General features: G+C 41.3%; 3 protein-coding genes and 1 non-coding gene across 11 annotated transcripts; 3 read left to right on the top strand and 1 right to left on the bottom strand.

Annotated features, from left to right (window-relative positions):
* Positions 1 to 47,501: 47,501 nt before the first annotated feature.
* HSD17B6 (hydroxysteroid 17-beta dehydrogenase 6) lies at positions 47,502 to 80,007 on the bottom strand. 4 transcript variants are annotated; one of them, XM_067697027.1, is made up of 5 exons: positions 79,916 to 80,007; positions 56,771 to 57,097; positions 54,174 to 54,432; positions 50,339 to 50,502; positions 47,502 to 47,839 (listed from the first exon to the last, which is right to left on the bottom strand). In XM_067697027.1, the coding sequence occupies exons 2-5, from the start codon at positions 57,081 to 57,083 to the stop codon at positions 47,622 to 47,624; spliced, it is 954 nt and encodes a 317-aa protein (XP_067553128.1). In that variant the 5' UTR covers positions 57,084 to 57,097; positions 79,916 to 80,007; the 3' UTR covers positions 47,502 to 47,621. The 4 variants fall into 4 exon arrangements, with proteins under 4 accessions (XP_067553128.1, XP_067553125.1, XP_067553126.1 ...); XM_067697024.1 differs by lacking the exon at positions 79,916 to 80,007 and adding an exon at positions 70,124 to 70,253; XM_067697025.1 differs by lacking the exon at positions 79,916 to 80,007 and adding an exon at positions 70,124 to 70,214 and having other exon boundaries at positions 56,771 to 57,094.
* A 97-nt stretch (positions 80,008 to 80,104) lies between these two features.
* Positions 80,105 to 104,792, top strand: PRIM1 (DNA primase subunit 1). Its single transcript, XM_067697023.1, has 13 exons — positions 80,105 to 80,276; positions 81,757 to 81,914; positions 90,666 to 90,772; positions 90,843 to 90,916; positions 92,045 to 92,181; positions 92,596 to 92,654; positions 93,668 to 93,777; positions 94,274 to 94,365; positions 94,534 to 94,675; positions 95,897 to 95,966; positions 96,401 to 96,489; positions 101,863 to 101,961; positions 103,743 to 104,792. The coding sequence occupies exons 1-13, from the start codon at positions 80,174 to 80,176 to the stop codon at positions 103,760 to 103,762; spliced, it is 1,260 nt and encodes a 419-aa protein (XP_067553124.1). The 5' UTR covers positions 80,105 to 80,173; the 3' UTR covers positions 103,763 to 104,792.
* LOC137203072 (small nucleolar RNA SNORA11) lies at positions 80,875 to 81,002 on the top strand. Its single transcript, XR_010932899.1, has one exon. It is a non-coding gene; the product is annotated as a small nucleolar RNA SNORA11 (small nucleolar RNA).
* Positions 104,793 to 106,642: 1,850 nt separating the features above from the next.
* On the top strand, positions 106,643 to 118,394 carry NACA (nascent polypeptide associated complex subunit alpha). Of its 5 annotated transcripts, none has more exons than XM_067697018.1 (9): positions 106,643 to 106,801; positions 107,675 to 107,746; positions 110,447 to 114,940; positions 116,132 to 116,217; positions 116,751 to 116,828; positions 117,110 to 117,256; positions 117,609 to 117,737; positions 117,950 to 118,072; positions 118,265 to 118,394. In XM_067697018.1, exons 2-9 carry the CDS (start codon positions 107,677 to 107,679, stop codon positions 118,277 to 118,279), a joined length of 5,142 nt encoding a protein of 1,713 aa, XP_067553119.1. In that variant the 5' UTR covers positions 106,643 to 106,801; positions 107,675 to 107,676; the 3' UTR covers positions 118,280 to 118,394. The 5 variants fall into 5 exon arrangements, with proteins under 5 accessions (XP_067553119.1, XP_067553121.1, XP_067553120.1 ...); XM_067697019.1 differs by lacking the exon at positions 106,643 to 106,801 and adding an exon at positions 106,802 to 106,897; XM_067697020.1 differs by lacking the exons at positions 110,447 to 114,940; positions 118,265 to 118,394 and having other exon boundaries at positions 106,649 to 106,801; positions 117,950 to 118,114.
* The last annotated feature ends 734 nt before the right edge of the window (positions 118,395 to 119,128 follow it).

Genomic DNA, 119,128 nt, shown 5'->3' with positions numbered 1-119,128 from the left:
GCTCTAGAGCCCGTAAGCCACAACTACTGAGCCCTCGTGCCACAAAAACTGAAGCCCACGCGCCTAGAGCCTGCGCTCCGCAAAAGAGAAGCCACCTCAATGGGAAGCCCGTGCACCCCAACGAAGAGTAGCCCCTGCTCACCGCAACTAAAGAAAGCCTGCACATGGCAACGAAGACCCAACAATGAAGACCCAATGCAGCCAAAAATAAATAAATAAATAAATTTATATTAAAAAAAAAATCACATTGACCCAAATGAAACCTGGATGGCTTAGGTTTGTCCATCTATGGACCAGTCACTGACAAGGGGGTAAATTGCCATGAATTGTTTAGATTAATCACAAGACAGAATGGGAATGTTGGGGAGACAGTCACAGTGCCTATTGCCCTGGAACATTCAAACCTCAGACTCCATGCTATTGAGAAGGTTAAATCTAGGTCAAAAATAAATTTTCTTTGTTGAAGACACAAAAATTTACTAGGGGGAGTAGCCATACTACCTATAGCTAGGTAATATTTTGAGATATTAATTTACACATTTTCATTGCTCTTTGGTTTCTTATTTCCCCCTTCCCCACTCAAGCAAGGAGCCAATTTGGTACTTCTTTACCTAGGGTGAGACATCTAATGGAATGGAATAAATACATTTCTTGTACTTTCTCCAGATTTAGTTTCCCCCAACCTTAATATCTTTAATAGGATTTAGGGAAAGAAGCAAAAGGGAATGTGTCTTGTGGGTTTATACAATGTCTCAGAGAAGCAGGGCCTTTCCCCTAAGACTAGAAGATTCACTTTGGTTAATTCTGATGAGGGTTCACTTTTTGGTAGTATGTTGGGGAAGTGGCAAGACTCAAGATAGTCCCAGCTGCGTTGTGTGTTTAGGCACATGAGACTCTGGGTGACCTCACAGAAGACACATGTGTCCCACCATGGCAGGAAGGCAGCAGAGATTCACCAGATGTAAAGGGCATGTAGGGACTTCCCTGGTGGCGTAGTGGTTAAGAATCCATCTGCCAATGCAGAGGACACGGGTTCGATCCCTGGTCCGGGAAGATCTCACACGCCACGGAGCAACTAAGCCCGTGCGCCACAACTACTGAGCCTGCGCTCTAGACCACAAGCCACAACTACTGAGCCTGTGTGCCACAACTACTGAAGCCCGCGCACCTAGAGCCCATGCTAACAAGAGAAGCCACCGCAATGAGAAGCACGCACACCACAACCAAGAGTAGCCCCTGCTCGCTGCAACTAGAGAAAGACCGCACGCAACAATGAAGAGCCAACGCAGCCAAAAAAAAAAAAAAAAAAAAGGCACTCTGCTTACTTATATTAAAAAAAAAAAGGCATGTAGACTGGAACAACAAACTTTTTTTTTTTAATTTTCTTTTATTTATTTTGACTGCATTGGGTCTTCGTTGCTGCGTGCGGTCTTTCTCTAGTTGCAGCGAGCAGGGGCTACTCTTCATTGCAGTGCGTGGGCTTCTCATTGCGGTGGCTTCTCTTGTTGCAGAGCACGGGCTCTAGGCACGTGGGCTCAGTAGTTGTGGCTCATGGACTCTAGAGCCCAGGCTCAGTAGTTGTAGCACAGGGGCTTAGTTGCTCCGCAGCATGTGGGATCTTCCCAGACCAGGGTTCGAACCAGTGTCCCTGCATTGGCAGGTGGATTCTTAACCACTGTGCCATCAGGGAAGCCCTGGCACAACAGACATTTAAGAGGTAACCTATGCAGATAGAAGACTTAGTTTTTTGCTCTGAGGGCTAGTCCCCCACCCCATCATTAATAGTTGAGGTAGTTCTGAATTTGTGGACTGAAATTTATAAGTGCTCCAATTTTACATTTTAGTTTATTTCATATTAGGATCACAACTTTTCTTATTTAGCTTTTGTATTTTCCTAGAGTTTTAAATTGACTTTTCTTTTCTTATTCACTTATTCAGCCTCTTAATCAAATTATTTCCACATTTTTTTTTAAAGCAGAGAAGTAATGTGACCTGATTTAAATTTTTTAAAGATCACTGTAAGAGCTCTTTGGAGACTGAAATGAGGGGACAGTGGTAGAAGCAAGGACACCCTCCAGAGAGACGATTGCATAATCCAAGCAAGAAATTATTGTTACCTTAGGTTAAAGTAGTGGAGTGAGGATGATGAGAATGGATGGAATCAGTGTATAATTTGGTGGTAGAACCATTGAACGATTTTAATCAGTTAGTCTGAATAAATTCAAGAAGAATTTACTGTGCTCTTACTGTGTTCTGGGCATAGTTCTAAATGCCAGAGTTATAGTGGTGGACAAGACAGACAGAGCCCTTGCCCTCAAAGAGTTTCTATTCTGATGGGGGGAGGAGTTGGGGAATAGACATATAAAGAAATGAATGAAATAATTTTATATACTGATAAATGTCATGGAAAAGAGAAAATATAGTAATGTAATTAATAGAAGACCAGGGAGGCTGCTTACCTTTTGAAACAACCAGTTATTGAGGCAAAATTTATATATAACAAAATGCATTCTTTAAATTGTGAAGTTTGATGAGTTTTGACATACGAATATACCTGTTCATCCACCATTAGTCAATATATAGAACATTTCTCTCACCCTAGAAATTTCCCTGGTGCCCTTTTGCAGTTCATCCTCCCTCTCCTCTGCCTTAGCTCCAGATAACCACTGACATGCTTGCTGTCACTATAGATTCATTCTGAGGCTACTTACTTTTAAAGAAGATAATTTTGCTGCCCTTAAGGATGAGTTGGAATGAACTGGACTGGAGGGGTACAAGAGGAGCAAGACTAGAGATGGTGAGAGAAATGTAACAACAAAATCATAGAAATAATAATAATTAGCATTTATTGGACATTTACTCTGTCCCAAGCACTGTGTTTTCCAAATACTATCCATTTAATTTTTATTTAACCCCTGCAACAAGCCCTGTGGTTTTATCCCTATTTTATAAAGGAGGAAACCAAGACTCAGAAAGTTAAGTGATTTGTACAAAATTACATAGCTAATGGGGTTTCCCTGGTGGCACAGTGGTTAAGAATCTGCCTGCCAATGCAGTTCGAGCCCTGGTCCGGGAAGATCCCACATGCTGCAGAGCACCTAATCCCGTGCACCACAACTACTGAGACTGCGTTCTAGAGCCCGCGATCCACAACTACTGAGCCTGCGTGCCACAACTACTGAAGCCCGCGCACCTAGAGCCCGTGCTCCGCAACAAGAGAAGCCACCGCGATGAGAAGCCCACGCACCACAACGAAGAGTAACCCCCACTAGCCACCCCTGCTTGCTGCAACTAAAAAGAAAACCTGCGCACAGCAACGAAGACCTAACACAGCCAAAAATTAATTAACTAATTTTAAAAAAAGAGTACATAGCTAATAAATGGCAGAGAGGATTCCAGTCCCTGCCATTCACCACACACTACAATAGCAAACACTTACATAGTGGTTACTGAATACCAGGCACTGTTCTAAGCACTTTAATATTCACAACAACCTTGAAAGAAGGATATTATTATTCAGTTTTAATGAGGAAGAAACTGAGACTCAGAGAGGGTAATTACATACCTTAAAAGTAACTGGCAGAGCAGGTCCTTCTATTTCTGAATGCTATTCGTTGAGCATGTGCTTAATTTCACCCTGGGGAACACCTCTGTCCACACACATTTGTAGCAGGGTTTTCTAGCCAGCAGCTGTGATGTGGCTTTTGCTTCTGTTTCCATAAACCTTCTGAACCTCTTCTAGCTAGACTTGCATGGGCCTCTCTTCCAGCTCCTTCCCCATGAAAGGAGGGGAGCCTCTGTCCTCCATGGCCTCCTTTTCTCCTATGGGGCATGCCTGCCTTTCCCCTGAGCCTCAGCTGTCTGATCTCCTGTCAACCTCAACTCAGAAGTGATGGGAGGTGGGAGGACAGAGCACCATCCAGAGTAATTGGGACTTGCTGGTCACTGAACTATTGCCTGGCCAGAATATTTGAGATATTCTTGAGCAACGGCAGTGTAAATACTGCATCTGGACCAGAACAAAATGATACAGAGAATTTTAATGCCAAACTTGAAACAATAACAAAATGTTCCTTTTGGAATTTCTGACAGAGGAACAGGAGGAGTGAGGATTTTTTTAAATTGTGTGTGTTTATTTAATAGTCAGGGACAAGTTTCAACCAGGAAATGAATATGAACTGCAAGTAAACAATTTTCAAAGGCAGAATTGAGACTCCACTTAGGAGACATTTCAGAGGGCTTTGTAGGTAAGGAGAGAAATGCCAACTCTTCCAAGGTTGCTGGGAAAGGAGAGATCTGAATTTCTCCTACTGAAGGAGGAGGAAAACTCCCCCAGGGGGTTCTTCCATCTTCTGCACTGTTATCTGCGAAGACCAGTGAGGGGTGAGCCACCTCCAAGACAACTATGACTTAATTGTGACATGTGACTCAGGCTTTGGGAGCTTGCTGGCCAGGCAGCTGGACCTGTAAGGCTTGAGGGTGCTGGCTGCGTGTCTGATGGGGAAGGGGGTGCAGCAGCTGAGGAACCAAACGTCAGACAGGCTGGGGACATCCTGGATGTCACCAAGACAACATTGCTGTAGCCACCCACTGAGTAAAGGAGTGTGTGGGGGACAGAGATATGACTTAGGTATATTTCTCTTAATCTGGATGTCCTCTTATTCCAAGTAGTGGCCCCATGAGATGACACCAGTCTATTAAATAAGGGAGAGATACTATCAAGTTATAAAATGAGCTCTTAGTTATTTACTTTGACAGAAAAGAGCAATCGTCTGGATCCAAGACAGCAGCTGATTCTACTCAGTCACACTCCATGGCATGTAGCTGTAGGTAAATAAACATGCTTCATATAAGTACAAACTACTTAATAACAAATCATGTTTGTATAGCACTTCACAGTGTTACAAAGTTCTTATACATACATTACGCCATGTCCTGTTTCAAGAACTTTGATTTCACCTCAGATCATTTGAATACTTTTAATGTGGAAAAGCAAGACCCACAGCAGAGGTCTTTGCTCAGAGCTCCTGCACATGCTGGTGCAGTGAGACATGGGAGTTGAAGTCTGGATACCTGTGATAAAATTCTCCACTCTGGGGCTTCCCTGCTGGCGCAGTGGTTGAGAGTCCGCCTGCCGATGCAGGGGACACGGGTTCGTGCCCCGGTCTGGGAAGATCCCGCATGTCGCAGAGCGGCTGGGCCCGTGAGCCATGGCCGCTGAGCCTGCGCGTCCGGAGCCTGTGCTCCGCAACGGGAGAGGCCACGACAGTTAAAGGCCCGCGTGCCGCAAAAAAAAAATTCATCTAACCCCTCAGTGATTCAGTGTCTTTCCCAGTAAAGTGGGAATAATAATATCTCCCCTCAAGCAGCTCTGGTAAAGCATACATGAGGTAATGTATATAAAAAACTTTGTAAAGGTGAGACGGAGCCAGGTGATGGAGCTGGGAAGTCACAGGCCAAGCTAGAGAATCAGTGCCCTGTCTTCTGTGCAAATGGGGAGACTTAGCAGTTTATGGAGAGAGGGGGTTCTTTTCCTACTCTCTCCCAAATTTCCCTTGTTCAGCCTGAATCCCCCTAATTTCTAGGACTTTGGACTTCTCTCTGCTGGCAGTGTCCAGCAGATTCCTATCAAAAACTAGAAGAGGAAGGAAACTGTTGACAAGGGGCTACAGGAGTAAATACCTGGGAAAGAAAAGAGAGGGAATAAGTTTCCAAAAGACAGAGGGGAAGGGACTGAGGTGGAAAACATTTCAAAAGAAAGAAACAACTTGACCTGAGCTTATATGAACCACCTGTAGATTCCAGGGTGACAGTTTTTTTGTGATGACTGCATAGTCATGGACACCCCAATGGTCCTGGCTCCAGACTCTTTATAGGAGGGACCTGAGAGAGGCGATTTGGGTGGATTCGGGCACCTGGACATGCTTTTTGCATGGCAAGCCTTTTATTTTCCTTCAAATAGTGGTTAAAAATCATAGATGTGGAATCAGATTTCCTGGGTTCAAATCCTCATCTGCCTCTTACGAGCTGTATGAACTTGGGCAAATTACTTAATCCCTCTGTGCCTCATTTTCCTCATATGCAAAAATGGAGATAATAATAGTATCTATTGCATAGGGTTGTAGCAACGATTAAATGTGGTAATATGTGGGATGAATTGGGAGATTGGGATCGACATATATACACTAATATGTGTAAAATAGATAACTAATAAGAACCTGCTGTATAAAAAAATAAATAAAATAAAATTCAATAAAAAAGACATGCAAAAAAAAGAAAAGTGTACAGCACATAGAATAGTGCATAGTCCACAGTAAATGCTACGTAATTATATGCTATATGGGAGGACAAATTCTCCCCAAATGACCCATTGGCACCACCGCCGATTATGAGGTTAGTCCTGGCGCAATCCCTCACTTCCACTTGCCTTTTCTGCGTTCTTTATGTCCATCCCCACAACCTTGGTGGTCTCATGCAAAGCCTCATGGAACACCCCCCACTCTTCCCAGAGTGGGTCCTGCCCAGACCAGGTCCCATGTTTTGGCTCTTCTCATCATCAGGTGATCTCCATTCCATGGCCTGCTCCCTCTTGGTTATCTATCTCAGAAAGTCATTTCTGTGAAGGGTAGGAGGAGAATTGGAGACCATGAGTACAGGGAGCTCCTCCAAGGAGTTTTGCTCTAATAAGAAACAGGGAAATGGGGCAGTTGCTGGAAGGGAAGCAGAGTCAAGAGACTCCATTCATTTTGAAGATGGGAGAAATAGCATCATGTTTGTGTACCGATGGCAATGATACGATAGAGGGTGAAAGGAAGGAGAGAAAGGAGTGGGTTGCTGAGTTGGTATCTTAGAGTAGGAAAGAGGGGCTGGAAACTTTCAGTAGGAAAGAGTGCATAAGTGGAGGTGTTGGCTCCTGTCCACACCTTAGCTTCTCTCTGAGACTGGTTTCCTCTTCACAGTGACACATGGCCTTTGACATCTCCGAACCTCACATCTCATAGCTTCATCATCATGGAGCCAAGTTAAAAAAAAAAGTACTTGGATCAGATGACAATCCCTGAATCAGTTAATTGTAATCAGGGGTCGAGGGCTCTATCATAAGCCTAGCTTGAGTCAGAGGCCCTTCCCTTGATAAATCAATGGGAGCTGGTGTTGGGTGGGATCTCTAAGATGATGGTATCTTCCATTTAATCCATTTTGCGTTTATTTTTGCATATGATGTAAGAAAGTAGTCCAGTTTCATTCTTTTATATGTTACTGTCCAATTTGCCCAACACCACTTATTGAAGAGACTGTCTTTTCCCCATTGTATATTTTTGCCTCCTTTGTTGTAGATTAATTGACTATATGAGCATGGATTTATTTCTGGGCTCTCCATTCTGTTCCATTGGTCTATGTGTCTGTTTTTATGCTAGTACCATACTCTTTTGATTACTGTAACTTTGTATTATAGTTTGAAATCAGGAAGTGTGATGTCTCCAGTTTTGTTCTCCCCTCTCAATTACTTTGGTTGTTCAGGGTATTTTGTGATTCCATACAAATTTTAGGATTATTTGTTCTAGCTCTGTGAAAAATGCCGTTGGTGTTTTGATAGGGATTGTATTGAATCTGTAGATTGCCTTGTTTTTTTGTTTTTGTTTTTTTAACAATACTGATTCTTCCAATTCATGAGTATGGTGTATCTTTCCAGTTATTTGTGTCATCTTCTATTTCTTGCCTCAATGTCTTTTAGTTTTCAGAGTACAGGTCTTTCACTTCCTTGGTTAAGTTTATTCCTAGGTATCATTTCTACAATTAATATGTATGTGTACATTTTTTAATAGATGAAAAAGGCAGCATTTCAAGTTAATCAGGGTTGTGGGCCTCTCCAAGTCTGACACTCTTCAAATTCTTGGAGGCAGTGACTGTTTTCTACAGAATCTACTCTTGTAGCAGTTGCATATCCTTCCAGCCATCTGCTCAAGCAAGAATAGAGTTTTCTTAGCTTGCTAGTGGCAGCATTTAGAAAGGGCATATTTGATCAGTTTCTTCTTCATCTTCAATTTATTACACTTTTGGTGGCTTAGTTTGAGGTCTTAGAATTTTGATGTATTCTGCTAGATCCTTGTTCCTGGGGAAAAGTGTTTTTCTGCCTGTTTGGTTCCTGCATATGGCCCTTCTTGCAAGCCTGTGGAAGAGGCTGGTTCCTTCTCTTCCAGTTTCCGAACGCTCCTTCACTCTTTCACTGTGTTTTCACAAGGCAAGAATTTGTCTGAATCCCAGAGGCCACTCACCACAATGTCTGTCTCCCATCTATGTTTATGCCCTTCCTCCTCCAGCACTGGCATAGTCTTGGGCATAATAATTTCAAATTATTTCCTGCCTTTTGCAACTTTATCTTGAAGAAAATTTCTTCCTCTTCTCCTGTCCAGGCAGCCTCATCAGGTCGTCCTTTGACTCTCCAGTGTCCTGTCCTGTTTCAGTCCACAGCCTCATCATGCGAGCTTTTCATGAGCTCTGGGCTCAGATCTGGAACCAGAAGCCTGGAAGAGCCTCCCTTTCCATGACAGGATGGCTTCATTTCTCATTTGGCTTTTGTTCCTGGCATTTCTCATTTGGCTTTTGTCCTCCTTTACATGAAGAAAGAGAGGTTTAAGAATCACAACCATTCTCCCTAAGTATATATTGGTCTCCTTGTTTACTCAGCAGGAAAATGCTCCGTATCAGGGCTGGATAGAAATGTCTGCCTCTGCCTTTGTCTCTCTTTCCCTTCCTCCCTTCACCCTTCCCTCACCTTTCCTTCCTTCCTCCCTCTGTCCTTCCCGTCCTTTGTTCCTTTCTGAATGGTTAATGGATACATTTGGAAACAACTGCCCACACTCTATAGTCTCTGGATTGTATACAAGAGATCATGTTCTTATTATAGGATGTGGTTTCAGCTGCATGTCACAGACACCAAAATTAACTGTGGATTACACAAGACAGATGTTTCTTTCTTCCTCATGGAAAAACCTGGAATGATACAGTATCTCTTCTCTATTAATTTGTCAGGGGCTCAGACTCCTTTGTCTTTTTGCTCTGCCATCCTACAGTCCAAGGTAGCTCCAGCCAGCAGCAATGGGGAAAGGAAGGACAGGCGTCTGCCCTTTAAGGGCATAGCACATCTGGCTTGTGCTTACATGTATTGGCCAGAACTTAGTCACATTGTTACACCTAGCTGCAAGACAGACTGAAACTGTAGTCGTCATTCTGAGCAGCCATGAATTCACCTAAAAATTCCATTATTATGGATAAAGGGGAGAATATATAGTGTGGGACAGCTGGCAGTCTCTGCCACACAGAATAAGTCAATTCTTCTGTGACATCTTTAGCAACAGCTTCTTCCTTTATAGTCTTTGGTGATAGAAAGTTTTAATAATTGCATTTCTAAATCTATGGATCAAATGGTTGGAATTTGAGATTTCTCTGGATTGGACTTTCAGACTCTAGGAATTCCCCTTTCCTAACATACCTGGGCCTCTCTTTAACAGCAGAGATTTGAGAAGAGTACAGAGACATTTCTTATGATCAATCAGTTTTGGTCTTGGATTCCTTTGCAGTTAGAGAGCCTTACCTATTTTTTTTAACAGTTTTGTTGTGGTATAAGTTACATACCTCAAATTCACTTATTGAATTTGATGTTAAGTGTACAGTTTGAGAATTGTTTACTAAATTTATACAATTTGTGCAACTATCATACAGTCCAGTAATAAAAAATTTTCTTCATCCAAACTGTTCTCTTGTGCCTGTTTGAAGTCAATTCGTACTTCCACTCCAGGTTCCTCTAGGCAACCACTGATCTGCTTCCTGTTTGTATAGATTTACCTTTTTTAGAAATCTTATATAAATAGAATCATACAATATGTAGCATTTTGTGTTGGCTTCCTTTATTTAGAATAATGTTTGGGGGCTTATCCATGTTGCTGCTTATCTTAATAGTTCCTTCTTTTTTATTGCTGAATTGTATTCTATAATATGGACATACCACATTTATTTATTTTTTTTTTTTTTGCGGTACGCGGGCCTCTCACTGTTGTGGCCTCTCCCGTTGCGGAGCACAGGCTCCAGACGCGCAGGCTCAGCGGCCATGGCTCACGGGCCCAGCCGCTCCGCGGCATGTGGGATCTTCCCGGACCGGGGCATGAACCCGTGTCCCCTGCATCGGCAGGCGGACTCTCAACCACTGCGCCACCAGGGAAGCCCATATCCCTCCTCCTTTTCCCTTTTGTAACTATAAATTTGTTTTCTATGTCTGTGAGTCTATTTCTGTTTTATAAGTAAGTTCATTTGTATCTTTTTTTGAGATTTCACATGTAAGTGATATCATATGATATTTGTCTTTCTGTCTGACTTAGTTCCCTTAGTATGATAATCTCTAGGTCCATCCATGTTGCTGCAAATGACATAATTTCATTCTTTTTTTTATGGCTGAGTAATATTCCATCATATATATATATATGTATGTATGTATACGCACACATATATAGATGTTTATATATATACCACATCTTCTTTATCCATTCATCTGTCAATGGACATTTTGGTTGCTTCCATGTCTTAGCTATTGTAAACAGTGCTGCTATGAACATTGGGGTGTATATATCTTTTTGAATTACAGTTTTCGTCTTTTCTGGGTATGTTCCCAGGAGTAGGATTGGTGAATCGTACGGCAACTCTATTTTTAGTTTGTTAAGGAACCTCCATACCATTCTCCATAGTGGCTGCTCAAATTTCTTCTTGCTGTTAAATTCTAATTTAATTCCTCTGTGGTTGTAAAACAATCTTTGTATGATTTCAGTCTTTTAAGTTTTATTGAGACTTGTTTTGTGGTCTAGAATGTTATTTATTCTAGACAATGTTTAATGTGTGCTTGTGAAGAAAGTGTATTCTGTTGTTGTTCTATCAGTTAGACCAAGTTGATTGATAATGTTGTTCAAGTCTCCTTATCTTACCAATTTTCTGCCTAATTGTTTTATCAATACTCGAGAGACTTCCCTGGTGGTCCAGAGCTTAAGATTTCACCTTCCCGTGCAGGGATGCAGGTTCGATCCCTTGTCTGGGAGCTGGGATCCCACATGCCTCATCCCCAAAAATCCAAAGACATAAAACAGAAGCAATAGGGACTTCCCTGGTGGTCCAGTGGTAAAGAATCCACCTTCTAATGCAGGGGACAACATGTTTGATCCCTGGTTAGGGAACTAAGATCCCACATGCCGTGGGGCAACTAAGCCCACGCACACCACAACTACTGAGCTCTCGCACCTCAATTAGAGGGCCCTCATTGCCACAAACTACAGAGCCCACGTGCTCTGGAACCCGTGTACCACAGCAAGAGAGAGAAAACCCACAGGCCACAACTAGAGAGAAGCCCGCATGCCCCAACCAAAGATCCCACATGCCTCAATGAAGATCCCGCATGCTGCAGCTAAGACCTGACACAGCCAAAAATAAATAATAAATCTTTAAAAAAAGAAGCAATATTGTAACAAATTCAATAAAAACTTTAAATATGGTTCACATCAAAAAAGAATCTTTAAAAAAAATACTCAAGAGAAAAACATTGGAATCTTCAACTATAATTGTTGAGTTGTCTATTTTCCCTTTCAATTCTGTTCATTTTGCTTCATGTTGTTTTGGGGTTCTGTTGTTAGTTGCATATACATTATAAACTTTATACTTTTCAGATATAATGATGTTGTAAAACGTCTCTATTTGTCTCTAGTAATATTTCTATTCTCAACATTGATTAATATAGCCATTCAAGCTCTCTAACAATTACTATTTGCATGGTATACCTTTTTTGATCTTTTTACTTTCATTCTGTTTGTGTCTTTGGATCTAAAGTATATCTCTTATAGACTGCATATAATTGGGTCTTGCTTTTGTATCCAGTCTCACAATTTCTACTTTTGATAGGGGAAGTTTAGTCCATTTACAGTAATATAATTATCAATGTCACTGGATTTGTATCAAACACTTTTATTTTCCTTAGGTCTTAGTTTATTTTTTTTTCTGTTCCTCATTTCCTGCCATCTTTTGTGTTAAAAAATTTTTAGCATACCATTTAAATTTCTCTCCTGATTTCTAAAAAATTTTTGAAATTGTTATTTTCTGAAATGTTGGTCTAGAGTAGTAGTTTTCAACTGGTAACAGTATTGCTTCCCCACTCCCACCAGAGGACATTTGGAAATGTCTGGAGACATTTTTGGTTGTCACAGCCTGGGAGGACATTCAGGGTTCAGCCAGTCCTCAAATTAGCATTGGCTTTAGCTCTCAGCTTGGCTCTCCTAGGTCTCCCCATGCATGTGCATATTTTTCCAGTCAGCTGGCTCTGTGTGAAGAGCTTATTCCAGCCCTTCAATGGCTCTCTCATTTCCAGGCTCTCACTGCTAAATTTCTTTTTTTTTTTTCTTCCCATTTTTAAAGTCTTCCTTGAATTTGTTACAATATTGCTTCTGTTTTATGTTTTGGTTTTTTGGCCCCAAGACGTGTGGGATCTTAGCTCCCCGACCAGGGATTGAACCCTCACCCCCTGCATTGGAAGGCGAGGTCTTAACCACTGGACCGCCAGGGAAGTCCCACCTCACTGCTAAATTTCTGACTGGTCTGTTGCTTGCCCCAACCAGGGCCACAAGCGCAGCCTAGAAGAGCTCTGGGTTTTCCCTGTCCATGTCCTACCAAGTTTGCTACTTCTACTGGTAAGGTTGTGGTGTGTTTTTGCCTTCTGCCTGAAATTGTGCCCACCCCCCTCTGGCAGCAAAGCTGCTGACTTTCTGGCCAGCTCTGCTGAGTGAGGATGGCGGAGCAGTCTCAAGCAAGATCATAGATTCCTGCTGATCTCACTGGAAGAACTAGCAGTTTTTCATGAATAAATGATTCTCAATTTGTTGTTTACTTTTGGTTGATTTCCAGAGATCTTAAACCATTATTTTTGACAGTTTTGTCCAACTTTATACTTGGTTTTGGAGAAGAGGATTTGCCAACCTCTTCACTCCATGGTTAAAGTCCCCCTACTACTTTGGAGGTGAAGTTTCTGTCATAAAACCTGGCAACTTTAGGACAGCCATTTCTTTCCCAAAAGGGTAAACAGCATCCTTGAGGATACCTGGGACCATATTTCTCTGGAAATCAGAAGATAGAAGTTCTTTGAAAACTGTAGGCCCTCTGTCACCAGCATTCAAGCAAGTCTTTTTGACTTTGGGTTCAAGAACAACTGATTCTGAGCCCCAAACAGGGCTGTGATCCTTGAGGGACAAGTCCCTCAAAGTTGGCTGGTTTAATTTCCAGAGAATTAGTTTCCTAAGGTCTTACACTGTGATAGCCGCTCTCCCCAATATGTTAGTCTTCCCCATTCTCCCATCTACACACACACAAACACACACACAAACACACACACACACACACACACACACACACACACACACACACACACACCCCTGTACGTGAACATAGACATACCAGCAATTTGCTTTCTAGAGCAATCCAACTCTGGCCTCAGTGAGACCAGTAAACTATATCTGGGGTGCCCTAAGGTAGGCCTGGATGGGGCTGCTGCAGACATTCTCCAAGTGCCAAAATCCAGGGCCACACCTTACTCACTGGTTCAGTTGATTTGTGTTGAAGCACTACTGTGGGGGCTGGCACTGTGCTAGGGGCTGGGGATATGGTGGTGAGCATGCCACATATGGTTTCCACCCTAGAGGAACTTACAGTACCAAGGAGTAGACACAAATAAATAAGCACTTACAATAAAGTGTTATGGAAATAATGGCAGGAGAGGTACAGGCTGTTGATAGAAACTTATACAAGACAGGAGCACTTAATGTAGACTTGGGGGATCAGAGGAGGCTTCTTGGAAGAAGTAATGTCTGAACTGACTAGGGAATGAGTCAGAGTTAGGCAGGCAGCTAGTTTACACTGTGTATTATTCACAAATTTTCAAATCAAGCCTGAGTTTTAACTCGGCCTCCCACCCATTCAGCTTCCTTCTAGATCACCTCCTTTATTTTGCCTCCTTGCCTCACTCTACCTATATAATTTGGTATGTGATCTTTCAGGAATGTTGGCTAATTTTAATCCATCTGAGCCAGATGGATTTAGAAAGATAAGGATACAACAATAAAAACAATCCTTGACTTAATGATTGAGAAACAGAATCCCAAATTTCCTGACAGCTTCTGAGTATGATATGTAAAACCAGTTGAATGGGCATCTCTGGAAGAGATGCATGCCCCTGATGGGGGTTGGACTAGATCACCATGAATTCTAGTCCTGGTCTACCATTGAGTAACTGGGAGATGCTGGGCAAATTTCTTAATCTTGTTATTGTTTCTTTTTATTAGTAAAAAGAAAGGGGTAGGTCAGTCCCCAGTTGCCTTCCACCTCTAGTAAGAAGTAAATCAAGTTATTTTGCAAAGCTAAATACAACTAATCCAGACTGGGCAGTGTCATGGAAAGCAAGCTGAGGTCTGTACTAAAATGAGAAAGCGTCTACCTACAGTGCCATGGTAGAGTTTAGGAATAAAACTAGAAGGCTTGCACTCTACCCCAGCAGCTCTCTCAAGGAAGGGTGCTTTGTCAGGCATATTTTCCCCTTATAGCAATGTTGTTTATGTTGTTCTTAAGTGGATATCAAAGGGAGTGCTTGATTATACATTGAGTAAACCTTACCTGCGCTACAGATCCTGAGGTCTCATCTGCTTTTCTCATTTACCTTAAGGTTTGGTCATACCTTAAAACAAGTGAACAAACAAGCCAAACACATACATACATGCATGCACTCTTTTATTGTTTTTCCTTATTATATAAGCAATATATGCGCATTGTAAAAGACTAGAACACATGAATAACAAAAGTGAGGAAATAATAGCATAATTCTACCACTCGGAGATAACCACTATTAATATTTTTCTGGCTATACATTCAGAGTTTTCTTTATCATGTATATGCTTTAAAAATGGGTCATAAGGACTTCCCTGGTGGCCCAGAGGTTAAGAATCCCCCTGTCAATGCAGTGAACAAGGGTTCGAGCCCTGGTCTGGGAAGATCCCACATGCTGCGGAGCAACTAAGCCCGTGTGCCACAGCTACAGAGCCTGTGCTCTAGAGCCCGCGAGCCACAACTACTGAGCCTGCATGCCACAACTACTGAAGCCCACGCACCTAAAGCCCGTGCACCGCAATAAGAGAAACCATCACAATGAGAAGCCCACGCGCCGCAGCGAAGAGTAGCCCCCGCTCGCCGCAACTAGAGAAAGCCCGAGCACAGCAACAAAGACTCAACACAGCCAAAAATAAAATAAAGTAAATTAATTTTAAAAACAATTCTCTAAAAAAAATGGGTCATAGTGTTCTTATGATACTTTTTTCTCTTAATATATAAGTACTAAATATCTTTTATGTCATATTTAAATCACATAGTTTTTATTGTATTAATATGCCACATTTTATTTATTCTTAGCTGGTTTTATTCTTTCCACTTTTTAGCAATTATCCACAGCACTGCAAGGTGGTTAAATGTTTAAGTTGTTATTTTTACCTTAGGATAAATTTTTGAATAAAAATGCTGGTTTAATGGGCATACATAAATTATGTGGGTTTTTTAAATTTTTAATGAACTATGAAATTACCCTTAGCCCCCATAATCAGTGTATGAATACCCATGTCCCTGAGTTCTTGCTAACCTTGAACACTTACACTAAAAATGAAACAAAGCAGGGACTTCCCTGGCTGTCCAGTGGTTAAGACTCCACACTACCAATGCCAATGCAGGGGGCACAGGTTCTATGGGGGAACTAGGATCCCACATCCCATGTGGCCCAGCCAAAAAAAAGAAAAAGAAACAAAGCAAACAAGACACTTGGTCATAGCAAAGTCATTCTTGTTTTACTTGGCATTTCTTTAACCACTGAGAAGGTTAAGTTTCTTTTCCTAAGTATATTGATGCTTTTCTCTTTTATGAAGTGAGTATTCTCATCTTTTGCTTATTTTTCTGTAGAGTAATTTGAATGCCTTGCCTCATATGGGAATTAGGTTACCCAGATTCCTGGGACTCAAAGCCCTCTTCCGTAATGATAGGTGTTAAATGAGGTTTTGTGTGTGTGCATGTGAGTAAGTGTGTATCCTTAAGCATGGCATTTGTGAGTAGAAAAAATTTTTCTGAGACTACTTTGATTGTTAAAATTAATGTATGATTTACTAAAGTTGTAACTAAGAACGTATTTTTCTTTAATAATTGGTTCATTTTGTAAATCTATTACATCCATAAAATTTAGCAAATTTTATCAGTTTTTAAGGGGGAATTTGATTAATATTTGGTTTGCTAATTAAACTCCCTTGAGAAATTTAAACTGCATTTGTAAATTTAATGTATTTAACTTTCTTTGAAAATACAACTGTGTGATAAACAAACCTTAAATAATAAGCTTTATAAATCAAATAACAACATATAAATATGGCAAAGTCAAGTTATCTTAAACTTTCTAATATGGTTTATGAATTTAGCGCAATTTTCTTTTATCTTAAAATCACAAATCTAATAAATACTCGTTATACATTTAAAAATTGGAATTATAAGACAAATCTGTTAGTCTATTTGCTCTTTAATATACCAAATTCTCTTCCTTGTTTTAAATAAAGGAAACCCTCATTTTATTGTGCTTCACTTTATTGTACTTTGCAGATACTGTGTTTTTTACAAATTGAAGATTTGTGGCAACCATGTGTCAAGCAAGTCTATGAGCACCATTTTCCAACAGCATTTGCTCACTTCATGTCTCTGTGTCACATTTTGGTAATTCTCACAATATTTCAAATGTTTTTATTACTATTATATTTGTTATGGTGATCTGTGATCAGTGATCTTTGATGTTACTACTACCACTTATTGAAGGCTCAGATGATGGTTAGCATTTTTTTACCAATAAAGTAGTTTTAAATTAAGGTATGTACATTGCTTTTTAGACATCATGCTATTGCACACTTAATAGACTACAGCATAGTGTAAACGTAACTTTTATATGCACCAGGAAACCCCAAAATTCATGTGACTTGCTTTACTGCAATATCCACTTTGTTGTGGTGGTCTGGACCCAAACCTGCAGTATCTCTGAGGTATGCCTGTACTTAAAATACTAGATAGCTATAGACTATTCCCAAATTTAATTCAAAATAGTAATAACTCAGGGTTTGGTTTATTTGACCACCTCTATACTTAACTCTAAATCTCCTTAGACATTTACCTATGAAGGAGGAAATTATTTCCTCCGAAGTAATTCAACATTGCCCTGTTGGGTAGCTGAGGTTGTACGTAGACTTGAGACTTTGGGTGGGATAAGAATATTTATAGCTGTAGACATTGTCAAATGACAAATTAAACAATTTAGTAATGAGTTTGATGTCCTTTATTCAAGGGAAAACAATCCATGGATTGGGGGAGTACAGCGCCTCACAAACAGTGGAGCACCCTCCCCAAGGTATTTTGGGTAACAGTGAGTTTCACAAAACGTTACACAAGTTCCAACGTGGAAGGAAGGCATGGTTGATTGGGGTTGTATATCTGACCTTATTTAGAAGGAACAAGGAAATGAGTCCAGAGTCCAGAGCCGGCCTGATATATGGGATTGTCTGACTGGATACACTGTGTTTCTGCTCACATGGAACATTTACAGAAACATGAAAGTTTGCTGAGTTAGCACCCTGGACAGGAGCGGCTCCAGCTTGGGCCTGGAGGTTTATTTCAACACGTCTAGGATGAGTTTTCTCACAATGATGGAGTACTAGCATTACTAGAAGGCTCTTTTTTTCTTCTTTTATTTTGTCAAGGATTATCTTATTATTATTATATTTTTTAACATCTTTATTGAAGTATAATTGCTTTACAATGGTGTGTTAGTTTCTGCTTTATAACAAAGTGAATCATTTATATATATACATACGTCCCCATATCTCTTCCCTCTTGCATCTCCCTCCCTCCCACCCTCCCTATCCCACCCCTCTAGAAGGCTCTTTAATGTCCCTATGCCAGATAAGGAGCTCTCATACAATCCCCTGACCCTGCACTTGAGTGTACGACCCTTAATTTTCACATATGAGTTAAGCCTACACCCTCATCCACATTGCTTCACTAACTGATAGGATCCAGTGTATCATATCTAGTTATATTCTAGGCTGAATGATTTTCATATTCTTCCTATCTGTAGATAGGAAGTCCTACAGGTCTTACAGGTATTCAAATGACATCTGTTTGGATTCTGTAAAATCTATGTTTGTCTGATTCAAAGTTCAGAATTCTAACGCCATTCTTGTGACAACAGATAACACTTTTTTTTTCTTTTGGCCAAGGCAAATAAAACAAGATAAGTACAAAGCTTTAAAGTTACTGCAATAAATAATCACTGGCAATTACCCAGGTTTAGTTCAACCATAGAGTTCTCCTTTCCTTCTTGTCTCCCATCTTCTGCAAATCACCACAATCATATGTTATCACTTCACTGATAAATGTTGAATCCCTAGTTTGATTGGTTAGAGATTGGCTCTAAGTAGGGAGCTGATCTCAGAACCTGGAAATAAAGTTAGAAATAGGGACTTCCCTGGTGGCGCAGTGGTTAAGAATCCGCCTGCCAATGCAGGGGATATGGGTTCTAAGCCCTGGTCCAGGAAGATCCCACATGCCGTGGAGCAGCTAAACCCATGCACCACAGCTACTGAGCCTGCGCTCTAGAGCCCGTGAGCCACAACTACTGAGCCCATGCATCTAGAGACTGTGCGCCGCAACAAGAGAAGCCACCGCAATGAGAAGCCCATGCACCGCAACGAATAGTTGCCCCCGCTCGCTGCAACTAGAGAAAGCCCACGTGCAGCAACGAAGACCCAACCCAACACAGCCAAAAAATAAAAATAAAGTTAGAAATAATGTCCCTCTCTAAATGTGAGGTGAGTTATTTTAGAAATAACCCTACCCAAGAAATGGTTTGCTAGTGTCACGCTGAAGTGTCATGAGAAACTCCTGAGTTTTATTTGGGCGAGACAGGTCCCCAAGAAAGCAAGCCTGACATGTGATGTGTGTACATTACATGCATGCACTTACACTGCAACAAGTGTGAGTACGGGAGGGTTCTGACAGAGGGCTGACAGGTAACATGGAGCCTAGGAAAAGGTAGCCAAAGAGGAGAGCCATGCCAGATGGTCTGCTGCCCTACCCAGCAGAGAGGCTGTTCTAGCCCTAAGGGCTGCAGCTGACCCTCAGGACCCCATGGTTTTAGTGTGGAGAGAGAGAAGTTCACTCAGGGTACTAATTTGTTGGAAATATTCTTTAAAATCATCTCCTTCCTTTGTCTCTAAACCTGTTCTCACTAAACAACACTCTGATCAGTAATAGGGACTCCAGGTGTTCTTGGTCTCACCCAGAATAAGTGCTATGAAAATGACCTAGATAGCTTTCATACCCAGAAGTAGTTTCTCCTGGAAATTGGGTTCTTTGTTTGTAGATCAGCCTCTTCCCAGAGTTTTATCTTCTTGGGTAATAATGGCTGGAATTAGATGTAAGGACCAGCAAAGCTGAAATACAGAATTGGCTGAGGGATCCTTTACCATCAGAACCCACCAATAGGGTTCAGCCTGAGGCAAGTGACCAATTGACCTCCCTGCTGACTTTTCTTTAGCTATACTTTGACTATGAATCTGGCGAATGTAGAATTCAGGATCCGTAGGTTCTGATCTTTCAGTGGAATAAAACTAGATTTTATGGAAGCAGAAAGAAAAGTTCAGATGGGAAAGAAGTTGGTGATTGTATGGCAAATGGAAAAGCTATCATATAGGGAAAAGGTGAGTCTTGTTGAGGCTTTGGGAATAACTGGTTTCTGTTCATAGCAGAGACAAAAAGATCAGTAGCGTTTAAAGTTGCACATTGGGACTTCCCTGGTGATCCAGTGGTTAAGAATCCACCTTCCAATGCAGGGGATGTGGGTTCGATCCCTGGTCGGGGAACTAAGATCTCACATGCTGGGGGGCAACTAAGCCCACACGCCACAGCTACTGAGCCCGTGCACCTCAACAAGAGAGCCCGCGAGCCGCAAACTGCAGAGCCCACGTGCTCTGGAGCCCACATGCCACAACTAGAGAGAGAAAATCCGCACGCCACAGCTAGAGAGAAGCCCGCACACCACAGCTAGAGAGGAAAAAACCCTGCACGCCACAACTAGAGAGAAGCCCGCATGCCTCAACGAAGATCTCGCATGCAGCAACTAAGACCTGACGCAGCAAAAATAAATAAATAAATAAATAAATATAAAGTTGCGTGTTATTCCTAACAGAGCTTGCTCTTTGTGGGGTAGCCCATTGTCGTGGTGAAGCGCATGGTCCCTGGAGCCAGCTTGTCTAGGATTGAATCCTGGCTCCAACACTTACCAACTGTGTAACCTTGGGCAAGTAACTTAACTTCTCTGTGCCTTGGTTTCCTTAACTCTAAAATGAGTTGATGTGAAGATTAAATGAGATGGTGTACACGAAATGATTAAAATTGCATCTGACGTATAGTAAGATATGTTTTTATCATCTAATAATAATTGTGGAGTAGCTTCTTTCTCATGAATTAGATGGGAAAGAAAGCCAACCAGCAGCTTGTTAAGAAGCTGGCATAAAGAATGGAAGAAATGGTTAGCTAACTCTTAAGTCTGTAATCTTTTGTGAATAGTAAAGGGCACAGACTTTTGAGCCCATTCAAACAGGATTTATTGACATTTCCTTTAACCAGGAAATGCTTACATAGCACTTGTTAGGTGCCAGACACTGGTCTATGTGCCTTACAAATATTGACTCATTTAACCTTCCTTAAAAAAACTTGCTGTTATTAACAGGCCCATTCTACAGATGAGGAACCCAATGCGAGGAGAGCAGGGTTTCAACCCCGACTGTCAGGCTCCAGAGACATGTGGGATGCTGCCCATCTCCCCTCTTCAGACAGGATTGCAACTGCAGAGTAAGCGGACCAAAGAGGCTGGAGTCCAGTACTAACAAACAGTTCTGGTGCAAAACATTTTCTCACTTGTTTGCCTTGTTTAATTTTTTTCCTTCATCAGATTGGGACAAGAGAAGTTATAGCTTTCTTGACATGAATTGGGTTTAAAGTGTGAAGAATTTAATTTTCTTATTAGGATTATAAAGCTGGGAAACATAAACACCTGGGGTCACCAGGTCACTGCACTGCCCCAGCTTTGTAGCAAAGCTGTTACCGACCCTCTCGAGTCAGTCGGCACAACAAGGGTCCTTCTGCTCAGTGTCTTTCGAGCCACTAAAACGAGACAGTTCAGTTCAGAAGCAAAGGAAAGCTTAATTCTTTGATCAAAGAATGGTCAGGTGCGAGCCCTTCCTGTAAGTGAGGTTCTCCCCCCAAGGTCGTGGGTGGGGCTGCTTTTTAGGGATCTTAGTAGCTGGGAGGGGGCAGAGTTGTTTTTCTTTTGTTTTTTAATTGTTGTTTTGGGTCTTCATTGCTGCGCGGGCTTTTCTCTGGTTGTGGCGAGCGGGGACTACTCTTCATTGCGGTGCGCCGGCTTCTCATTGCGGTGGCTTCTCTTGTTGCGGAGCGCGGGCTCTAGGCACGCGGGCACATGGGCTCAGTTGTTGTGGCTCGCGGGCTCTAGAGCGCAGGCTCTGTAGTTGTGGCGCACGGGCTTAGTTGCTCCGGGGCATGTGGGATCTTCCCGGACCAGGGATCGAACCTGTGTCCGCTGTATTGGCAGGCGGATTCTTAACCACTGAGCCACCAGGGAGGTCGGGGGCAGAGTTTTTGCTTGACGGCACAGCTGGGCTGCTCATGCTCCAGATCACTGTGCCTGGTGCAGCACCTCTGCACACGGCACACGGCTGCCATCTTGAATTGCAGTGCCCTGTGCAGCGCTTCTCCACACGGTCTACCGAGCTGAGGTGTCAGGCGCAGCCATTACTCACTAGGAACTCTGGTCTGAAGTGCTGGCTGCAAGGCCTCTGCACGCGGCACCCTATGAGCGAGTAAAACAAGACGGACTCAAAGGAAAAGAAAAAAAAGTTGGACTTAATTTTGTTACCCAGATTCTTTTTTTATTTCCTGGGAATTGTTAATGGGCTTTGCTGGTGACAAAACCACAGTGAAGATAAGTGATTACTCTTAGTTATGTCAGGCAAATTAAGGGCTGCAACCACTTACTATACTTGACATTCTGTGCTGGTAGTGAGTATATAAGAATTAAATTTGGTAAATTCCTGATTAGCCTGTAGTGTGTTTCATTTTGAAGGTATATTACTGTCCTTGGCAAAGTTTCTTCTCCTTTTAGAACTTTTGGAGCCACAGAGATTGTTTAATAAGTTCAGTGTTGGTTTGTTAATAAGAAATTAAAGAGGGGGACTTCTTGAGGCAATGAAAACTCCATGTTCCTTTTACCTCTAAGTCTAACCTGTAACAGAATTAAAGGACAGGGACTGTGTATCTTTGTCTCTATGTTCTTAGCACCTAACACAATACCTGGCACAGAGTAGGTGCTCAGCTCATGCTTGTTCCATTCAATTGAATCTTGGGGTGCAACAGAAATGTGCTAGGTTAAATGCTCAGTTCAGAGAAAATACACTGACTCTTAGCTGAAATCCTCATAGCAATTATCTTTGGGTAGTGAGATTCTTGTGCTTTTTATTTCCTTCCTTATCATTTTGATATTTCTCCAAAACCACAGCTCTAGTCTTTGCAACAGATGACTGCTTATAGAAATGAGTGCCCTTCTCCTTATCTCGTTCCTTTTTAAATTGTGGTTTTTAATTTTACAAAAATTATATGGGCACAGCAGTCAAATAGTTGCTATGAAGAGGAAATGAGGACACCCTTTAGATTCTTTTAGTCAATTATTTTGGTATTTACCTCTATATATCTAAATAACATGCTTATGTTGCTTGTTTTTGATTTGTGTAGTTTCCGTTGATTTCTCTATGGGGAGATAAGACTTTAACCTGTTTCACCACTCCCATCCCACCCCCAGGTACATTCCAATCACCCTCATCCTTGCAGAAATTTGGCCAGATTGTTACTCAGTGTTGGCATTATGCTGACTTTGTAAATAATTGTTTTTGATTCTCTGCACAATATTTTATTTTCTCTAGAGTTAATAATTATCTTTATTGGTAACCTTTTGATGTTTTACCGCTAAATTGACCTTCTTCCCTTCTCCCTTCCCCCTCATCATTCATATTTAATTGATATTGGCTGGGTGCGGAACCCCGGAATGGAAAGCCCTTTCTTTCTGAAATTTTAAGGCATAGCTAGCTCCCTTCTCTTCTAGCTTTCATCATGGCTAGTGAGGAATCTGATGCCATTCTGACTCCTGACCCTTTACAAGAATCATGTTTCCCTCTCTGGATGTCTGCAGGATCTCTGTCCTTGCTGCTCCTTATTTTCACTCTGATATGCCCCAGTGCCAGAGCCAGGGTCTGCTTTCACCCACTGTGCTGGGTGCTCCCTGGGCCCTATCAATCTGGAAATTCATGTCCTTCGTTTCTAGAAAATCTTACTGAATTTTTCCTTGATAATTTTATACTCTTCACTATTTTTGTGCCCTCTATCTAGAATTTCTATTATTTGGAAGTTACACTTCTATGGTTTTCTTTTCTGCATTCTATGTCTTTGCCTTAGCCCTTCCACTGAGTTTTCATTGTGCTATTGTAATTTCCGAGAGCTCTTTTTTGTCCTCTGATTGTTCCTTTTTTTTAAGTGTTCCCTTCTTTATTTCTTTATTTTTATTTTTGGCTGTGTCGGGTCTTCGTTGTGGCATGCAGGATCTTCATTGTGGCATGTGGGATATTTTTGTTGCAGCAGGTGGGCTTCTCTCTAGTTGTGGTGCACGGACTTCTCTCTGGTTGTGGCGTGAGGGTTTTCTCTCTCTAGTTGTGGCGCGTGGGCACCAGAGCACATGGGCTCTGTAGTTTGCGGCATGCGGGCTCTCTAGTTGAGGCGCGCTGGCTCAGTTTTCCCGCGGCATGTGGGATCTTAGTTCCCCGACCAGGGATCGAACCTGCGTCCCCTGCATTGGAAGGCAGATTCTTTACCACTGGGCCACCAGGGAAGTCCCTAGTATCCTCTTCTTGCTTCATGTATGTAGTATTTTCTCTTATCTCTCTGAAGATATTGAGAATGCTTTATGTATATTTTTCCATTTGCATTTTCTGCTTCCTTCAGGTGACTTTATTCTGTCAGCTCATGTTGGTCTCTACCTTTCATACTTGATGTTTCCTTCTAAAGTCTATTGATCCTTAGCTATTTGCTCACATTTAAGAGTGGGGAACTAAAGAACTGCAAATTGGTAGTGCTTGTCAATTATTATCTTTGCTATTTTGCTCTGACTGGACTATTTCAGTGGATACCTGATACCAGTGTCCTAGGCTGTTGTTGTTTTGGTTTTTTTTTTTTCTCTTGGATTTGTCAAATTCCCTAGAGAAGCTCCTCCAGTCTCCCACCTGGAGAGAGTATCTCTGGCTGCCACCATTTTGGTTGCTAAATGTAGGAAGAATGCTGGGCCCAGGGTTTCAGTGCTCCTTATGTACATTTCACTCCATCCCATTTTCAGTACAATATCCATGCCCTCAACTCTGCCAAATGCCCAACCCCATTCTCATCTAGATACCTTTTGCTGTATCTTCATATTGTTGTATCTACACCCCCTCTTCCCAGGTGTGAGAAGAACAGTTGCTGTACATATTTGGGAGGGGATCCAATGGTCTGTTTCTTAAATAGGCTTTCAAACAATCCTTTTCTCCATCCCTTCTCTACCCCTAATTCCAGAGATATCTAGTGCTTCAATTCTTAAGCCTTTGGGAGTTCTTCAGCTAAACTGAGTTGCTTCTTAGGTCCTCCGTTGCTGGCTTGTTATTCAACATTTTCAATTCTGCTAAGTCATTTACCACTTTCCATTTGCTTTCTCTCTCCTAAAACTGTGATGCTGTGAGTCTTCTCTATTTCTTGTGGTTTTATTGCCTTATTTAAAAAGATATTTACGATCATTTTAGTGGATTTTCAGGAGGAAGCACACATAAATTAATATGCTAAAGCTGCCACTGTGTACTGTTTTTCTTACCATTCAATCTCAAATGTCACAACAGATGCACAAACAGGTTCTGGGAACCTGCTTTTGTTGTTGCTGTTTTTATTGAAATATAATTGATTTACAATGTTGTGTTAGTTTCAGGTGTACAGCAAAATAATTTAGTTATACATATATGTATATATATGTGTGTATGTATATATTCTTTTTCAGATTCTTTTCCCTTATAGGCTATTACAAAATAGTATGATTCCCTGTGCTATACAGTTGGTCCTTGTTAGTTCTCTATTTTATGTGTAGTAGTGTGTATATGTTAATCCCAAACTCCTAATTTATCCCTCCCCCCGCCTTCCTCCTTTGGTACCATGAATTTGTTTTCTATGTCTCTGGGCCTATTTCTGTTTTGTATGTAAGTTCATTTGTATCATTTTTTTAAGATTCCACTTATAAGTAACATCATATGATATTTACTTCACTTAGTATGATAATCTGTAGGTCCATCCATGTTGCTGCAAATGGCATTATTTCATTCTTTTTTTGACTAATATTCCATTGTACATATATATACCACATCTTTATCCATTCATCTGTCAGTGGACATTTAGGTTGCTTCCATGTCTTGGCTACTGCAAATAGTGCTGCAATGAACTTTGGGGTGCATGTACCATTTCAAATTATGGCTTTCTCTGGGTATATGCCCAGGAGTTAGATTGCAGGATCATATGGTAGCTCTATTTTTAGTTTTTTAAGAAACTGCCGTACTGTTCTCCATAGTGGCTGTAGCAATTTACAACCCACCAACTGTAGAGGAAGGTTCCTTTTTCTCCACACCCTCTCTAGCATTTATTATTTGTAGACTTTTTAATGATGGCCATTCTGACTGGTGTGAGGTGATACCTCATTTTAGTATTATAGTTTTGATTTGCATTTCTCTATAATGAGCAATGTGGAGCATCTTTTCAGGTGCCTTTTGGCCATCTGTATGTCTTTTTTTTTTTTTTTGGCCGCACCACGTGGTATGCGGGATCTTAGTTCCCCAACCAGGTAGAGAACTTGTGCTGTCTGCAGTGGAAGCATGGAGTCCTAACCACTGGGCCACCAGGGAATTCCCATCTGTATGTCTTCCTTGGAGAAATGTCTATTTAGATCTTCTGCCCATTTTTTGATTGAGTTGTCTGATTTTTTAACATTGAGCTGTATGAGCTATTGGTATATTTTGGAGATCAATCCCTTGTTGGTTGTTTGCAAATATTTCTCCCACTTCTGTAGGTTGTCTTTTTGTTTTGTTTATGGTTTCCTTTGCTCTGCAAAAGCTTTTAAGTTTAATTAGATCCCATTTATTTTTGTTTTTATTTCCATTACTCTAGGAGATGGATCCAAAAAGATATTGCTGTGATTTATGTCAAAGAGTGTTCTGCCTGTGTTTTCCTCTAGGAGTTTTATAGTATCTGATTTACATTTAGGTGTTTAATACATTTTTGAGTTTATTTTCTGTATGGTGTTAGAGGATGTTCTAATTTCATTCTTGTACATGTAGCTGTCCAGTTTTTCTGGGAACCTGCTTGTGAAAGTGTTCATGACACCTACTCTGAGCACGGTGAAAAGTCAGGAGAAGCCACTTATCACACTGTCTAGAACCTTGCTATTTAAAATATGCTCTGTAGGGACTTCCCCGTCAGTCCAGTGGTTAAGACTCCATGCTTCCAATCCAGAGAATGCAGTTTCGATCCCTGGTCGGGGAACTAAGATCCCACATGCCACCCAGCATGGCCAAAAAATAAAAGATAAAAAACAAATAAATAAATAAAATAAGACAAAATAAAATATGTTCTATAGACCAGCATCACTGGCATTACCTGGGAATTTACTTTTAAATGCAGAAACTCAGCACCCCCCTCAAATTTACTGAATCAGAATCCACATTTTTTTTTTTTTTTTTTTTGCGGTACACGGGCCTCTCACTGTTGTGTCCTCTCCCGTTGCGGAGCACAGGCTCCGTACGCGCAGGCTCAGCAGCCATGGCCCACGGGCCCAGCCGCTCCGCGGCATGTGGGATTTTCCTGGACTAGGGCACGAACCCGTGTCCCCTGCATCGGCAGGCGGACTCTCAACCACTGCGCCACCAGGGAAGCCCCAGAATCCACATTTTAACAAGATCTCCAGCTAATTCATAGACAAATAAAAAAATCAAGAAGCACTAATCTGTAACAATGGCCCTTAATGTTCCATTCAACAGTATTAAATTATGTTTGGAGATCAATTGACCAGGATCTTTCAACTTCAATTCACACAACTATCCTTAGTGGTATGACCTAGGAAAAACAACGGTTAGTAACAAAAATTGAGTGATGATTTAGAACAGATCCTGGGACTTCAAGCTCTGAACATAGTTACGGCAATTATCAAGGTAAAGACTGTCTAAGTTATTCAAAAGGAGGCCAAATACAGACACAGTTTACTTTAGTGGAAAGAGTGTAAAGTGATATATTTCTCATCCATCTAATTGGGAACCAGACTTTAAAAGGAAAGAATTTATTCTTATTACAAAACCCTGATAAATACATGATATTGACAAAGATTAGAGCAGTCAATTAACCCTTGCCTTTGCCAACACTTTGAAGAATTAGAAAGAAGCACCTGCTGCCTTGAGAATAAGGCCATCTATTCTTTCCAATCCAGGTCCTTTCCAGATCCAAGATATTAAACCTCAGAAGAAAAGCTCACATATTGAAATTTGGTCATTTGGTGCAAGGTGTGGGAGGGATTATGCTCTGTGAAATCTCCTAAAACTGGAACAATGTAGCTATTAGCTTTAGTCATTTAGGATTTTCGGATTATAGCTACAAATTGAGTGCATTGACCTTAAATGAACAAGCCTACCACCAGCAGGCCAAAGGCTAGTAAGATTAGCCAACTGTCTGAGATAAGGGAGTTGGTCAGGTCTGCAGAACAAGTTAATGCAGTACGAGCAGAATTCATAATAGAGTCAACTGACTCAGGTGAATTACTGCAAACCATGGCTGCCATAGAAAGTAGAGGTAAGCATTTGTGTAGAGTCTGCCTTGAAAATACAAATAAGGAAAGTGAGCGAGAAGAAGTGTCATTGTACAGTTACATAAGGACATTGTCAGTGCCCAGTGCTGCTGGACCAGCTAGATGAGTCCTGGGCTGAGCTCAGCAAGAGGAGATTTTACTTGAGAGGTTACATAAACAGAAAAAGAACCATGTCATTTGTAAAAGCATGCTCAGGCTGGTGCTAGTGCCAGGGGTTAAGTCAAAAAAATGATTCAGACTGCAAGAACATGTCAGGGTACTAATGGCTGTGGAAAATGTTCTCCAGCTGCGGCAGCTGCAACTGGGTGAATGCAGTATAGTAGTGGTGCTGCTTTCTCGCTATGATCTGTGGTCCCTCAGCGGCCAGAGACCCCAAACACAGTAAGTTAAACAAAATGAGAAGACAGAGAAATATGCAGCAGATGAAGGAGCAAGGTTAAAGCCCACCAGACCTAACAAATGAAGAGGAAATAGGGAGTCTACCTGAAAAAGAATTCAGAGTAATGATAGTAAAGATGATCCAAAAGCTTGGAAATAGAATGGAGAAAATACAAGAAACGTTTAACAAGGACCTAGAAGAACTAAAGAGCAAATAAACAATGATGAACAACACAATAAATGAAATTTAAAATTATCTAGAAGGAATCAATAGCAGAATAACTGAGGCAGAAGAATGGATAAGTGACCTGGAAGATAAAATAGTGGAAATAACTACTGCAGAGCAGAATAAAGAATGAAAAGAATTGAGAACAGTCTCAGAGACCTCTGGGACAACATTAAACTCACCATTTGAATAATAGGGGTCCCAGAAGAAGAAAAGAAAAAGAAAGGGTCTTAGAAAATATTTGAAGAGATTATAGTTGAAAACTTCCCTAACATGGGAAAGGAAATAGTCAACCAAGTCCAGGAAGTGCAGAGAGTCCCATACAGGATAAATCCAAGGAGAAACATGCTAAGACACATATTAATCAAAGTATCAAAAATTAAATACAGAGAAAAAACATTAAAAGCAGCGAGGGAAAAGCAACAAATAACACACAAGGGAATCTCCATAAGGTTAACAGCTGATCTTTCAGCAGAAACTCTGCAAGCCAGAAGGGAGTGGCAGGACATATTTAAAGTGATGAAAGGGAAAAACCTACAACGAAGATTACTCTACCCAGCAAAGATTTCATTCAGATTCGACGGAGAAATTAAAACGTTTACAGACAAGCAAAAGTTAAGAGAACTCAGCACCACCAAACCAGCTTTACAGCAAATGTTAAAGGAACTTCTCTAGGCAGGAAACTAGAGAAGGAAAAGACCTAAAAAAACAAATCCAAAACAATTAAGAAAATGGTAATAAGAACATACATATCGATAATCACCTTAAATGTAAATGGATTAAATGCTCCAACCAAAAGACATAAACTGGCTGAATGGATACAAAAACAAGACCCGTATATATGCTGTCTACAAGAGACCCACTTCAAACCTAGGGACACATACAGACTGAAAATGAGGGGATGGAAAAAGATATTCCATCCAAATAGAAATCAAAGAAACTGAAGTACCAATTCTCATATCAGACAAAATAGACTTTAAAATAAAGACTATTACAAGAGACAAAGAAGGACACTACATAATGATCAAGGGATCGATCCAAGAAGAAGATATAACAATTGTAAATATTTATGCACCCAACATAGGAGCATCTCAATACATAAGACAAATGCTAACAGCCATAAAAGGGGAAATTGACAGTAACAAAATAATAGTAGGGGATTTAACACCCCACTTTCACCAATGGACAGATCATCCAAAATGAAAATTAATATGGAAACACGAGCTTTAAATGACACATTAGACAAGATAGACTTAATTGATATTCACAGGACATTCCATCCAAAAACAACAGAATACACTTTCTTCTCAAGTTCTCATGAAACATTCTCCAGGATAGAGCATATCTTGGGTCACAAATCAAGCCTTGGTAATTTTTTTTTTTTTAAGCCTTGGTAATTTTAAGAACATTGAAATCATATCAAGTGTCTTTTCCTACCACAACGCTATGAGACTAGATATCAATTACAGGAAAAAAAAACTGTAAAAAATACAAACACATGGACGCTAAACAATATGCTACTAAATAACCAAGAGATCACTGAAGAAATCAAAGGGGAAATCAAAAAATACCTAGAAACAAATGACGATGAAAACACGATGACCCAAAACCTATGGGATGCAGCAAAAGCAGTTTTAAGAGGGAAGTTTAGAGCAATACAATCCTACCTCAAGAAACAAGAAACATCTCAAATAAACAACCTAACCTTACACCTAAAGCAATTAGAGAAAGAAGAAGAACAACAACAAAAAACCCCAAAGTTAGCAGAAGGAAAGAAATCATAGAGATCAGGTCAGAAATAAATGAAAAAGAAATGAAGGAAACAATAGCAAAGATCAATAAAACTAAAAGCTGGTTCTTTGAGAAGATAAACAAAACTGATAAATCATTAGCCAGACTCATCAAGAAAAAAAGGGAGAAGAGGATCATGAGAGATTTCTACAAGCAACTATATGCCGATAAAATGGACAACCTGGAAGAAATGGACAAATTCTTAGAACAGCACAACCTTCTGAGACTGAACCAGGAAGAAATAGAAAATATGAACAGACCAATCACAAGCACTGAAATTGAAGCTGTGATTAAAAATCTTGCAACAAGAACTTCTTTGGTGGCAGAGTGGTTAAGAATCCACCCCCCAATGCAGGGGACACGGGGTCAAGCCCTGGTCCGGGAAGATCCCACATGCCGGGGAGCAACTAAGCACATGCACCACAACTACTGAGCCTGTGCTCTAGAGCCCATGAGCCACAACTACTGAGCCCACGTGCCACAACTAATGAAGCCCACACACCCAGAGTCCGTTCTCCACAACAAGAGAAGCCACCACAATGAGAGCCCATGCACCACAAGTAAGAGTAGCCCCCACTCGCCGCAACTAGAGGAAGCCCGCGAGCAGCAGCGAAGACCCAACGCAGCCAAAAAAAAATCTTCCAACACACGGAAAGCCCAGGACCAGATGGCTTCACAGGCGAATTCTATCAAACATTTGGAGAAGAGCTAACACCTATCCTTCCCAAACTCTTCCAAAATATAGCAGAGGGAGGAACACTTCCAAACTCATTCTATGTGGCCACCATCACCCAGATACCAAAACCAAAGATGTCACAAAGAAAGAAAACTACAGGCCAATATCACTGATGAACATGGACATATATACACTACCAAACGTAAAATAGAAAGCTAGTGGGAAGCAGCCGCATAGCACAGGGAGATCAGCTCGGTGCTTTGTGACAACCTAGAAGGGTGGGATAGGGAGGGTGGGAGGGAGGGAGACGCAAGAGATATGGGAACATATGTATATGTATAACTGATTCACTTTGTTATAAAGCAGAAACTAACACACCATTGTAAAGCAATTATACTCCAATAAAGATGTAAAAAAAAATTTACTATTTTCCCTTTGTAATTCATAAGTACTTTCTGGGAAACACTTTGAGATTATGTAAATACCTTAATTCTCATCAAATTTTCACCCACTGGCTTTAGCATCCATTCACAATTCTTGCTTGAATCAATTATTTCTGTGATGCTTGCAAAATGGTGATTTTCTAACTCCATCATTCTTCTACATTTATTAATTGGTATTCTACAGTAAGGAAGAGCTATTTATTTATTTATTTATTTAATCTATATCAACTCATGGATTCCTATTTTATTCAATGGGTTATAATTTGTTACCATCATTGTTTATTTTGATGCTCAAATAGTCTAGATTTAGCCAGTGGGAGCCAAGTTGCCTCCCCCTCTCCCCTTTTAAAAACATATCTTTATCATTCTCTGAATATCTTTATCATTCTTTGAATATTTTCTTACTTTCTAGCAAAACAAGATATTCCAGGTTCATCTTGCACTTTCCCTGCCTCAGCCCTGGATTCAGCCATTTCTTCAAGGAGCCTGGTCTTCTTTTGGTGGCCTTTGTACCAATACCTCCAATTCCAGTCCAACAGTACAGGGTTGATTGTTGCCTTCTCCCTTTTCCTATTTATAAATTATTTCTCCAATAGCGAGAATTATGGCTTCCATTATCGTCAATCTGTGTATTTATACAACTTCCTATCTTTCTCCTGCCCCTAACCAATATACTGACCCACCAGCCACTTCCTTAGCCTTTTGGACCTCACCCCACTGGTTCTGGCCATGCCCACTGCCTCCTTGGTGGCAAGGTGCCATCTCCTCAGCCTCCATCCCACTGGTGGCCATCTCCTTGATCCTGAATGTGCCGGTTGCTGTGGTCTCCTCATCTCTGAATATGCAGCCCCTCCAGGGGAAGAGGAAGGGCTAATTATTTCTCTAGTGTTTTCCTCTATACAAGACAGTGAACTCCTTAGGGCATGGACCATATCTATTTTATCACTGTATTCTCTACATCTGTATAAAGTCAGACATATAGTGGCTCAATAAATAATTGTTGCATAAATCAATGAATGAAGGTGATGTTTGAATGGGCTTTGGTAAATTCCTTATTGCTGTCCATTTGGATTGTTTCTGATGGTTTCCTTAAGGTACTCTTCCTATTTACAGAAATTGCTGATTCAAAGGGTATGGATAGTTTTTTGTTTTGTTTTGTTTTTAGCTTTGATGCATATTTTCCAGAAATATCAATCCAGTTTATTATACAACAATGTATAAATAGTTCTAGAAAATGGGAAGAGGAGGACCCTTCCTGAAAGATGAGTGGAATAAGACAAGGATTACTGGGGGAAAAAACTTAAATCAATTTATATAATAAAGACCTGAGGTGGGGAGGGAGGGTGGAGAAGTGAAAGATTAGAAGGCTGAGAGTAGAGGAAGAGGGGGTGGTGGATCAAGGGTGAGAATAAAGATTTAGCAAAAAAATCAATGAGAGTGGAAATAGTTGATGGGGCAAGGTGATTGCAAAGAGTGAAAGGAAATAGGATCCATAGCCTGAGTTGGAAGAAAGGAAAATCTGTTCTTTGTACTATGGGCAAAATCATAAGGATTAACTGGGATGTGGATAAATTGGCGGAGTGGAATGGGGCAGGGCACTGAAAGAGATTAACCTGAGGTCTCTAATTTCTCATATAAGTAAAAGGCAAGGTCATCTCCTGAGAGAAAAGGAAATATGAGTGGATAAATGCAATTGAGGGAGGTGAAGGGAGACTAGAGGTTGGGGAGCATGAGGGGAAATTGATTAGTGACCATGTAGTGGCACCAACCTTCACAAAAGCTGTGGAATTGGTTAACTGTAGTGCTCAGCAGTAGGGATGTAAGAGCAGAGAAGCAGCCATTGGTTTACCCATATTTAAGGGTTTGCTTCATTGTCTAGGGGAGCAAAATCTGTCACCCCGATATGTGTCTTTTTGGCATGAGGATTATTTTAGGCTAATTATATTTAAGAAACAGAAGACTCGGGAAGTCCTTCTTTTTACCTTCTCCTTAACTGCCTACAGAATTTGGATACAGGGCCTGGCCCAGGGAAAGCACTATCACCAGAGATACCCACAAAGAATGTGGACTAGGTATGGTAGGGGGAACCCTGCAGGGCCTGGAGACCAAAGTCCTCTCTGTCCTATTGTCTCTCCACGGCATAGCAAATATTTGTTTACCAAACATTTGCTCTTTTTCATCTTCCTGTGAGTTGCCTTCCTTCCCTTTGAAGTCCCAGACCCCTACCCGCTTCTCCTTACTCCTGAATGACGTATATACCTTATTTTGCCTGTCTTTGGAATCTCCTATGTTTGCCTGGATTCCTCGTATATACGTAATTTAATTTTTTGTCTTCTGTTAATCCGTCTTATGTCATTTAAATTATTCAACCAGTCAAAAGAACTAAGGGAGAAGAGGGGAGAATTTTTCCCTCCTAACAGTTGGTAGGGTCAAAGGAACTGGGGACAGAGTGGAGTACATAACATCATATTGTTGGGTTTAGGCTAATCCTGGGGTGGGGGTGGGCGGTGGAGAAAGCAAAGGGACAGGGTGATGTATTGCAAGAATATGAAGGGCTCTAAAAACTTATCTTTAATTTAGAAAATACATAAAAAGCTCATATATATCAATAAGAAAATAACTGAACACAAAAATCATGAACAAGAAATAACAAAGAAATGAAATGTTCTGCCTCACTAGTGAGCAAAGAAATGTGAATTTAAATACAGAAATAACATTTTTCATTTTCTGTAGTAACAAACACAAACTTTTTAGAAAGACAAATTCTAAATACTGGTAAGTTTGGGGAAAATGAACATGTTCAAACACTGCTGAGGGTAAAGATAACTACAATACTTGTAGAGAATAATTTTCAAATTTGTCAAGGGTCTTCAAAAATTTATATCCTTTGAATTAGCAATTCCACTTCTTGGCACCTACACTAAGGAAAAAAAACAAATGCAGAAAAACTCTCACACAAAGACATTTGTAGCAGCAAAATTTACAATACTGAAAAGTTAGAAATTAACTAAATGTTTCATAATATAGGAATCCTTAAACAAACTTTGCTGCTGAAAGATGTGCTACTACATAACCATTATTAATGACATTTTGAAGAAGTTTAATAGCATAAGAGAAAAGTTTCGGTTAAATTAAAAAGGCAGGATACAAAGCTGCATATTCAGTATAATCTCAAAGATGTATACACAAACATTATTTAAAAACTAGAAGGAAACACATCAAAATTTAATCATGGTTATCTCTAATTGATAGAATTATGGATAACTTTTTTCATGTTTTTCTATATTTTCGAATTCCCTGTATATCATTTCATAATTAATAAAGTAAATAAAAGGCACACATTTTATTTTTATTTATTTTTATTGTAGTAAAACATATATAACATAAAGTTTACCATTTAAATCATTTTAAGTGAGCATTAAGTACATTCACGTTGTTGTGCAACCATCACCACCATCCGTCTCCAGAACTTTTTCATTTTCCCCACCTGAAACTCTGTACCCATTAAACACGAACTTTCCATTTCCCCCTCCTCCAGGCCCTGGTAACCACTATTCTACTTTCTGTCTCTATGAATTTGCGTATTTTAGGTACCTCATATAGGTGGTGTCATACGATCTTTCTCCTTTTGTGACTGGCTCATTTCACTTAGCACAGTGTCTTTGAGGTTCGTCCACGTTATAGCGTATATCAGAGTTGCATCCCTTTTTGAGACTGAACGATATTCCATTGTATGTATATACCACATTTGTTTATGCATTCATCCATCTGTGGATATTTAGGTTGTTTCTACCTTTTGGCTATCGTGAGTAATGCTGCTATGAACATGAGTGTCCAAACAGCTGTTTGAGTCCTGGCTTTCAATTCTTTTGGGTGTATACCTAGAAGTGGAATTGCTGGATCATATGGTGATTTTGTTTAATTTTTTGAGCCATGCTGTTTTCCACAGTGGCTGCACCAGTTTACCACACATTAAATATATTTTTAAGGAATTATATTTTTCTTAAGCACCTAGACAGGAAGGCTGATATTGTAAATCTATCCAAGTTAACAAATGAATTTAATGTAAACCAATTGGATTTGACAAATTGGTAATGAAGTACACCTGGAAGAAAAATGCTTGGGAATATCGTAAAAATATTTGAAAAAGAATAATGAGGGGAAACTTGCCTTACCAAGTGTCAAAACTTGTTTTGCCATAGTGATAAAACTGTGTGGTCTTAACACAGAGACTTACAAATAGTTTTGTAGAATACAGAATCCCCAAACAGAATCATGAATATATGAAAGTATAAGGATGGTGTTTTATTTTATTTTATTTTTTTAAACATTTTTATTGGAGTATAGTTGCTTTCCAATATTGTGTTAGTTTCTACTGTACAGCAAAGTGAATCAGCAGTACGTATACATATATCCCCTCTTTTTTGGATTTCCTTCCCTTTTAGGTCACCACAGAGCATTGAGTAGAGTTCCCTGTGTTATACAGTAGGTTCTCATTAGTTATCTATTTTATACATAGTATCAATAGTGTATGTATGTCAATCCCAATCTCCCAATTCATCCCACCTCCCCCTTTCCCCCTTGGTATCCATATGTTTGTTCTCTACATCTGTGCCTCTATTTTCTGCTTTGTAAATAAGATCATCTATACCAATTTTTTCAGATTCCACATATATGCGTTAATATATGATATTTGTTTTTCTCTTTCTGACTTACTCCACTCTGTATGACAGTCTCTAGGTCCATCCATGTCTCTACAAATGACCCAATTTCGTTCCCTTTTATGGCTGAGTAATATTCCATTGTATATATGTACCACAAGGGATGATGTTTTAAATTAAGTAGAAAAGAATGGATTTTCACTAACTGGTATTGGAACAATTGACCATCTGTGCCAATTATCAATTTATTGTTCTTAACTCCAAATTCATTCTTCAGAACCTGCTCTGTGACAATGGACTGGACTGTTCAAGCAGTTCCTTTTTTTTTTTTTTTAATGTTTATTTATTTAGGTGCGCCAGGTCCTTTTTTTTTTTACATCTTTATTAGAGTATAATTGTTTTATAATGTTGTTAGTTTCTGCTGTATAACAAAGTGAATCAGCTATATGTATGCATATACTCCCTTATCCCCTCCCTCTTGAGCCTCCCTCCCACCCTCCCTATCCCACCCCTCTAGGTGGTCACAAAGCACCAAGCTGATCTCCCTATGCTGTGCAGCTGCTTCCCACTAGCTCTCTATTTTATATTTGGTAGTGTATATATGTCCATGCCACTTTCTTACTTTGTCCCAGCTTACCATTCCTCACCCACCATGTCCTCAAGTCCATTCTCTATGTCTGCGTCTTTATTCCTGTCATGCCACTAGGTTCATCAGTACCAGTTTTCTAGATTTCATATATATGCGTTAGCATACGGTATTTGTTTTTCTACTTCACTCTGTATGACAGACTCTAGGTCCATCCACCTCACTACAAATAACTCAGTTTTGTTTCTTTTTATGGCTGAGTAATATTCCATTGTATGTATGTGCCACATCTTCTTAATCCATTCATCTGTCGATGGACATTTAGGTTGCTTCCATGTCCTGGCTATTGTAAATAGTGCTGCAATGAATATTGTGGTACATGTCTCTTTTTGAATTATGGTTTTCTCCAGATATATGCCCAGTAGTGGGATTTCTGGGTCATATGGTAGTTCTATTTTTAGTTTTTTAAGGAACTTCCATACTGTTCTCCATAGTGGCTGTATCAATTTACATTCCGAACAACAGTGCAAGAGGGTTCCCTTTTCTCCACATCCTCTCCAGCATTGTGCTGTGTCTTAGTTGTGGCACATGGGATCTTCATTACAGCATGAGGACTCTTAGTTGTGGCATGTGGACTTCTTAGTTGCAGCATGCAGACTCTTAGTTGCAGCATGCATGCGGGATCTAGTTCCCCAATGAGGGATCAAACCCGGGCCCCCTGCAGTGGAAGCATGGAGTCCTAACCACTGGACCACCAGGGAAGTCCCTCAAGAAGTTTCTTAAATTAAGTACTGTCAATAGAGGCTAGTAGAGGGTGTTGGAGGAACATCACGGGGGGAAGGGTGTCCTTCCTGGTGTGTGTGTGTGTGTGTGTGTGTGTGTGTGTGTGTGTGTGTGTGTGTTCCATGGCCCTTAGTGACCGCACAGTCTGAGTCTAGAACTGACGATCACCTTACTTTGGCCCTTTCAAGGCAGACAGTTTTTTTTTAATTTCTTTTTTTATTGAGATATAGTTGATATACAATATTATATAAGTTGCAGAAGCACAGCATAGTGATTCACAATTTTTAAAGGTTATATTCCATTTATAGTTATTATAAAATATTGGCTATATTCCCTGTGTTGTACAATATATTCTTTATTTATTTTATTATTTTTTTTAATTTTTATTTTGGCTACATCAGGTCTTCATTGCGGCATGTGGGATCTTCGTCACGGCACGCGGGATCTTTTTGTTGCTGCATGCGGGTTTTCTCTCTCTAGTTGTGGCGCATGGGCTCCAGAGTGCGTGGGCTCTGTAGTTTGTGGCACGCAGGCTCTCTAGTTGAGGTGCGTGGGCTCAGTAGTTGTGGCACGCGGACTTAGTTGCCCCATGACATGTGAGATCTTAGTTCCCCGACCAAGGATCGTACCCACATCCCCTGCATTGGAAGGCAGATTCTTTACCACCGGACCACTAGGGAAGTCCCTGTACAATATATTCTTGTAGTTTATTTATTTTATATCAATACACAGTAGTTTGTACCTCCTCATCACTACCCCTATTCTGCCCCTCCCCCCCCCCACGGTAACCACTAGTTTGTTCTCTATATCTGTGAGTCTGTTTCCTTTCTGTTATATTTACTAGTTTTATTTTTTAGATCCACATATAAGTGATATCATACAGTATTTGTCTTTCTCTGTCTTATTTCACTTAGCATAATACCCTCCAAGTCCATCCATGTTGTTGCAAATGGCAAAATTTCATTCCTTTTTACAGCTGAGTAGTATTCCCTTTTGTGTGTGTGTGTGTGTGTGTGTGTGTGTGTGTGTGTGTCTAAAGCTACCTCTCTGCAAAATAAGATTTTAAGATTTATGGAGGCAAACAAATGATTAGAGAAAGATAAAATGACTCCTGAAGGCTAAGGCTCTTCTTTGGCTTCTTTGTCTCAGACTCTGCCTCTGGCACCATCTTCCTCCTTCCCTTCTATGTTGCCTATGCCTCCTCCCCTTCTATGTTGCCTATGCCTCCTCTATACCCTCAAATCTCCCATACTAATTCTCTTGCCAAACTTCCCCTTTTCTCTGAAACTCTCCCCACTCCCTTTTCCTCTGAATTTGTCAGAACTTGTCCCTTTAAAATTAAGCCTTCTGGGACCTCCCTGGTGGTCCAGTGGTTAAGAATCCACCTTCCAATGCAGGGGATGTGGGTTCGATCCCTGGTCGGGGAACTAAGATCCCACATGCTGCAGGGCAACTAAGCCCGCGTGCCTCGACCACTGAGCCCGTGTGCTCTAGAGCTCATGCGCCACAACTAGAGAGCCTGCATGCCGCAACTACTGAGCCCATGCGATCTGGAGCCCGCGTGCTCTGCAGCCCGCACGACAACAGCTAGAGAGAAGCCCGTGCGCCACAAGGAAGAGCCTGCGAGCTGCAATGAAAGATCCCGCATACCACAACGAAGATCCCCCATGCCACAACTAAGACCTGACGCAGCCAAATGATTAATTAAATTAAGCCTTCTGAGGATCCAGAGGGTAAACCATTAATTTCTTATATTCCCTGAACTAAAGTTGAACTGTAAACCATAGTCAAAGATTTTCCCAAAGTAACTGAAAATCCTCACAGATTTGCTGAGGAATATAATATAGTCATTCAGCCATATCAGCTTGGTTTCTCTGACTTACATCAACTAGTTCATATGCTTGTCCGTGAAGGCCAGGCCCACCATTAGATGAAAATCGCTAACTGGGAAAGTCCTGTAAGTTCTCTAGAATTACAACTAGGAGACCAGCCTGTTTCTTATATGGTCAGGCTCAGGCAATCACAAGGCGACTTCATCAAGAAATTCCTAGGGATTTTCCAAAGCCTGTTGATCGGAACCAAATTCAGGCTTGCACACAAAAATCTGATGAACCTGTTCATAACTATTGTAATCAACTTCAGATTGTTTTTGAAGAAAATTCTGGTCTTCCTTCAGATGTTGATAATACCCAGCTAGCTTTTAACTCTATGTTTATTAATGGGATGAACCGGGAGATTTCCCTTTTAGTAAAAAGGACCAGGATGGAATCAGAAACTATCTCCACTCCAGATTTAGTTAATCTGGCAAACCAGCTCCCTTACACTCTCTAGATGAGTCATCTCTAAGGAAGGTCACCAAAATTCTTAATATACAATTCTGGAAAATGAAGGCTCCTAAATGAAACCAACACCCTCCTAGTTTCTGCTATTATTGCAAAGATCCAGGACACTGGGAAAGAGATTGCTCCAAATTTAAGCACTTTAGGTGCCTTCAGCCGTCTAACCAGCCTTTCCAACTTCCTCCCAACTCTTAATGTTGGGGCTCCAAGGAACTGTAGTTGGGACTCTTCCCAATCCTCCCTCCTAATCAACTTTGAGAAACATTTCTCCAGATTGGGGATGAATTTTTTCCAGGTCTAACTGACACTGGAGCCACACTCTTGGTGCTCAGCCCCACTACTATAAAGCAGCCCCTGCCTCAGAGAGCTAAAACAGTTCAAATAGTGAAGATCTCCAATGAATAGGTTAAGAGGTTCCTGCCTCTTAACCTATTGCCTTTGTTTAGGCCCTTCGAGAGAGATACGTACTTTTTCCCTTAGTAACTCTGCCCCTATTCATTCTAATATTCTTTCCATATCTGAGACTTCTTAGGAGTATTAAGCCAGAATTTCTTTCCCCCAAAAGGAGGAAATAATTCTAGAATTTGACAGTAGTCATTAAAGTAAACCACCAGGTGAATTAAATGACTCTTTGACATCTTTTATTTGTTCCATCTCTGATGTTAATGGAGCTGGTTCTGGAAAAACTGATTGTTTGTCCCTATTGAATTAGCTACCATCCTTCTTATGGACAAAATCTCCAAATGATGCTGGCAAAATTTATAGTGCATCTCCCATGAAAATTCAAATAGGTCCCTCAAAACCTCTTCCCAATATTAATCAATGCCCTGTAAGTAAAGAAAGCCCTTCAAAGCATAAAGCCCATAATAGAAGATTACACAGCTCAAGGCCTCATTATCCCTTGTACTGGCCCCTGTAACACTCCCATTTTACCAGTAAGAAAATCTAAGGGCCGCGGGTGGACATTTGTCCAGGACCTCCGAGCAATAAACAACATTGTTATCCCTTGACACCCTGTTGTTCCTAACGTTATATTACTAGCATCCATTCCCACCGAAAGTAATTTCTTTTCTGTAAATGATTTATGTGGTGCATTCTTCAGTATTCCAGTTGATGAAGCTAGCCAATACCTTTTTTCCTTCATTTGGGAAGAAAAACAATTCACTTGGACAGCAATGCCTTAGGGTTTTACTGTGAGTCCTTATTTCCTCCAAATCCTGAAAGCTGATCTGGATGATATAAAGCTCCCTAGAGGTTCTACTTTGTTGCAATATGTGGAGGATTTGATTTCTTTGCTCTCCTTCTCAAGCTTCCTCACAGGAAGAAAGTATCTACTTGCTAAAGCTTTTAACTTTAAAAAGCCATAAGGTCATCAAAGAAATTTTTCTGTTTGCCCAAACCCTGGTTTGATAGGGCAACAGTCCCCAACCTTTTGGGCACCAGGGACTGGTTTCATGGAAGGCAATTTTTCCACGGATGGGGTGGGGGGGTAGGGGGTGGGGAGGGGATGGTTCAGGCAGTGATACAAGCGACGGGAGGCGATGCGGAGCAGCAGAGGAAGCTTCCCTGCTTGCCCACCACTCACCTCCTGCTGTGCAGCCCGGTTCCTAACAGGCCACGGACAGGTACCAGTCCATAGCCCAGGGCTTGGGGACCCCTGCAAGAGGTCATCTGATATCAGAACAAGGGCTACACCTAGATCCAGATAGACTTTGTGGTGTCCTAAATTTCCCCAAACCCAAAACTAAGTGAGGTTTTCTCTGGCTAGTTGGCTATTGCCAAAATTGGATTCCAAATTTCTCTTTTATGGTCAAACCTCTGTATGTTTTACTAAACAATAACAACTCTGACCCAATTTTATGGACAACATAGCTTTCAAGTCCTTAAAGGAGTTTGATGAACCCAGTGCCCTTAGTCATACCAATGATCAGATTTTTTTTTTCCTTTTTGTATTTGAAAAGGAGGGAAATGCCCTTGGGGTACTCACCCAAAAACATTGGACCACCATTGACCCATTAGTGTATTATAGCCAGAAACTGAATCCTGTGGCACAGAGATTCCCCCCTACCCCCTTGCCCTAGAGCCGCTACAGTCACTGCCCTTTTGGTTAAGACTATCAGAAAAATCATTATGGGATCCCCTTTAACCATTTTTGTACCTAATACAGTAGAAGCTCTCCTGAACTCTCACCACACAAAACATTTCTCAGTCAGCCACCACAACTCTTATGAAGTCTTTTTGTTAACCGCCCCTCACATTATTCTTTTATGTTGTAGTAATCTTAACCCTGCTACTCATTTTGTTGTTGTTGTTTCAATAAAAATTATACAAATTTAATGACTCTCAGGGAAGAATTAAAAACACCCCCATGTCCACATATCAGCAGAACTCAATTTATACTTATTATTCTTTTTTTTTAAATTGAGGTATAATTGACATACAACATTATAATAGTTTCAGTTGTACAACATACATAATGATTCCATATTTGTATATATTGTGAAATGATCACCACAATAAGTCTAGTTAACATCCATCACCACACAGTTACAGAATTTTTCTCTCGTCATGAGAACTTTAAAGATTTACTCTTAGCAAATTTCAATAGGCAATACAGTATTAATATAGTTGCCATGCTATGTATTATATCCCCATGACTTATGTATTTTAGAATTGGAAGTTTGTATGTTTTCATCCCCCTTCACCCATTAACCCTGCTACTCTTCTCCCCTCCATTGCCAACAAAGTCCCTCACAATTTCTTTTTTTTTTTTTAATTTATCTATTTATTTATATTTTATTTTTGGCTGCCTTGGGTCTTCGTTGCTGGGTGTTCTCTAGTTGCAGCGAGCGGGGGCTACTCTTCGTTGCAGTGTGCAGGCTTCTCATTGCGGTGGCTTCTCTTGTTGCAGAGCATGGGCTTTAGGCACGCGGGCTTCAGCAGTTGCGGCATGTGGGCTGTACAGCGCAGGATCAGTAGTTGTGGCGCACGGGCTTAGTTACTCCGCGGCATGTGGGATCTTCCCGGACCAGGGCTTGAATCCTTGTCCCCTGCATTGGTAGGTGGATTCTTAACCACTGTGCCACCAGGGAAGTCCCTCTCACAATTTCTTAATGCTGACAGATCACCTTCTCACTCTTTGTGATGATCTAAAGGAAGTTCCTTTAGGTAACACTGACTTCTTGTGGTTCACTGCTGGTTCTTATTTAAAAGGTGACAATGGCAAATATTGTGCTAGGTGTGCTACTGCAACTTCTTTTGATGGATTTTCCTACATTTGTAGGCAAATGGATTTCCTACAACTTCCTGTGTCTAATGGATATAAATATGTTTTAGTCATGATCTGTATGTTTTCACACTGCATTGAAGCCTTCCCTTGCAAGCAGGCTACTGCCGCTTCTGTGGCTAAATTCCATTTGGAAAAGATTACCCCTACCTGGGGAACTCTTCTCAAACTTCATAGTGATTGAGGAACCTATTTTACTGGCCAGGTACTTTGACAAGTTTGCACTCTTTGGCCAGTTTTACAACACTTTTACTGTGTTTACCACCCTCGATCCTCTGGTTTAGTTGAATGCACCAACAACATTATTAAGACTTATTTGGCAAAATTTGTAGAGGCCCTCCAAATACCTTAGCCAAAAGCATTGACACTGGTCCTTCTTATTTCAGATCCACCACTTCCGGAACTCATAAAGTCTCAGCCTTTGAGATAGTACAGGATGCCAAACACACTTGGCTCCTGCTTCTTTTGACCCACAACTGATAAAAGGAGAGAAACTCCAGTATTGCAAAGGCCTAATTGTTTCTATTAAAAATAGCCATGTTGGGCTTCCCTGGTGGCGCAGTGGTTGAGAGTCCGCCTGCCGATGCAGGGGACACGGGTTCGTGCCCCGGTCCGGGAAGATCCCACATGCCGCGGAGCGGCTGGGCCCGTGAGCCATGGCTGCTGAGCCTGCTCGTCTGGAGCCTGTGCTCCACAACGGGAGAGGCCACAACAGTGAGAGGCCCGCGTACCGCAAAAAAAAAAAAAAAAAAAAAATGGCCATGTTTTGTTAGAGGAGTCTTTTCACAGTGGACTCTCAGGAGGATGAAGACCTTAAGCATCACAAGTTGCAAAATGTAGATTTCATCTATAGCAAAAGACATCTCCAGAAGAACTCTCTTCAACCTTGTTGGAGAGGCCCCTATCAGGTACTGCTAACCAACCCTTGTGCCACTGAACCCCAAGGAAAAGACTCTTGGATTCATGTGACACACTTAAAGAAAGCACCGACTAATGAGAACCTACTGTATAGCACAAGGAACTCTACTCAGTGCTCTGTGGTGACCTAAATGGGAAGGAAATCCAAAAAAGAGGGGATGTATGTATACGTACAGCTGATTCACTTTGCTATATAGCAGAAACTAACACAACATTGTAAAGCAACTATACTCCAGTAAAAATTTATTTTAAAAAAAGAAAGAAAGAAAGCACCAAACACTGACTGGACCTGTACATCATCTGGTGACCTAAAAGTAAAGATTTCCTGGAATTGAAGCAGATGACATCTGATGAGACAGCTTTTCCAAGATATCTGGGTCAGGCCTATTGGAAGTTTGTCACCAAAACTTTGATGGTGACACTATGCTTCAGATGATCTCCAATGTCTATTTTCTTGATAACATATGGACTTTAGATAAAAAGAAGTGCCTGAGTGGGGCTTCCCTGGTGGTGCAGTAGTTAAGAATCCACGTGCCAACACAGGGGACATGGGTTCAAGCCCTGGTCCGGGAAGATCCCACATGCCACGGAGCAACTAATCCCGTGCACCACAACTAGTGAGCCTGCACTCTAGAGCCTGCGAGCCACAACTACTGAAGCCCACGCACCTAGAGCCTGTGCTCCGCAACAAGAGAAACCACCGCTATGAAAAGCCCGTGCACTGCAACAAAGAGTAGCCCCCACTCGCCACAATTAGAGAAAGCCTGCATGCAGCAATGAAGACCCAACGCAGCCAAAAAATAAAATAAATAAATTTATATATAAAAAAAAAGAACAAAGCTGGAGGCATAACCCTCCCAGACTTCAGACAATACTACAAAGCTACAGTAATCAAAATAGCATGGTATTGGCACAAAAACAGACATATGGATCAATGGAACAAAATAGAGAGCCCAGAAATAAACCCACACACCTATGGTCAATTATTCTCCGACAAGGTAGCAAAAATATACAATGGAGAAAAGACAGTCTCTTCAGCAAGTAGTGATGGGAAAGTTGGACAGCTGCATGTAAATCAATGAAGTTAGAACACTCCCTCACACCATACACAAAAACAAACTCAAAATAGCTTCAAGACTTAAATATAAGACTATAGGGACTTCCCTGGTGGCACAGTGGTTAAAAATCCACTTGCCAACGCAGGGGAGACAGGTTTGAGCCCTGGTCCAGGAAGATCTCACATGCTGCAGAGCAGCTAGGCCCATGAGCCACAACTACTGAGCCTGCGCTCTAGAGTCCGCGAGCCACAACAACTGAGCCCACATGCTGCAACTACTGAAGCCCATACGCCTAGAGCTCGTGCTCTGCAATGGCACCTAGGAGCCACTGCAATGACAAGACTGCACACTGCAACGAAGAGTAGCCCCCACTCGCTGCAACTAGAGAAAGCCCGCGTGCAACAAAGAAGACCCAGTGCAGCCAAAAATAAAAATAAATTTTGAAGTAATTTTAAAAAAAAGACTATAAATGATACCATACAACTCCTAGAAGAGAACATAGGCAAAACATTCTCTGACATCAATCATAGCAACGTTTTCTTAGGTAAGTCTCCCAGGCGATAGAAATAAAAGCAGAAATAAATAAATGGGACCTAATCAAATTTACAAGCTTTTGCACAGCAAAGGAAACCGAGGGGAAGGGTTGGGGGAAGGGATAGTTAGGGAGTTTGGGATCAATATGTAAACACTGCTATATTTAAAATGGATAACCAACGAGGACCTACTGTATGGCACAGGGAACTCTGCTCAATATTATGTAGCAGCCTGAATGGGAGGGGAGTTTGGGGGAGAATGGATACATGTATACGTATGGCTGAGTCCCTTTGTTGTGCACCTGAAACTATCATAACATTGTTAATTGGCTATACTCCAATATAAAATAAAAAGTTTTAAAAAAACATTAAGAAACTATTATAAATCAGAGTACAGGGACATGAAAATTAAATCAAAGTGTGATCCTGTATTGGATCAGTTGAAATGGAATGGATAATTCTATGATCCATTTAACTATCTAAAGAATACTATTGAAAGTATTCTGAAATCGGAGAAAACAGGTGAAAAAATTAAAGTGAATAAAAAATTATGCAAATAAAAAAGCAAGGTAGGGAGTTCTCTGGTGGTTAGGATTCCAGGCTTTCACTGCCATGGCCTGGGTTCAATCCCTGGTCGGGGAACTGAGATCCCACAAGCCTCAGCATGGCTCAAAAAAAAAAAAAGAAAAAAAAAGGTAATAATTAACTCCAAGAAAAACAAAAAAAATCACATGCTAATAATGCAAACACTATTAATTTAACTGAAATGTGATAAAAATTATATTAGAAATATGGGATAAAGGAAATGGTCAGGAAAGCGGTGTAAAAAGCTAAATTCTCATTTACCGTAACAGGAAGTTAATTGAGAATATCTAAAATTAATAAATCAAGAAAAACAGTATGAAGTATATTATTCAGAAATATAGCAGTAAATACCAGAAAAAATAGCTAAAAGTCAAAAGCATTCACCTCTGAGGAACAGCAATGAAGGTGGCGAACTGTTTGTTGTGCTTTCATTTTTAAGCTTTTGAGTATTAACTGAATTTTTAACTATGTATGTGTATATTATTTTGATTTAAAAGTTAAAAATCATGAGCTTCCCTGGTGGCGCAGCAGTTCAGAGTCTGCCTGCCGATGCAGGGGACACGGGTTCGTGCCCTGGTCCGGGAGGATCCCGCATGCCGCGGAGCGGCTGGGCCCGTGAGCCATGGCCGCTGAGCCTGCGCGTCCGGAGCCTGTGCTCCGCAACGGGAGAGGCCACAACAGTGAGAGGCCCGCGTACCGCAAAAAAAATAAATAAATAAAAATAAAAATCATTTCTTTTTAAATAAGGAAGAAATATATCCCAAAACAGCTGGCAAATAGGGAGGAGAAAACAAAATTAAACATTTACTAGAAGTACCAAAGTATAGACCCATTTCAAGTTAAGGATGAACAGATCCACATTTCTCAATAGTCCTTGAGCAATAGTTTAGCACAGCACAGAACAGCTATTCATTTACATTAAAAAATAACATCAAAACAAGCTAAATTGTTTCTGGTCTACTCTGTTTAATAGGGCAAGGAAGATTGATGCATTTTGGAAATACTATCATCAAAAGATGGTTAAAATGGTAAAGATTTATCACCTAAAGGTGTAAGCTTTGGATATCTGGAATAAAAACCTATTGGTTCTCTGATGGTGCCAGATAAATGAGTTTAGGCAAGAAAGTTTATTGTTACAAAAAGTATAGATGACACATAAAGATTATTGGGACACTAACAATCAATTTCAGATTTTTGTCTTCTTCATTTCAAGAGCCACCAACCCGTTTTCTTTAGACTGCCTGGGCTGGTTTGGGCCAAGATCTAGTCAATATGTAGTCTGCCAGTGATGTAGGTAAATAAGATAGAGGGATGAAGAAAAATTTAGCATCCCAGCCAGCTGAGTATCGAGTGCGGGGATGAACAGATGTCAGGGCATGTTCCATACAGTCAGTAACCAGGTTCAGGTTTGTGCTACAACTCAACATCCCTTGTTTCAGGAGATCGTGATCTGTATACAAAAAGAAAAATGGTGGTCAGCAATCTTATTGCTTATATTTTTAAGATCCTGTTGCATGCAGTCACAGAAGTCTAATTACATTTAATTGCCACAAGGATTAGGCCAATCAGACCTGTGCTTCACAATATAACAGCCACTAGCCACATGCAGCTAATGAGCACTTAAAATACAGCTAGCATGACTGAAAACTGAATTTTGGGGGGGTGGGAGGTGTTGCTGCGCAGCACAGCTTGCGGTATCTTAGTTCTTCGACCAGCGACTGAAGCCGGGCCCCAGCAGTGAAAGCGCCAAGTCCTAACCACTGGACTGCCAGGGAATTCCCTGAAAACTGAATTTTTTAATTTAATTGATTTTTTTTCCCCTCCCCACCCCCCAATTTAATTGATTTTAATTTTAAAACTCAATTCTGTTATTGGAAAACTTTTAAGTATGTTTGGAACAATGTAGGTATGTGAATCTACTTTTTCAACTGGAAATTTTTTAACATCTTTATTGAGATAATTCACATTCATAAAAACCATCCATTTAAAGTATACAAATCAATGACTTTTAGTATATCCAGAGTTGTGCAACCATCACCACAATCTAAGTTTAGGACATTTTCATCATCCCAAAAAGAAACGCCATACCCATTAGCAATCACTCCCATTTCCTGCCAACCCACCCAGCCCTAGGCAAAAACCAATCTACTTTCTGTCTCTATGGCTTGCCTTTTCTGGACACTTCATGTAAATAGAATCATACATTGTGGTCTTTTGTGACTGGCTTCTCTCAGGGGCAAAATGTTCTCAAGGTTCATCCTGTCATAGCATGGATCAGTACTTCATTTCTTTTAATTGCCAAGTAATATTCCATTGTGGGGCTATACCACATTTTGTTTACCCATTCAACAGTCGATGGACATCTGAACTGTTTCCACTCTGGGGCTCTTATGAATAATGCTGCTGGTAACCATAAATTGTATTAATCCAAATACAGAAGAAGTACCTCCTAGGAAAATTTAGCATGCAAGTTGAGATGTGCTATAAGTGTAAAATACACACCAATTTTCAAAGACTAATAGGAAAAAGAATATAAAATATCTTATTAATAGCTTTTATATTGATAATAAATGTTGAAATGATAGTATTTTGGATATATCGGTCTTAAATAAAATGTATTATTAAAATTTGTTTAACCTGTTTCTTTTCCTTTTTTAGAAAGTAGCTACTAGAAAATTTAAGATTACATATGTGGCTCTCATATATCTGTTGGACAGCACTGATCTAGATTATTCTGATCCATGGACAAGTATATGAACAATTTCAACTCCTTAAATCATGAAATACATATATCTCTCCTTTTACATATTGTCACTTCTTAGTAAATTCTATTTTCCTTTGATTTCTATTGCCAAACTACATGTACTCGCAAGGGGAAACGAATTCCCTAATAGTTTAAAACTTTAGGTGGAGAGGAGCTTAGAACAATGGCTGTGCCCCTGACATGTTAGGAACTGTAGTTCTCTAGCTTGAGTTCTGAGAGGCTGAGGAAGTTTGCTGTCAGCTAGCTTTTCCTTGTTCCAATTTCTCTCCCCTTTGTTGATGGTGACCCTCTTACGCCTGATGCACCTAGAAGACAGGGTTGTAGGTCGGGACTCTTCTGTCTGCACATCCCCCTTCTTTTCTCTGTACCGCAATATCACCCAAAGCCAAGCACAGGACTACTGCTACCCACCACGGGGCCTTTTTGTGAAAGGGAAAAGAGAGCTGCTCCCTTTGCCCTTGGCAAGCTGCTGACTGCTCTGTGTGAAGAAAAAGCATCCCTTCCCCCCAGGAAGGTGCAGACCCACACAGTGCGCATGACTTAATTCTACTTAGAGGACGGCCTTCCCTGTTCCCCCAAAACTGCCTCCTCCTCCAGATTATCAGAATGGCATTCTTACACGAAATTAAACCATCTCACTCCTACCAGGCTCCCAGGGCCTGCACATGAGGTCTAGCCTCTGCGAATGGCCAATAGGGCCCTGCAAATCTGGTCCTAACTCACTTACCTCTCCCCACCTATATATACCCTCCCTCCCCTCACAATAAAACGTGGAGTTTGTGGCTTGGCTGTTACCCAAAGGGTAGATAATATTGAAGGCTGAACTTTAGTTAAGCAGGCCCCCACACCAGTCCTGACAAACTGTGGAGGGCACCCCCTCCCAAGACCCAGAGGCTCCATGCCTCTAACCATGTAATATCTCCCTGGTGCGCAGGTGGCCAGGCTCACAGGTGACAAGGCAGGGCAGGCCCTGGCCCTAGGCTGCCTATATGGCCTCTTCCTCAGCCACAACAGCCATCACCAAGCCAACCATGAAGGCACTGGGACCTTCCTGAACCCCTCTTGTCCTGGGAAGGCTTTGTTTAAGGAGCTTTTTTCTCAGAAGATCTACCAATCATTCTCCACCAACCCTCTTTGTCCTTCTCATGCAAGGTTATCCATTATACCGTCAAAAGAAAAGCTCACAGGTATCAAAAAACTTCTGTCCATAGGACTCCTTAATATGCACAGGGACTTCTTTCCAGACTTGTTTCGCTGCCTCTGAGGACTTCTGCAAATCTGACATTCCTGTTCTGAAGTAGCCTGGTTCAATTATGCTGATTTTCACCCCGAAATGTTGAAGCTCACGCCTAGGAAAAAGAAATCCTCAAGTTAACTCCTCTGATTGAAAGATACCACAATTTCAACGTTCTCAGGGAAAAAACAAAACAAAACAAAAAATAGTTATAAAAACACCTTTACTGAATATTTTAAAGAATAAAGAAATGGAAAGGAAAAAAATAAAATTTTAAACATCCCTAGATGCCACAATTGGGACATGATTATACAAACCACCATAACCATTCAATCCCACACCCACTCATTTAACAGAGTCATTAAGTTTCTACCATGTGCTATACACTGGAAATATGAAAACGACAAAGAATAATAAAGAAAATTAGCATTTTTATGGAATCTACTGTGCTAAGTGTTTTACATGCACAACCTCAGTAAATTAAGACTCTGTTCACCACACCAAAAAGCTCACAGTGGGTGAGTCTGACAAGTAAGCAAATAATTGCAATACAATTCAAAAGAATTTAAAGGAGAGGTATTCAAGGGGCTACATAAGTAGAGAGGAGGATATAGATTTTCTGAGGGAGTCAGAGAAGGCTTCAGTGAGGAGAAAATGTTTCAGTTGAGCTTCGAAGGATAAAGAGGAAATTTCCCAGTGAGGAAAGAGGTGGAATGGAATACCAGGCAGCAGAAACTGTACACAGAGCGCAAGGGGCTGTGCAAAATTACAGTGTGTTCAAAGACAGCAAGAGACCATTAGTGGAATATGATGTGGGCATTAAAATAACAGGCCATTGCTCATTCCAGAATATTCGGGTTAGTTCAAAAAACAGTTCCAAAAATACTTATCAGGAGCTGTGTATGTGCCAGGCACTGTGCTAAGTGCCACCTTCACCAAGTAAAGTAAGATGACATGGCGCACCATGTGAGAGGTATTCTCTCAGTACTCCAGGGACAGTGATGAGGGGTGCTCCCTGATCTAGAGGTTCAAGCAGCCTCGTTCGAGAAGATGAAGCCCAAGCTGATGTCAAGGAGAAATGTTTGGAACCATGGTCCATAAGAATGTAAAACATAAAGCATCATGAGTCTCTAAAGCCATGAGTGGTTCTCAAAGTGTAGACCCCAGATCAACAGCATCAGCGTCTGGGAGCTGGTTGGAAATGCAGATTATTGAGCCCCAGTCCAAACTTACAGTCAGAAACTCTGGGGGTGAGAACCAATAATCTGTTTGAACAAGCCCTTCAGGTGGCTCTGAGGCATGCTAAAAGTTAAGAACCACTGCTCTAAAGGAAAAGCCTCCCTTATCAAACCCAAACCTAAAACTTTCCAAGTCAGAGCTTCAGAAAATGATTCTCCAGGTGCCTGTGCGTGCTGGGGAAGAAGGAGGGGCTACGCAAGCCAGGGGTGCTTCAGCCCTCTACATTGCACCTCCCCTTGCAGCTTTCTCACAGATTCCCAACACGCCACAACATCTCCAGCCCCTCTAAAACTCCAGTCCAAATGTGGGACAAAACTTCCTTTTCCTGTTTAATCCTTAGCACAATTAAGGCAAACTGGAATTTTCTAAAGGAATTAGTGATTTAAGGTTGGAAGGGCATATCTTTGTTCTTGGTCTGGGAATGAGTCAAGGAGTCCAAGAGTCATGAGTGGTAGTAAATCAGAAGGCAGCAGCCCTGTGGAAATAGACAGGATGTTGGGTAGGCAGAAAGCCAGATAAGGTGCCTGCCACATAGTAACAACTCATGTAGTGTCCACGGTTATTTCCCTATTCCCTTCCTGAGCAGATAATATAGGCACAATGTATTAGATATATACCAGTCATGGCATGTGGTAGGCTAAATAATGGCCCCCAAAGATATCAGGTCCTAATCCCCGGAACCTGTAAATATTACCTTATGTGGCAAAGATTTTGCAAGTTTGATTGAGTTAAGGATCTTGAGATAGGAAAACTGTGCCAGATTATCTGGGTGCATCCTAAATGCAATCACAACTATCCTTATAAAAGAGGCAGAGGTAGATTTGAAGACCAACAGAGGAAGAGAAGGTAGCATGATCATGAAAGCAGAGATTGGAGTGATGTGGCCACAAGCCAAGGAATGCTGGCAGCCACCAGAAGCTGGAAGAGGCAAGTAATGAATTCTCTCCTAGAGCCTCCGGAAGGAACGTGGCCCTGTCAACAACTGATTTTAGCCCAGTGATACTGATTTCAGACTTCTAGACTCCAGAACTCTGAGGGAATAAATATGTGTTGTTGTAGGACACCATATACCATAAATTACTTGTGGTAATTTATTACAGCAGCCATAGGAAGCTAATACATGGTGCCTATAATATTTATAGCTCATTTCCAAGTGAAACTGCCCTAGAGTCAGCCCCTGCTAAGGGAGAGTCTGTGCAGCACTATTTTGTACCATGTGACTGCACCCTCATGTCTGTAGCTGACTGGACCAGGAATGGTACTTGATGGGAGGGGAGCCCCTCTCAGGGCTAGACAGTGACTCTGCCTGTTATTACCTATATGGCCTTGGCAAATTACTGAACCTCTGTGCCTCAGTTTCCCTAGATATAGTCAACACAATAAAGATAAAATAATTCCTTTCTCATTGGGTTGCCATGAAAATTAAATGATTTATTAGATGGAAAGTACTCACAACAGTGCCTGACACATAATAAGTGCAAAAAATATCACATGATGCGGTGTCACCTGGCACACAAAAAATGAACTCAGCCAGTAGGAATCTCTGTCTCAGAAATTAAAATATAAGGGGGACTATAATAAGAAGGAGCAGCTGATAGAGGGACATGAAGCTGAAATGATGTATTTTAAAAAACCAGGAGGTAGAGGCAGGGCAATTAGGGATTGTGGCAAACTGAAGCTATAAGAAAGAAAAGAAGCTATTAGATAAAGAAAAGATATACAGAGTAAAGGGATGGAAAAAGTTAGTTAGAAGCAGATGAGCACCAGAAAGAGTCACTGTGAAGAAACGAGGACAGGTTTACTTCAAGGAGGAAAGAAGACAGTCATCCTCTCTCCAGAAATGAAATTTTCTTAAGGATAAACCTTGAGAGTTAAAATGTGATGTGGTGATAGTAGACAGAGACTTGGGGTCAAAACACAGGTCTGCCAAATCATGGTCGTTGCAGCTGAACTTTGAGAAAGATACCAAAATCTGAGCCTCAGTTTCCTGTATAAAACAGACTAGTGATAATACCTACACATCAGATTTTGGAAGTGATGAAATAAGATAATGCAGATGAGGGCTTCCCTGGTGGCGCAGTGGTTAAGAATCCACCTGCTGGGACTTCCCTGGTGGCGCAGTGGTTAAGAATCTGCCTGCCAATGCAGGGGACACGGGTTCGAGCCCTGGTCCAGGAAAATACCACATGCCACAGAGCAACTAAGCCCGTGCGCAACAACTATTGAGCCTGCGCTCTAGAGCCTGCAAGCCACAACTACTGAGCCCACGTGCCACAACTACTGAGGCCTGCGTGCCTAGAGCCTGTGCTCCGCAGCAAGAGAAGCCCTAGCAATGAGAAGCCCGCACACCGCAACGAAGAGTAGCCCCCACTCGCCGCAACTAGAGAAAGCCTGCGCGCAGCAACGAAGACCCAACGCAGCCAAAAATAAAATTGTTTTTAATTTTAAAAATTAAGAAAAAAGATAATGTAGGTGAAAGTGACTAGCATGGTGTCTAAGACATATTTAAGTGCTCAGTAGTTGCTTTTGTTTTAACTTGAGAGTTACCTCAGAATATCTGAAAAGGCTTGCACTCCATACTTGGTGCAAGAGTAGACTCCTCCAAAGAAAGCAATTCTTCCCAGAATGCTGGAGACATTGACAATCCTCCCCTGTGCTCTCCTTACCAAGGGAAGCATGCTCAAGGTCACCTCTATCAAACCAATGAGGTTCACTTTGAGGGTATCCATACAGGCCTCAATCTTCAGCCACTCAGTGTAGCCATGCGGGTGAAAAACGCCTGCGTTGTTGACCAGACCCCAGAGCCCTGAAACAATAAAAATCAAAGCAGGAGTTCAGTTTCACACAAAAACGACAGACTTCTACCTTGATCGATCTTCCTGCTGAAGACAACTAAAAATGCTAGACAAAACATATTTTTTCAATCTTCTTAAACACATCTATCACTAAGAAGGTAAAGGAAGTTCAGGCCAAAAACTAAGAGAAGGCACAAATCCAGAGAGGATAAACAGAGCTCTGACGCTAGCTTTTGATTCGAGGGAGTTTGCCAACCAGTGTGACTTTGAACTTTAGTATTTATAGCATCAAAAAACATATACAATAAGAAGACACGAAGTCCAGGGCCCACCTAAGGTAGGGAGTCTAATAAAAGACACTTTCTGCATTAAACTGGAATCCTAAATGGCTACACTATCTCTTTAGTGATAGAGATAGAAAGGACTTTCAAAGGACTGAAAGTAAAACTGCCTATCTTGAGCTCTGGTGTTGGGGGGAGGAGGGAAGAATCGGCCCCAAGGACCAAAAGAAAAGAAGATTTGGTGGAGATGAGATAATAAGAGTCCTTCCTCCTTTAGATTTGGTGAGTTTGAGGTTCCAGCAGAATTTCCAGATGAGAAAGCCAGCAAGTAGTTGGGAATTCAGGGAAGAAATAATTTAGAAATCAAGGACAAAAAGGTAATAGGTTAAACTATGGGTAACTAGGGTCCATTCAACATTTGTTGAGCCCTTAACATGTACCAGACAATATGTCGGAAACTGGAAATACAATAATGGGTAAGAGAGGTCCATGTCCTCAAGGAGCACACTCTCTAACAGATGGGAAAACAATAAAAATAATAATAACAATACAGTAGAAATAAACCACTGTGCGCAGCACAGAGGCTATAATTACCCATAACACCTGACTCTAGAGTCAAGAACATCCTCAGGTAGGAGTAACATTTTAAAGTCAACTTTCTAATTTAAAGTAAATTAAAAAAAAAAAATTCCTCAATCCAAACAAAACAATTTTATTACTAGTTTGCAACTCGTGGGATGAATATATATTTCGGGGGTCCAATTATCAGGAGCTATTGAATCATAAAACAAGTGGAGGAAAAAGAAGGGGATCAAAGAGGATTTGGATAATATCCAGAGAAAATGAAACTTAGAAAAGAGAATTTATCCATAATTGCCAAAAATTAAAACCAACCAAGATGTCCTTCAGTAAGTGAATGGATAAGCAAACTGTGGTACCTACAATGGAATATTATTCAGTGATAAAATGAAAGGAGCTATCAAGCCACAGAAAAACATGGAGGGACATTAAATGCATATTGTTAAATGGAAGAAGCCAGTCTAAAAGACTTCATACAATATGATTCCAACTACATGACATTTGGGAAAAGGCAAAACTATGGAAACAGTAAAAAGCTGTGTAGTTGCCAAGGTTTGGGGGGAGGTGGGGAGAGCAGAGGAGATGAATAGGTGGAGCACAGAGGATTTTTAGGGCACTGAAATTATTCTACATTATATTGTACTATAACGGTGGATACAGGATAGTTTACACTTGGCAAAACCCATAGAACCGTACAACACAAAGTGGATCCTAATGTAAACTATGGACTTTAGTTAATGATAATGTATCAATATTGGTTTATCAATGTAATAAATGTACTACACCAATGCAAGATATTAATAACAGGAGAAACTGTAAGAGGGGGGTTGTATATGGGAACTCTGTACTTTTCAACTTTTCTATAAACCTATAACTGCTCTAAGAAATACAGTCTATTAATTACAAAAAGTAAAATAGGGCTTCCCTGGTGGCGGAGTGGTTGAGGATCCGCCTGCCGATGCAGGGGACGTGGGTTCATGCCCCGGTCCGGGAGGATCCCACGTGCCGCGGAGTGGCTGGGCCCGTGAGCCATGGCCGCTGAGCCTGCGCGTCCGGAGCCTGTGCTCCGCAATGGGAGAGGCCACAGCAGTGAGAGGCCCACGTACCGCAAAAATAAAATAAAAGACCAAAGGCTGACTTCCAGGGATGTCTATATTTTAGATAGTAGAAGAATCAGATGTCTATATTGTAGATAGTAGAAGAATCAGATTCTTAAGAACACCTTGAAAATTCTTCAGACATAAAGAATTGCGGTTGTAAACACTCCACTTGCAAGGTGAGATAACAGCCTCAAATCTACTGGGTTCATTTTTCAATGTTACATTGTTAAGGAAATGAAACACTGCAGAAGATCACAACTGTCCTTCAAATGACAAAGCCAGCTTTTCAAGCCCTGCTTTTGAGATTATATATATATAATATATATATACACATAAAACTTTAACATCTTCATTCCTAAGTAAATGAAAGAAAAAATACTTCTCCATACCTCTGTTCCCCACACGCTCCTTCACCCACTCAGTGGCCGCAGCGATGCTCTCAGTCTTGGTGACGTCCAGGATCACCGTCTCCAACCTGTCCGATGTCTGGTTCCTCAGCTGCTCGGCCCCCTGCTCCGTCAGACACGCAGCCAGAACCCTCAAGCCTCGCAGGTGCAGCTGCCTGGCCAGCAGGTTCCCGAAGCCCGAGTCACAGCCCGTGATGAAGACGAACTTGTCCTGGAGGTGGCTCACCACCTGCCTCTCCCGGTACCAGCGCAGGAGGTAGTACAGGCCCACAAGGACCGCCAGGTACAGCCACATGGTGAGGGGACCTCCTTCGAAAGAAAAAGAAGAGGGACTTCCCTGGTGGCGCAGTGGCTAAGAATCCGCCTGCCAATGCAGGGACACGGGTTCAAGCCCTGGTCCAGGAAGATCCCACATGCTGCAGAGCAACTAAGCCCGTGCGCCACAACCACTGAGCCTGCGTGCCACAACTACTGAAGCCCGAGCGCCTAGAGCCCATGCTCCGCAACAAGAGAAGCCTCTGCAATGAGAAGCCTGCGCACTGCAATCAAGAGTAGCCCTCTCTTGCCGCAACTAGAGAAAGCCCGCGCGCAGAAACGAAGACCCAACGCAGCCAAAAATAAATAATTTTTTAAAAAAAGAAAAGAAAAAGAGCTTTCATTTTATTCCTTCCTTTTTTCTTTCACTAGTATTTACTGAGTATTGACTATGTGCCAGGCATTGCACTAAGTGCTGGGACTCTGTATTAACTAATACTTGGTCCTACCCTCTAGCCACAGTCTAGAGGGGGGAGTCAGGGAAGTAACCAAACAAATGCACTGCAATGTGGTAGGTGCCAAACGGAAGTATATACAGTCTAATGAGACTATAAAGGAGGGTGACCCACTGCCTGCAAAGTTAGAAACGGATTCACAGAGGCAGTGATTTGGGAACTACTTCCAACAAAATAGTTGAGTTCAAAAAGTGGACAAGGCGGGTGGCGGGGGTGGGGGTGTGTGTGATGAATTGGGGGATTGGGACTGACATATATACACTAATATGTATGAAATGGATAACTAATAAGAACCTGCTGTATAAAAAAATAAATAAAATTCTAAAAAAAAAAAAGTGGACAAGGATAAAAGGACATTCCAGGCAGCAATAGTGTGTACATGAATGGAGTGGTGAGCAGCATAAAACTTCCTGATACCTGTGAGAAGTTCAGATGATGCAGAGAGCACACGGAGGAAGAAATGGAAGATGAGGTAGTGAAGGGCCAGACTAGGAAGGGTCCTGTGGGTCACACTAAGAAATCTGGAGGTTATCTTATAGGCAACAAGGGTGTGCCATTAGAAGGTATTAAACTGAAGACTAATGTCCAGATTTAGCTTTAGCAAGATCTGTCTCACAGTGGGAGTGGAGGATGGATTAAACAGGAAGGGGTGTGATGAAGGCAAAGAGATTAGTTAAGAGACCCAGCAGTTTGGGTGAGACATTGCAGCCAAAGCAGTTTGTAAATATAGACCAATCAGATGCATTATTGAAATGAGTGTTCAGAGATGCCTACCTTTCTATACGTAGTTCTAGAGAAACATCCACCATTTGGGGCAATCTATAGTTGTTGGCTGAACTAACATGTGACTCATAAAGTCATAGGCAGAGGTCAAAGACGGGTGTGGGCCTACTAGGACACCATAAGGCCTACACAATGCCTACCTTAGCTTGGCTTTAAGGTCCTCCCAGTGCTCTGGCCCTTGATTTCCTTCTTAGCTTTCTCTTTTACCACACCTCTTTTGCACCCTACTCTTTAGTCACAACAAGCACCCTGCAGTACTCCACACAGTACAGGCTTTTCATGCCTCAGCATACAACTCTCTCTACAATTCCTTCTTTCCCAGCTCTCATCCACTTGACAAATAATACTTATCTGTTAAGCCTCCACTGAACCATCATTTTCATTCAACAAACATCAATTCAACATCTACTATGAGTCAGACATGATGTTAGGCACTGATACACACAAGTGAACAAAACAAGGTTCCATTATTCATTGAATTCACAGTCTAAGTGTAAAGATTGACAAGAAAACAATGCAATATACAGTCGTCCCTTGGTAGCCACAGAGGACTGGTTACAGGACCCTTCACAGATACCAGAATCTGAACATGTTTACATCCCTTATGTAAAATGGCATAGTATTTGCATATAACCTATGAACATCCTCCCGTACACTTTTTTTCTTTTTTAACATCTTTATTGGGGTATAATTGCTTTACAATGGTGTTTTAGCCGTACACTTTAAATCATCTCTAGATTACTTATAATACTTAATTCAATCTAAGTGCTATGGAATAGTTGTAAAAACAATGTAAATGCTATGTAAATAGTTGCTGGCATGCAGCAAATTCAAGTTTTGCCTTTTGGAACTTTCTGGAAATTTTTTTTCTAATATTTTTGATCTGTGGATGGTTGAATCTGCAGGTGCAAAACTCGTAGATATAGAGGGCCAACCACAATAGAAGTAAGGGCAGGATGCTGTTGGAGCATACAGGAGAGGCTTCCAAGCCAGTCCAGGGAGATCTGAGAAGTTTCCTAGTGAGAGTAAAATATAACTTGAGATCTAAAGCATAATAAAATAAAAACAAAAGCAGCTAATGCTTGCATAGCACTTGCTGTGTATCAGGCCCTGTTCTAAGCATTTCACATATATTAACTTATTGAATTCTCACAACAGCCCCATAAGGCAGGTCCTGTCAATATCCCTGTGTGTCGGTTCAGATGCCAAGACAGAACTAGACAGGCAAGGGACTCACTGAAGGAAACAACTTATAGAGAATAAAAGGGGAAAGTGTAGGAATAGGTGCCAATACATGTCTGACACCTCTAAAAGAAGAGAGAGAAGAAAGAAGGAATTAAAAGGAAGAAACTTTAACTACAGTTCAGCCCTGAGAAAGTCTCAGCTAGGCTGATGAGGGTCCTGGAGCAAAGATTGCCAGTAGAGTCCCACATTGGGCCGAACTGGTTAGAACTTTCAGTCCCACCTCCAGGGAGAGGAGAGGGGCTGGAGATTGAGTTCAATCACTAATGGCTAATGATTTAAATCAATTATGCCTAAGTAATGAAGCCTCATCAAAACCAAAAAGAACAGGGTTCAGAGAGCTTCCAGATGAACGTATGGAGATTCAGGGAAAGTGGTGTACTTGGAGAGGGCATGGAAGCTCTGCACCCTTTCCCCATAACTTGCCCTAAGCATCTCTTCCATCTGGCTGCTCCTGAGTTGTATGCTTTTTTAATAAACTAGCAATCAGATAAGTAAAATGTTTCTCTGAGTTCTGTTAGCCACTCTAGCAAATGAATCGAACCCAAGGATGGGGTTGTTGGATCCTCCAATCTATAGCCAGTCCGTCAGAAGCAGAGATGATAATCTGGGCTTGCAACTGGTGTCTGAAGTGAGGGGTGAAGAGGGTAGTCTTGTAGGACTGAACCCTTGACCTGTGGAATCTGATGCTGTCTCCTGGTAGTTAGTGTCAGAACTGAGTTGAATTGTGGGACATCTAGCTGGTGTTACAGAGAATTGCTTGTTGTAATTGGGTCCAGAACTGTTAAGGGTATAGGGGAATAAAATTATAGAGGCAGTGAAGGGGAGAAAACAGTGGATAGAGACATTTGATACTCCCTCCCTCCTCTTCTCTTTCTCTCCTTTTCCCCCTCCCCCCACCTCCCTATTCTCTCCCCTCCCCCAAGCTTTCTGCTCTCTCCAATCTGAGAGCTCTGTGTTCTCTAGCCAGCTGCCTCTGTTCTGCCCAACTGTCATTCTCTGGTGCACTGTAGTAACAGAGCTTCATCCTGCTTGTTTACTGACTAAAAGGGTAATTTCCTGATGCCAGTCAAAGATGAAAATCCATTTCCCCCATTAGGAAGAAGCTTGGAACCCACAGCCTCTCTGGGTATTACTACTATTCAACCATCACAGAGCAAGAAGACTAAACCTGCAGAAGAAATATGCCAGGCCAGGCAGAATCCCAAAACGTGAGCCAAAAGTGAACATTAATCAAATACCTGCAGATGCCTTGACTATTTCAAATATCTATATCCCTTGACCTGACCATTTTCTGAGGTTCTGTCCTGTATTTCTAATTTCCTTAAGTACTCTCCAGCCAGCTGTGTAGCAAGAAACTCAATATATCCGAGATAGAACACATCATATTTTCTCCTAAAACTGTTTCTCCTCCAGTATTCCCAATTTCTATTTGTATTACTTTTTAGTCTTAAGGCTCTGACACTTCCTCTTCATTGCCCCATGCATTCCCTCGGGAGACGAGGCTGTAGAGTCTAGCTCTCTAGCATCTGGAGCACCTGTCCCCTCCCCTTTATTCCTATGGCCACATCCATTGTTCAAGCCTTCAACGTTCAGTACCTCTTGCTTGGCCTATCATAGAAGCCTTCTCACCATCCCCACAGCGTCAGTCCCTTCCCCTCTCCTCCACATGGTGCTGTCTGGTTAATTTTCCTAAAGCACAGCTCTGGTGATGTGACTACCTGAAAAGCATCCAACCTACTAAATAAAATCTAAATCATCTTAATCCACGATTGGGCCTCAACCTTATCTCCCCCTCCTCCCACTCACATGGCCTATGTTCCATCCAAACCAAACAGCCTGCTGCTCTCCATTTATTCATGCCCTGCTCTTTCCACGCTCCAGATCTGTGGTCTCACCATTCCCTTTGCCTGAAATGCCCTTCTTGCTTATCTGTGCATGTCAGTAGACTACCTGTCCTGCAAGACTCAGCAAATCACACTTCCTCCATATAAAGCCATCTCTGAATTATCAACAGCAGGTCTGCTCTCCCATAACAATCTATTCATACCTCTCCTGTGTAGCTCATCTCTCCAACTGGACTGGTACTCCTGGGGTAGTTCTGTGACCGATTCATCTTTATACACAGGACCTACTTCAGGGCTTTGGTCCAGTATATAGTTGAACTGAATAAACAGTTACCACTTCTGGAAGAGCCTGTTTGTTTTTAATATATATTCAGAAAACGGTGCCACTGTACCCAATTGATCAACTATGGTTGTACATCACCATTTTATTTGCTGCATTATTTTTCTTTTTCTTGAAAGTAGCAACTATAATATAATACATAGTAAGTGTTTCTACACATTTTTTCCTTCTCTATAGATATTTAGAAAGTGTCTAACTTCATGAAGACACAGAGAAGCAAGAGTAAGGCAAGACTGTGCTCCCTCACCCTGACCATTCTGCCTGGAACCTGGTACCTCCTCACTCATCATATTCAGTCACATTCCAAACCCTAGAGATTCTTTAATATTATCTCTTACATCTCTGCCCTTCCTTACATTCTACCTTGGTTTTTACCTTCACTCTTCTTACCTGGCCTAAAGCCTCCTAAATTATCTCCCCATTTCCAGTTCATTCTACACACCACTGCTGGATGAATTTTTCTCAAGCCCTGTCATGCCATTCCCTTTCAGCAGTCCCCAGTGGTCCACCAAATACAGGATAAACTCCTCACCAGATGATTCTAGGCCCTCCACTATAGTCCATCTCACAAATGTCAGCTTGCAGTCTAGTTAGGAAACTCACTGTTTCTCAAACCTGCCAGTGTATTTTGGCCTCTAGGGCTTTGCTCTTGCTATTTCCTCTGCTCGTTCACCGAAACAAGCAGTTATTAAACATCAAATCTGCACCAAGTTCTGGGTAAGTGCTGAGAATACAGAGATGAGCGTAACCTAGTGCCTACCCTTAAGGAGCTCACAGAACTAGTAGGGGATATAAAAACAGAAATAAATTATTAAGAAAATGTGGAAGGGACAACAAGAGGAAGTGCTTATTTTTGCCTAAGGTGTCACGGAAGAGGTAGCATCAGAGGTGAACAGAAGCTCAGTGCACTAAGCAGAATGAAGAGAAGCATACCTCAGGCAGCAGGAACAGGATGGGAGACGGCACAGAGGTTTATAAGGCTATGTGCCATGGAGTAGCAAAAGGTGATGCTGGAAAGACAGGTAGGGGCCTGATCATGAAAGCCCTTGGTTGGCATACTAAAGAATGTAGGACTTCCCTGGTGGCACAGTGGTTGAGAGCCCGCCTGCCAATGCAGGGGACACGGGTTCCATCCCTGGTCCGGGAAGATCCCACATGCCACGGAGCAACTAAGCCCGTGTGCCACAACTACTGAGTCTGCGCTCTAGAGCCCACGAGCCGCAACTACTGAGCCCATGTGCCACAACTAGTGAAGCTCACATGCCTAGAGCCCGTGCTCTGCAACAAGAGAAGCCACCGCAATGAGAAGCCCATGCACTGTAACAAAAAGTAGCCCCTGCTCGCCACAACTAGAGAAAGCCTGCGTGCAGCAACGAAGACCCAACGCAGACAAAAATAAAAAATGTAGATTGTGTCCTCAATTTTGTCATTTATGCATTCAATCAACATTTTTTGAGCACCCACTATGTGCCAGGCACTGTTAGGTGCTGACCACTCATATACTGCTTATGGCAACATAAAATGGTATAGCTGCACTGGAACCTTGAAAACATTATGCTTAGTTGAAAAAGATCACATATTGTATGATTCAATTTATATGAAATTTCCAGCATAGGCAAACCTATAGAAACAGAAAGTAGGTGAGTGGTTGCCTAGGACTGGATTGGGGGAGTTGGGGGAAAATAGGGAGGGTGACTGCTAAAGTGTAAGGGAATTCTTTTGGGAGTAATGAAAATGTTCTAAAATTGATTGTAGTGATGGTCACACAACTCTGTAAATATACTAAGAGCTAATGAATTGTATACTTTAAATGGGTGAATTGTATGTGTGAATTATACCTCAATAAAGTTTTTAAATAAATAAAATAGACATAATAAATATGTTATAAGAGGGTATGCAGGGCTTCCCTGGTGGCGCAGTGGTTGAGAGTCTGCCTGCTGATGCAGGGGACACGGGTTCGTGCCCTGGTCCAGGAAGATCCCACATGCCGCGGAGCGGCTGGACCTGTGAGCCATGGCCACTGAGCCTGCGCGTCCGGAGCCTGTGCTCCGCAACGGGAGAGGCCAAAACAGTGAGAGGTCCGTGTACCGCAAAAAAAAAAAAGACGGTATGCACTTTGGAAAAAAGAAGAAAAGCAGGGACTTCCCTGGCGGTCCAGTGGTTAATACTCCACGCTTCCACTTCAGGGGGCATGGGTTCGATCCCAGGTCGGGGAACTAAGATCCCACATGCCACACCTCACAACCAAAAAAAAAAGAAAAATAGCAGAGTAAGGGGGATCAAGAGGGCTGAGGGGGGGCAGTTTGCAGCATTAAATATGGTGATCAGAGTAGGCCTCACTGAGAAAGCAACATCTGAGCAAAGACAGACAGGAGGCAGAAGAGTTGAACATGAAACAGGTATGAGCAGGAAGGGAAGAATTTGAAATATGCAAGAGGCAGATGTCCTAGGACCTAGTAATTAGATGGGATAGTCCTAGGAAAATTCCCAGTTTAAAATCCCTGAGATGCAAGGATGGTTGAATATACACAAGAATGTATCAATAAATGTGATATAGCACATTAACAGAATGAAAGATTAAAATCATATGATCATCTCAATAGATGCAGAAAAAGCATTTGACAAAATTCAACATCCTTTCAGGATGAAAACTCTCAACAAATTGGGTATAGAAGGAACATGCTTCAACATAATAAAGGCCATATATGACAAGCCCACAGCTAACATCATACTCAATGGTTAAAGACTGAAGGCTTTTTCCTCTAAGATCAAGAACAAGAAAGACAAGGTGCCCACTCTCACCATTCCTATTCAATGTAGTACTAGAAGCCCTAGCTAGAGCAATCAGGAATGAGAAAGAATAAAAGGCATCCAAATCAGAAAGGAAGAAGTAAAATTGTCTCCATTTGCAGATACTGTGGTCTTGTACATAGAAAATGCTAAACACTCCACAAAAATCTGTTAGAACTAATGAAATAATTCAGTAAAGTTTCAGGTTTTAAAAAAAGAAACACAGAAAAAATCAGTTGCATTTCTGTACACTAACAATGAACTATCTGAAAAAGAAAAAGAAAAATTCTATTTACCATAGTATCAAAAACAATAAAATACTTAGGAATAATTTATAATCAAGGAGGTGAAAGAACTATACACTGAAAACTACAAGACTTGACTAAAGAAACTGTAGAAGACACAAACAAATGGAAAGATATCCCATATTCATAAATCAGAACAATTCATATTATTTTTTGGGTTTTTTAATTTTATTTATTTATTTATTTATGGCTGTGTTGGATCTTCACTGCTGCACGTGGGCTTTCTCTAGTTGCAGTGAGCGGGGGCTACTCTTCGTTGTGGTGCGAGGGCTTCTCATTGCGGTGGCTTCTTTTGTTGCGGAGCACGGGCTCTAGAGCGCAGGCTCAGTAGTTGTGGCACACGGGCTTAGTTGCTCTGTGGCATGTGGGATCTTTCCAGACCAGGGCTTGAACCCATGTCCCATGCATTGGCAGGTGGATTATTAACCACTGTGTCACCAGGGAAGTCCCAAGAATTCATATTGTTAAATGTCCATACTACCCAAACCATCTATAGATTCAATATGATCCCTATCAAAATTCCAATGGCATTTTTCACAGAAATAGAAAAAACAATCCTAAAATTCTTATGGAACCACAAAAGACCCTGAACAACTAATGCAATTCTGAGAAAGAAGAATAAAGCTGGAGACTTCACAATTCCTGAATTCAAACTATACTACAAAGGCTACAGTAATCAAAGCAATATAGTACTGGCATAAAAATAGACACATTGACCAATGGAACAGAATCAAGAGCCCAGAAATAAACCCACACATATATGGTCAACTAATATTTGACAAAGAAGCCAGTGGGGAAAGGATTATCTCCTCAATAAATGGTGGTGGAATATTCACACATAAAAGAAGGAAATTGGACCCTATTTTCACCACTCACAGAAATTAATTCAAAATGGATTAAAGACTTAAATGTAACACCTGAAACCATAAAACTCCTAAAAGAAAACACAGGGAAAAATTCCCTAACATCGGTCTTGGCAACAATGTTTTTGGATATGACACCAAAAGCAAAAGCAATAAAGGCAAAAATAAGTGGGACATCAGACTAGAAAGTTTCTGCACAATGAAAGAAACAGTCAGTGAAATGAAAAGGCAACCTATAGAATGAGAGAAAATATCTGCAAACCATATATCTGTTAAGGAGTTAATATCCAAAATATATAAGGAACTCATAAAACTCAATAGCAAAAAAAAATCCAATCAAAAAATGGGCAGAGGATCTGAATGGACATTTTTCTAAAGAAGTCATATAAATGACCAACAGGTACATGAAAAGATGCTCAACATCACTAATCATCAGGGAAATGCAAATCAAACCTATCACTTCATGTTAGAATGGCTGTTATCAAAAAGACAAGAGATAACAAGTGTTTGCAAAGATGGGGGGAAAAATCCACCTGTGTCATCAGTCCTGAGGCTGAACAACTAGAACCACCTGAAGAAGGTTGGGAGAAAGAAAGGGAAAGCCTGAGAGAAGCCTCAGAGAGATGGGCAATACTGAGAGCTGAGCTCTGCTTAGCAGGTGTCTTCACTGAGCCACCTCCTTGGGATGAAGATGCTCAAATCCAAACATGACTCTGTAGGTGTTTCCCCTGAGACTTTTCTTTACCAACAGTGACGTCATTGGCCCATTCTGTCTTGGAGATTTCATCCTGGGACTATCTACAATGAACTATAGAGGTCATCTGGCCATCCCCCAGCCTGAGATTCCCTTTCTGCTCTCCCCACTTAGCAGAGTGAGCTCTTCTCCAAAGGAAGGGTATTTATTTTTGTGGATGGGGCAATGTAAGTATGGGGAAAAAAGTAAAGTCTAGGGGAAGAGGAAAGAAAGGTATAAAAAGGTGTGGAGAAGTAGGAAGTGTCCAGGGGCTCCAGGAGGAAGCAGAGATGGCTTAATCTCTGCCTAAGCACCCACCAGGGTGTCCCTTCTTTGTCCCTCCCTCTCCATCATCAGTCTCCAGATCCCATCCTCACCAGCCCAGGTCTTGGTCAGTGACAGGGCCCTAGAGAGGAAGCAGGAAGCTTTGGGGCCCCATGAATTGACCTCTCTGGTTACCTTGGAATCTGGGGTGAACATAGGGTCACAAGCCATTGGTATGGATATTAGAAATGTTAATATTGACTACTACCCCTGACTGGTTTCTCTACAAACTGGAAACCCAACAGAAACTAGCCATGATACTATGTCATCTGACTCTCAGTAGAGCAACCAAAAAGACCTGACACGGGTGTGAAAATGAAAGGGAAAACCAAGGGAAAGTCTTAGGGAGATTGGCAATCCTCAGTGCTTTAGGCTGTCTGCTAAACTGGGCTTCCCCACCTAGTCATTGTGCTTGGGGTGTGCTGAAGACTCTCATATGCAAACCTGGAGGTGTTTCAGGCTTCCATGAGTTTCCTCTTCAGCAACAGTGCAGAACATATTCCATTTCTCAGAACACTTTTTCTGGAGTCTGTTATGATACCAATGAGACTACTTGGCTAATTCCCTGCCTACTTTTCTTTTTATTCCTTTCCAAGAATCTCTCTGCATGAGTTCCCCTGCCCCTAACCCTGACTTTGTGGATAACATAGAAATATGAGCATGGATTCTGAAGCCAGATTACTTGGGTTCAAATCAGGCTTTACCATTTACTTGTTGTGTGGCCTTGGGCAAGTGAATTAACCTCTCTACCTGTGTGCCCATCTTCAAAATGGGAAAAGAACCCTTCAGTGATTTGTTGGGAGCGTTAAATGAGTTAACGCGTGTAAAGCACTATGTAATTGTTAGATATTATTAGCATTATTTTGGTGGTTCTTGTTTTTTTGTTGTTTTTTTTTTGCAGTACATGGGCCTCTCACTGTCGTGGCCTCTCCCGTTGCGGAGCACAGGCTCCGAACACGCAAGCCCAGCGGCCATGGCTCACAGGCCCAGCCGCTCCGCAGCATGTGGGATCCTCCCGGACCGGGGCACGAACCCGTGTCCCCTGCATCGGCAGGCGGACTCTCAACCACTGCGCCACCAGGGAAGCCCTGGTTGTTGTTTTATTATTGCCATTCTGGGCCTTTCTCCCTGAGCCCTACCACTTCCACTTTTTCACAATATGTGCAACTCCAGGTATAGCAACATCCTTAGTCATTTCTATCTGCTTTTTATCACGACGTTGGGCCATCCTGGTTCACCCTTTCTTCAGTCTCAAGCAGAGGACTTCTCTCTCTGCACTCTCTATAGCACATGGCAAAGTAAAGAATAGCTTTTACTCCCTTCTTTTAAATCTTCAGACCTGGGCTTGTCTATAAGCTCCAAACAGTCTAGTCACTGATCCTAAGAGTGAGTCCATAAACAGCACATGGATTCATGGACCGATAGATCCATCATGACATTCTTTGTTCTCACATTGGGCATACAGACTAGGTGTTACTTTAAAACAAAGAATGTTGCCCACCTCTGCAGTCACTGACCGGCAGTACACCCTGAAAAGAATTCAGGATGAAAAATGTGATAAGGCACTCTATGCTTTGGAAAAACAGATGCCTTAGATAGACAGAGATATCTCAGGGGGGAAATTTTAATTAACCCAGATTCTTGCATCTTCTCCTACAGAGAAAAGCACTAAAATCATTAACTAAGATATCTGATCCTCATGATTAGTAGTAACCTGTTATCAAGATGTATGCTTGACTGCACACATTCCCTAGCCAAAATCATACATATACTGGCTTCTCCCCCTACCCCTTTGGAGCAGTTCCTCAGAGCTATCTGAGAGGCTGTCTCCCAGGCTGTAGTCCTCAGTAAGACCTTGAGTAAATTCAACTCACAGCTCTTACATTGTGTGTTTTTCTTTCAGTTGACATACTCAAGCCAACAATTGTTTATCACAGTTAGATGCCACTATGCACCCACCATAATGTTTTAACTGAAAAAGGCTGACAATGTCAAGTGTTGGCAAGAACAATCAAGCACTGCTATTGAAAGAGTAAATTTATTCAATCAATCTGAAAAAAACAGTTTGTCATTATCTGCTGAAGATAAAGACCCACCTTCCCTATACCCATAGATTCCATTTTAGGTATTTAACAACAACAACACAATATGTGCACCATAAGATGGGTTTGCAGCAGCATTATTTGTGATAGCCAAAACCTGGAAACAACCCAAACATGCACAAAGAGTAGAATGGATAAATAAGTTGAGATATGCTCATGGAATGGAATGCTATACGGTGACAAAAACAAACTATAGCTACACACAATCACATGAATGAATCTCATAAACATAATATTGTGACACGAAAGAACACATACTATATTATTCCATCTACACAAAGTTTTAAAGAGACAAAACTAATTTAGGTTGCTACAAAAGATTACTGGTTACCTTTGGGGAGGAAGTAGGGGTCCATGATTGAGAAAGGTATTAGTGAGCTGTTTACAGTGCTCATAATGTTCTATTACTTGACCTGTGTGGCTGTTAACAGAAGTACTAATTTTGTGAAAATTCATTGAGCCATCCACCTGTGTGTTCTCAACTCAAATTACGAAAATAAAAATACCGCTTTTATTAAAAAGAGAAGAAGAAAACAAACAGTGTGAAGAAAATCACTTCTGTGTTTGTTATAAAATTCTTATCCAGAACACTGTGCATCTATACACTGTGCAAGATCCCACATGATAAATCCTGTCATGCATTTAGTACCAGGAAAGATTTTGTCTTTTCTAAGTAAATAGTATACTATTGATTATTTTTAAATTATCTAGTTCTGTATATTATCTTAGAAGTTTAAGGCCAAATTTAATATTCATAGTAATTCTATTAGTCCTTGTAGACAGCATTTTTTTTCTTCTCTCCTCTCTTTCATCACTTTGATTTTCTATTTCTTTTTATGTTTCCATTTGCATTTTAATAACTTTTTTGTATATATGTCTTTTACTATAAGTTACCTCAAACTCTTTTTGAAGATGCTACATTGTCCAAGCATAAAACTTAACAGATTTTCCAACCTCAGTCTCATCCCAAAAGCTGACTCAATCCCTCTGCCAAGTGGGAAAAAATTAGCAAATACTCCAGCAGCTGATGCCTTGTACTGGCATAAATATAAATATAAATATATATATACATATATGAAATATGATATATATGAAATATAGTAAATGTATATATATACACATGTATATATATATATCATACTTCATTTCATATCAGTATATGAGATTCCACAAAGAGAAAGGAAAAATGTTACCTGAGGAATTCTTGTTTGGGAATGTACATCAGATTTCACCTACCTTTGGAATTTTACTTCTTCTCTGTTCTCCACAGGATTAGAAATGTAACAAGTGAGAAGGAATAATGGGACTATTAAACCCTTGTTTACTGGTCACGTGGGTTAAAAAAAAGAAAGAAAAAACAGTTTCGCCACTCCCACTGCAAAGAGCTTGCTCACAGTAGGAGATGGGGGTAGGGTTAAGGCAGGACACAAACTAGGCCACAGAGCTTCAGCAACACAGTTCTCAGGACTTAATTATATAAGGTCGCTCTTGCTTACCCAAAAGTTCACAAACTTACCCCACAGCTCCCAGCATTATCATAAAAGAGCTGGTTTTCCACACTGTCAAGAATTCCAATTTACAGAGTATACCCAGGGGGTCCTATTTATAAGTATAAAATCACTCTCAACTTCTAAACAATACTTTCTCAAACTCCAAAAGAATAAAGATCAAAAAAGCAGAGAACACAATGGCAATGAAATTTCTTTCAGAAATCAAAGTTGAAGGGTCTTTTAAGAAAATTAAAAACCATAATCAAGATCTTTTTAAAAAAAATTTTTTTAACTTAAAAAAATTTTTTTAAAAAACATCTTTCTCAGGACTTCCCTGGTGGCGCAGTGGTTAAGAATCCGCCTGCCAAAAAAAAAAAAAAGAATCCACCTGCCAATGCAGGGGACATGGGTTCAAGCCCCGGTCCAGGAAGATACCACATGCTGCAGAGCAACTAAGCCCGTGTGCCGCAACTACTGAGCCTGCGTGTCACAACTACTGAAGCCCGCACACCTACAGCCGTGCTGTGCAACAAGAGAAGCCACCGCTCGCCGCAACTAAAGTCCACGCAGCAACGAAGACCTGACCCAACACAGCCAAAAATAAATAAATAAATAAATTTATTTTAAAAAATACTTTCTCCAAACAGATCTTATCCCCAAGCCAACATACACACACACACACACACACACACACACACACACACACACACACACACACACACACACACACACACACACACGATTTGCTCAGGAAGAGTCCCGTCCTGGAGACTTCAGAGGACTTCGTGAATCCCCACTGGGCAGGGTTCCTTTCCTTTCCCCAACGCTGCCCACCCTCCGCTTCCTCACCTCCTTCACAACACCGCCCTCTTGTGGTCAGAGTCCAGGCTGCTCCACTCCTTTGTGCCAAGCCCACAGTTCTCACCAGTGTCATTCTTGCTCAACTGGAGGATCAGATGTGTTACAGCCAAAATTAAAAGTAGAAAGCCCCCATCCTCTGAGTAAGTTGGAGCCTCTGCTGGAGTCAGGGAGCGGGGAAGCAGAGTCCCCTTTGAGATTGCCAACCTGAGATCAGCTTCTGCAAACTGGGGCTCTCAGCCTTAATGCTGTCAGACACCTTTCCAAAAGAGCTGCAGCTGGACAGGAATAAAGACGCAGACATAGAGAATGGACTTGAGGACACGGGGAGGGGGAAGGGGAAGCTGGGACGAAGTGAGAGAGTGGCATGGACATATATACACTACCAAATGTAAAATAGATAGCTAGTGGGAAGCAGCTGCATAGCACAGGGAGATCAGCTCCGTGCTTTGTGTCCAACTAGAGGCGTGGGATAGGGAGGGTGGGAGGGAGACGCAAGAGGGAGGAGATGTGGGGATATATGTATATGTATAGCTGATTCACTCTGTTGTACAGCAGAAACTAACACAGCATTGTAAAGCAATTATACTCCAATAAAGATGTTAAAAAATTTAAAAAAAAAAAGAGCTGGGCTTCCCTGGTGGCGCAGTGGTTGAGAATCTGCCTGCCAATGCAGGGGACACGGGTTCGAGCCCTGGTCTGGGAAGATCCCACATGCCGCGGAGCAAATGGGCCCGTGAGCCACAATTACTGAGCCTGCGCGTCTGGAGCCTGTGCTCCGCAACAACAGAGGCCGCGATAGTGAGAGGCCTGTGCACCGCGATGAAGAGTGACCCCCGCTTGCCACAACTAGAGAAAGCCCTTGCACAGAAACGAAGACCCAACACGACCATAAATAAATAAATACATTAAAAAAAAAAAAAAAAAAAAGAGCTGCAGCTGCTTGGTGTCCTAATCCGCTCTAGCAAATTAATCAAACCCAGGGAGGGAGTTGTGGGAACCTTCGATTTAAAGCCAGTCAGTCAGAAGCACAGGTAACAACCTGGGCTTGCAATTGGCATCTGAAGAGGGCGGGGGAGTCTTGTGGGACTGAACCCTTAACCTGTGGAATCTGACACTATCTCTGGATAGATAGTGTCAGAATTGAGTTGAACTATAGGAAACCTAGGCTGGAATCCAAAGAATTGGTTTGGATGTGTGGGGAAACACACCCATGCCCCACAATGGAACTGGTATCAGAATCCTTCAGCACCCTTTCACAGCTCTCTGCTCTCTTGGCTCCTATGAAATCACACTCTCCTAGTTCTCCTGCTTCTATTCCTATTTGTTCTCATTGTCTTTTGCTGGTTTCTCTTCCTCTACCCAATTTTTAAAGTCAATATCTTTAAGAGTTCTATCCTGGCCCTTCCTCTCTTCTCACTGTACACACCCTCCTTGTTTGGGGACCTCAGTCATCATCAGCTTCAACCCTGATCCGAGTTCTAATGACTTGCAAATCTCTGCCTTCAGTCAAGACCTCTCCTGACATCTAGCTCCTCATATCCAACTGCCTGCTGGGCATCTTCCACTTGAATTCATCCATTCATTCCATAAACATAGAGTCCCTACTATGTGCTAGGTCCAATGCTAGTTACTGGAGCTAAAAGAGGTGCGTAAAATAGACATGATATTTGAAATCTTAGAACTTATTATTTTAGTAGGAAAAATAAACATTAAACATATATTCCCACAAATAAATATATTATTACACACTGTGATGAGGGCTGTGAAAGAAAAGCATAGAGAGCTTAGGGAGTATCACAGTAGCAACTCAAACTCAACTTTTCAAAACTGAAATAATGATGATTCAGTACAATCTGATCCTCCTCCTTATTTTCACATTATTTCCTATCCCTACATGTATTCAACAAATACTCAACACATTTAATGATTGCCCACTAGGTGCCAAACAACCCCTTCCAACCAGGTGCCCAATTCTGAAACCTGGGAAATCATCCTAGACCACTTCCTCATCCCCCACATCCAATCAATATTAATTCTTAGTAATATCTCTTAAGTCACTTACGTCCACACAATCACAACCATCTCTACTTTACTGCCTTACTTCAGGCCACAAGTACTTGTGCCCTGGATTCCAGCAACAGTTTCTTGGGATTGCTCTGCCTCTGTTTGCTCTTTCCCCTTCTGTTTGCCCTTTACAGGGCTCCAGAGTTTATTTCTAAAACACAATTCTGATTATGTTTCTCCCCTTCTTAAAAGCCTTCCAAGACTCCCCACTGTCTTCAGACAAATCCGAGTTCCTGTGGAGGAACAAGGTTTGACATTGTGTTTTGATCTGAATCTGCCATCCTTTATTTTAAGCAGTCTGCAAGGAGGAAGCTAGATCCCAACAGTATATAGCTTTATGATTAACAAGAAAACCTAATACAATATGCATATTGGCAGGTTATTTACCAAAAATCTGCTAGGTTCATTTATAGCTTAGGTGAGAAATTCAATTTCATATATTATATCCATCATATAGATTAAAAAACAATTGCAATATCCTATAACACATGTTTTATCAGCTTTGAAGTCATCATTTGTTTTGTGGTTAAAAGAATCATTCCTGTGAGATTAAACTAAAACTTTGTCATTTAAATAAATATGAGGGTACTCTTTATGATCAATATTTTATTATAATTTTAACCAAAACTGAATTAAAATGGAAGACGAATAACTTTTTTTTTTTTTTTTTTTGGCCACACCTCATGGCATGCAGAATTTCTCTGACCGGGGGAAGATGAATAACTTTTATTTCCACACTCTTTAGCTTGGCATGCAATGCTCTGGCCATAGCTTGCCTCTTAGTCCCATTTCTCACTATGCCTTCCCTTGAAGTCTGAGTTCTGACCATATGGAACTATACTGGCAGGTTCCTGAAAGCACCATGCCATTTCCGCTTTTATGCCTTTGCTCCCTGTACCAATACTGTCCAAGTCTTTAAAAAAATGCTGATGCCACATTAAAAGGATCATACACCATTATCAAGTGGGGTTTATCCCAGGAATGCAAGGATTCTTCAATATACGCAAATCAATCAATGTGATACACCATACTAACAAACTGAAGGATAAAAACCATATGATAATCTCAATAGATGCAGAAAAAGCTTTTGACAAAATTTAAAACCATTTATGATAAAAACACTCCAGAAAGGAGGCATAGAGGGAACTTACCTTAAAATAATAAAGGCCATATATGACAAACCCACAGCCAACATCGTTCTCCATGGTGAAAAACTGAAACCATTTCCACTAAGATCAGGAACAAGACAAGGCTGCCCACTCTCATCATTATTATTCAACATAGTTTTGGAAGTTTTAGCCACAGCAATCAGAGAAGAAAAAGAAATAAAAGGAATCCAAATCAGAAAAGAAGAAGTAAAACTGTCACTGCTTGCAGATGACATGATACTATACATAGAGAATCCTAAAGATGCTACCAGAAAACTACTAGAGCTAATCAATGAATTTGGTAAAGTAGCAGGATACAAAATTAATGCATGGAAATCCCTTGCATTCCTATACACTAATGATGAAAAATCTGAAAGAGAAATCAAGGAAACACTCCCATTTACCACTGCAACAAAAAGAATAAAATACCTAGGAATAAACCTACCTAAGGAGACAAAAGACCTGTATGCAGAAAACTATAAGACACTGATGAAAGAAATTAAAGATGATACAAACAGATGGAGAGATATACCATGTTCCTGGATTGGAAGAATCAACATTGTGAAAATGACTATACTACCCAAAGCAATCTACAGATTCAATGCAATCCCTAATCAAACTACCAATGGCACTTTTCACAGAACTAGAACAAAAAATTTCACAATTTGTATGGAAACACAAAAGACCCCGAATAGCCAAAGCAATCTTGAGAACGAAAAACGGAGCTGGAGGAATCAGGCGCCCTGGCTTCAGACTATACTACAAAGCTACAATAATCAAGGCAGTATGATACTGGTACAAAAACAGAAATATAGATCAATGGAACAGGAAAGAAAACCCAGAGATAAACCCATGCACATATGGTCACCTTATCTTTGATAAAGGAGGCAAGAATATACAATGGAGAAAAGACAGCCTCTTCAATAAGTGGTGCTGGGAAAGCTGGACAGCTACATGTAAAAGAATGAAATTAGAACACTCCCTAACACCATACATAAAAATAAACTCCAGATGGATTAAAGACCTAAATGTAAGGCCAGACACTATAAAACTCTTAGTGGAAAACATAGGCAGAACACTCTATGACATAAATCACAGCAAGATCCTTTTCAACCCACCTCCTAGAGAAATGGAAATAAAAACAAAAATAAACAAATGGGACCTAATGAAACTTTAAAGCTTTTTCAAAGCAAAGGAAACCATAAACAAGACCAAAAGACAACCTTCAGAATAGGAGAAAATATTTGCAAATGAAGCAACTGACAAAGGATTAATCTCCAAAATTTACAAGCAGCTCATGCAGCTCAATATCAAAAAAACAAACAACCCAATCCAAAAATGGGCAGTAGACCTAAATAGACATTTCTCCAAAGAAGATATACAGATTGCCAACAAACACATGAAAAGATGCCCAACATCACTAATCATTAGAGAAATGCAAATCAGAACTACAATGAGGTATCAACTCACACAGGTCAGAATGGCATCATCAAAAATCTACAAACAATAAATGGTGGAGAGGGTGTGGAGAAAAGGGAATCCTCTTGCACTGTTGTTGGGAATGTAAATTGATACAGCCACTATGGAGAACAGTATGGAGGTTCCTTAAAAAACTAAAAACTACCATACAACCCAGCAATCCCACTACTGGGCATATACCCTGAGAAAACCATAATTCAAAAAGAGACATACACCACAATGTTCATTGCAGCATTATTTACAATAGCCAGGACATGGAACCAACCTAAATGTCCATCGACAGACAAATGGATAAAGAAGATGTGGTACATATATACAATGGAATATTACTCAGCTATAAAAGGGAACGAAATTGGGTCATTTTTTGAGACGTGGATGGATCTAGAGACTGTCATACAGAGTGAAGTAAGTCAGAAAGAGAAAAACAAATATCGTATATTAATGCATATATGTGGAACCTAGAAAAATGGTACAGATGAACCAGTTTGCAGGGCAGAAATAGAGACACAGATGCAGAGAACAAACATGTGGACACTAAGAGGGAAAGTGGTAAGGGTGGGGGGTGGTGTGATGAATTGGGAGATTGGGATTGACATGTATACACTAATATGTATAAAATGGATAACGAATAAGAGCCTACTGTATAAAAAAATAAATTAAATAAAATTCAACAATTAAAAAAAAAAAGAGAGAGAGATGTACCACAATGTTCATTGCAGCACTGTTTACAAGACCCAGGACATGGAACCAACCTAAACGTCCATCAACAGATGAATGGATAAAGAAGATGTGGCACATGTATACAATGGAATATTACTCAGCCATAAAAAGAAACGAAATTGAGTTATTTGTAGTGAGGTGGATAGATCTAGCGTCTGTCATACAGAGTCAAGTAAGTCAGAAAGAGAAAAACAAATACCATATGCTAACACATATATATGGAATCTAAAATTTTAAAAAAATGGTTCTGAAGAACCTAAGGGCAGGACAGGAATAAAGATGCAGAAGTAGACTTGAGGACACGGGGAGGGGGAAGGGTAAGCTGGGACAAAGTGAGAGAGTGGCATTGACATATATACACTACCAAATGTAAAATAGATAGCTAGTGGGAAGCAGCCGCATAGCACAGGGAGATCATCTCCATGCTTTGTGACCACCTAGAGGGGTGGGATAGGGAGGGCGGGAGGGAGGCTCAAGAGGGAGGTGATATGGGGATATATTTATACGTATAGCTGATTCACTTTGTTATATAGCAGAAACTAACACAACATTGTAAAGTAATTATATTCCAATAAAGATGTTGAAAAGAAATGCTGATGCCAATAGACAGCTGGGTTATAAATTCATCTATAACATGTCATTATACTTCTTGATTTGGGTCCATTGCCCCTGCTAGACTATAACTTTCTCGGAAGTAGAACCCATATCACTTTTTCTCCACAGAGCCTAACTAAATGTCCAACACAAATTTTCAATAACTCTTTGTGGAATAAATGAATAAGTTAAAGAATGACTGAATGAACTATATCTTTCCCGAACAGATCATCCTTTTACATGCTAAAAACATCCAGAATAACAACAGGAGCTGGACTGCAAGTCCATGAAGTAGGTTCTACGTCTGCAAAGAACTTGAAGAGAGAGAACTAGGGCTGACAGATTACCCAAAGAGGTTGATAGCAGACATAAATAGTAAATGTAAAGGGGATGGTAGATAGCATAAGGCTTGAAGGACAAAGGGGTTTTGCACCTATGAGGATGAAAGCACAAGGGGAAACCAACTGAATGGCAATACTGCCTCCCAGTGGCCCTTGGGATAAAAGCCTCTATACCAGAGCACTTTCACAAAATAATAGCTTTCTCACTTTGAGTGGTTCTGGGCTATGAGCTGGGCCAGGCACCTCTTACTTTATCTCATTTAACCCTTACAACAATCCCTTGTAGACACATAGCTTGTAGATTAGGACTGAATCACACAGACTCTGGAGTCAGGATGTCTGGCTCTCCTACTTACTAGGTTTGTGACCTGGGGCAAATTAATTCTCAGCATATGTCCCCATCTGTAAAACAGGGATAATATTAGTACCTATCACATACATCCTTGACAGCATAGCAAATGCTATATAAACGTTAGCTATTATTATGCCCTTTTTTCTGGTGAGGAAAACTTATGTTAAATAAATGAAGCATACAATAGGAACTCAATAAATAAACCTCCTTTGCTTTCCCCCCTTATGTCTTAGCTCCTTACAGTGTGCCCTCCTTAATGGTCCTGAAATTTAAATAGGGGACTCCCAAATAGCTCAAAAAAGTCAGTTCCTAAAGGGAGCAATAAGGAATCTCCAGTAAAGAAACTGAGAAACCTCCATTAAAAAGCCCAGGGCATGTGGTTCTGGAAAAGAGAACTCTACTGGCACTCTTGTTACTGTTATTAGAGTGAAGACCTTCCCAGCAATGAAATTCACTCTACTGAAAACAGGATGCACGGAGATTGTGAAAATCAACTAAGATTTGTGCAGGATGTCACATTTCTAGAAATATTCAAATAAATATGATCTGTCCAGAGCCTATTTTTCACAACTTTGCCCACAGAAGCTAAGGGACCATGATCACTTTCAAGATTGGGCTAATAATAACCTACTAGAGAGTCTATTCTCTCGTTGCTTTCCTACTATTATTGTAAAAATAAAATTCATGAAAATGATAGTTTTCATGTGACACAACACTGATGTGATTATCAGACTGCCCACCCCAGTCCACCTTTGAGATGAGATGTATCTTTACCTGGTCAGACTTATTGGCAGATCTGCACATCGATAGCAAACAGGCTCCTTTACATGGAGAGTAAAGCTCTCCATGCTTCTGCAAGCTTCCTCTGATTCAGATTTTAGTATTCCTGGGTGTTCTATTTGAGAGACTGAATATACAAACAAACAATGACCAGACCATATTTAAAAACAAAACTCTGACCCACAACCTGCCCGAAGCCTACCCAGGAAACCAGCCCCCTTATCTATAATAAACAGCCCAGGAAGCCAGCCTGCTTAAGTCAGACTTATAGGAAGTCAGACTGCGGTGTCTAGTGATAGTCCAGGAAGCCAAATAACCCATATAACAATCCGCTCAAAATAGCCAGGACTTGATTAACAACTGAGAGCTTCCCTAATTTTTGTCCCCACTTCCAACTTAGGACCAACCAGAGAAAGCCACATGTGCACCCCTAACCAATCACATAGGATGCCCCTCTCTTGAGTTAGCCCACCTACAACTTACCCATGAAAACAGCCTTGAATCAGGACATACCTGAAACCTTCCCTTTTTTCACTATTAATCTTTTCCACTCCTCTGCCTGTCTATGAGTCTCTGCCAAAATACAAGTGACGGTGGCTGACTCCCTTTCTAAACATAGCAAGCTCTTGAATAAATAGCTTTTGCTTTTCTCATTTGGTTGGTCATCATTTATTTCCACATATTGGACCTAGTAATTCTACAAAGAACTAATTTCCAAACCCTCTTTAAAAGATATTGGTTGGGTTTCCGTGGTGGCACAGTAGTTAAGAATACGCCTGCCAACGCAGCGGTCACAGGTTCGAGCCCTGGTCCGGGAAGATCCCACGTGCCGCGGAGCAACTAAGCCCGTGCGCCGCAACTACTGAGCCTGTGCTCTACAGGCCGCGAGCCACAACTACTGAGCCCATGTACCATAACTACTGAAGCCTGCACGCCTAGAGCCCATGCTCCACAACAAGAGAAGCCACTGCAATGAGAAGCCCGCGCACCGCAACGAAGAGTAGCTCCCATTCCCGCAACTAGAGAAAGCCCATGCGCAGCAACGAAGACCCAACTCAGCCAAAGATAAATAAAAAATTTTTTAATCTTAAAAAAAAGAGATACTGGTTAACATTGTTTCTAAAACAGTCATAAAGTTAGCGGAGAACATCTCTTTTACTTCATCTTAATAACCTAAATCTATATGCTTCAAGGCTCACCTTTAGGCAGAAGATATCCCTGGAATGGGCGCAGCCTCCTTCTGCCCACCTGAGCAGTGGAGTGTCGAAGCGGGCGGGTGGAGACCGCGGGAGCGCCTCCCTCGCTCAGGCCGACCTCCGAATGGGAACTACAATTCCCAGTGGCCCCTGCAGACCGCCGGCCGCGGCCACGATGCGCCTGCGCAGTGGCGGGGGCTCCGGCTGTGTGGTTCCCGCCATTTCTCGTGGCCGGCCTCCCTGGGTTGAGTTCCGCGCTTCATGGAGGCGTTTGACCCCGCCGAGCTGCCCGAGCTGCTTAAGCTTTATTACCGGAGGCTCTTTCCCTACGCCCAGTACTATCGCTGGCTCAACTATGGCGGAGGTGATGGAGGCGGGGAGCGGGGTGGGAAGTGGGTTGGGAGGGGAACGTGAGGAGGTTTCAGGAGGGTACCTTGGAATGACAATATGAAGCGCCTCCTGTGCGCCAGGCGTTGTGCCGGGCACCGTCTTGCGTTATCTTGAGCCCTCCCCCTCACCTCTGAGGTGTAAATGGGCCGAGAGAGGTTGTAATGACCAGCCTACCGCTACGCATTGTAAGGCAGAGCCGCTGCTCCTATCACTCCTTGGTCAGACTCAAGTGGTCGGACTCACTTTCGGTTCGGTGTTTATCTGCAGCCAAGGGGGGGTTACCGGGTCATAGCATGAAGCTGCAGAGGCGTGATCAGCTCAGGGACAGAGGGGCATCTCCTAAAAGAGGAGAGGTACTTAACTCTTCCCAGGAATTTACTAGTGCCCACCGAGGAAAAAGAGGTGGTATTACATATTGAAAATATTTCTGCATCTTTTCCTCATTTTTACTTTTCCCTGTTAGATGCGGGATTGTAAACCCGTTCAAATTAGGAACTACTTCTTGTCTTTTTTTTTTTTTTAACATGTAGCACAGTGCTGAGCACAGAGGACTCATTAAAAATATCTTCTCTGGGGTGTGCTCAGAGCAGGGGGTCTGAAGAAATGGCTCATGTGTTTACAACACACCCAACAGGAATTAGGGTTCATTGTGACAAGGGGCACAAAACTTGTGGCCTTCTATGAAAGATACCCAACACGTATGCCCCCTTCACCTGCACGTGGCTGCTGGGCAGGACCAGTGGGACAGGGCTCAGTACTGGGAGGAAAGCTACAGTATTCAGTGAGGGAGTTTGCCACCTGGAGCGTGTCCGGTCCACGTGTGGCTGGGCCATGAGTGGTGTTATAGGCATAAAGGCTTTGAACCCCTCTATTCAAGGAAAAAAGAAAAATAGATTCCGTGTATATGCCATTCTGGAAAAGGCAAAACAATGGAGACAATAAAAAGATCAGTGGTTGCCAGGAGTTTGCGGGGAGGGGAGATGAATACATAGAATACAGAAGTTTTTATGAGCGGTGAAAATACTTTGTATGACATTATAATGATTTTATGTCATCATACTATTGTCCAAACCGTAGAATGTGCAACAATATTCACTTCGTAAAGCGAACCCTAAGATGAACTAGGGACTTTGGTGATTATGATGTGTCAGTGCAGTTCAGCCTTAATTTTTAAAAAAAAGTCTTAAAAAGAATTAACACTCAGGGTAGACGTTTTTGGCAAAACCTTTGTTTCACTTCTATATATGTATACACATTATATATGTGTTTGTTGGACTGTGATGTAAAATGTGCTTTTTAGAATAAAAAAGTTTGCAGGTTACTGTAGTTATACTGGCAAATAAAAGCACAAATTAAAAAGAAAAAAATATATATATTCTCATTGGTTAATGTTTTAATGCTCTGAGCTGGGTAAAGTACCAAATTAACTTTTAAAGTGTACATTTATTTTGCAGTGGTAAAGAATTACTTTCAACACCGTGAATTTTCCTTCACATTGAAAGATGATATTTACATTCGTTACCAATCCTTCAACAACCAGAGTGATCTGGAAAAGGAGGTGCAGAAAATGAATCCGTACAAGATTGATATAGGCGCGGTATATTCCCACAGAGTAAGAAATCGATTTTTTATGTAGTTTGTTGTTTTTTAAACCAAGAATGGATTGGTGCCCCTAGCATTTTGAGATAAATTTTTAGAGTTTATTTTAGTTGAAGAGCCACAAATGGTCCTTTGATGCTTTACATTGCTGACTGGAAATAGTTTGGAAGTGAATTGGTTGTATTCTCACTAGAACAAAAAAAAGAGTATCTGGCTAAAAGACTAGGAAGTCAGCGTGGTTGAGCACAGAGGGCATTGGAGAGAATCATTCTTGATTTCTCTATTTCTCTCACACCTGTATCTGTTTCACTAGGAAATCTCTTTAGCTCTACCATAATAATACCTAAAATCCAACCACTGCTACTAGTGCTGCTACCATCATCATCACCATCTCTAATCTAAATTACTGTAAAAACTTTCTAACACTTTGCTCCTGTAGACTCTAGACTCTATTCTCAACACAGCAGCCAGAAGGATCCTTTTAAAACAAGATTGTCATGATTCCTCTGCTCAAAACCATTCTCCAGTGGCTCCCCATTTCACTCCAAGTAAGAGCCCCTCTCTCCTGCTCAGTCACTCCTCACCTGCCACACTGGCCCGTGCTCAAGCAGTTTCCACTGCCTAGAACCCATTTCCCCAAATATCTTATTGGTTCATTCCCTCACCTCCTTTAAGTCCTTACTCAGTGAGGCGTCTGCAGCCTGCCATTCCTCCTACCTGCTCCCTCACTGATACATTCTAAGTGCCTAGAATACTGCTAGGCAGAGAGTACACAGTAATTATCTGGTGAATGAATAAACATACCAAAATTGTCCTTCTTCCTCTCCTTAAAAATACACACATGGTGGGGAAAATATACACATGAAATAATAGCTTTTGTATGGAGCTTTTTCATATGTTGTATAGCTTGTTTTTCATATCAATCCTCATTATTCTTTTTTTAATATAAATTTATTTTGTTTATATTTATTTTTGGCTGCGTTGGGTCTTCGTTGCTGTGTGCAGGCTTTCTCTAGTTGCGGCGAGCGGGGGTTACTCTTCGTTGCAGTGCGTGGGCTTCTCATTGCAGTGTCCTCTCGTTGCGGAGCACGGGCTCTAGGTGCGCAGGCTTCAGTAGTTGTGGCCCTTGGGCTCAGTAGTTGTGGCTCACGGGCTCAGCCACTCCTCAACATGTGGGATCTTCCCGGACCAGGGCTCGAACCCGTGTCCCCTGCATCGGCAGGCAGACTCCCAACCACTGTGCCACCAGGGAAGTGCCCTCATTATTCTTTTCACAAAGGAGAACTTCGATAATTTGCCCTAGGTCACACAATTTCTAAATGAGGGAGATGGGACCTGAATCCAGGTTTTCTGACTAAATCCCAGGGGAAGGGGAGAAGAAGAGGTAAGATAAGGCAGGCAGGGAAAATGCTTTGGAACAGTTTACTCCTCTTCAGAGGTGGAGATTAAAACTGAAGTCTCGTGCTTCCCTGGTGGCGCAGTGGTTGAGAGTCCACCTGCGGATGCAGGGGACACGGGTTCATGCCCCGGTCCAGGAAGATCCCACATACTGCGGAGCGGCTGGGCCCGTGAGCCATGGCCACTGAGCCTGCGCGTCCAGAGCCTATGCTCCACGGTGGGAGAGGCCACAGCAGTGAGAGGCCCGCGTATCGCAAAAAAAAAACAAAAAACAAAAAATTGAAGTCTCTGTAGAAGGGTCAAGTTGTCACTCTACTCCTTCTCCCTGGCACAGAAGGGGGGGGGGGATAGTGTCATTTTTTTTAATTGGACCAAGACAGAGGCATCTGTACACCTTTTTTGTGTGTTTTGTTTGTGATTTTTATCAGTTTTATGCGCGTAGTTTACAGAATCAACTACTATTAATTAGGCTTTTTTTTTTTTTAAGGTCTCCTACTTTTCCCCCTAGTTTTTGCTCCCCAGAGGCAAGCATTTTCTTTTTGCTGATTGTTAAGGTATTTGCCTCCTTGTCTCTAAATAACATGATTATATTTCTTCTGTTTTTCCATTTTAAGCATTATCTACTGACCTTCCATTCTGGCAGATGAGAGTTTAGGGTTTTTTTAGTCTCACCCCCTACCCTCACCACACAGAGAACCTTCCTATTACCACATGCTCTTTGTATGTTTGTTAAAAATTAGGATTAGATCACTAATTCAACCCCAAACTGCTAATTATATAAATCTCCCAATGTATTCAGATCCATCAAGTATTTTGTCAGTTTCATCCTGAAGAAATTTCTCCTGCAGCCTTCTTAACTCCTCCTCTCTAAGCCTGACGGGTAAATATGAACTTGTAATCACCCTGGTTTCCTTTCACCTCTCTCCTGTGATCCTTGTTGCCTAGATTCTATGTTCTCTTTTTGGTTTACTCCCTTGTTTTGGTGGAGCACATCCTCCAGGAGCTTCCTAAGAAAAGGTGCATGGAAGACAAAATATTTCATACCTTCTGTATCTGGAAAATGTCTTCATTCTATCTTTATGCTTAACTAATGATTGAGTTTGTAAATCATTTTCCCTCAGAATTTTGAAGACATTGCTACATTATGTTCGAGTTTCCAATGTTGCTGTTAAGAAGACTAATGCCATTCTGATTCCTGTTCCATTCTGTTGGACCTGGAAACTCTTAGGATTTTCTTTTTAAAAAAAAAAATTTATTTCTTTAATGTTGTACCTATTTTATTTATTTTTGGCTGCATTGAGTCTTCGTTGCTGTGTGCGGGCTTTCTCTAGTTGCGGCAAGCGGGGTCTACTCTTCGTTGCGGTGCGCGGGCTTCTCATTGAGGTGGCTTCTCTTGTTGCGGAGCACGGGCTCTAGGCACGTGGGCTTCAGTAGTTGTGGCGCACGGGCTTAGTTGCTCCACGGCATGTGGGATCTTCCCTTACTAGGGCTCGAATACGTGTCGCCTGCATTGGCAGGTGGATTCTTAACCACTGCGCCACCAGGGAAGCCCCGCTCTTAGGATTTTCTACCTATCCCCTCTGTCCCTAATGGTGTACATCTTTTTTCATCTATTGTACTAGATACCTGATGGACACATATGATCATGAGCTCATATCCTTCAATCCTGGGAAATTTTCCTCTTTTTTTTTCTTTAATAGATCTTTATTGGAGTATAATTGCTTCACAATACTGTGTTAGTTTCTGTTGTACAAAAAATGAATCAGCCATATGCATACATATGTCCCCATATCCCCTCCCTCTTGAGCCTCCCTCTCCCACCCCTCTAGGTCTTCGCAAAGCACCGAGCTGATCTCTCTGTGCTATGCTGCTGCTTCCCACTAACTAACTATTTTACATTCGGTAGTGTATATATGTCAGTGCTACTCTCACTTTGCCCCAGCTTCCCCCTCCCACCCTGTGTCCTCAAGTCCATTCTCTATGTCTACATCTTTATTCCTGCCCTGCAACTAGGTTCATCAGTACCATTTTTTTTTTTTTAGATTCCATATATGTGTTAGCATATGGTATTTGTTTTTCTCTTTCTGACTTACTTCACTCTGTGTGACAGACTCTAGGCCCATCCACCTGACTACAAATAACTCAGTTTCATTTCTTTTTATGACTGAGTAATATTCCATTTTGTATATGTGCCACATCTTCTTTACCCATTCATCTGTGGATGGACATTTAGGTTGGTTCCAAGTCCTGGCTATTGTAAATAGTGCTGCAATGAACATTGTGGTACATGTCTCTTTTTGAATTATGGTTTTCTCAGGGTATATGCCCAGTAGTGGGATAGCTGGGTTGTATGGTAGTTCTATTTTTAGTTTTTTAAGAAACCTCCATACTGTTTTCCATTGTGGTTGTATCAATTTACGTTCCCACCAACAGTGCCGGAGGTTTCCCTTTTCACCACATCCTTTCCAGCATCTATTGTTTCTAGATTTTTTGATAATGGCCATTCTGACCCTTTTTATTTTTTTTAATTTATTTTTTAGTTTTATTGATCTTTGTTATTGTTTTCTTTGTTTCTATTTCATTTATTTCTGCTCTGATCTTTATGATTTCTTTCCTTCTACTAACTTTGTGTTTTGTTTGTTCTTTCTCTATTTCCTTTAGGTGTAAGGTTAGATTGTGTGTTTGAGATGTTTGTTGTTTCTTGAGGTAGGATTGTATTGCTATAAACTTCCCTCTTAGAAGTGCTTTTGCTGCATCACATAGGTTTTGGATCATCGTGTTTTCATTATCATTTGTCTCTAGGTATTTTTTGATTTCCTCTTTGATTTCTTCAGTGATCTCTTGGTTATTTAGTAACATATTGTTTAGCCTCCATGTGTTTGTGTTTTTTACGTTTTTTTCCCTGTAATTGAGATCTAGTCTCATAGCATTGTGGTCAGAAAAGATGCTTGATGTGATTTCAATTTTCTTAAATTTACTGAGGCTTGATTTGTGACCCAAGATGTGATCTATCCTGGAGAATGTTCTGTGCACATTTGAGAAGAAAGGTAATCTGCTGTTTGGATGGGACTGTCCTATAAATATCAATTAAATCTATCTGGTCTATTGTGTCATTTAAAGCTTGTGTTTCCTTATTAATTTTCTGTCGGGATGATCTGTCCATCAGTGTAAGTGAGGTGTTAAAGTCCCCCACTATTATTGTGTTACTGTTGATTTCCTCTTTTATAGCTGTTAGCAGTTGCCTTATGTATTGAGGTACTCCTATGTTGGGTGCATATATATTTATAATTGTTACATCTTCTTCTTGGATTGATCCCTTGATCATTATGTAGTGTCCTTCCTCGTCTCTTGTAACAGTCTTTATTTTAAAGTCTATTTTATCTGATATGAGTATTGCTACTCCAGCTTTCTTTTGATTTCCATTTGCATGGAATATCTTTTTCCATCCCCTCACTTTCAGTCTGTATGTGTCCCTAGATCTGAAGTGGGTCTCTTGTAGACAGCATATATATGGGTCTTGTTTTTGTATCCATTCAGTGAGCCTGTGTCTTTTGGTTGGAGCATTTAATCCATTTACGTTTAAGGTAATTACTGATATGTATGTTCCTATTACCATTTTCTTAATTGCTTTGGGTTTGTTATTATAAGTCCTTTTCTTCTCTTGTGTTTCCCAGTTAGAGAAGTTCCTTTAGCATTTGTTGTAGAGCTGGTTTGGTGGTGCTGAATTCCCTTCGCTTTTGCTTGTCTGTAAAGCTTTTGATTTCTCCATCAAATCTGGATGAGATCCTTGCCGGGTAGAATAATCTTGGTTGTAGGTTTTTCCCTTTCATTACTTTAAATATGTCATGCCACTCCCTTCTCCCTTCTGGCTGAGAGTTTCTGCTGAGAAATCAGCTGTTAACCTTATGTTCCCTTGTATGTTATTTGTCATTTTTTCCTTGCTGCTTTCAATAATTTTTCTTTGTCTTTAATTTCTGCCAATTTGATTACTATGTGTCTCGGCGTGTTTCTCCTTGGGTTTATCTCTGTGCTTCTTGGACTTGGGTGGCTATTTCCTTTCCCATGTTAGGGAAGTTTTCGACTATAATCTCTTCAGGTATTTTCTTGGGTCCTTTCTCTCTCTCCTCTCCTTCTGGGACTCCTATAATGCGAATGTTGTTGCGTTTAATGTCCCAGAGGTCCCTTAGGCTGTCTTCATTTCTTTTCATTCTTTTTTCTTTATTCTGTTCTGCAGCAGTGAATTCCACCATTCTGTCTTCCAGGTCACTTATCTGTTCTTCGGCCTCAGTAATTCTGCTATTGATTCCTTCTAGTGTATTTTTCATTTCAGTTATTGTATTGTTCATCTCTGTTTGTTTGTTCTTTAATTCTTCTAGGTCTTTGTTAAACATTTATTGCATCTTCTCGATCTTTGCCTCCATTCTTTTTCCAATGTCCTGGATCATCTTCACTATCATTATTCTGAATTCTTTTTCTGGAAGGTTGCCTATCTCCACTTCATTTAATTGTTTTTCTGGGGTTTTATCTTGTTCCTTCATCTGATACATAGCCCTCTGCCTTTCATCTTTTCTGTGAATGTGGTTTTTGTTCCTCAGGCTGCAGGATTATAGTTCTTATTGTTTCTTCGGTCCGCCCTCTTGGCTGACCCTTTTTATTTTTAATATAATTTTTCCTACCTATTTTCTCTGGTCTCTAGAATTCCTAAAGGTGATTTTATGTCTTAGACTGGTCTTCTAATTCTTTTTTTTTCTTCCTTTTTTTTTTTTTCAGTATGCAGGCCTCTCACTGTTGTGGCCTCTCCCATTGTGGAGCACAGGCTCCGGAGACACAGGCTTAGCGGCCATGGCTTATGGGCCCAGCCGCTCCGTGGCCTGTGGGATCTTCCCGGACCGGGGCACGAACCCGTGTCCCCTGCATCACAGGCGGACTCTCAACCACTGCGCCACCAGGGAAGCCCTTTCTTCCTATTTTTTAGTCTCCTTTTTCTCTACTTTCTGGGCAATTTCCTTAAAAGTTTTTCATTTCTGCTATTATATTTTCATTTCCAAGAACTTTTTTTTAGGACATCCTGTACTTTTTTCATTGATACATCTTCTCTCACTGAGGATATCAATGATAGTTTTTAAAATTTTTTTCTGTTCCACAGGCTCTTTTCTCTAAAGGTGCATTTTTTTCTGTTTTTTTTCACTCCTTCATATCAGAGGTTTTCCTCATATGTCTGGTAGTTTCTTGCTTGTTGCTTATATTTAAGAATAGAGTACTAAAAAGCTGATTGGAGACTCTGTATACATGGCTGAGATTTCTTTACTACAGAGTGATCTGGCTGGGCTGTTTTATTGGGGCGAATCTCTGATGTCAATTTCTCTAGATCTTTACTGGAATGAAAACTCCAGTTGATGACTGATCTATTCCTACAGCCTAATAACAGTGCCTGGCACACTTGGACAGAGTCTTCAGAAAGGAATCTTCCCGTCTCCTGCCTGGGGTGTTAGTGGAAGGGTACGGAGGAGAGGGCTGGGTCTCAGCATTCCCCATGTAAAGGTCTAATTAATCCTCTGAATATCTGTACAACACATCCTTCTTCAACTGTAACTGTTGTCCTCTCCCCAGCCCAGAGACCCTCTGTTTTACACTCTGCAGATAATAATTCAGGTATCTTTGCCAGGGAAATGGAAGCACAGCCACCTAGCTCCACAGAGTAAGTTTAGCACTATGGGGAACTAACTGCTTCATAAGTAGATTTTAAATCAATCCTCTTGTTTTTAATCTCACCTCCAGAGATGCCTGTTGTCACCTATTCCTGAGACTTTTGGGGATTCTGAGGTGTAAATTGGGTTCCTTCTTATCCTTTACTGAGAGCTGAAGATTCAGTTTTTTGGTTCTCCTTATAAAAATTGTGGTGGTATTGTCTCCTCTCTGGTTCTTTTTTTTTTTTTTTTCCAGGACACCTCTTTATTGTGTTAGAAAAGGTTGGTTACAACAGTTTCTCTAGACATGGAAGGCAACACTGTCCCCAGACCCAGGGGGACCAGAAAATTTATAGCATCAGAGGAAAGCCAGGGCAGGAAGCCAGAGCCTACTGAGGACAGAGCTGGACTTAAGACCAGAATACTTTCTTCCCCCTGCTCCTTACCCGAGCCCAGGGTTCTTGCCCCAGCTTCAGCTGCCAAGACATCATCCTTCACCCCAAGATCCTCCTAGCTACCACAATTCAACAAAGGTGCAGTTGGGGAACTTCAGGGTGGGAGTACAGGCTGTGCCCCTAGCCCCGTGGCCTTTGCTCACCCTGAGGTACCCAGTGCCCGTCCCTCAGCCAGCTGTGCCTCCTGGGGAGGGGCCTGGTCATGCAGGTCAGACAGGGAAAGGGGCTGCTCAGGTCAGCACCAGGCCCCTCTCTGGTTCTTTTTTAAAAGACTTACGCCAATGAACTTACTTACAAAACAGATATACAATCACAAGGACTTCACTGGCAGTCCAGTGGTTAAGACTCCACGCTTCCAACGCAGGGGGTGCGGATTTGATCCCTGGTCGGGGAACTAAGATTCCATGTGCTGTGGGGCGCAGCCGAAAAAAAAAAGGAAATAAAGTCATAGATGTAGAAAACAAACTTATGGATACCAGGGGGGAAAGGAGGGGAGAGGGATAAATTGGGAAATCGGAATTGACATATACGCACTACTACGTATAAGAGATAACTAATAAGGACCTACTGTATAGCACAGGGAACTCTCTACTCAATACTCTGTAATGACCTATATAGGAAAAGAATCTAAAGAGTGGATAGGAACTTCCCTGGCGGCCCAGTGGTTAAGACTCTGCACTTCCACTGCAGGGGGCTCGAGTTCCATCCCTGGTCAGGGAACTAAGATCCTGCATGCCTCAAAGGAGATTACTTACAGCTTGAACCAGACTAATTGAGAGATGTTTTTGAATTATTGAAAATTTTTAAATACATTTCTGTTACTTATATGTTCAGTAACAATTAAGGTCCTTAAAATACCTTGCAGTAGGGCATTAATTATTTGTATGTACTTTTCCTTATCAGAAACCTAAAAACTCATTGTTACGATTTCTATTGATCAACAAATGTTTATTATACAATGTCATATATATCAATTATATCTCAATGGAACTAGAGAAAAAATATGGTAACGTATTTATCACATCTTGTTTTAAGTAGATGAAAGTTACACTGTCATCCATTCTGGATGTATAGGATCGAGTCAGTGAGCTTCAACTGACATAGACTTGGCATTATATGGTTTCTTCACTTCTCTTTGGCCACTTTTTCTGTGTAGGTAGAAAATAAGCATATCTGGCAGCATGGCAGCTGTTATAGAAACTGATTGTTATTTTGTACTTGTAGCCCAATCAACACAATACAGTGAAGCTGGGAGCTTTCCAGGCTCAGGAAAAAGAACTGGTGTTTGACATTGACATGACAGACTACGATGATGTGAGGAGATGTTGTAGGTGAGTTCCACGTGTTTTGATGGTAGGTGGGTGGTATCACTGACAAGGAGTAATGATGATTCTGCTCCAGTTCTGCAGACATATGTTCTAAGTGCTGGACCCTCATGACGATGGCCATACACATCATTGACCGAGCATTGAAGGGCAAGTATTAACAGTATCTGAGTGGGGTCAAATGCGAGAATCTGTTTTCCTCTGAATAGTAACCTGTCTATACCATTTTATAGTCAAATCTCATAAATTACTAACATGTTTCTTTGAAACATATGGTAGGGAAAATAAAAGATTAGAATAAAGTTGTAGTTAAAACTTTGATAAAGCTATTGATCAAATCATTTAATTTTTTCCCAATTCAATCTATTGAGCAACTTTTGCAGGCTAGGTACTGTGCTAGATGAGGGAACTATGAAAGATAACAATTCTTACTTCAGGTAGGTTATGCAGTCTAAGGAGGAAACAAGAAAATTCAGGATTACATATGCATTAATATGCACGGGATGCTATGGGGGTATAGAACAGCAGGAGTGCATACAGGAATGGGAAGAGATTAGATGAGAAAAGGCTTCCTAGAAGAGGTGATGATGAGGATGATAATAATAATAATAGCTAACTCTTATATAGGGGGCTTATGATGTACCAGGCACTGTTTCAAACACTTTAAATTTATTAAATCTCTTAATATCCCTAGACTGGGTCTTTAGAGATAAATGGCAGTTGGTCAGGGAGAGAAATGGAAGTACTGGGGCATGAAGACATTCTTAGCAGAGAGACCAGGGTAGGTAAAGAACTGAAGGCAAGAGCATGGGGGCATGGGAAACTATTGGGCTGGCCAAAAAGTTCATTCGGGGTTTTCTGTAAGAGGTTACAAAAGACCCGAACGAACTTTTTGGCCAACCCAATACAAATAATGTACAGTTGACCCTTGAACAACAAGGATTTGAACAGCACATGTCCACCTATACAGATTTTTTTTCAATAGTAAATTCTACAGTACTCTATGATCTGTAGTTGGTTAAATCTGCAGATGTGGCACCGCAAACACAGAGGAACTGATGCAGAGGAACTGTTTCTACGGAGGGCCCACTATAAGTTGTACATGGATTTTCGACTGGGGAGCGTTGGCACGCCAATCCCCACTTTGTTCAAGGGTCAACTAATATAGTTAAGATGAGTACATGTGGATAAGAGGTTAAAAAAATGAAGCTAAAGAAGTAAGCAAGAACGAGGAATTCATAGATTTGTTTTAAAACCTATTTTTTCTCCCCTTGTCAGAGGACTTTGGATTTAAACATCGTCTCTGGGTATATTCTGGAAGAAGAGGTGTTCATTGCTGGGTCTGTGATGAATCAGTTAGAAAACTGTCCTCTGCAGTACGTTCTGGGATAGTTGAATATTTGAGTGTTATAAAGGTAAGGTCTTCTTAATGATATTTACATTTCTTTGTTTGCTAGATATGACCAAGCCTGGTATGTTTTGTAACAAAATTAAACTATCTTTTAAGAATTTGTATTTCAGAGTAGATGATTTTACCAGTAGATCAATTAAAATCATAGTAGCTACATTTTTTAAGATGCTTCATATTTTGCTGTTAAGCATCCTCCTTTGTGGCATAAGGAAGATTAGTTTACTTTTCTGGTTCAAGTATGTCAAGTGAAGTTAACCCAGAAAGTTACATGTATTGAGACTATATAAAATGTCATCCAAGGTTCTATACTTTGACAGAATTTAATCAATATCTTTAGAACACGTTAAAGAAAGTTTTAATTATTTCATTTATGTTACATAATATACACGAAGTGTTTTTGTGATGGTTTGTTTTTCAGGGTGGTCAAGATGTTAAAAAGAAAGTTCACTTAAGTGAAAAAATTCATCCTTTTGTCAGGTCTGTTGGAAAAGACTCCATGAAGTTTAAGTTGTGTCTGATTTACCTGCATGTGCTTTTAGAATTACCTGATTAATTTTCTCTGCTGGGGTAGCATTTTACAATAATAATAGCTAGAGTTAATTGAGTGTCTATTTTATACGCTCCAGTATTCATGATAGGTGCTTCACAAATATTCTCATTGGTCTTCACAACAACCTCATTAGATACATGATGGTATCTCCATTTACAGATGAGAGAAGTGAGATTTGGAGAGATTGTATAATTTGCTTGGCTTCACACAAGTAATTATTAAATTCAGGATTCATGTCCTGGTCTGCTTGATTCCACTGAATTCACTACTTCTCCAGGATAATGGAAAGAGGATTTGCATTAGGAGTAAGAATCCCTATTCTGCCAGTTTAATACAACCTTGATAAATTTTAGAGCCTCTGTTTCTTATCAGTATAGGGAGAACAATGTCTGCTCCATCTATCTCACAGAGTTGTGGCAAAGATAAAATGAAACAGTAGAGGGACTTCCCTGGCGGTCCAGTGGTTAAGACTCTGTGCTTCCACTGCAGGGGGCGCGGGTAAATAAATAAACAGTAGATGTGAAGTCTATTTTCAAACTGCTAAGCACTATGTAAGTGTTGAGATGTTAAAGCAAGCAATTCAGAGTAGAAACTATAGACTGTATCCCACATCCTACTACTGATGTATTATTATGCTGTCCTGACTTGGTTGCTTTCCACCCTTGTTACAAACTAATGATGCTATTACCTTCTAAATCGTGGAGTTTAAAAAGTAAACATTTCTTGAATATCTAGTCTAAACCAAGTATTATGCTAGGTTCTTTCCCCTTAGAGTGTCTCATTTAACTCTTACAACCCTGTGAAGAGATGTAATTCCAGTTTTATCTAGTTAAGTTTTAGAAATTCAGTGAAAATAAGTACTAGCCTTCCAAGTGGACAAAAGCCATGTGGCATATGTGTTGCTAATAGTGTTGGGACTTTGTTATTGTTATTCCTACAGAAAATCTATAAACATAATAAAAAAATACTTTGAAGACTATGCCTTGGTTGATCAAGATATTCTTGAGAATAAAGAAAGCTGGGATAAGATTTTAGCCCTTGTTCCTGAAAATATCCTTTCCCAAGACTATTTCTATGTGAGCTACTTGTATTGATCTATGATATTATAAATGTGTTCTGCCTACATATTCTCATATGTTTATAAGTCTAATGTTTTTACACAAAACATCTCCTGTGTTTCTGCGTTTTTTAATCTCTAGTCTGGAATACAATAAGAAGCGAGGCCGTTTTGTAAATAAATTTCCTCATTTTGAAAGTTGATCCTCCTAAAATTAATGACTACTTAAAGGATGTGGGATCATCCTCAAAATATGTACAGACCAGGGACCAGTTTTACCTTAAACTATACAGTTATTTTGGCATTCTTTGTTATATCTAATATAGTTTAACAAAAGAATTTCTCTAAGGATATGTGTTTAATATTTGCATTTTAGAAAACAATAATTACTTTCTATGTGAACTTTAGATATCCTTGTGGTAATACATACTGAAAATAAGTTGTTCGTTGATGTGCCCTAAATGAGTGTGTTCCTTAATGACCCATCACCAATGCATGATGAACTTCAACAAAGCTTCCAAAAGCATCACAATTCACTTCAGCGCTGGGAGCATTTGAAGAAAGCAGCCAGCAGATGTCAGGTATATTCCATTGAAATCTGTATTACAAATACAATAATGCAATTTTTAATTAAATTCTGATTGTTTTGCTTACTGAGTTAAAGATGATGAAGATCACTTTTTAACCACTTTAAAGAAATCCTCAAAAATTCCTACTGATCCTCATGCTGGATTTGCATCTACTTTTAGAATAACAGCAAAAATGACAAATGTGGACCCTGGCTTGAGTGGGAGATCATGCTCCAGTACTGTTTTCCACGACTGGATATCAATGTTAGCAAAGGAATCAATCATTTACTGAAGAGCCCTTTTAGTGTTCATCCTAAAACAGGTACTATGTAAAGAAAGTAAGGAAAATAAAAGAAAAATCAAAGTTATTTTTTGTTTTAGAAAGCATATCACTGGGTGTGAATGTCTGAAATAGTAAAGGTTGAAGACTTGTTCTGTCAGCTAATGCCCGCGTTCACTGACTTTTCAATTGTTGATTAGTAGCTGCCTGATGAGTTTCCACTATGTAAATAATTTTTAGTTGGGTTTCTGAGGTTCATTGTTAGAAGTAGAGTTGGAGAGGAACTTAGAAATCACAGAACAATAGCTCTCATTGTACAGATGAGAAAACAGTGGCCCAAGAGGTTAAAGTGACTTGTCCACAGTCTTAAAACAAATTGTGGGGAATACCTTGGTGGTCCAGTGGTGAGGACTTGGCGCTTTCACTCATGGGGCCCATGTTTGATCCCTGGTCAGGGAACTAAGATCCTGCAAGCCTCGCAGTGCAGCCAGCAACTTTGTTCACTTTGTTATAAAGCAGAAACTAACACACATTGCACAGAAACTAACACACCACTGCGCCACCAGGGAAGTCCCATAAATAATTTTTTTTAAAAATACTCCCAAATTGCCTTGTTTCCTTTAATAATCTACAGTGACTCTGTAGTGTATACATTTATACAGCCCCTTTTCAGAACTGCCAACACATAGGTGTCTTTTCAATTTCAGCAAATAACTCAAGGTAATGAAATGAACTATTTCCATCTATTCTGTTCCGTTTTGAGGACTCTAAATTTGAGACTGTTGTACTTAAATATAGGAGGATATAGGGAAGAGGAAGATAGAAATAAAAGTAGAAATAACAGCAACTAGGTAATAGCTCAACAGTCTTTCACATCTATTTTTTGGTGTTTTGTTAAGAGAAATAAAAGACACACCTAGGGCTTTCCTGGTGGCGCAGTGGTTGAGAGTCCGCCTGCCGATGCAGGGAACACGGGTTCGTGCCCCGGTCCGGGAAGATCCCACGTGCCGCAGAGTGGCTGAGCCCGTGAGCCATGGCCGCTGAGCCTGCGCATCCAGAGCCTGTGCTCCGCAACGGGAGAGCCCCGAGTACCGCAAAAAAAAAAAAAAGACACACCTAATGTGCCTAAATACTGTTCTTAACAGATGAGTCTAACCCTCTTTCTAAGCCTTAGATTAAAATTTTAGCCAAAAATAACTCATAGGAGACAGCTTATAATGATCTGTATTCCAGTCTTCAGTTTATAACTTTTGATTCTCACAGGTCGCATTTCTGTGCCTATTGATTTACAGAAAGTGGATCAGTTTGATCCATTTACTGTTCCAACCATCAGGTATGTTCCAGATTACTGATCACTCATTTTTTGTTTGTGATTGTTGTTCTAAATGTGACGTATGTTGGATTAGATCCCTTCAAGAGAGGCAGCTTCTCTGAGGCTGTATGATGATGCCCTAGCAGAGCAACATTTCCTAGTGAGTTCCATAGAACACAAGTTTTTCAGCTGCTATTATGCAAAAAGAGTTCAAATAAGTTTGGGAAATGCTGACTTAAGCAGATTAAAAGTTATTTACTGCAAAATTTCCTGGTCTTTAATATGCTAATGTGCATGGAAAACTCCAAGAAGAGATTATCATTTTTAGAATATCCCAAATTTAGTTGGCCACACAATTTTTTCACAGAAAATCTTGTGAGATTCATGTGCTTTCATACACTGGGTAATGTTGACCAAGAACCAACTTTAAAATTATCTTATTCTACTATCTGTAGTTCCATTTGCCATGAATTGGATGTTATTTCCACTAAAGAAGAAGAAAAAGAGAACGGAGCTGAATCTGATATCAAACATAGAACCAGAGGTAGGTTAATATATTGAAGTCTCACTTTAACATAATCTTTCTATATAGACATCTTTCTGTGACTCCAGTAATTAACTCACCTTGGATTCAGACCAGAATAGATCAATGTTTATCCTGAAACCAGCTCAGTAACAAATAATATTATAGCAATGTTTCTGTCCTTCATCAATTGCCCAGATGGTGCTGTTGAATCCAATTTGAGTCAACAAATATTCACAAGTAACATCTGAATGCCAGGATCTATATTGTAAGATTAAATTGTCAGTTGGTTTTGATAGTTGTTTGAATCTCACAGTCTTTTTTTTTTTTATACAGCAGGTTCTTATTAGTTATCCATTTTATACATATTAGTGTATATATGTCAATCCCAATCTCCCAATTCATCCCACGACCACCACCACCGCCCGCCACTTTTCCCCCTTGGTGTCCATACGTTTGTTCTCTACATCTGTGTCTCTATTTCTGCCCTGCACACCAGTTCATCTGTACCATTTTTCTAGGTTCCACATATATGCATTAATATACGATATTTGTTTTTCTCTTTCTGACTTACTTCACTCTGTATGACAGTCTCTAGATCCATCCATGTCTCTACAAATGACCCAATTCCATTTCTTTTATGGCTGAGTAATATTCCATTGTATATATGTACCACGTCTTCTTTATCTATTTATCTGTCGATGGGCATTTAGGTTGCTTCCATGACCTGGCTGTTGTAAATAGTGTTGCAATGAACATTGGGGTGCATGTGTCTTTTTGAATTATGGTTTTCTCTGGGTATATGCCCAGTAGTGAATCTCACAGTCTTATATTCAACAACTATTTATTTAACAACTACTATATATGCAATATTTTGTTCTCTACTTTGTCTTTATAGCTAGATGAGTGTTCTGTCTAAACTGTGATTGAATTGTATATTCAAGAATTTGAAGGAGCTGGGAATATAAAACTTCCTGTTAGTGAAAGTCAAATCTTCTTATACCAATACCCAAGAGACACTATAGCAGTAGAGTCCAATAGCACTTTCTGTGATGATGAAAATGTTATGCATGGCCCAAATGGTAATCACTAGCCATATGTGGCTTTTGAGCACTTGAAATGTGAGAAACTGGATTTTTAATTTCATTTAACTTTAAATAGCCTCATGTGGCTAGTGACTACTGTAATGGGCAGTGCAGATTTCTCATCTCTGACCTTTTTAGTCAAATGTTGCTACCCTTTTTTCAGATTCCAAGTTCAAATATCACTTCATATATTCTAGCTCTAACTTAATACGTAAACAAGTACATTCCACCATCATTATTTGTAGAATGATTACAAGCGTTCTGTTTAAAATATCGGAAAAAAGTCTCCAACATAAATAAACTGGAAAAAAGAACTCAGGGAAAACAGACAATGCAAGGAACAAAGGAAACCTTTTTTGTTTGGTTTGGTTTGTTTTGTTTTTTGTGGTACGTGGGCCTCTAACTGTTGTGGCCTCTCCCGTTGTGGAGCACAGGCTCTGGACGCGCAGGCTCAGCGGCCATGGCTCACGGGCCCAGCCGCTCCGCAGCATGTAGGATCTTCCCGGACCGGGGCACGAACCCGTGTTCCCTGCATCGGCAGGCGGACTCTCAACCACTGTGCCACCAGGGAAGCCCAGGAAACCTTTTTTAAGAAAAACGATATCTGGTCTTCCCTGGTGGTGTGGTGGTTAAGAATCCGCCTGCCAGTGCAGGGGACGTGGGTTCGAGCCCTGGTCCGGGAAGATCCCACATGCCACGGAGCAACTAAGCCCATGCATCACAACTACTGAGCCTGTGCTCTAGAGCCTGCGGGCCACAGCTGCTGAGCCTGCGGGCCACATCTATTGAAGCCTGCGCAACTAGGGCCCACGCACAGCAACGAAGACCCAACACAGCCAAAAATAAAAATAAATATAATAAATAAATTTATATTAAAAAGAAAAACGATATCCTCAGAGAATAAGAGAAGATAGTGTATCCATGAAACAAGACCAAAATGCTATGAAAAAGAAACACTCAGAGAATAAGAAAGAGATCTTAAAAATCAAAAAAATCACCATTTGAATAAAAAATTCAATGGAAGGGCTGGAAGAGAAAAGTTGAGATTTCCCAGAAAGTAATACAAAAAAGACAAGTTAGTTGTTTTTTTAAGGAAAAGAAAGATAAAATTAAAGACTGGTTCAGGAGGTCTAATATCTGACAGAAAAAGAATAAATAAAACAGAGAGGAAAAAATTGTCAAAATTATATAGGACAACATCCCAGAAATGAGCCCTTGTTGAAAGGGCTCAGCATAATAAGAATGATGTGCCTACACCAAGGCACATCATTTTGAAATTTAACACTGAGAATTAAGAGAAGATCTTAAGAGCTTTCAGACCCCTTCCTCCTACTACCCCTCCCCAACAAAAAAGCCATAGAGCTAGGAAGAATGGCCTTAGATTTCTAAGTAACAATGGAAGTATTCATTTTTAGAAGTGAATGCTAGGAAAGAAAAAAGTAGTTGCCATTCAAGAAGATGGAAAGGTCAGAATTAGGGCAGGAGGCTGCTATTTTTTTCCACTATAAACCTGTTAGGACTATTTTACTTTTTTTAACCAAGTGCATATATTACTGTAACACAACTTTTTAAATTTAATATTATCTCTTTGTGGACATCTTTTTCCTTTGTTCAGAGGTCTTGAGCAAGCAAGTTTTGGCTCCCTATAAGGAGAAGCTTTGTAATAAATACAAGTGTTCAAACATAAACTGCACTGCCTATCATTTCAAGTATTCATAAAGGCTAATAGCCATCAGTAAATCAGGGATGCTCTAGAGGTAGTGGGAGGCTGGAATAGGTGATATGTAAGTTCCTTATTATTTCTTTAGTTTCTGTGATTGTAAGCTTTTGTCCACTTTCAGATTAGTACCATTTGCTGCTTCCCTTCTACTTCTCAAATCCTGGAATGTTCTCCACTCTCCTTTCTATCTAATTAAATCTTTTTTTCTAAGACCTAGTTCATAGCCACCTCAGTCAACTTTGATTGGTCAATTCCTTTTTTCTTTTTTTTTTTTTTAAATTAATTTTATTTATTTATTTTTGGCTGTGTTGGGCCTTCGTTGCTGCATGCAGTGTTTCTCTAGCTGCAGCGAGCAGGGGCTACTCTTCATAGAGGTGCACAGGCTTCTCATTGCAGTGGCTTCTCATTGCAGTGCACAGGCTCTAGGCGTGTGGGCTTCAGTAGTTGTGGCACACAGGTTCAGTAGTTGTGGCGCACAGGCTTTGTTGCTCCACAACATGTGGAATGTTCCTGGACCAGGGCTTGAACCCATGTCCCCTGCATTGGCAGGTGGATTCTCAACCACTGCACCCCCAGGGAAGCTCTGGTCAATTCTTTGGACTCATACTTATCCATATGCCTGTTTGGCCTTTAATTATATATTGTTTTCTATCACTACATATAGGAGTTGTTTTTCCAGTTCATTCCAAAACTTCTTGAGGGAATTCCCTGGCAGTGCGGTGGTTAGGACTCCGAGCTTCCACTGGGCCCCGGGTTCCATCCCTGGTCGAGGAACTAAGATCCTGCAAGCCACACAGCATGGCCCAAATAAATAAATTTTTAAAAATAAAAACTTCTTGGGCTTCCCTGGTGGCGCAGTGGTTGAGAGTCCGCCTGCTGATGCAGGGGATATGGGTTTGTGCCCCAGTCTGGGAAGATCCCACATGCCGCGGAGCAGCTGGGCCCGTGAGCCATGGTTGCTGAGCCTGCACATCCGGAGCCTGTGCTCCGCAATGGGAGAGGCCACAACAGTGAGAGGCCCGCGTACCGCAAAGAAAAAATAATAATAATAAAAAATAAAAACTTCTTGAGACCAAGTAGTATGGCTTATACGTTTTTATAATTTAGCATAGTACTCAATATATTGTATAATAGGCAGTTGTAAATATTTGTTTAATTTGTAAGTATTTGTTTAATAATTATATGGAGAGCTTATTATATATTCCGCAATGGTGAAACAAATATAGAGGCCTTCATCCAAGGAGCTTACAATTTTGAATTAAAGGTTCAAAGTAAAATGTGGTTGAACCCAAACTAAATTGTTTCTTTGGTATAAGTTTATTTATCTTAAGAAAATTTATATATTAAAAATTTAGAACAAAATTATAATCTACTTTCATAATTGCCACAATTGAGATATTCATCCATAATACTCTCATCAAGATTCCTTTTCCAGTCCCAAGTAAGTCAGATAACATTTACTAAAAAAATTTTTAAGTATAGTTTCTTTTTTATGTTTTGTTTTCTGTTTTAAGATTTTTTGTTTGTTTAATTTTTTGGCCACGTGGCATGCGGGATCTTAGTTCCCCAACCAGGGATCAAACCTACACCCCCTGCAGTGGAAGCGTGTAGTCTTAACCACTGGACCAAGGGCAAAGTCCCTAGTTTCTTTTTTTACTCTTTCCGGTAAACTATTATGAGGACTCTTAATTCCATGCAGACAAAATCCAAACCTCATTTTGATCTCAATTAGATTTTTGCCTCCTTTGGGTATTAATTATAGATTGTTTAATTAAATGGATGATTAAGATTCTGTATTCAAAATTTTATGTACATTTTTAAGACTGTTTTATAGATCAAAGAATACCTGTACTTAATGCATGTGACTATCAACTTCTGATTGTTTTCAGAAGGCATGGCCCTGACTTCACATTTTTAATGTTTTGCTCTGTTGGTAAAACTATTTATTATTAAAGCCACAATTTCTAAAGGAAGGAATGTTTGATGGGACTTAACACATAGCAGTAGATGATGCTATGACTGACTGCTAGAGTAGATGTGTACACGTGGTTTGGATGTTTTAGAGCAGCACTGTCTGATACATTAGCCACATGTGGCTATTAGCCACAGATTTTTTTTAATTTTAATTAATTTAAACTTAAAAACTGATAATCGATTCAATTATTGGAGAACTTCTAAGTATGTTTGGAAAAATTAGTTATATGAGCTTTTTTATCTATATATTTTATAATTTAAATCTAGATCAAGTATTTCCAATGATAATATAGTATCTAAATTGAGATGTACTTTAAGTACAAAATACTAGATTTCAAAGAAGTGTGAAAGAATGTAAAATATTTCAATCTTTATCACATGTTGAAATGATATTTTAGATGAAATGATATTTTAGATATAATGGGTTAAATAAAATACATTATTAAAATTAATTTCACCTTTTTAATATGGCTACTAGAATGTTTTAAATTACACATTTCTTCTTATATTTCTATTGGACAGCGCTATTCTAGAGAATTTTTACAAGAAACCTATACTTTCATGTTATTCTTGCTGCCAAAATGCTAATTATAATTCATGGTCTTCATAATTTAGATTACAAGAAGACCAGTCTAGGTCCTTTTGTAAAAGTTTTTGAGCAGTTTCTTGAAAACCTGGATAAATCTCGAAAAGGAGAACTTCTCAAGAAGAGTGGTAAGATTCTATACCTTTCCCTTATAGCTATTTAGGTCTTAGTACAGGTAGTTTAAAACATCCAGCAAGTGAACAATTTTTAGAGCTGTAATCTTTCTCCTCTCAAGAAAAGTTACTAGTTTATCTCACTATCCTTAGTATTTTGACAAGTGGGGTCCCTTAATTCAATTCAGCACACACTCATTTTAACACCTTCTATGTGTCAGGTACTATGAGGGAAACAAAAATGAATTATACAAAGATGAATTCCACATGATGGCTCCCCTGCCCTTAAGGAGTACTAACTGGTACAAAACAAAGAAGTACAAAATGCTAAGAGATCTTGTCTGATTGAGAGAACCTGAGAAGATTTTATATGAAAAGGGTGGTATTTGAACTCTATTTCAGTGAGCTGCTGTACGAATTCTAATCCCCAATGCTAATATATCATACCTTGAGGTACGAGTAGGATTTCCGCAAGCAGAGATTTGATGAGGTAAAGGTACAGGAGTGGAAAAAGGAGACAGGTTGTTCATTCTTTTTTTTTTTTTTTTTTTGGTATGTGGGCCTCTCACTGTTGTGGCCTCTCCCGTTGCGGAGCACAGGCTCCGGACGCGCAGGCTCAGCGGCCATGGCTCACGGGCCCAGCCGCTCCGCGGCATGTGGGATCCTCCCGGACCGGGGCACGAACCCGTGTCCCCTGCATCGGCAGGCGGACGCTCAACCACTGCGCCACCAGGGAAGCCCGGTTGTTCATTCTTGAAGGAACAGCAGGAACAAAGGCATAGAAGCAGGAAAGCATCAAGTCACTCTAGAGGCCATCAAGTAGTACAGCTTATCTGGTAAAAGATGCGTCAGGAAGTGATGGGAGAGAAATCCGAAGAAGCAGACTGAAGCCAGAGTATAGATGGCCTCGAATTCCAGTCTTGGGAGTTTGAGCTTAATTCAGATGGGACAGGGAAGCTATTAAAGGTTTTTGAGAAAGGGAGTGCCATGAATTGTAGTTTTATCTATAATAGAAAGATAAATCTAGCAACAGTATATCTGGGGAGAAGCAGGGGATAGACTAGAGCCCAAGAGATCAATTGAGCTATTAGTATTAGGACAGTAGAATTGGAGATCTCCAAAAAGTGCAACTACTGGAGCCATCCTTGAAACTTGGTAATGATTTTTTGGAAGTTGAAAGATCTAAGTAAAAGTGTCACAGAAGCCAAGGGAAAGGAAAGTTTCAAGGAGATTATCAAGTGTCAAATGCAGTAGAGAACTGATAAAATCCTGTTGGATATAAGAGCGAGAAGGAGGTGCTAGGAGGATAGCAGTGTCAAAGGAAGAGTTCTTTGAATAGGAGATGCCTGAGCATATGTGTAAGCCAAAAGGAAAAAAATCAACAGTGAATATTATTCAAGAGATTGATGGATACCATAGAAAACTGGCAGTGTTATAAAAATACAAACTCCCTTTCCACTTCATTTTTTAACAAAATGTGTGGTGGTTAAAAAGTAGTGCCTAAGATAATGCTCTAACTCATAGTAGCCACTCAAATATGTGCTTGTTGAATGAACAGTGATGACTCTGAACTTGGAAAGCCTCATTGAAGCTGCCATTCCAACTGGTCATATTAAGTCCTTTGTATTCTTGTTCTGTACTAGCTCAGCCTATAATGTTGGCTTCAGCAAATGTGAAAGCAAATCTTTATGCATGATGTGAATTTAATGGAAGCATTAAGCAAATCAGGATGTGAAATAAATGGGCTTTGTTTTGTTTTCCTTTACTATCCTTGATAAAAATCTGTTCTATTTTAGATTTACAGAAAGACTTCTGAAGATAACAACTCCCTTTTTACCAATGTGGATATCTTCTCCCTTCAACCAGAATCAAATACTTCAAGAGACATTTAATAAATATAGCAGAACTGTGTATGTGTCTTAATGCTCAAAGCAAAATTTTCTTTTCTTGAAAAATAATTATGTTGAAAAGATTCCTGAGACCACCAAAGGAGAATATTCAGGCTCCTGGAAGGAGCAATAATAGGAGGATATAAGTGGATTGCAGATTAATTTGTAAAATTTAATATTATAATTCTAAGATTTCTGATATAGGTACTCACTTCTACCAGTTGCCATATATGGAGGTAAGTGAGCAGTAATATGCCCAAGATTTTGATGTCAGTTCACCAGATTCAGCCTCCATATTTCTAGGTGAATGAGCATTTTGTTCTTAAGTCTTAGACACTTAAGTCAATTATACCTGGAGTGTGTATTCAGTCACTCCCTAATTTTGCTTACTGATATTTTTATTGGTCAGGCCACACCCCGCTGCTTGTCTTTTAAAAAATAATTTTAAAATGAGCATCTACACCTACTAAAACTTTAGTTCAAAAGATACGAGTTACTATGTTACAATATTAGGGCCTAGTAGAATATTTTTTACAACTGTTGGCAATTGTAGCTCCTAACTTCTTCCCTCAGAACAATTTTCTTAGGAATTTAGAAAAAATAACCAACTTCACCAGCATAAAACCTTTTGTACTTGTCGAAACACTTGGACTCTCTATATCTCCAGACACTTAAATTTAATTTTAAAGGTTTCATTTCTTCTGTATTTGATTTTGTGTGATAGATTCTGAAGTGTCAGATTTCTTTTGCCTGGTTTTACAACCAACCTAACAAAACAGTCATTCTGGTTTACATTCTGTCTTTTGAGAAGCAAGCTATCAGGCTGGTGCTTTCCGTGAGTTATGAAAATTTTCCTTCCTTTGCACTACCTATAACATTGTATTCTCCATTGCCACAGTCCGTTTTTTGTTTTTGATTTATATAAAACAGATTTATAATACAGTCAACACACTGAAATGCCTTTCATTTCTTTTTTTCTAATTTTTTAAGAAAAAATATTAAAGACTATTGTGTAAAATTCCTCATCTGAGCTTCTGTTTACTATGTATTGTTCAGTGTTTTTGGAAAACAGTGACTGGTCAATTAAAACTCCTGAATACAAAATTCCTAAAGACTTGGGACTCCTCTGGTGGTCCAGTGGCTGACTCTGTGCTCCCAATGTAGGGGACCCCAGTTCCATCCCTGTTCAGAGAACTGGATGCCACATACTGCAACTACAAGTTCGCAGACCCAGCGCAGCCAAGTAAATAAAAAATTTTTAATTACTAAAGACTCATTAGTCCATCCTAACTCAGAATGAGTAGAAAGACTGGTATTATGCTTTCAGCAAGAGATGTTTTAGGCTTCCAATATGTCTAGCATTAAAACATTTTAATGCTTTAATATTAGAGCCCTTGATAAAAACCGGTATAATTGCCCATAAAATAAATTACAGAATATATTGTGCTTGTGCAAAAGAGTGTTTGGTTCTTGAAGACAACAGAAACATAAAGACTTGACTTCCCTAGCTGATTTGCCTTCTCATCCATATATGAGAATTGTAGAAACAAAGGGCACAGAACTGGTTTCCGTCTGCAAACTTGCCCAGTTTATAAAGAAACCCACGTCCTTCCTTAGCTAATCATTAACAGAGTTAGAAAAGTCAGTGGGCTTGCTGGGAAAGAAAGGGGAATGGTCAAAATGTAGTTTTGTTTGTCTAAGGAGATGGCTATTGCTGGCCCTTCTGAAGGTAAATGGACTGCATTGACAAGTCTCCCAGATCACTATTAGGTAGAAATTCTATTAACAATTTTAACACTTTTTAAGTAATGTACATAATTTAATCTTCCTAACAATCCTATGAAGCAGCTACTGTTATCCCCATTTCATAGATAAGGAAACTGAGGCATATATGTGTTAATTAAATTGCCGAAGGCCGCCATTAGGTAACCTAGCTGAGATTCAAACAAAGGAGTCTGGCTTCAAAATCCATGTTCTTATTCACTCCATAATATTGCCACTCCTATCTAAAGAGAATTTCAGAATTTTTCATTCCTGGTAAACTCCACTCATTTAATCCTAATTCACTAATCCTAATCTTCACTTCACTATGGTAAAATATCAGAAATTTTAAAGTAGCTTTCAAAGCATTGCTTATCTTAAAAGGCAGCCACCATTGTCTTAAAGCCACTGGCTCAAATAGTGTTAGCTGGTTTAGGTAATGTATGTGTTGAGTCCTTTTGGAGAGGATATGGGAGTCAGGATCCCTAGCCTTTTCATTAAGAAAACACTGTTACATTCTACTTTTCAAAAATCCTACTGTATAAAGCGTGGGATCCTGGGCCTCTAGAACGGATGAGTTTCAGGATATAATGTCCAAAACAAGCAAAAAGAATTGTATATGCGCCTATGTTCTTTTTTCTGAATAGGGGAATTTACACCTTTATAATAATCTCAGTCTAAATTATGTATTCCAAAAATAAAATTGAGGATTAACCTAGGTCACAGCTATCTTCCAATGGTGTGAATACAATCTCTGTGGCATTCAGCATTACTTAACACCATATTTTCCTGAATTATTTGAGAAAAGGAAGTCAGAAAGTAGCAGTAATACTGCTGTGGCTACTTTACCGACGGGGGAGCAGAGTTTGCTTCTCCTACAATTGCCCTTCGCGTATCAAAAATGCCTCGACTTGGGGGACGGGAAGGGGTCGGCTATCTTAGGACTGCATGGCTCAGAGAAGAGAGTTCCTGCCAGGCCAGCGAGTCCTGTTCTAAATTCATACCCTTATTTAGACCTCGTCACCACCCCAGACTGGAAATACCCGAACGGCTCACTGGTTAAAGGAAGTGACTGCCGGCAGCTCCTGACCCGGAATCGGATCCTGGTCCCGCCCCCTCCGCCAGGCTTCGTTCTGCAACAGGCGTGGGTCACGCTCTCGCCAGCTCTCTTTCTGCCGCCATCTTGGTTCCGCGTTCCCCGCACAGTAAGTGCTGTCTTCGTCACGACTTTTTATCCGTAGCCATCCGTTTTTCTTGCGGGCTGAGCCGCCCCGAGGACTGGGAACTAAGGAGAATTGGAGGTTTTATGGGGCCACCGGGTTCCTGCTTAGCCCTGGGCAGTGTGGCCTTGGGGCCTCCGGACAAAATGGGGTCTGCTGTTGGTGTCCTGGCAAAAGCAGGGCAGAAAGGCCGTAGGCCGCGAGTCCAGGGCTGGGGAGATAGGAGCCGTTGCGGCGTCGGGGATGGAAGTGGGTTGCGTCTGGTATTGGGAACCGCTTCACGAGAACCTAGAGGAGGTTAAGGGGTCACAGCCTTGGAACAGCCCCTCCGCACGCGCGCGCGCGCTCACACACACACTCTTCTTATTGTGACAAGCGAGTGTTGGGACTTAGGACACCCTGTTTCTTCTGGGTCCTGAAAGTCGGAAAACGGCAGTCCTTGAGGTCCTAGCCCAGGAAGCGGGGCGGGGGGGGCGGGGCGGCGAGGGGAGACGACTGTTCAAGGTAGCGTCTGAAGTCTCCCATCCCGTGCTCAGGAGCCAGACCGCGAGCCTCTCCCTCGGGTGGAGAACGCAGTGGTAATTGCTTCTGTGTGGGATTTGGAGTGTGGAATAAAACGAATCCCTGGGCACTGGGAAATCCGCTCTCTGCAGAGTGTAGAGGAGCGGTAAAAGGTGGTGGTTCTGCTGATCAAAAATGGGAGGGTTACGTCGTGGTTTTCACCTATTCCAGCTGCTTTGGGGAGGGTTGTCCCACGCTTATGGTTTTCTAACAGCCCTCCGCAGTTTGAAGCTTGACTGTGGGTTGGGCAGCAGAACGGATCCGAGTCATTTCAGGCCTCCTTTTTATTCCCTTCAGAAATGCCCGGTGAAGCCACAGAAACCGTCCCTGCTACAGAGCAGGAGTTGCCACAGCCCCAGGCTGAGACAGGTAGGTTCCCCTAGACCCCTTGCCCTTGATTAAGATAGTAAGATCGACCCTAAAACTATTTGGTGGGTTAAGTGACAAATAGAATATACTTGTGTATTTCAGTGTTGACTCTCATTAAAGAAGATAGGGCTGTAGCTTTACCAGGGAGTAGAGTCCACAATAGTAGCTTTCCTGAAAGGACTTGCTTAGAGAGTGGAATAAAAACCGTATATTTAAGATTCGGGAACATTAAAAGCTCCATGGCTTGCTTTGTAGGTTATGAGAGCTGCTTCAAAGGTAGCTCTGTTGTGGAAGCCTCCCCTCACATAGGAAAACTGAGCAGGAAAGGGACTCTGATTCTTACCTGTTGGAACTAGGTGACACACTGGCAGGTCCAGGAGACCTGAGCTTTTGTGAAGTTCCAGCCAGCAGTTTGCAAGGTTTTAGATGGCAGTGCTTGGCATTGTGCCATCATCACATGCCTGGATAAGATGTTTGCTGATGGTAAATGTGTCCTACTGGGCCCCAGGCCCTCCTAGATTGGTTAACTTGTTTTATGGATTGGTGCTGAGACGTTTCTAGCGTGCTGGAACAGTGCCTGCATCAACAGCTTATCTGGAACCCAGAATTGAAATAGAGCCTTCCTTTGACTGCTCTTCGGCTTTGGAATTAATGAATGTAGAACATAGTGTAAGGCAAGTTTTGAATTCTGATTAAAGTACACTTCTATAAAACTTGAGAAGGGGTAGGGAAAAAATTTTTTTATGGTAGTCTTCTTGCTGATTAGTTGTGCAGAGCTAAATGAAGGGAATTTTCAGGCTGTGACCTCCATCCTCACCTTTTTTATTCCCCCTTTATGGTAAATGCATTATTTTCTTTTAAACTCCACCTGTGACTTAACGGCAATTTTTGTCTCCTTCTGGAATTAAAATAGAGTTGTTTATAGTTGAAAGCATTAAGGTTCTCCCTCCCCACCTGTCTGATTTTAGCAGCTGAAGGGATTAATACAGCTGCTAGCAAACAAAAAGGAGGGGGCCTCTGAGCTCGGAAGTAAACTATATGAAATCCTTGAACTGCAAGGGACTTGAGGAAGGTAAAAATAAAGGAATGGTCTCTAAAAGATTCTGTAGTTTCAGTGCTAACAAAACTTTAGAGAATCTCAACTTGATTTTACAAATGTGGAGACTGAAATTCAGATAAATTTAGAATAATCTGGATCAAGCTTCAAAATTAATGCTATTTGCTTCTGAAGCAATCCTTAGTGCTGTTAAACTTATTCCGGAATATTTTGAGATTGCACAGTAGGTTAGATGATATTAATTAAGCACCCGTGATGAACACTTGGAGTATTTTTAATACATAACTATAATTAAATAATTATTAGAATGAGGCAACTGACTCGGGATTCGTTATGGTGTCTAAAGCAAGTAATTTGGGCCTTAATCCCATCTTGAGGTCCAGTGAGATTAAAACATTCTAAGTTTCAAATTCTGATTAATATGTTTGAGAACATTTGCACTGTAATCATAAGATTTTCACCTACCAGCTCTTGAGGAAAAACTGCTTGAGCCACCTGTCTTTTCTGTAGTTGGGGTACTTTTGGTTGAGTGAATTTGGATGCTATAAGCTTTTTTTTTTTTTTTTTAAATAATACTCCCTTCTAGGTGTTGAGCATTTGTTGGTCTAATCCTGTGTTACCTCCTGATTAGTAAGCATGGTATTTTTTCATCATTTCGAAAACCTTTTGCTTAGGTTTACTCTAGTGCAGATAGTGCCTATTTTGGCAGAATGGCATACTCATCCGGATTAAGGGGTGGGGATCAATGTATTTTCTCCACTCCAGTTCCCTACTTTCAAAATAGAACCACAGTCTGGTTTATCAAGTTGAGTTACAGTTTCATAATACAGTTCCTACCCTTGTGACTAAGCTGTCTCTCGTGGTCTAATTCATCTTAGATTGATGTTTGGAGACTTAACATTACTTAGAGACTGTAGAGTCCACCCATTTGTGGTTGGTTTTTTGTTTGACTTGGGTAAGGAAAATGAAGTATAGGGAGGCTAAGTGAAGTAGTATTTAATACACAGTATTAAGGGTCAGATTTTTCCTGACTTAGTGGAAGCCTGAGCATTAAAAGGCCTGTTTTTTATCATTCAGCTCTGATTCCCCATCATTATTGCCACTGACTGTCTTCCTTGTTCCAGTTTTCAGTATTTGTTTCAGTTAGTTCATGCTCCTTGGGTAGACAGGGTAGAACTGTTCTAGTGGTGATTCTATGGCCTGTGAGAAAGACTTAGGGTTTGTTTGAGGGGGGAAGGGAAGAGCACAACTGGGAAAGGGTAGAAAGCATGCTGTTTCCAACTTACTCCTGGGCCTGTGCTCCCCATTTAGAGACTAATAGGCTGCTCTTAGACTGTTTTTCACCCTAAAATATTTCACTTACTTTAGTAAAACTTGGGAAATGTGGGAGATGAGGAGAGGGATGTATTCTTACTTGACCACTGAAGTATGTTTGGGGAAGATTGCTGTTGCTTGTCACCTTTGTCTAATCCTGTATGGTGACTTTCATTCTCAGATTTAAAATTCCAATGTTTTCTGTGAGGCATGTTGTACCAAGTTGGGCTGTATAACTCACCTTTGTTTTTTTCCTTCCCTTTCCTCCTTTATCCTCTTTTTGTTTTTTGTTTTTTTTTTTTTTTTTTTTTTTTGCTTTTCTCCTCCAGCTTTGCTTCCTGTGTCTTCAGCCTTGAGTGTCACTGCTGCTTTAGGGCAGCCTAAACCTACCCCTACCCCTACCCCTCCTTGTTCCCTGGCCTCCCAGCAATGCCCTCTGGCAACCCCTAACCAGCCTTCCTCATTCCTTTCTCCCTCTACTATTGCCTCAACCCCTTTTGAAGCTCCTTTTCCTGAGTCATCCACTGGGACAGCCCTGCCTTTGGGAGCTGCCCCTCCCCCCACTGGCACCCCAGCTTTCCTACCAAACCTAATAGGGCCTCCCATCTCCCCAGCTGCCTTAGCTCTGGCCTCTCCCATAATAACTCCAACTCTGAAAGGTGTTCATTCCTCTTCAGCTCCCTTGGCTCTGGTGGCCTTGGCTCCCCACTCAGTTCAGAAGAGCTCTGGCTATCCACCTAACCCTCCTAGTTCACCTCCTTCGGTTGCTGTGATTGAGTCAGGGTCAGTGACGTCTCTATCAGCTCCAGTTGCTTCCTCAGAACCAAAGCCCTCTCCTCTTCAAGCTCCCTCTCAAGTAGTCCCTAATCCAAAAGGTACCCCCAGCCCTCCAGGTATAGTCAGTGCTGTTTCTTCCCATCTTGTAACTCCTTTGGTTTCTCTTCAGTCTGGACTAGCCTCATGTCCTCAGACGCCACCTGCCACTCCCTTAGCCATTCCTTCCCCTCAGGTCAAAGGCATCCCTATTTCCTCAGCTCTGACTTCTCCACAAAACCCTGCAAGCCTCAGCCTAAAGGGACCCCTTAGTCCACCTGCTGCTTTATCTCTTTCAACTCAGTCTATTCCTGTGGCTCCTCATGCCCCCCCAGTTTTCCTCACTTCTCTTGGTTCTCCTGTTCAACCTTCAGGTTCTAATATTCTGTCAGATCCCATAGAGGATACTGTTTCTGTAGTTCATTCTTCCACGGGTACCTCTTACCCTTCTCAGAGATCTCTAATTTCTCCCCTTCTTTCCAAAAATGAGGTGGTTCCTACTGCTAAGGCTGCTTTTCCAGGGGGAGCTCCAACTTCCCCTCTGGCTCTGTCTGCTGACAAAGGCCTCTCTACTATCACTGACATAGCCTCTTCCAATGTAGCTACCTCTTCTCTGATATCTCCTACAGCCTCTCTGATTCTCAAAGACTCTCCTAGTGCTGCTCATCAACCTTTGGTGGCCCAGATTCTTGGTTCTTCTCCAGGGAGGCCAGGCTTGAAAGAAGCTCCTGTTTCTTCTGTTGGAACCACCCCACTTGGGATGGCTAACTCCTCTACAGTTTCTGCAGCATCTATTACCTTTGAGGTAGCTACTTGTGTCTCTCTTCCAGTTTCATCAGGTCCCATGAGCAGTAAGGACTCAGTTTCCCAAACTGCCTTGGTTATGGCGCCTGTGGCTCCCAAAGAGCTTCCTACTCCTCAAGTAACCACCACTCTGGGGATACCTGTCTCTCAACCTCTGCCAGCCCCCGAGAACCCCAAAAGTCTCCCTGTTTCACCAGCCCTGGCAGCCCCTAAAAATCTCCCTTCTCTCCAAAGTACATCATCTTCTCTGGAGATAGCTCTTTCTCCTGAAGCCACCTTAGCAAAGAAAAGCTTCCTAGAGCCTCTCCCTCTAGTTAAGCCAGCCAGTACTACTACCTCTTCTCTGGGGGTCAACTCCCCAACCTCTATAATCAAGACAGATTCTTACGCAAGCCCAGATCCAACTAGTCTGCTTCTCAAAAGTTCTCTCACTACCCCAATTGTAAGTACATTTCCTTTGGAAAGCACTGCCATTGATGGGATGGCTCCTACAACTGCCAAAGGTACCTCCACTCCTATACCTGTAGCCAGTCCTTTTCTAGAAGGAGCTGTCTCTTTAGATTCTAAAAGCCACCCTGCCAAGAAGAGTACTTCCACTCTTACTACTTTACCTTTGGTCCCTCCAACCTCTGAAAGTTGCCCTCTGGCTCCAGCTGTGACTTTATCTCCCCAGAATGTTTCTGCTTCTCCAGCTGCTGTGGCACAGGTCCCTGAAATTCCCAAGTCTGAGTCTTTTCCCCCTCTTCCTCCAGCTGGTACTCCTCAAGGTGCAAAGAAAGTTCATGGTATTTCTCAAACTTCAGCATTGGCACCTGTGGCTTCCTCTCCTGAAGGGTACCCAACTGAGGATTCTGGTGCTTCTGTTACTGCATCTTCCAAAGGAACTTACCTAACTGACTCCCCATCTCCTTTAGGGACTAGTGTGTCTCCTCAAACCAAAAGAACTCCAACCAAGAAGGGTTCAGCTACTACTACCTTAAGTCTTGCTCCTTCTGTTTCTAAAAGTGTACCTGCTATCTCTGATACTCCTGCTGGAAATCTGTCATTCACTGTTTCTCCAGTTGAACCTTCCTCTCTTCCAGAGGCCAATCTTTCTTTTCATGTCCGTAAAGGATCACTAGCCAAGAAGCATTCTCCTACTCCCCCATCCCCCAAAGAGGCTCCCATTCCCCTACCTATGTCTTCTCCTTCCCCCAAAGCGGGGCCAGCAACCCCATCCCCTAAAGAAACCCTAACTCCTCCAGCTGTGACTCCTTCCTCCCCCAAAGGAGCCCCAGCAACTCTGTCTCCCAGAGAGTCCCCAGCTACCCCATCTCCCAAAGAGGCCCCCAGTCCCTCAGTTGTGGCTCCTCCTTCCCCCAAAGGGGAACCAGCAACCTCATTACCTAAAGAGACCCCCACTCCTCCAGCTGTGACTCCTTCCTCCCCAAAAGGAGCCCCAACTACCCCACCTCCCAAAGGAGCCCTTACTTCCCCCAAAGGGGGCCCAGCAACCCCATCTCCCAGAGAGCCCCTCACTCCATCAGCTGCGGCTCCTCCCTCTCCCAAAGGGGGCCCAGCAACCACATCTCCCAAAAGAGCCCCAGCTACCCCACCTCCAAAGGGGGGCTCCACTCCCCCAGCTGTGGCTCCTCCCTCCCCCAAAGGAGGCCCAGCAACTCCATCTCCCAAAGAGGCTCCTGTTCCCTCAGCTCTGACTCCTTCCTCCCTCAAAGGGACTCCAGCCCCCATAAGAGCTCCAGCTATCCCACTTCCCAGAGAGGATTCCACTCCCCCAGCTGTGGCTCCTCCCTCCCCCAAAGGAGGCCCAGCAACTCCGTCTCCCAAAAGAGCCTCAGCTGCCCCACCTCCCAAAAGAGATTCCACTCCCCCAGTTATGGTTCCTCACACCCCCAAAGAGGCCCCAGCAACTCCACTCAAAGGAGCCTCCACTCCCTCAGCTGTGGCTCCTCCCTCTCCAAAAAAGGCTCCAGCAACTCCATCACTCAAAGGAATCCCCACTCCCTCAGCTGTGGCTCCTCCCTCCCCCAAAGGGGGCCCAGCAACTCCATCTCCCAAAAGAGCCCCAGCTACTTCACCTCTCAAAGGAGACCCTACTCCCCCATCTGTGGCTCCTCCCTCCCCCAAAAAAGCCTCAGCAACTCTGGTCCCCAAAGAGTCTCCAGCAACCCCAGACCCCAAAGAAGTCCCCACTTCCCCAGCCATGGCTCCTTCCTCCCCCAAAGGGGGCCCAGCAACTCCATCTCCCAGAAGAGCCCCAGCTGCCCCACCTCTCAGAGGAGACCCTACTCCGCCATCTGTGACTCCTCCCTCCCCAAAAAGAGCCTCAGCAACTCTAGCTCTCAAAGAGGTCCCTACTCCCTCAGCTGTAACTCCTTCCTCCCCCCAAAAGTCTCTAGCCCCGAAAGGGGGGCCAGCAACCTCATCCTCCAAAGGGGCTCCCACTCCCCCAGCTGTGATTCCTCCCTCCCCCAAAGAGCCCTGTACTTCCCCAGTTTCAGTCACATGTCCCTTGGGGTCCACTGCACCTCAGGCATCTAAAGGGCCCCCAATAAAGAAAGGCCCCACAGCTCTCAAAGCAGTGCTTGATGCTCCAGCTCTAGAAAGTGCACCAGTCGTCACAGCTCCCACTCAGAAGAAGAGTTCTGTTTCACCTCCTGTGTGCCCAGATCCCTCAGCTCAGAATGGTACTAAAGGATCCCTTCCTGCAGTGGCTCCAGCTCCTCTACTGACAGTCTGCACTCAGAAAGGTTCTTCTCCAAAGGCTCCAAAAGCCCTCCCTACTTCTCTCTTAAAGGGCAAAGACTCTTTCCATTCCCCAAAGGGCCCCTTGGCTCCTCCTGAGTCTGAGACGTCTACCCTTTCAGCAGCAGCTGCCCCAGAGAAGGTCCTTCCTAAAGCTGGATCTGCATCTGTCTCTCCAGCACCTACCCCATCAGTCTCTCTGCCTCTTTCTCCCTCCCCAGTTCCCCCTCTGCTCCCTAAACAGCAATCTCTGCCGTCCTCACCTGGGCTGGTGCTGGAATCACCCCGTAAGCCCTCAGCCCCTGCTGATGAGGATGAGCTGCCGCCTCTGATTCCCCCGGAGCCAATCTCGGGGGGAGTGCCTTTCCAGCCGGTCCTCGTCAACATGCCCACCCCCAAACCTGCTGGGATCCCTGCCCCAACCCCCTCTGCCAAGCAGCCTGTTCTGAAGAATAATAAGGGTATTTGCCTTGGTTTGCCGTGTGCATGGTGTGTTGCCCACAACCCTCTGGGGGCTACCCACCGATACTAACCGTAGGATGCGCCGCTTTCTCCAGTATATCTGCTTGTGTTTGGACGTAGAACGATAAGTTTAAATGCCAAAGCTCTAGGAATATGAAACAACCTTGGTTTTCACCTCAGATGGTCTGTTGTGTACCATCCTGTGTAATGTGGTTCAGACTAACTCTGGATCTGTCATCTTTTTTACCTAACTGATCTGACATTGAAAACCAAGACCTTCTAGACCTTTAATTTGCTCTAAACTCTACTATATCACTAACTTTGTCCCTGGGCCTGGGATTTGCTAAAATATTGGGAAATCTAGAACTACTTGAATTTCTTTTCACATCTTAGACTTAGTAATAACCAGTGCCCAGGGACTCCCTTTTCTTAAAAGACCTATTTTTCCTAGCCTGGGAATGGTGCAGGTGTATGCTTTTTCCCTTAGTAGTCTATTGATGCTTGGCCTTTGAATTGAGGGAAACTTAAATATGTGAATTATTTTTGGAAGAAATGGAAGAGGTCACAAGAGAGTATCTAGTAGAGGTGGCTACAGAACTGTAGATCAGCATTTTTGAGAATCTTCAAGCTGTGTTGATTAGATCAAACTGCTAGGGTGAGTGGTTTGAAAATAAGGCTAAATGTGTGTACACAACTGCTTTTGGCCTCCCCCAACCCAGTTTAAAGGATGAGGGGAAATCGTCCCCCACCCCACCCCCAGTCTGCCTCCACAATGTGATCTTACTTTTTTTTCACTTAAGTATATCTGGAGGCACCTTGTTTACCAGAACCTTTCTAAGACGGTTGGGCTCTTGGGTAGAATTTGGCGTTACATAAGTCATTGGTGTTTACCTGTGCCATAAGTGAAGACTTTGAGGGAAAGGAAGCAGTTACATAAACTGCTCGGCTGTATCTAGTAATTATCTCTCGTTTCTGGGGCTGGGTCTTTAATAGATGTGTACACACTAGTTTGTGACTGAGTTGGGGGCTATCGTATCAGTACGAGCTGGCTTCATACAAGTCAGTTGGTTTACACTTAATTTTGCAAGGTCTAGCATAAGCCAGTGACCTCTAGTCTGGGGAGGCCATGGTGAGGTGCCTCTTCCTTGTAATCTTTACTATAAAATAGTAAAAGTTACTTGTCTTCTTAGGGTCTGGAACAGAATCTGATAGTGATGAATCAGTACCAGAGCTTGAGGAACAGGATTCTACACAGGCAACCACACAACAAGCCCAGGTAGGTATTCTCTTTTTTTTTTTTTTTTTTAATAAATTTACTTATTTATTTTTGGCTGAATTGGGTCTTCATTGTTGCGTGTGGGCTTTCTCTAGTTGCGGCGGGCGAGGTTTACTCTTTGTTGAGGTGCGTGGGCTCCTCATTGCGGTGGCTTCTGTTGTGGAGCGTGGGCTCTAGGCACATGGGCTCAGTAGTTGTGGCTCACAGGCTCTAGAGCACAGGCTCAGTAGTTGTGGCGCACGGGCTTAGTTGCTCCGCGGCATGTGGGATTTTGCCGGACCAGGGCTCAAACCTGTGTCCCCTGCATTGGCAGGCGGATTCTTAACCACTGCACCAGGTGGGTATTCTCTTAACTTACTAGTGTAAGTACTAGTAAGTTAAGGAGGTCAAGGAAGCATTGGAGGACCAGTGTTGATCAGAGAAGCTGACTTATGTATTTGGAGCTGTGAATCTTCATAAAGGGAAAACCACATAGGGATTGTGGTATCCAGGTCTTACATTCCAGTTTACTCATAGCTGTTTGATCTTCTTAGCTGGCAGCGGCAGCTGAAATCGATGAAGAACCAGTCAGTAAAGCAAAACAGAGCCGGAGTGAAAAGAAGGCACGGAAGGTAAGAGTTTAAGTTATAAAGAAGGATTAAAGGTGCTGATGAAGCACCTTTCGAGAGGGGAAACTGTGGTGGAACTCTTGGTAGTGGTATAAACACGTTTAGTTAAACTAACAGAAGTTAACTATGGCAGAAAGCCCAGGAGGCCTGGAAATCAATTCTGTATTTTTCCTTTTCTTAGCCCACAGAAAGTCTTTGCTTAGAATGTAGTTTTATTATGTTCCTTACTTCCTGAAACTGCTTCTAAAGAAGTTGAAAACCTGATGTTCTTTTTTATTCTTTAGGCTATGTCCAAACTGGGTCTTCGACAGGTTACAGGGGTTACTAGAGTCACTATCCGGAAATCTAAGAATATCCTTTTTGTCATCACAAAACCAGATGTATACAAGAGCCCAGCTTCAGATACTTACATAGTTTTTGGGGAAGCCAAGGTAAGGAAAGTTCTTGGGAGTTGCTCTAGACCGGGGTTTCTCAACCTCAGCGCTATTGACATTTTGGGTCAAATAATTCTTTGTTGTGGAAGGGCTGTCTGTTTAGCAACATCACTTGCAGTGTGATGGGGAACAAAATCACCACCACCCCCAGTGGAGAACCACTGCTTTAGACCTAAGTTATTTCTTTGCAGTAATATATAATCCAAGTGAGGCCGCGTGATTTAAAGATACGTAGTAAGTTAATGTGAAGTGGGTTTAAGAGCGGGAGTTTGGAAAAGATATAAATGATTTCTTTGGTTTGCTGCTGATCAATCTACTCACATGAATCTCTCTATTTTCTGCCTTATAGATCGAGGATTTATCTCAGCAAGCACAGTTAGCAGCTGCTGAGAAATTCAAAGTTCAGGGTGAAGCTGTCTCAAACATTCAAGAAAACACACAGACTCCAACTGTACAAGAGGAGAGTGAAGAGGAAGAGGTATATAAGGAAATCTTTTGTGCTTTTAATCCTCACAAGATAATATTATGTTTGTATTGATGGGTGGATTCTATATTATTTTAGGCTCTTGAACTCCATTGAGTTAAGTAGCTTTTGAGTTATCTTAAGAGCTAGATTCAGGAGATGCCTGACAGAACTACTGAAGTTGTTCTTCCCTTTAGTTTATTAAGTGTTTTTTCTCTCTCTTTTAGGTTGATGAAACAGGTGTGGAAGTTAAGGACATAGAATTGGTCATGTCACAAGCAAATGTGTCGAGAGCAAAGGCAGTCCGAGCCCTGAAGAACAACAGTAATGATATTGTAAATGCTATTATGGTAAGTGTCCAAGCCTTTATTCCTTGACTCCCTCTGCCCTAACCAATCGTGGGTGACTTTATTTTCTGTGCTTAATATCAGCCAATTAGGAAGCCTCTTTCCAAAGCCTTTTCTGAGTTGCCTCAGGTTTTAGTGACCTGAATTCTCTCAATTTGCCTGTAACCACCTCTGATGATCTCTTTTCTCTTACAGGAATTAACAATGTAACCATCTTGAAAAGAGGACCTTTTTTTGGTGTTTCAAAAGAGTAACTGCAGCTGGGTTTGAAATTTGTACTGTTTCTATCATTAATAAAGTTATGGCTTCTTGTTGGATGAACTCAGTTGGTGCTTGATCTCTTCCCCAAAAAAAACATGAAAGCCCTAGAAATGAAAAGGTTTAGTACTTCAGGTTCCCCTCTTAAAACCTAGCCTTTTCACTTCTTGTGAGATGATAACTGTTCAGGCTATCTATTAGGAACTTCTTGTTCTCAGAGACAACTGAAAGTTTCTCATTTCTTTCCCAGATGTTAACTAGTAGCAAATCCTGATTATTCTTATTCATTTTTTTAAATAAATTTATTTACTTTTTATTATTTATTTTTGGCTGCGTTGGGTCTTCGTTGCGGTGCGCAGGCTTCTCATTGCAGTGGCTTCTCGTTGCAGAGCATGGAGGCACGCGGGCTTAGTTGCTCCGCGGCATGTGGGATCTTCCCAGACCAGGGCTCAAACCTGTGTCCCCTGCGTTGGCAGGCGGATTCTTAACCACTGCGCCACCAGGGAAGTCCCTGATTCTTCTTTATTTAATAATTATCCCCTTCTGTGACCTGCGATCTTTCTGAATACATATTGGGCCCCGTCTGGCTTCTGTGGCAAGCATTTCATGTTGGTTACATCTTGTCATGTAAGAGCTTGGGACAAAGTTGGAGAGAATGCATAGTGGGTGGGGGTGAAATGACAGTACTTTGTAGCAAATGAAAAGGTACCTCACGAAGGAGAGATTTTGACTATTGATACACAGTACAAGCACTCTGCTCTTAGACATACACTGTACAGGTATATATTAATCTACAAAGTA

This window comes from Pseudorca crassidens, chromosome 11, assembly GCF_039906515.1.
Source record: "Pseudorca crassidens isolate mPseCra1 chromosome 11, mPseCra1.hap1, whole genome shotgun sequence".
Lineage (NCBI taxonomy): Eukaryota > Metazoa > Chordata > Mammalia > Artiodactyla > Delphinidae > Pseudorca > Pseudorca crassidens.
This window is presented reverse-complemented; position numbering and strand designations above follow the sequence as displayed.

Coding starts and splice junctions, on each gene's coding strand:
- NACA (XM_067697018.1), top strand. CDS start 107,677: ATGCCCGGTGAAGCCACAGAAACCGTCCCTGCTACAGAGCAGGAGTTG. Junction 114,941..116,131: donor TGTTCTGAAGAATAATAAGG/GTATTTGCCTTG, acceptor TTGTCTTCTTAG/GGTCTGGAACAGAATCTGAT. Junction 117,257..117,608: donor TAGTTTTTGGGGAAGCCAAG/GTAAGGAAAGTT, acceptor TCTGCCTTATAG/ATCGAGGATTTATCTCAGCA.
- PRIM1 (XM_067697023.1), top strand. CDS start 80,174: ATGGAGGCGTTTGACCCCGCCGAGCTGCCCGAGCTGCTTAAGCTTTAT. Junction 94,676..95,896: donor TAGTGTTCATCCTAAAACAG/GTACTATGTAAA, acceptor TGATTCTCACAG/GTCGCATTTCTGTGCCTATT. Junction 95,967..96,400: donor TTTACTGTTCCAACCATCAG/GTATGTTCCAGA, acceptor TACTATCTGTAG/TTCCATTTGCCATGAATTGG.
- HSD17B6 (XM_067697027.1), bottom strand. CDS start 57,083: ATGTGGCTGTACCTGGCGGTCCTTGTGGGCCTGTACTACCTCCTGCGC. Junction 50,503..54,173: donor GCCTTTTCAGATATTCTGAG/GTAACTCTCAAG, acceptor TCTTTTTCCTAG/GCGTGAGCTTCAACATTTCG. Junction 47,840..50,338: donor ACAGAAGTTTTTTGATACCT/GTGAGCTTTTCT, acceptor TTTTGTATACAG/ATCACGATCTCCTGAAACAA.